At 43.8% G+C, this 144,179-nt stretch overlaps 1 protein-coding gene across 1 annotated transcript; it reads left to right on the top strand.

Moving 5' to 3' along the window:
* Positions 1–73,480: 73,480 nt before the first annotated feature.
* Positions 73,481–137,076, top strand: glra4a (glycine receptor, alpha 4a; the record flags this gene model as incomplete). Its single annotated transcript, XM_083652440.1, has 9 exons — positions 73,481–73,548; positions 113,680–113,810; positions 114,122–114,189; positions 117,103–117,326; positions 119,370–119,452; positions 124,385–124,522; positions 124,819–125,033; positions 125,509–125,658; positions 136,786–137,076. The coding sequence occupies 9 exons, from the start codon at positions 73,481–73,483 to the stop codon at positions 137,074–137,076; spliced, it is 1,368 nt and encodes a 455-aa protein (XP_083508566.1).
* Between the last annotated feature and the right edge of the window lie 7,103 nt (positions 137,077–144,179).

Raw genomic sequence — 144,179 nt, 5'->3', positions numbered from 1 at the left:
GAGGTGGGGGGGAATGGGAAATGTGGGAGAGGAGAGAACAGGAAGGGAGAAGAGGGGAAGGAGCGGGGGAAGGGGGAAAGAGAAAGAGAGGGGGGGGGGGAGAAGATCAGACAACTGACTACTCTAGACATTAACCAGAGCTAACTGGGACATAGGGGATCTAGCTAATCTACAGCCTAGTCTGGCCTGTCCTATTCTGCTCTAGTCTGATTTTTGCCTGAACACTATAACAGTTGTCATCTCTGTTATGGTGCGCCCACACCAGATTTTGTCAGTAGCCTATCAGGGCCCGGTTTGACCATCTTGCATCGGCCCGGGGCTGACTCGTTACGCTGCTGAGCCTAATTATTATTATTTAGCTCTTTTCTCATTTTTTTCTCATTAATAGCACATTAAATTCTTGGGGAAAAAATGAAAAAAATATTAGGCCAAGAAATAGGAATCCCTAAACACATACAAATGTAGAATAACCCATCAATAACTATTCAGGACATGCAACTACATTGGGAAACATGGATAAGTAGTGGAATTCAGAAACTATCAGATATCATAAACCAGAACTCACTACTCTCATTTCAGGAATTAAAGAATAAATATAAACTAAACAACAAAGAAACTTTTAAGTACTTGCAATTGAAAAATTTGATAAGAGTAAACTTTGACCTTGAAAATAAAGTTTCAACTGAGATGAGGGAAATTCTAAAAAAATGGATACAAAGAGAAGCTTAATAGCTGCGGTATACAGTATACTACTCTTATTAAAGCTGAGGACAACGAAGCTCTACTCCAAAATATATATAACAACTGGAACAAAGACCTTGGAATAGACGCAAAACAAAAATGGAAGGAATGCCTGCAACTCACAAATAAAATTACCACAAACTTGTAAGCGCATATAGTGACATTTTCTCCAATGATTTATATCTTTCAAGACGTCGAGAATGTAAGATACCCAGCTGGATGGCAAATTCGTTTTGCATCATTGGTGTAAGAAACTAATTGGAAAAATAAAGAAGCACCATCTTTTCAAAAATGGAAAACATTAATGAAATATTACTTAAGTATTGAGAGGATACTCTATTTACTACACTTTATTACTATACTTTATTGCTGTCGGAAGACAGCAATAAAGAGAAACAATTTCAAATTATATTTTTTAACTTTTTTAAACTAAACTCGTACCACTGTTCCTTCAGAATTTGTAGTTGTCATAGACTGTGCTCCGTAGTTGATTGCTCTATTGCTGACAAAAAATGTGTTATTGTAAGTCGCTTTGGATAAAAGCGTCTGCCAAATGACGTAATGTAATGTAATGTAATGTTATATGGAACTCAATTTATGAAGCCTTGTAGCCTGAGGTGGGCAGCAAAAACCACCCAATTTTCACCCAGCATTTATGAATCATTGCTTCTTAATTGAATTTATTTTATTTTATTTATTTGTTATTTATTTTATTTGTCCTGTATTTTATTCTAAGTTGTTCTGTTATGTGTGTGTGTGTGTGTGTGTGTGTGTGTGTGTGTGTGTGTGTGTGTGTGTGTGTGTGTGTGTGTGTGTGTGTGTGTGTGTGTGTGTGTGTGTGTGTGAGGGTGTTAGTGTTTATGTGTGTGTGGGGAGGGGGGGGGGGAGTGTGTGTGTGTGTGTGTGTGTGTGAGGGTGTTAGTGTTTATGTGTGTGTGGGGAGGGGGGGGGGAGTGTGTGTGTGTCTGTGTGCGTGCGTGCATGTGTGTGTGTGTGTGTGTGTGTGTGTGTGTGTGTGTGTGTGTGTGTGTGTGTGTGTGTGTGTGTGTGAGTGTGCATGCGTATGCGTAGGTGTTGAAATAGTGTGGGGATAATAGCTTGGGCGGGTACATCATGTTGTGTTGACTATTGGATCGCATACTTGTGAATGTACAACTTCACAATGTCAACTTGTGTTTTGTCTGTATCTAACCTGTCCTGATCCTTACTCTCAGTCAATAAAAATAATTATTAAACAAAAACATATAGCTAAAATATACCAGTATTAGTTAGGATGCGGCATGGATAAACCTTATCCTAGGTATTGATGTAAAGGGATATGGCAGGAGGATGGAGATCCAGTGTTTCTTAAGGGTTACATGTTTTCAAATTATTGTCAGATACTGTACCCAAAGTGTTTTTCAACTGAGCTGAGCTGAGCTGTAAAAGGAGCTGTAAATGAAGATTTGAGATTCAGGTGAGTATACGAGTCTGCACTTGTCGCAAACATTTCCTGTCGTAGTCCGCTGCATGCTGCACAAAGCCATCAAGTTAAACTGTTTTTTGTTTGGTTGTGGCTAACACCTCTATGTGTGAGTGTACTTGTGAGTGTGTTAAAACTTGCAGGGACTTTCAATGCTCAAAGTTTCTCACGTTAGGGTTGTGCTACAACCCAGGTTTTACTAGTGAGAATGAGGATTCTCACATATGCTTATAGCTGTGCTCAATAGTCGTCATGTGAGGCTTCACATTGCTGGAGAAAGGGGGAAATGTGCCAGTCCAGAATAGGCCGAAGTGATTCTGGACATGTTAGCGAGCAGTCCCGATGCTACCGTGCTGTTTTCATAATGCGGTGTGCAAAACAAAAATCTGAATTTACTCATTTAGTCAGTGTACATTTAAAAGTAGTCAAGTAGAATATATATTATTAAAATGACAAGTAAGAGTAAAAGTATAGCATTATAAAAATACGTAAAAAATATAAATAAATAAAAACTAGTACTTGGTACAGGTTGAGGTGAGGTTTTCGTTTTCCCTTAAAAGAGCATTTTCAGGTTACAATGGGAATTGTTTATTTCTGCACTCCAGAGTCCAGACTGTAGTAGTGAGAAGGTCATTCCACCATTGGGAGCAATGGCCACGTTGCTGCAGGAATGGGGTTGCTACACTCCTGGAAGTAGCCTACAGTAGAGCCATATGAGCTAGACTGTAGGGCTGAACACTGGTCTGGAGATGTGGATGTAATTCTCCCTGGATGTAATACTCCCTTAGTAACCTATAGTATACTTTTATACGATCAGCCTCAGGTAGCAAGTGGAGGAAGTGCAGGAGGGGCGAAATACCACTGTGGTTTACTAATTCCAAGTTTTGACCAAGAATTAAGCTTAATGCAAGGTTCATCATTCAATGCATTCTGTAAATATCTCCAAAATACTAAAATAAAGAAGATAAAGCCTTTAAATGAATACTCAAATCAAACCTTGGTCCATTTACAATCCACACATAAGGAAGAACTGTCATTCATATGGTGGAGAGGAGACAGAGTTGTCCCCAGCAACATTAATTGCTTCCATTAATGCAATTATGATCATCTTAAACAGCAGGATATAATTGGACTATAACACACAGTAAAGACCTGCATGCACTGCACACTGATTTAACTTGTTTGCCTGGACAAATAGACTTTCTTGACCACCACTTGGGGGCAGAACAAGCCTGCAAATGTGACGAGCCTTGCTGATACAAAAACACAAAACAAAAAGCTTTAAACAAAGGCACACAGTATAAAATAGTTTTAATTGATCTCAGAGAACATTTTAATTGATCTTGGAGAACCCCCCCCCCACACACACACACACACACACACACACACACACACACACACACACACACACACACACACACACATTGAACCTATTGAACTGTGGAAAATATACTAAGTGCATAAAAAAAAACCTCTCATACTAAGTGCATAAAAAAAAAACTCTCTTGTAACGGACAAGCCCGTCTTTTATTGTCACACGAACACCACAACACATGCATGCGGCCACAACACACTCATGCTGACGGTGGCCGGTGAAAAGTGTCCTCTGCATTTAACCCATCCAGGCATGTCCTTTCCTCTGAGGGGCAGGCCAGGAGCAGTGGTCGCTTTCTCGTACAGCGCCCGGGGACCAACTTCAGATGTTGTCGTCACTGGTCGGATGACGACGATCTGATCTTCTGCATGTTTTATAGTGGGGGGGTTATATACGGAGGAGCCCCCTGGGGGAGCACGGGGAGAACATGCAAACTCCACACAGAGAGAAAGGCCCTTTCGACGAGATAACCCACCTGGGCAGTAGGCACTGAAGATATGGGGGGGAACACAACCACAGCGCCCACAGTGTCCCAGGCGAGAATCGAACTCAGGACCTTCTAACTGTGAGGCGACAGTGCATGTTCTCCCCTGAACAGAATGTTGGGCTAGTTTAATTTAGTGGCAGTATTCATAGCTTTTTAATTTGTCAACACTCCTGTCTCTATTCCAAAACAATATTCCAATCATCTTTACACTGTCAACAGATTGCCAATGGTAGCTCATAGACCCCCCCCCCCCCCACACACACACACACACGCAATATAATAAATCCGTAGTGGTGAGAACAACATCCAATATTTTTTTTTACTAATAACAGATGGAGATAAAGTATTATATTAGGAAACATGCAGGCACTTATTTTGCCCTCGTCACATTGTTACTACAAAAGATGATAAAAACAGTGAAAAAATTAAATTGTAAAATTATAGGTATTAATGCTGTCAGGCTTACAGACATGGAAGGAGATCTGTAACACTACTTTAGTTGTAGGCTACTGCAGGAGTAGCTCTGTGGCTCTTGTGTATCTAGAGCATTGTTGTGATGCTGCGAGCATCAGAGGTCACTAATGATTAATGATTTGTTATACCTGAAAGCATGGATTGAAGATTCTTGCATTATTACAAATATGGACTGCTCTCCTGGGTGCCCAGCCGAATCTCTTCAATCTGCGTACAAATAACAAATTTTTCCACGATCACGTGTAGTCAATACGTCAAATGTCCAAATTGCATGCAGTGCCGCGACCACAAGAGGGCACCGCTGGTGGTCGTTAATGTAACCACATTGGCTACTGCCAAGTAGCCTAGGTAAACCCAGCCCCCACGTGACCTGCTCTCTCAGTTCCCAGTCACTAGCGACTGAGAACAGGTCTGAGAGCAGGTCACGTGGGGGATGGGTTTACCCAGGCTAACTGCCAAGGGAAAAGGGGTGGGATGGTTGGATGAGTGGATAGTGTCCTCGACCTTCAAATTAGTCATCACGAGAGAGCTGGTTTGTGTCCGAACCATTGGTCTGAACCCAACCCCTAACCCCAACCAAGTTGTTTTACACTTGCTTAACCTAAGTTGTTTTAGTTGCCTAAACCCAACCAAGTTGTCTTTGTTGCCTAACCTTAGCCGAGATGTTTTAATTGCCTGGACCCAACCAAGTCGTTTTTGTGCCAGTCGAGTGGTTCTTGCCACTTGATATAACCAGGAAGCCAGGGAGAATCCCTTGGCCGCCTGAGAGACAAGCTCACCAGTCCGGTGGTCTCTCCACTGCTGGGCAGGGCGAAGCTTTGGAAACCGGGGGGGGGGAGCTGGCGAATTAACGAGGAAGTAGTGGCTTTCGGCTTCACCCTGCCTGGCGCTGTGACCAGGAAGTAGCCGGTTGTCGCTCCACGTATGAACTGTGATGACTAACATTTTTAGACTGATGAAGATGCTGTGTGCGTCGAAAAACGTTAGTCGTTGCACCTTATTAAACCTTTTCCAGTGAATCGTGTGCTCCAGTATCCTCTTTGGGTTCAGTCACTGAGAAGTGGCCCATTGAACTGTTTTTTTTAATGCATATTCTCTTCTTATGATTTGATCCTGCTGCCATAAAAGGTATTTAGTATTGCAGGAGCCACTACACTGTCACTGTTGCTGGCACAGAATCCACCTGTATCATCTCTCTGGGATCATTTACTGAGGTCTTGTTTTCTCAACAATTTGGATGTGGGCTGACAGTGTTGGCTGTCACACAATAAGCTGCGTAGCATCCATCTGTGCCTGTTGTTAATGCATTCAGGTCTGAAAGCGTGGTGCCACCACCTGTGAAATCATGGCTATGAAGGCAAGATGAAAAGCCTTTTTATTCCCCTCCTGCTTCCTCAATCAGTTTATGGAGGAATAAAGTGGTGGCGGCCTACAAGAAAACACCCGTGGAGCTGGGGTGACAAAGTGCCAGATGCAGGGACACGTTCTACGTCATCCGCACATCCTACACAAACATACATACACACACACACACACACACACACACACACACACACACACACACACAAAAAACAGATGCACTCAAGCATTCAATCACATGGATGCAGATTTAGAAACTCACACGATGACACATGCAACTAGAAATATACACAGAGTCACTCGTGAGCCCTCTGGATGTGGGTGTACAGAGTGACACACTGCTCGTCTTATGGCTGACTTTGCCCACGCCGTTTGCATGTATGTGTGTGTGTCTTTGTAACTGTGTGTGTACAGTATGTGTGTATGCACACGCATGTCCAGCATTGTATCTACAGGCTTTTACTCTATGCATGTTTCTCTTTCGCGTTCTCTTTCTGAGGGTCTCTGCGTTAGAGGAGGCTGTCAAATTAGAATTAGGGCTGCCCTATTTATTCAACAAAGAACGTCCCATGCGCCTTGCTTCTGGTTCGAGAGACACTCTTTGACGGGTCGGCTTCCCTTATCTTCATGGCACATTTCCACAGAGCTACATAGCATCTTTATCATGGCTAACATTATGGGGGGGGGGGGACACCATGACCTCAGCGGGGCCACACAGTTACACTGGACTTAACAAGGAATTAACAAGGCGTGAGTTTAGGAACCTCACAGGTTTTATTACGACAGATCGGCCAACACAGGATATGAACACATTAGTGAAATCATAGAGATTTTTGCACACAAAGATAACACATGTACAATTAACTACATTTATGTCATCTAATAATAGGTGTAATATACAGTGATACAGATTATGAGATTTATTGATCGTCCATGCAGGAAGTAGCCTGGTAAACCATCCGGTCATGTGAACTCACATTCTGTCTCGTTCTGCGGGACCGTCTGGCCCCCAGCCTGGGGCGGGCATTTTCAGAAATTACAAAGTCCATGCCACGGGCCAATCAGGGACCTGCCTCGTAGTTGACATCGTAACCAGCCAATCACTGCTGGCCAAACAGTAACGGCTGCTCCCATGGCTCGCCGGTTCACGAAGCAATGAACAGTAATGTCAACGTTTGTCAACGTTTGTCGAGTTTACACAGATGTAAGTGGTGTTATTGCATAAATAGACCCAATAACAACAATTAAACAAGAACAAAAATATGTACCAGAGGAGTGTCTCTGCGGGAAAGACGTCTTTGATTTGACGATTTGACTGGTTCCAACACCATGGCTGAAGGGACTGGATTTGGCGATGCTGATTGGCTGGAGGAATTGCCTGTCAAGGCAAGTACCGTACTCACACCCACTAAAATGACTGTGGACTGCTTGGAGTCCAGACTGATAGAGGAATCAGGGTGGTTTTAACCAGGCTAGGGAGAGAGATGTTGTGAAAACTTCTGTTGCTGTTTTAATTTTGCTCCACATCTTCAGATCCTCCTCTCCTGTTGTGATGCATGCTGGGAATACATGCTGTGAAGGCATTCTGCTTTTCAGCATTTCTGCGTCTCAGTTCAGACAGTTGCACACATTCACAGCAGTTGGCCACTGAACGAGTCTGGAACGATATGAGTTTAGGTGCGTTGCTCAAAGACACTTCAAATAGGTTTAGGTTTTGGTTGCAGACTTTGGGGAGAAAAAGAGTTTGGACTGGAGATAAAATCAAAACATTTGTCCGTCTGAAGAAACAGCAAAAATGTCTGATAACTGACCTAGAAATACACAGCGGGAACTGTCAGGAACCCTATTCATTACATATGAACAACTCAGCAGCTAGTTATACTACCATTAGCCGCAATGGGGCTATGCTGGCTAATCCTTCCCATAGCATTCCTGATAAATTGCTGGAAGGCAGCTTACTCTGCACAATTTAATTTCCCCACTCGCCCATCCAAAGCTTGAAACTAGGCATCTCACAATGACACTTACTAGTCCCCAAGAGGGAGGAGGCTTTGACACAATCCATTAGTATTCAGGTTTGAATGTTTTCCAATACCCAACGGGTGAGACACAAGAAATAAACATTACTGCAATGCACTTTTTTTTCAGTACACCACTTAAAAAAAAAAAAAATAACTTAAAAAATAACTCTAAGAACCCTCATTTGAAATTTTAATAATGTATTTAGTGAGAACTGTGAAACTCACAGTGGAAGATGATGGCATCTGGAGGAGGAGCAACCCGAGACATCCCTCAGCAGAGAGGGACATACTAAGGATTCTCTCAGTAAAAAGAAAAAAAGTAAATTGAAAGTAAATGATGTACTTGCGATGATGTCATAGAAAAGGCTTCAGGAGTAAACCTTGAGGAAAAATCAGGAGTCGGAGCCCCTACACCCGGCCCATACACACCACAACGATTTTATTATTATATATAGTGTAGTGCTTGGTGTTGCTGCTGCCCATTCATTTTGTATTGGATGCGGCCACCATCGCCTTCCAAAGCATGCTGCGGACGACAGCGACGAGAGGAGGGGCCAAATTCAACTCGACCAATTCAAAACGGAAAGACAGCAAGAGAGCCAATCAAGCTGCTGCACCAAGCGACCAGCGACGCGACTACAAGCGACTAGCGCTGCTCTGGTGTGGCTTGCCCGTAAGGCAGTTTGTCATCTATAAACTTCGTTCTGGCAGGTCCTGCGACGGCGCTGGTACCAAACTGTAACTGTAACAGCTCTGCTCTTCCTTTGGATCCACCAGCGACATGGAGAGAGGGGATGTGGGCAACAGCCTGTCCTCCTTCCACATTGCCAAGGCTTGCATCTAACCAGGATGCATCAGCCATGTCCACCCTGACCCGATGGAGGCCCATATACTAATGTACCGTAGGCAGCAGGTAGTGCAGTGAGTAAACCTCACTTCCCGGGACCTTAAAAGAGACGCTCTAGCGACAGACACTAGAGCACATGGGGTTTAGCCTCCTTGCTAAAGTGCCCTCCTCCTTTACCGGAGGCTCTGAGTTTGATTCCCAGCTGCAAGGAACTAGCGTACACAACGCAGGTTGCAGTGGTGCCGTGACCCGGATGGGAGAGAGGTTAAGGGCCCAGGGGTGAGTGTAACGGTAGCCAGTGGTTGTGCTGTGCAGTGAGTCAACCTCACGGGTCCGGTGGTTTTGAGAAGTAGAGTTGAAATCCATATCTCCCTTTCCTCTGCTCCAAAGATAAATTGTTTAATAAAGATGCCAAAAGTGTGCATTGTGTGTGTGTGTGTGTGTGTGTGTGTGTGTGTGTGTGTGTGTGTGTGTGTGTGTGTGTGTGTGTGTGTGTGTGTGTGTGTGTGTGTGTGTGTGTGTGTGTGTGTGCAGGCAGCATCAAAATAAAAAATAAAAATCACACTCCATCTTATCTGTAAAACCTGTGTGTGAATTCCCTGACCTAGAACTTAGCTTTTTTATAATGTAGTTTGGCTGGAGAAATAGGAATTTATCCAAGGCCAATAAAATAAAATAAAAAAGAAATAAAATGCTTCACTGAGAGAGTATGTAAGAGGAAAAGCAAGGCGGAGAGGGAAAAACGGATGAAGAACTAGAAGGACACTCGGAGAGTGCAGACCTCTGCCGAAGGTAAATTGCTTGTTTGTGAGTCGGATCCGGATCCGCTTCAAAATTTAATGGGTTCTTCCTTGGCTCATGCTACACACTTCCACCAAGTTTCATGACAATCGGCCCAGTAGTTTTTCTGTAATCCTCCTGACAATCAGACAAACAAATAGCATTGAATACATAGTAACCTCCTTGGCGGAGGTAATAAGAAGGTGAAAAAGATAGGGATGAGAAGAAAGGAGAGAAAGAGATGGAAGGAGAGATAGAGATAGAGAGGGAGACAGTGACGGATGAATTGATGGAGGCCAGGAGGATAAGGAAGAGAGAGAGAGAGGGTGCCGGGAGCACCATTGGGTCTGTGCAGAGAGAGAGAGAGAGCGAGAGAGAGAGAGAGAGACCTCAGCCACAAAAAAACAATGACCTTCAATGAGTTAAAATAATCTCTCTCCTTTTCCCTTCACACTAGCCTGACACTGCCAGATGGGGGCGGTATTGTGTTCACAAGACACACACAGTTTGTGAAAACAATACCGCCCCCATCTGGCAGTGTCAGGTTGCCTTCACACCGCCCCAGGCCAAATTTCATGGACAATTTTATGGAGCTGAAAAGTGGATCTATGTAGGCCTACTGTTCCACGTGATCAAAAAAAAATTAAAGACTGGATTCAAGTACATTTTGAGAATATCGAAAATGTATTTTCTTTACCTCGAACCAATAAACACAGTTTCAAACACACATTATAGATTTAGGATTATCCTTATGCTGAGACAACAAAATTCAATCAGAATACATTTTAATGACCGCCATAATTACCTTGTACTCAACACAGACCCTTAAATGATTGTTGAATCACTGTTCTTCTCTAACTGGCTAACTGGGCCAGATCAATAGTTGCAGGCTTCAGTGCGTGGCTTTTCAAAAAACCCTAGGGGCTCCTAAAAATGTTCCCATCGCCTGTTCTTCAGATGCACCAGCGTTAAGGAAGTTATTTAATGAGAATATGTTTACCTCAAGGGATGGCCGAGGGAAAGAGCTGAGCTGATGGTTTGAAGCCAGGGTAACGTTGATGAGTCTCTAATGCATTCCAAAGGGGAGTGTTGACTTGGCTCTTTTCAGCTCAGGGATACACATCCTTACCTTGAAAGTATTGCTGCTCTCCTCGGGGGCAATGTGGCAAGCATGGACAGATCAGAGAGACAAACGACAACATTCACAAGACTTCTTTTGAAGACTCACAATACAAAAATCAGTGAATGAGTTGATATTGAAAATTGTAAAAGGTACATTAGGCTATGGTTTGATTTTGGGCACGTGTGTTTGCACTTGTATCTTTAATGTGCATGTCTGACTAGACTACAGTCTCATCCCTGTATACATGACAGGGAATGAGAGCAATAAATGCATTTTCCATGTTCTCTGTCCATGTCGTCATCGTCATGCTTACATACAGCTGGCTTTGGAAACAATAAGGGGAAGACGAGGGGGAAATATCTTTGTCAAAAGCAAAATAAGAATATGTGTGTCCGGAACAGTCAGAAAAGGCCCTGGTTGTCTTATTTATGAAACCAAGTTAGATTGTAGTGATTCCAGCCTGAGGACCTGTCATTAGGAAAGACAGAATCTCACCTAAAAGCTATGCCCCCCCCCCCCCTCCACCCCTTGTTTTTTCCTCTCTTTCTCCATCTCTCTCTTTGTTTCTCGGTCTCCCTCTCATCCATTCATTTCATTTGTCTTTTGATTTCCTCTCAGTCAGTTCTCCTCCTCTCTCTCTCCTCCCTTCTCCTTTCCATTCTGTGGCTGTAAATGAATGAGTTGTGAGTTCATTAGACATGACACTTGGAGATAGAGTGTACCCCGCCTTCAATTGAATGGACTGGAGTGCCCTAATGAGAGGAAGGAGAAGACAGAAAACAGTCGTTCTTCATCTCCAAAAGAGACACACAGAAATGCTCATCATTATGGCCCAGTCTATCTCCGCTAATCTCATTGTGCTGCTGTCAGGCAAAACAAGAAATTGTATAACAACGTATGCATGCTGTTCTTGAACGTGCGCAGCCCAAGCCATCAATGTGGGAAAAAACGCAGGGCAGCAATCATGAGGCGAAATGGCATAAATGCAATCTTGTCCGTGGTAATTCACTCGGAGGGCTGTGTATTATGCAAGTGTATTTACAGGACGTGTCATAAGAAAGCCATAAATAAAGTGAATGACTCATTTAGATACACAATAGAGGGAGCATCATAGACCACTGACTGCTGCCGGCTACAGCAGCAGCTATGACTGTTTATGATGGGCTCATAAATCTCTTTAGCATGTATGTATGCATGTGTGTATGTATGTGTAATCCATTTCCAAATTTGCTGTAGCCGAAAGCATGGACGGGTATCCACAGCAATTCACAGGCTATTTCCCTCAAGGTGTGTTACCTATTGGAACCCCCAGACCGGAAACATTGATGGAAACTAAGCAAAAACACATTTGTCATGTTGAGCAAGATGAGAAATTGACAAATTCTCGTCTTGACTGCTCAACAATGTACTTTCAAATGGAAGCTGCTGAGGCAACAACTCAGTATTTTTCTAATTTTTTACGCTGACGTAATGAACATCGAGGTATTCCATTGTTTATGGGCTGGGAGTCAGAAAACATTTACTGCAAGGTTGACCACCATGGATCAACCAATGAGGCAGAAAGCAGAAGGAAGTAAAACCTGGGGGAAAGGGGATCTGTGGAATTAGATGCAATGGGGGTGGAAGGGAAATCCCTTTCCGATACAGTGGACGCTCCATTTGCCATGTCCCAGAGGATGAGGATGGGGGAGGGCTGGGGAACATGAGCTATTAGTGCAACATGGGGTGTGCCATTAAAGCAGCATGCACAAGCGATCTTGTAGTCACTGCTGACATGCTTAAACCATGAGCCCACCCTGAGCCTTGATGTGTGTCCGACACCCTTGGGAGCACCATGAGCATGCGGAGGTGGCTGCACTACAAATATCTTCGTTAGATGGTCTCCATGCTTTATAGGAACGTATGTAGACTCTGGCCTAGCCTAGTGCTGATCCTTGTGTTCTTGTTTAATGATCAACTTTTCTGCCATCAGTATTGAAGCAATCTCTGAAACATGCAGTGACGTAGCTTACCAAGATCAACAAGATTGGGAAATGCTGCTGTATGACATTCACAGAGCATGTGACAATATAGTAAAACACACTTTCATTGGGTAATTCCTCAGAGAAAGAGCAATCTAACTATCATTAGCCCTATGCTATTAGGCTACCTCACCGAGCCTGACTTCTGTAATGGACTTTTAAATAAAAGTGCCTGAGCTTTAATTGGTTTCGAAGGCCGTGGAGGACATTCTGTGCAGTCCCGTATGTCAGTTTGGATCAGGGTTCTGGTGTGGTGGGCTAGCAAGCAGATAGCATGAGGGAGCCGTGGACTTTACGCCTCTAAGCTCCCCTGATTGCTCTGACACCCATGACATTCCCCAGTCAGGGGAAAAAACAGCGGCCACTGGCCATTTTATTCACATGCAGGAAATGATGAGAGTGTGGCAACGTTCCAAATGCTTCCCGGTCATGTGAGCGGGCAGAAGAAATGTAGCCTCATGGAACATAAAGAATGCATGCAGGTTCACTCTTTGAGCATGTTATTTGTTTCCTATAGTGTGCAGTCAGATCGCAGCAATAATGATGAGATAGAGTCTCGAAGGAATTGTGCTGCAATTTGTTGCTGTAGAAAGATCTGCTCTTTTTCTTGGGGAAATGAAGATGCCCTTCTCTCGCTCTCTTCTCATTTCCAGTCTTATGAAATGGATTGTAGCCACAGCATAGTATTTCTTGTGATGGATGGAATCTGGTAGGCTATAGGGCCACCAGAAGTTAACTTTGTGCAAACCACATTCAGATAGAAATCACATCTTGATTGGATCTCTCTCTGCAGTGCTTCGTGCTATTAGGCTACAGCTTTAATCATCACCATCAAAATGATAAAAGGTTAATTAATTTGTTTTCTCGTGTCTCCTCTCCCCCCCCCCCTCATTCTAGCTGGCTGTCAGCCTAAATCTGCCTCTGTCTGAAGGTCAGAAGGAAGGCTGACTGACTGACAACGCTCAAAATGCTCGAGTGACATCACTGATGACATCACTCACTGATGACCTCACTGATGACGAGTGAGATCACTCGGAAGGCTGACAAATGACGTCATCAGTGGCCGTGGCAATATTTTTGCCAGCTGTTCATTCCCTAGTTTCCTATATTCAATTCAGTACTGCAGTGTTTTAATCCTGCCTTATTTAACAAGGTCTTCTATCCTTCTTGCTTTGAGGAAGATACTTTTTTAATGGGTAATTAGTAATTGGAAATGAAAGGGGCAGATGTGTTTTGCAGCCATGACTAAACGTAAATAAAGGTTACAGGAATTGTAATTTAAGGACCTTGTTATGCCTGATAGAGGAGCATACCGATATTATAGTATCAGTCTCATAATCAAGTATTTATAATATCAGCAATATTACATCCTATGGGATGGTATCCCATTCGATGTGCATTTTAATTAACTTCTTAGCAATTAATACCACAATGAGAATGAGACTGTTTAATCGCCTTACCCCTTGGCGATTTATTATCAAACAAATATCTTGTGATGTGAAACAAACAACTCACTGCTTGTCATAGCCATGGTGTATTATTGCTTGGTGTAGCAGACTTTGATTGGGGAGTGGAACAGCCCCTGGCACCTGGAAGAGGAAAAACAGCTACTGTACTATGAATAGTTAACGGTTTGCAGTATTAATGTTTGGAATACACACCCAGGCAGTAAAAGTGATGACAGTGATGGCTAGAACAGACGGTAAAAAATATAGACCAGTCTATCTCAAAATGCATGCCCAAATCGCAGTTGTCTAGTACAGTACTGTGAATTGCAATTCTATTAGTCATAAAGTGTTATGGATTTGTAATTGAGAGGGAAGTGCTTTTATTGGCCACGTACACACCTCCTCTCCTCCTACCTGCTCCTGGCCTCCTCCAATTTGCTTTGCTCAGCGGACTGGAAATGAAGAATGATAGGCCTTGTAAGTGTCCGGGCTCAAACTGCTCTTTCTAAGTGGCGTCTACACAAGTGTGCCGGTTATTTATAGAAGATGGGTATGGTGGATTAACAAGAATCCCCAAGACTAGAGTTGGGAGAAATGACTTTGAGGGCGGTTTGACGGGGTCCAGCAGTCCATTTCCCCCAGCACAAAGCCAAGCTGAGCTTTTTGGCTGGGGTTACAGACATGGTACTGATTGGTTTTAGACTGCACTTGACAGACTGTGGTTCTTGGCGAGGGAGTCAGTACTGTCCTGAACCCTGATGGTTAAGTCAGTGGTGCTTTGTTACACTGTGGAGAGAGGTGATTTGGAGAGACGGGAGAGATGCAGTGGTGCCAACAAAGTGTCGTACTCGATCAGCGTAATCATACGGTTTCATATTGTGATGCCAGCTAGTCTTCATGCATCTTGTGTTTTGCTGGCTTACTACGCTAATTAGAAGAATCCTGATCAACAGATGGAATTATTATGCTTTCAAGACGGGAATGACATTTTGTTTTCCAAGTCTGTAAATAATATTTATGGAAAACGGCACCAATCAGGTGTTTATGAAATGTATCTCGAGATAGAAATGTTTGTTTGTTTCACAGGCTGGGTCTGGGTGACAGGGTGTCCTGGCAAAGGCTCTGGGTCTTGTCTCTTGACACCTGGTGCCAAATCTATGCAGACTAGCAGGACTGTACAACATCAGCAGCACACTAGCTTCAACATTTTCACTCTTCTGCAAAATTCATTGAAAATGCCTAAGAAGTCCAAACAGCATTATGGCCGGCCAGAACATAAATCTTGAATTTGCGTCCTGCTTTTCTCCCTTGTAGATGGGCAGGGTTTGCCTTGTTCTTACTGGATGCAAGACATCTTTTCAGTCATGAGGAGAGATATACAAAGTGCAGCCATGCAAAGCAGCCTGGGCGCTTTTGGGGAGTAAGGCAATATTTTATATTTATCAGCTTTCCAATGGAAGTGCTCGCCTTGCTATATGCTTATAGAGGCACAAAATAAAGCCTATCGGTCTCTAGTGTACCCCTACAGATGTTTTCTGGAACAAAACAGAAAATTGTTCTGTGTCCCTTTATCTTTTTAACTCATTCTCTGCCAGGGTCATTTCGGTCTGTGTGCTCCCAGTGCCAGGATTTTGAGCATATTTCCTGATCTTCCAGGACCCACAGAATATTCTGTGCTAGGAATAAAATTACACAACATATCTCACAATAAAGCAGAGACTCTCTTCTTACCCCTTGTAAAAAACTGAAACTCTACCATGTTTCCTTGTTTAGTTACAAGCAGTGGAAGTTAGCTTGTTTTCACTAAAAATGCCCTCCTTGGAACAGAAATAGGAGAAAAAGAGGTTTTTAGTGAAGGACACCGTTTCAAGCAGAACTCTCTTTTGAGCCTTTTATTTTTTGCCTCAGTGACACATCAGACACATTATACAGTATTTGTTTTCCCAAATAAATAAATAAAAAATAAAAAATAAGAGAATGTATTTGAGGGAGCTGTGTCGGTCCATCCCGCCCAGTGAGCGGCTACAGAGAGAGAGAGAGAGAGAGAGAGTCTGGCCCCTGGGGTTTCTTGACAGATGAGGCTTGGCCGCAGTATTTATCAAAGTATGATAAATATGTGCACAAAATCAAATAAATAATTTACTTTTACAGTTGCCATGTGGATTTTTAGCTTAGCTTGATAAAAGCATAAACAAATGGAACGAACCCTTATGTGGTCACACTCACACATTCTCTCTCTCTCTCTCTCTCACACACACACACACACACACACACACACACACACACACAGGAATAACGAGTGCTGTAGCGTTACCTGCTGTCACGTTACCTCTCATAACTAACGTTAGCACAGAAGATCACACAATAGCTACGTTAGTGCTGTAAACTTTGAAATGTTTATGTGACACATGTTTCGCCTTGGTTGCTGGGGACGGGTGTGTGACGCGGTTTGACGCGTTTGACGTATCCATGTGATTCCCCAGTGTGACAGAGCTCTCCCTTGAGAGGGAGAGCTAGCAAGAGGAAACGTGAAGCGAGTCATGCCGGCGGCATAAGTTATAAACAATGCGTGACAATTATACTCGAATGTTGTGTGTGTGATCATTTCATCTCAAACGCGATACAAAAAATAGGCTACTTTTTACCATCGCTCTCTCCAAGTGGCACCCATTTCTCCTCCTCCGATTCATCTGTGTCAGACGGATCAGAACGCTGTGAAGGGGAGCCTTCGTCGCCCTGGCGCTCCGTCGTGGAGCAACAACAAAAACGCCGGCGTCTTCCTCGCCATCGTCGCCATCCGAGAACTCTGGGTCGGACTCTGTTTCGACCACAGGCTCCACCCATAAATACTAAACTAGCGGGTTCCTTTTATCAGTTTGACCTGAAACAATGTCACAGGCTGGGAAAGTGTCTGATGTAATGTAAACAGCCAAAACATGAAAGTACGTCCGAGTACGTCTTTGGCACAGAACGCCATTGTTAAAAGTACGTCCGGGTACGTCTTTGGCAGAGAATGAGTTAATTTAACCATTGTTTTATTAGCATAATTAAGGATCATGAGGTTGTCATCACTATGGGACCAGATCCTCTCTGGGCCCAGACAGGAGGATTTTTTCGACCTCAAATAACCATATATTTTGGGTCGGAGGAAAAACATTTCTCCCTCCGCCACTAGCGGCGTTAGCCCCACTATATATATGCACTATATACTGTATATATGGGTAGCGGAGTGAGCTTGCGCCATTCTCTGCATTCTTCTTGCCCAGAAGGAGCACATCATCAGCCCTGTTGCTAGCTAGCTTAACTGTTCACAGTGGTTTTAGCGACTACGCCGAGCATTAGTTAGTGACAGAGCCTACATCTCTCTCAACGTTAGAAAAAACTATCCCTTGACGAAAGAAGCCACTTATCGTCGCACAACTTCAGCCCGAGTCACCGACAGTAACAAGCCAGTCACCGCCATTGGGAAGAGTCCAGTGTTAGCAAGCCGGATTTCACTGACAGTATGGCTAGCGCTCACACTAGCCTAAACAGAGAGTCCCTCCCCCAGTTCCCCTGAGCCCCGCTCGTGCCCGTGTGGATCATCGAGAATTTCTGGCCGGGACCCTCATCCCCTCTGCATACTCGGTTGGTTACACGCAAGCCAAGCTTTGGATTCCCCGAGCTCGTGTGAGCACTGCACCCGATTCAAGCACGCAGCGCTCCGCACACGCCTGAAGCAAGCCACCGCTATCAGAAATGGAGAACCACTCTTTTTTTTTTAATATAAATATTCTTTTCCCGATGTTTTTTTATCCCATTTTTATCCCCCTTAGTGCTAATTTACTTTTTATTTATCCTGGTTGCTACTCCACCCTCTGCCGATCTGGGGGGAGCCGAAACTGGCTCCATGCTTCCTCCGAGACATGGGCAGTTAGCCAGCCGCTTCTTTTCACCTGACAGGGGAAGCTTCACTGGTAGGACATAGCACGTGGGAGGTTCACGCTATTCCAACCGGTTCCCCTCCCTCCGAACAGGCGCCCTTAACGACCAGAGGAGGAACCACATTAGCAACCAGAATATTGCATGTTTTGGTGAAGAGGGTTCCTATATGAAGGAAGCCCCCGGGAGGCACAGGGAGAACATGCAAACTCCACACAGAAAGGCCCTTTTGACGACCCCACCCGGGTGGTGGGCACTCGAGGACATGCGGACAGGCACGCATTCCTTCAGCGTTCACAGCGTCCCAGGTAAGAATCGAACCCAGGACCTTCGAGCTGTGAGGCGACGGCGCTTACCACTGCACCACCGTACCCCCCTAGGAGAACCACTCTTTGCCCGTCCGGCTAACGCAGACGAGGAAGACGTCTCCCACGCCGTGGTTCCGCCGGCTTCCACCTCCTGGGGCTCCCAGGCTGAGCTGAACCCGGACTAAGATGTAATTGTGGAGGACATTTTGGAGCTGAATCCTGGGGAAGAAGGCTTCGCGAACCCCCTCATCTCAGGAGGACGACGGTGACGTTTACGATGATGTCTTCGATACTGAATCCCTGGTTAACCCAGCACCGTATCTGACACCATTTCCATGGTGAGTGTGGGTACCCCCCCCACCAACCAGCCAGGAGCACCGCCGTCCTCCAGGAGAGACCACGCTGGCTGGCCATGGTTACTAACAATGAGAGAGATAGGAATGCCCCGATCTACTCCCCCATCTCCCCCGACCGGGTAATTTGGCCCCTCCATGTCTTCCCTCCAGCAGATCTGTGAGGTGAAAATGGATGATGAGGCACTCCAACTGTTCCTCCCCGTCAGAAGGCCCATCAATCCCAATCTCCCCAACCTGCCAAGCGCATGTCGTTTGCCCAGGCCGCCGCCTCCAAACCTCCGGGGGAGCGCCAGGGCAACCAGGCTGACATTGTTACAGAGGATGCAGCCGTTGACTTCCACCGTCATGTCACAAGCAGACAAAATCACACAAATGTTCTTTCTGTAAGAAAGAATGTTAATGTGGTCAGATAGATCTGGTCATCTCCTGATCATGACACCTTCAAGAATGTCATGAGCTCGCTCCGCCACTAGGTGTGTTAGCCCTGCCCTTTATATAGGGGTGGCAGGGTGCCTTCTTCTCCCGTAGGGAGAAATGTTATTCCTCCAACCCAAAAATATAAGGATAATTGGTATAGAAAAAATAATGCTTCTGTCTGGGCCCAGAGAGGATCTGCTCCCCTAGTGAGAACCTCACTCACTTTATTCATAAAACCGGGGTTACTGTATATTCATAACCTTGTTTTGCCAGTTTAATATTTTAAATATGCAACATTTCTCCCAAGGACAATCTGGAAAAGAAGACGAGGGCTGCAGTTAAAATAAACACACAAGACAAGATTATGGTTTTGTATAAATATTGTATCTCAACACCTAAAACAGCTAGGAGGAAAATGAGAGAGAATGACAGAGTTGAGCCAAATTGAGAGAAATATAAAGTGAGAGAGACAGAGAGAGGCAGAAAGAGAAAGTACCTATATTGTAGGAGCCACACAACATCTATTTACAGAAAGTGCACACAGTATTTTTTAAGACACTTTGTGTGTGTGTGTGTGTGTGTGTGTGTGTGTGTGTGTGTGTGTGTGTGCGCGTGCGTGCGTGCGTGCGTGCGTGCGCGCTTGTTAGTTATTGTTGTCCTGTGCTGTCCATTATTGTACAGTCTGAACACAATGTCTTAACATGCAAATATGTCAGTAAAAAGTAAGGAGACACGACTAGACAGCTGTTTCACACTGAAATAACTTGGGAAGATATAACTGTGTGGGGGATTACCTGGGTTCAATTCTCAATTCATGTCAAGTTTTCTACTGTAACTTAAAGCAGTGGGTCTCACACTTAAACTATGATGCAATGAATGAATGATAACCCACCTTTTGAAGAATATAACATTACAACATTTATTTTGTAATGACAATTTAATTTCATGATTTATTCTTACATTTTTACATTTCCCCTTTCTCCCCCTGTAATACCTCCACGTACCCCTAGGGGTATGCGTACCCCAGTTTGGGAACCACTGACTTAAAGGAACACTGCCGATTTTCAACCAGCTTTGTATCATTACAAAATCAGTAGTACATGTATGAAAACTGTAAACAGTTTTGCAGGCTTTCATTTAGTTTGACCGTTATTGATTTGATTTGAGTTAAGTTGAAAATTGGTGGAGTGTTCCTTTAGATTGTAATTTTTCAGAAAGATTTTATTTAACCAACCAAAGCCTCACCCTAACCTTAACCAAACTGTTATATTTGCCAAATTAGATCTATAATGTTGAGAATTTTCTATCCATATCTTTCACCTGATTCTTCAGAGCAGAGGTTTTCAAAGTGGGAGGCAGGCCACCCCTGGGGGGCTCCAAGCAGTTTCAAGGGAGGCTCAGTGAATGGAAGTGAAAAAATAATACATTAGTTATCAAAAGGAGGTCACATAGAATAGCCTGAATGTGTGTGGTTTGGTTAAAGAGATAGTTCAGTGATTCAGTAGTTTTGTGAAAATCAATCTGGGAACCCAATGATTAAAAAAAAGTATATTTTTTTCTCTAACCTCTGGGGACAGGCTCGTCTGAAGGCATGAATAACCGGAACTCAAGGGGCTCCGGTCGGCAGTGGAAAATGAAAATCCCTTTCCGCTCCCTGCAAGCTCTGCCATTGGCTCCGACCGACTGGCCCTGACCTTTTATGGATTTCCTTTCCGCTCCCTGCATGTCGCTCTCAAATCTCTCTGTCGCTATGAAACAACAACAACGCTAGCTCGTTGCTACCGATTGCTACACACTGAAAATGGTAAGTTAGACTACACACGGTTGACTGTTGGTCACGCCCACTCCATTTTGATTGCATGCGAGCCTGCCCCCAACAAGCGCTGTTATTCGGCTTTTCATGGAGCTTGTCGACAGATTTTCGATGCAAGTAGAAAGTCTATGTCGAAATAATATTATGGCGAAATAATATGATCAAATAATATGATCATGATCCCATAGGCATCTAGGAATTGAGCGACGGGGGTGCATTCTTCCAAGCTTTGGGCCTGAGGGGAGGCCCACAGTCTCAGACATTGAAAACCCCTGCTTCAGAGTATTTGTGGACCCATTCTAATCTTCCTCCCAACATTGGGTTGCGACTCTGTCTTGCAAAAATATTGTTTTTGCTAATGCTGGTCAATGGTGCATGCTAATGACTTTAAGAGAAAATGACTGTCTCTACTTTATCTGATGGCCATGCTGTGATGATCACCCATGTATTATACAGCCAAATACTCTGTGCCGTAGAGAATCTCATCAAGACTGTCAGATTGTGCTAGTGGGGCAGAAGACACACTTTCTGTTTCAATCCTCCCATGCCGTGATAACTATCAGAGTTGAAATAGGCTCCCATGCACCCAGAGCTCTGCTTGTGCCACTTTGTGCTTCTGTATAACTGTCCCCATGTTGCAAATACAATGCAATAGAACCACAAAACAACCACCTTGTTTCCAGCTTTGAAGTGGGCTATATTTGCTTTAGAATTTTTCACAATGCTATATATATACTGTATATACTGTATATATATATATATATATATATATATATCCTTTCCCAAAAATTTGAATATCATGGGAAAGTTTTTTTTTCCATAATTCCTTTCAAAAAGTGAAACTTTCATAGATTATAGATTCACTACACACAAAGTGAAATATTTCTAGCCTTTATTTGTTTCATTTTTCATAATTTTGGCCTACAGCTCCAGAAAACCCCCAAAACAGTATTTCAAGAAATTAGAATAGTGTGAAGAAAATCAGCAGTGGACTCCAGCCTCAGTCCACTCCCTCTGAATCTCTGCCAAATTTTTGAATTGTCTTTGCTTGACAATCCGCTGAAGCCCACGGTCATCCATGGTATTTCCATGATATTCAATTTTTTTGGAAAGGATCTGTATATCAAACTTTTTTGGGAAGCAAGTGCAAGGAATGCAGGAATGTATTTAGACACTCCCCCCCCCCGGTAATGGGAATCTTCACCAGTCCCATGGGATCATTTTTAATGGGACTGCTCCAAATTACCCAGACTGTAAAATCGGGTCGTAGTGCTCCTCCCCGCGGGCTCGAGGGTTCTTCGCTCACCACAGAATCTGTTTAAACCTTTCCTCTTGCCCATGGCATCATTTCAATTAAAACTCAAAGGGCATCCCCTGCACAGATTCACGCTAGATAAGCCACTTCATCTTCCTATTAATATTTAATGGGGTTTCCATGGGACTGGCGGTGGGGCAAAAGCCCATCGAAAGTTCATACCCCTATTGAGAAAATATTCACTTGGCCATTTTCACTGTGCTTCCCCTCCTTATGTAAGAACCACACTGCAAACCCCCCCCCCCCCCCCCCCCCCCACACACACACACACACACACTCGTCCAGCGGCTCCTCCTGAGGGAGCCGGTCAGAGCTGACGATTAGCAGGGCTACAGTGAATGTGCTCATGTTGCAAATTTCCGTCGATTACAGCGAGGAGCAAAGTCTTTGCTGTGGGCTTCTGCACTGGGGGGGATGGAGCACTGCTTTAACTGCTCCCCCATGAGTTAGTGACAGTCCACTGTGTCAATGAAAGGAGCCTACAAAGGCGTGTAATCAGGCCAGGCTAGGGTCCAAGTAATATGGTAGGCATTCATTATTGAGTGTCATTGACAGGTTGTTATGTGACACAACTGGGGAATTTATGTGTTCATGGTAGCAGCTCCTTAGTTATCTCTATGTACTTAGAATGTAATGTGCTGATAAACTTGTATGTAGTGGCGGTCTATTGGAAAGCCCACAAGACTGAGAAAGAGAGACAAGGAGGATAGACAAAGACTTCGAAAAAGTTCCAGAACCTCCCTGAGTAAAGTATTCTAAATCTGGCTCTCTTGTGCAGCGAGCACATTATTCAGTGACTTCACTTGTGCCAAATACAGAGGGACATGTAATACTGGCAAGGATATGAAGTGCTTTCTCCAAGCCGATTTGAATAATAACTCCTAAAGTAGCAACGGCTCAACGTGTTGGAAAAGCATAGGTGGGTGCAGCTTCCTTCAACAGCACTTGATCCTAAGGGATTTTAGGTGGATTACCATGTTATTCATTCTAGATACAACCCCAACCTCATTTGTGCTCAGTATGAAAAGTGAGAGTTTTCCTCCAGCTTGACTTTGTTTTTGTTTTCTTCTGCTTTCAGGTGATACTGTAATCTACTGTACGCTCAATGCTGTATGTGGTGGGGAGTATAACTACAATGTACTGACTCCACAATGCCTGTATAAAGACAGTAATTGGCCATCAAGCTGGGGAAATAATTAGTTTATCCATTTGACCGTTATCTGCTCTCTTCTTGTAGGGATGATTGTGCCTTTAGGTCTACCCAAGTTGGAGAGAGAACATATAGCATAAATTAAGCAATTATCACAATAAAGTTGGACAAGGAGAACCACAGAGAAGCAGAGGCACCCGTGGCGTTTGTGTCAGTGCACAGAAATCAAGTGTAACGTCTAGCGCTAACAGAGCCTGACTGCAGACCACAAGATCATTTGGCAAGGACACCGAAATGCACAAAGTGAACAAACACCACAGGGCCCAATTCATCAGCAGGTATTTAAATATTCTCTTTCAAGTGCTGTGCAGCTGCAACCTTGTTGTATCTCGATAGCAGGCAGAGGCGGTCCTTCCACCAGGCCGATCAGGCAGCCGCCTGGAGCCTCGTCCAATAGAGGGCCTCGCAGAAAAAAAAAAAAAAAAAAAAAAATTTTTTTTTTTTTTTTTTTTTTTTTAATATTAACTGATAGACCGACAGCAATAACCGAACAACGACGTTAGCGACGGTTAATCGATTAACGGTTAACCGTTGACATCCCTAGTCCAAGGAACAAGTGAGTGTTATTATTTGTTGTTGTCTGTGTGGAATGACGTTTATACTGTGTTCTACATGCGGTGGATTCGTCCGCCATGTGGCTCCTTGTTCATGCTAAATTGCAGTGCCCGTTCGCTGTCCACTGATAGTGCCTTCATTTGAGTTATTGATGTTTCTTTGTATTGTGGGAGTGCCTTATTGTTTACTTATTATTTACACATTGATGTTTATTTGTAGATTGATGTTGAGTTGAATGAGTGATCTATATTTGGTTTACTGTATAAAGATGACAAGTGACAAAGATAAAGATATGATTATGAAGATTACAAGTGATAAAGATATAAAGATGACAAAGATAAAGATATGATTATGAAGATCACAAGTGACAAAGATAAAGATATAAAGATGACAAGTGACAAAGATATAAAGATTACAAGATTCACAAAGAGAATGAGAGAGGATGCAGAGGGTCATGCCCATTGAATCTGAGGGGGGATGTAACTTCAAACAGCCTCTAAATATGGCAAAATACGTCCAAAAAAGGTCAAATTTTTTTCCGGCGGCGCCCCTTCGGGGCGCCACCGGAAGGGACCCCGCCGGCGGCGCCCCTTCGGGGCGCCACCGGTAGGGGCCTCCTTCATGGCTTGGCCTGGAGCCTCGAGATGCCTAGGACCCCCTCTGATAGCAGGCAGGAGACCTTGGCTTGCATTCAGAAAGACACGAGTGCCAGAGAGCAGTCTCACACTGCTAAGTTACTGTAAGACTTACAGTACCTTACAGTGTAAATACAGTAAGGGCAAACTAGCCACTTCAGCAGCCATGTTTCTCCCGAGTCCAATTCCATTTTCGCTGCAGCTTCTCGCTGTATGAGTACTAGGACCCCTTTTGGCTCTTAGCACTGTGAAATCTTCATCAGTACTTAAAGGATGGGTCCACCCAAAAATGAAAATTCTGTCATTATCCACTCACCCCAATGCCATGGAAGGACAGGTGACGTTTTTATTCCACAAAACTTTTGTGGAGTTTCACACAGCAAAACACTGATCCCTACTGCTCACCTGGTGCAATCGAAGTCTCCACAAGCCCTGAGATGCCAAGTTAGTTGACTTGAAAAAATGTCTTTACCTCTGCCACGGAGTTGGCAGGAGGTTATGTGACTGGCCCACACATTGCAATTTCAACACCCACTGGCCAAAAGTGGGTGTGGCAATGGGTGTGTCCAATCACAGAAAGGTGCCCAACGCATTTGCACGAAACTTGGCAGAAAGGTTGGTCATGGGCTTAAAAATGCCCCAAAGCATACGTTCACAAAGTGAGATACACATGATTTGATGATCCCTCCTCACCGGCAGCACCTCCCACTCCCTCCATAGACTCCAAGATGGTTCAGAATTCAGCCGCCCGCCTGCTCACAAACACCCTGTCCCAGTGGGATCACATCACTCCTGTCCTCCAGTCCCTGCACTGGCTCCCCATCAAACAACGCATTAACTTCAAACTACTTCTCCTCATCTTCAAAGCCCTCCACAGCCTGGACCCCCCTTACCTCCTCCTCCCCCATCGCCCCACCTGAACCCTCCGATCCTCATCCACTGTTCCGCTCACTATCCCTCCAGTCCATCCAAACTCCGCAGCTTTGGGGATCGAGCATTCTCGAGAGCAGCACCACGACTTTGGAACTCCCTCCCCCAGCCTGTCAGAGACTCACCCTCACTCTCCACTTTCAAATCCCCATTCAAAACCTACCTGTTCTCCCAAGCATACCATCTCCCCTACCCATAACCACCTCCTTCACTCCTGCCACCCCCTCCCTCTCCCCTTCTCTCTCTTCTGTGTGGCCCCCGTCCCTCCCACATGCTCCCTCCCTCCCCTCTGTTTTCCATGTATCCCTGATTAGACATGTTTTTATTTGTATCTGTTGCTTGTTGCTGCTGTCATTTTTATTTTTGCTTTCTGTGGACTTATTGTCAGCGTCTTTGCGTCATTGAAAAGTGCTATATAAAATAAATGAATTATTATTATTATTATTATTATTATTATGTAACCTAATACATCTGTAATATATATTATTGTATAACATATTGGATTACATGGCCTTTTCTGCTCAAATAAGGCCTGAATTAGATCTATACTTCTCTCTTGATTAGTTCATGTCAACACATCTGGACTCCGGTTCGTAATGTGAACGTACATGGCTGCTGAAACACACGTCTTGTCTTGTCCTCTGCACTCCATTGCTCTTCCTGTCATGTAGCTGTGGGCGCCAATAAAAGGCCAATTCAATAAGTAAAGCGTTTGCGACCTGAACACATTTTATTGAAGCATTGGCTCATCATGGATGGAGTTCATTATCTATCTTGGGAACAACACAATGCGATGTCAATGATGCAACGGAGTGGAAGAAATTGGGGAGTGAAATTACCGCTCTCCGTCCGGTGCCATGAAATCAATAGGGTCTCCTCACAGGGACAGTGGAGGAACAGTGAGCTCATTCATTACATCTAACTGACTTGAAGCACTTTCCTTGAGGGGGGGGGGGGGGGGGAGACAACAGTGCTTATGGGCTAACATTAAATGTGAGTGGTTGACCAGCACATGGCTGTGAATTGTAAGTAGCCCTGGCTTTAGGATGCATAGCCGCTAAGCTTAGGATGCTAAGCCGATTAGTGTGGATACAGTGTTGTTGTGCATGAAGACTTGGGTTAATGGAATAACGCAATGTGGCGCGCACTCCAGCCTGCAAGCATAATATGCAAATATTTACCTTTCCACTTGAGCAGAGCGGGATGAGCCAAGTATGCATCTCATTTACATCACAATAGTGGCTGTACAGGAGAAACAACATTTAGGCCTGCAGACGAGCGAAGGGGAAAAATAAGGTCACTTAATTTATACCTCCAGGAGATGGATTTTTTTTCTCACACTGAGAAAGTCGGCCAACCGTAGTGTTGAGGATGACGTGTGCGGACAGCTTGTTTGTTGTGTTGTGGTTGTACTTTCATACTGTGGTCCTGTATGGAATACTCTTAAGGAATTCGGCACTAAAACACTCTTTTTATGCCTCTGCCGGGGAAACTGCCGGTGCACTGCGCCGTGGGTTTCAAGGTATTTGTGGTTGTAGAGTCTGGACAGCCATAGATGTAGACTGCAACTTGACTTATTAATGGAGGCATACAACCGCAAGGCGATCATTTTTAGTTGACCTCTGCCAACAGAGTTGGCCTGGGAGGGTATGTTTTCACCCCGTTTGTCTGCAGAATATCTCAAACAGTTATGACGGGATTTGCATGAAACTTTGTAGACAAGTAGGTCATAGGTTTCAAGGTTCAGGATTGATATTGATGGAATATGTGTGTTTTGTAATCTTGAAATTGAGACCATATGTCATTTATTTTTTGATTGTTTATGTGCAAAATTATTTTGGATAGAGATAGAGCGTTTCTTCAAGGAGCTGACTGGTCCAACTGTTCACTTAGAAAAAAGAGACATTATATTTTTTTATGAAAAGAGTGATATTGATTGTAAAAGATTATTTATTTTGAACCTTTTTATTTTATATGGGAAATACTATTTACATAAGTGCAAGTGGGCTACCAAGAAACCGCACATCCAACAGTTCAAAGTTGAATTTGGACATTACATTAAAACTTTATGTGATCTCAAGAACAGTAAAGCCTTAAAAACTGTGAATATTTGTAAAGATTTAAATATTTTTGTTAATGCCTGAGTTTATTCTAACATGATACCCCTGTTTGTTTGTTTGTTTTGTTCATTTATTTTGTTTCTATCGAAGTAGCATACTCTGTATTGATGTTTAATGTATGCTTGTTGACTGTATGCTTTGGAATGAATCAATAAAAAAAAAAAAAAAAAAAAAAAAAAAAAAAAAGTAGGTCATAGGCCAACTTAGAACTGATTGACTGTCCACGCCCACTGGCGAAAAGTGGGTGTGGCAATGGGCGTGGTCAACCACAAACACCATAGAAAGGTTGGTGGAGGTATGCACTCTACCGAGTGGCCTCTTGTTTGAGTTGTAAACTGGTACTATTAGTGCTATAATGAAGTACAACAACGCTGGTCATTTGAGCACTAATGGGTCAGTACTGCATTTGTCTCACTAAACCTTCCTCAGTTCACCCTCTAATTGTTTTTCCCAGTATAAAGATACATTAGGTACCTATAAAGGTACATTAGGGAGGTTTCTCTTCTCTTCTCCCCAACCTGGCGCAACCCCTCCCTTCTCTCCTCCACTCCACTCTATGAACACTTGTATTTCTCAAAATCGTGCACTCGGCGGAGAGAAGCTCAAACTGGGTGCAAAATGACTTCGTAAAAAAAGGAAAGGTTCCATTCAGTCGCTATATTGGTTTCCTATCAGTTAACTTATTGCACTAATTATGAACTTAATTTTGGGTTAATTCTCTGTGGCTGCAGGCTACAACAAATGGCTTCTAGTTTTGCCTAAGGCTGTGTTTATCAAATTACTCATCTATCATCATCGTGTATTTGTCATGTGTTTGATAGTATGACACAGTTGAAACAAATGGAGTTTTAAGCTCTTTTTAAGTGTAATGAGGAAATGCAATATTTATGAAGGAGTTGACCATTCAGGTTAAAGCAGCACAGAGGTTACCCCTCCAGTGTACCGCTCCATATCGTTGATTAAATAAACCTCTTGCACAGTTTTGACACTAGCTGTCACCCAAACCATTTGCACAGTTAATGAAAGGGGAGCTTTTACATTCTGCCAATTCGGCAGAAAGATGGCAGAGCGCGGCAACAGCACTACACTACATTTCATTTTATTAATCCATCTCAAACTAGTGGGGAGAGCGAAAGCCACAGAGAGACAGATTTAGACTATTAGAAAAATGAGAATCTCAAAAGTGCAGCCACAAAAATTTACCAAGTGATAAAATCACTGAAAGGGCATCATATCTACCACCGCTGCGTCAGCTGCTGGAACGTCATTCCAGTGGTTTCCTTGCATTTTCCCCATGAAATCAATGACTGTAATCAGACAATGTTTCTGTTTCTGTGCCCGTTTGCTTGTTATGAATCCATGGATGTGAAACACAGCCTGGTAAAATGTGTGGTTACATGGTAACCTTGGTTCTCTGCACTGGGAGACATTCATATTGATTGGAACGGTACCTCAGAGAACGGTGGGGAACGGTACCTTGTCTGAGGAAAACAATGTCTCCCAGTACAGAAAACCAAGGTTACCTGCTGGTGTGGGCCTTGGACCAGACCTTAAGGTGGGGAGCAGGCAATACGCAGCAACAGACGGGCATGGAGCACTGAGCGTATGTTCAGAAGAGCCAGGGGCACAGTCCTCCTGCTCCTCTTCTGCCTCTACACACCCTCTCATATGGGTCGGGGCCTTGGGCTCATAGACATAAATATATGGACGTAGCTATCCCATTACATTTCTTCTTCCTGCCGGAGTTCAAACGTTGGCCGTCACCATCTTGATTTTTCGTCAGCAGAGTGGGAGGGAATGGGTTGAGTCCTTCCGCACCTCATGTGAGATGGGAGTTTCCCAGAGCCGCAGCTCTGCCTGCTATTGGTCCGTGATTGTTAAACTGCACGATCACTGGACAGGCGATCTGTCAATCACACCCTTTTTTCCATATTTTTTTATCCCCCATTAGTGCTAATTTAATTTATTTATCCTGGTTGCTACTCCACCCTCTGCCGATCTGGGGAGAGCCGAAACTGGCTCCATGCTTCCTCCGAGACATGGGCAGTTAGCCAGCCGCTTCTTTTCACCTGACAGGGGAAGCTTCACCGGTAGGACATAGCACGTGGGAGGTTCACGCTATTCCAACCAGTTCCCCTCCCTCCGAACAGGCACCCTTAACGACCAGAGGAGGAACCACATTAGCAACCAGGATATTGCATGTTTTTGGTGAAGGGGGTTCCTATATGAAGGAAACCCCTGAAGGAGATGTCTGTCAACGCAAGTACTCCCACCCACTGAAATCGATGTGGGCGTGCTGGAGGCCAGACTGATTTGCAGAACGAAACAGAATGTGAGTTCACATGATCAGTCTGGTTTTACCAGACTATGTGAAACACAGTAAACTACAGTATACTATAACGGGGAAGGGACACAGTAAACTACTGTGACCTTATTCGATTGACGTCACTCACGTATGGGCACGCCCACCGCCGCCATATTGTTGACATTCCGCAGCGCGCTGTTTAAAAGTGACTGACAGCTGTCATAGCTTAGGACACTAGCCAGCGTTACTTACTAGCCTATTTAATGCCGTTTTTACTACGTCAGGAGCTATTTCACAACAGCGATAGTGTGCTGTGTAATAATGCACTGCTGTAGTAATAGCAGCAATAAAAGCAAAAACATTTAACATTAAGGTTATTTACCTTTGCTGTCATGACAAGCATCAATCATGTTTGATGATGATGATGATGATGATGATGTCGTTGGTGGCACAAAAGTAAAAATGTCAGACCAATTGCCACAGATGAAATAGTTATAACGCTAGGACTCAAGGGATTTGAAAGCCTTCAGCTCCTGAGATGTGTAGCCTATGCCAATGCTGTCTGTATTCACAATGTCCGGTACGTTATACCTGGCAATATAATGAGTTATATTTACTCTAAGTCATTTTTTTGTAGGGGTCCGCACCTTCGACCAAACTTATTTTTTCATCCCTTCTCTTTGACGAAGCCATAACTGTTGCTATACGCTCGGCCATACTACGTTACGGCTGCGGTTTGTCATCAATATGGCGCCGTCCGGGGTTATCGAATAAGGTCTATAGGAGGGGAAGAAACATCGTAAACTACTGTATACTATAGCAGGGGAAGAAACCCAGGGCTTGCAGCCATTTGGTCAGTGAGAGCCGTCTGAGCATGAGGCTCCACACGCTCTGCTTGGCCTCATTGATATGCTGCACAGGTCGTCTGTTTTTGGACACACTCCATTCACTGTCGCTTTGATTCAAATTAGAACGGTAATTGAAGGTTCTTAAATGACCTATGAACCGTGGCAAATGAAAATAAATGCTATCCTGCTGCATGGCTGAGAGAGAGGGGAGCCTTGGCTGTACCCTCAGCACACGCTCTCCTGTCTCTTAACATCACATATCATATCATATCCCAGCATGATGTCTGTTCCCCAGCTTCCCTTGTCCCCTTTTATCCCCTTTCTCCTCTACTTCTCCTCTGGTTTTTTGTTTTTTTTCCCCCCCCAGAGCAAACTTCCATGGCGGGCCCGCGGGAATCCAAAGTCAGTCTCAGCGGGATTTGAGGCTCACAAGTCATTGGAGCGCAATTGCCATTCAGCACAAAGTCGTCGGGAATGAAAATGTAACCACACCCTCGCTTCTGTTCTATTCCCACCTAAAAGGGCCATGTCAACGTCCTGCTTGTCTGCCTCACTCGACTCTGCCAGGCATTAGACTCTGAGGAATTCAGTCCGTCACGCCTACGGTGCAGTGAGCTAACGTAACCAGCACAAGGTCTCTGCATCCAAATTACATTGGAAGGCAAAACAACAACAGTGCTAACAAAAGCGATCAATTCATTTGATTCAAAGGCAACTCGCACCTCATCTTTTTTAAACACCTTTTATGTGGGGAAGCCACAACCGTAGGTGTTGAGAGTGGGGTCAGCGCATACTAAAGAGCAAATGCATGTGCACACACACACACACACACACACACACACACACACACACACACACACACACACACACACACACACACACACACACACACACGGTACACACATGATTCAAGGATGAGTGGCAGACCGATAAGGCAGGGTTGACACTCTGCCAGGCTTGTTAGTCACACACACACACACACACACACACGCACACACACACACGCACACACGCAGAGTTCTAGACCGTGACTTTCCATCTCCATCCAAGAACATTAAGAGATTTCCCCACACCAAGGCCTTTCTCTCTGCCATGCTCATAATCGCCCCGCTCATCACTGCTTGTATTTGTCAGTTCTGTTTTGCCGCTGAGCCTCACAGACGGATCCAAGCTGGGCTCATCTATTCAGGTGATTATCTCGCTAAAACCAAATCTCGCATCTCACCTTTATTTGTCTCTCGCATACCCTATTGCTTTTCCCATCTCTTATCTGTCTGAGTGCCAGCAGGGTTGTTAATAACTACATGCCTCCGCTTCTGGATTTTTCCTCAGCCTTAGTCTTTCTGCGGAGCGCTATCCACCGCTGATCAAAATCATCCCCCTCCGCATCTACTGATGCGATAAGAGAAAGTATCACGCTGCTCACTTCATTACACTCTGAGCTTTAGACTGCTCTATTATCATATTACAACTTTGTAATTAGGGGTTTGTTTTCGCTTGTTTCTCACCTATATCCATTTTGCATGTATGGATTTCATTCAAATTAGACCTGCATTTCAGGAGGGAGGGGTCAGAGTGCATTGGATGCTGCAAGACATGAACCTATGATGGTCTCTCTAATCACCCTGGGCCACCTTGAAGAATATACGCTAATTTGTCTTTCTCTAGTTTCTATAAGCATGCAAAGTCTATTCTGCTGCAATATTCTTTGATGTTTTGCCTAAGTGGAGAGATGTGTGAAATGTAGGAAGGTCATACGTGCCCATAAAGTCTAGGATACAGAGGGATGGCAGCACTAATTAATAAAACACTTATTTTCAAACAAGCAAACAAGATATAGCCATGTTTTTCCCTGGACACGCACGCTATTCTGAAGATTCTCAAGTGTTTTTGGCAATTTGGTATGCCTACATGCCAGCTTCAATTATGAAAACACAACCCTTTTCTCATGATTATTTCCAAGGCTTCTGAGAAACAATAAGCTGTGTGTTAAATAGGATCCTTCTGCCGCCATAGCAGCTCTTCTCTATATATAAACAAGTTGTCAGAGAGATTATAGGCTAAATACATGTTGCTTGCTGTACAGTGTGACAGACTGGATGCTGAATGAATGGGGAATGCTCTTTCAAAGGAAGTGTGTAGTATCCTGTCAGCGGCTGCCATGTGAGTACGTCTGGCAATACCTCCACTGGTGCATGTGGGCTTCTGCCTTCTGCTTTACAAATACACGCTGTTCTCTCACCAATTGCTTTGCTTGAAGGGAATATGAATTGGTCTTTGTTTAATGATTGTGTTTATCTCTGACAATGTATCAAGGTTCAGGGAGTATGAGTGCTGACACATCATCTAGCATCCTATTCATTATGATTAGAAAGAAACTGGTCTTAAGCAAGCATTTATCCTGGCTGAGAGCGATTGTTGATTCTATTGTGTTGTGCGTCATGCTGTGTTGTTTCGATGAAATGCATTCACTTCAAAAATCACAAAAGGCAAAATCGATCACCTTCACAACAAAAGGTATGGATTGGACCTATACCGTTACAAGGCCGTTTATATCGACAGGGTGTGTGTTATGTGTCTCAAATCATTACGTCAGCATCTATTGATCAAAATATTCTCAGAAAAAGCAGCTGCAGAATCTACCTCTACCCATTTATCATTTTTTCAAAACGTATGCTTATAATTAACTGCCTCATTCTATGTATGATTATAATTAATTGACTCGTTGAGCAAGCCATCTGCAATTTAGCTAACTAATTACTGGTTAGTGATCCTGGTGGGTATTTTTCTGCATTCTACACATTGCCTCGAAGTGGACTCAGCGGAAAACATTTGAGGTCAGCTATCTACCATGACTGATCACTGCACAGGTTAAATCAGGTCCGTTCTGCATTTCTTACGATTTTGGGTTTGGGATATAGCCAGTGGCATAAAATGTGAGAGGAAAAGAGAAAAGATCCTTTGCAGTGTCGTGTACGAAGCTTCATCTGCTCTCTTACAGAGGATCTCAGCAGACTGAGGAAGTGACAGTAGCTGTCAAAACACAACCGCTCCTGTCAGCCACAAACAGCCAACTGAGGAAAACGAGATGAGGAGAGAAGGACAGGGGCGTGTCAGTATTAGAACTCTGACAGCCTCCCACTGTGATTGGCTCCACTGTAACGCAGTCACCTCTATCTCCTCTCTCTTTTTAGGGATAGTTATCTTCTTGTCCGAGGAGGAGACAGAAAGAGAGAGCGAGAGGTCTAATACCTGTCTGCGCCTTCTGAAACTCCTCACTTGATTAATGACACAATTGACTCAGTGATTAACACCGGTGCATTAAGCGACTAAAAAAAGCCCAAAGGCGCTATTGATGTCCTTTCTCCTCCAAGCCCCGCCTCCACCTCACGACCATGAAGATGATCGTGAGCAGGATGCAATGTTCCTAATTAATCAACTCATTTGCATACTTACCGGGGTTAATTTGCATTTGATCCCACTGCGGTTAATATAGGATATAGGGAGCTTGCAACTGTATTAGCATGGATCTCTTTTGTATGCAAAGGGGAAGCTAGTTTGATGAACCAACATTCGCCAAACAGTGTCATATTTGTGTAGCTAATTGACAAGGGAGATGATAATGACTGAATTATGGGATGGCGTTAATGCAACAGTGGAGAACGCAGCCTCCTGCATGCGGTCCCTGCATCTAACCGCTCAATCAAATCCAGACTGCTCGCCTCAAAAATTGATTGATTGAGCTTGTTCTCTCAATGCGTGTCCCAATTTGTTCACAATACAGTAGATGTATATTCAATGAGATGGATGTATCACTGGTGATCAAAGTAAATATCCCTTATGGCTTATGTGGTTCTACTATGAGGCGGTGTGCTTCGAAGCCAGCATACTTATGACCCCACAACAGATCCAGTTTAACAAGGTGATCTGTTTCCTATCCACCCCAATGATGAGGGCACACTATAGCAAATAGAGCGAGGGGGAGAGGGGGATGGTTGTGGGGAAAAGGTGCTTACCCTCACCAATTTACATTTGCCCGTCCCTGGAGCTAGGGCAGTATTATCCTGTCACATGTATAGATCAGAAGGGTCAAAAGTTCCCTATCTCTTTGCACAGCTCACACGCTCCCTCATGAGGGAGACATTGGGAAGCATGGGTTTATTCATTGGAATTCTAGTCCTGAGGTGCTGCGGCTGCATCAAGGCTGCGAAAGGGGAAGTTTAACAGCAAAACTTTCAATGTGAAAGTCAGCTGTGCAATCAGGACCTTGGCTGAAATCCTTTGTAAGCCTCTCTTCAGTGGCAACAAAGAAAAGGCTCTTATCAGCTGCTGTAAATGCTGAAAAGGGGATCTGGGTCCATCAAATGATGCATGGGATGAAGATGAAAGATGTGTGAGGGATTTCTCCTGCATCACAGTTCTCTGAGACCGGGGAATATAAAAAGCAGGGATTTCTCCTACATCACAGTTCTCTGAGACCGGGGAATATAAAAAGCAGGGATTTCTCCTACATCACAGTTCTCTGAGACCGGGGAATATAAAAAGCAGGGATTTCTCCTACATCACAGTTCTCTGAGACCGGGGAATATAAAAATCAGGGGATGAAGATGAGAAAAGGCCTGTTTTAATTGTGTGTAGGACCCATCTCAGTGTGCTCTCAGATACTGTACATTTGTCACAGATCTTCAACAAAGCACTGGGTTTAAACAATAAAACGCATGAACAGTCGAGGGTCAAGATGTACTGGATGTTTAATTAGTTATTGCAGATATAGAGACATGGCTTTAAGAAGGCAGAATAAATCACTTTGATATTAGAACCAGAGCTTCTCTGTTTCATGGAGTCACTAGAGGGCACTCGGTAGAGTGCATACCTCCGCCAACCTTTCAACAAAGTTGCGTGGTGTTACATGAATCACTTTGGAAGTTAGGCACCTTTTTGTGATTGGCCATGCCCATTACCACACCCCCTTTTATAGCCAGTGGGCGTAGAAAGTTAATGGTGTTACATGAATCCGTTTGCAAGGTAAGTGCATTTTTGTGATGGCCATTGTCACGCCCCCTTTTGGCCAGTGGGTGTGGTAAGTTAATCAGTTCTTCCTTGGCCCTTGACCAAACTTTCTACAACGTTTTGAATCCGTTTGGAAGTTAGGAGCCTTTTTGTGATTGGCCACGCCCATTTCAACGCCCTTTTTGGCAAGTGGGCGTGGAAAGTTAAAGGAACACTCCGCCCATTTTCAACCAGCTTTGTATCATTAGAACATCAGTAGTATATCAGAAAACTGTAAACTGTTTTGAAGTCTGTCATTTAATTTGACAGTTATTGAGTGTTAAAGTGTGGACCAGTGACATCACTGGTCCACACTAACTCAAATTAATAACTCATTAACTCAAATCAACTCTCAATAACTGTCAAACTAGATGAATGACTTCAAAACCGTCATCTAGTTTGACAGTTATTGAGAGTTGATTTGAGTTAATGAGTTATTAATTTGAGTTAGTGTGGACCAGTGATGTCACTGGTCCACACTTTAACACTCAATAACTGTCAAATTAAATGACAGACTTCAAAACAGTTTACAGTTTTCTGATATACTACTGATGTTCTAATGATACAAAGCTGGTTGAAAATGGGCGGAGTGTTCCTTAAATCTGTTCAAAGTTGGCCCACGACCTGCTTTCTCTACAACGTTTCATGGAACTCATTCATAACCTTTTGAAATATCCTACTGACAAACAAACAAATGTGGGCGACATGCCAACTCGTTGGCAAAGGTAATTTAAAACATGTACTAATGTATTTCAGTGTATGGCCTTTCATTTCATTTGTTGTGGGATAGGCGAGAAGGCAAATAAACTATAACAACATTTTGTTATTGAAGTTTTCTTTTTACATTATTGCTTATATTAGTTGATGCAATTTTTTTAGTTTTTCTGATGTTTGCCCTATTTTCTCCCCAATTGTCCTTGGCCAATTCCCCCTGCTGCCCCACCCCCTCTGCCAATCTGGGGAGAGCTGTAGACACACACATGCTTCCTCTGATACATGTGCAGTTGCCAGCCGCTTCTTTTCACCTGACAGCAGGGAGCTTCACCGGCAGGACGTAGCACATGGGAGGATCACGCTATTCCCACCAGTTCCCTTCCGCCCCGACCAGAGGAGGCGCTAGTGCAGCGACCAGGACACATACCCTCATTCCGGCTTCCTACCCGCAGACACAGCCAATTGTGCCTGTATGGACGCCCGACCAAGCTGGAGGTAACACAGGGGTGCGAACCTGCGACCCTCGTTGGTAGGCAGGGAATTTACCGCTACACTACCTGGACGCCGAATTGATGCGGAAATTCATTGGCCTGTAATGCGAGATTTCTGGGAATTATGCTTTTAAGAAAAAACTTCCCACATAAAAAAAAAAAAGCAAAATCAAAAAATGCAGTCCAATGCCTCTGACCCAAGAATCTTTTTGTCCCTCGTTTCCTGTGCTTGACAGCTTCAGGAAATGGCAGCAGCTCTGACCCAGCCAGTTGAAAGTGCCCAGAGACAATTAGACATACTGTAATTAATGTCAACCTGGCCATTCCACCCATGGCCTTTGTTTGTGATGTTATGGCTGTGTGGGAGGGAAACGGCTGGCAGCACAGGTGACAAGACATTCTAATAGAGAGAAAATAAGCCGTCACTGGAGAGGTGAAATAGTGTTTGGCTATAGGCCAGGGGTTTTCAAAGTCTGGGACTATGGGCCTCCCCTCAGGCAAAACTTGGAAAAAGGTACGCCCCGCTTAGTTTTTCTTGATTAGTTTCGTTGAATTCCTGATCTATGTGATCATGATTATCTTATTTGATCCCAGAGACTGAAGGTATTTATTTGTTTCTGACTCTGGGAAAGTGGGAAGAACAGTACAATTCCCCAAAATCTATGAACTAACCCTAACCCATCTCTTTAACCAAATCAAACACATTTAGGCTATCCAATGTGATCTCCTTTTGATAACTAACTAATAATTACCATAATGTAATATTTTTTCACTTCCATTCACTGAGCCCGTGAAATTGTTTGGAGCCCCCTACTTTGAGAACCTTTACTATAGGCTAATAGGTGTAGCCTTGCCTGACCCTAGGAGTAGACCATGGGGCAATCCAACAGGGGAACTGCTGTTTGTAAAAGCCACACTATTCTTTCATTCTATATCGAGAACAATTCCCTTCCAAACAGACTTCACCTCTCTAGATTTCATAAATTTAAGAGTTTGACTCGAAGTTGGCACTTGAGGAAGAAATAGGAGTATAGCCTTGGCAGCAGGAGTGACAGCTGGACATTTTAGCTGAGGCTGGCACTTGTACCACCAAATAGAGGACAGCCAGCTGCCCAGATGTACCCTAAACAGAGTCCCATATGCCCTCTGTGGCCCTGAAGCCTGCTAGCCTCAGATGGCTCCCCTCCTGCTGCCCGTCCAGACTCCACATCTCCACTGAGCAATGAGCCGGTCACTGGAGGACAGAGCAGCACCGCCACGTTCGCAGCCAGATGTCACGGCTCAATCCATCACACTGTGCAACGTGCACACCCATGGACCTCAGGCTCATTGACCAGCTGACACAGACATCTATATCTGTATACCATGCATCTTCACACCAACAATGGACTGAATATGTTCTTCAATGTGCTTTATGCCCAATAAAACACGATGAATCAGGTAGGAAAAATGAAAGAGAGCTGAAATAGAGAATATTTGTACTTGATGAGTCAGAAGCTGATGATAGGAAAGTGAAAGAGAAAACGTGATTGATGTGTTAAATGGCTGATGTTGCCGTTTGTGTCTAAAATGGCCATTGTTTACTTGGAACTGGTGTTGTTTGTCAGGTATCCATCACAGTTTGTGAACAACATTAAAAATGAACCTTGTGAACCAGAAGAAAAATGCATCTAAGCAGTAATTAGAGGTCCCACTTTTCATGTTAATACTGCGCTGTGGTTCTGCCCAGAGAGGAACAGTGCACTGGGAGTTGTGTGTCTGCACCAGTTGTTTTTATTGAATGGTTGACTTGAGTATGTTTTTACTATGTGTACCTCCAGTGCCTCTTTGTGCATGATCTTATGCCTGCTTGATATGAATGTACAGTGTGTTTACAATGGCTCTTATTACTGATATGTTGTCTGTGCATGCATGGAGGCAGCCACATCTATGTGTGTTTAATTTTCAAATGAACAACTATTCATGCAAGAAGTTGTCTGCAGTTTGGTCATTTGAGAGTCACGGGTTTTCTGCCACCAGATGTCTACTCAGGAGCTCATTAAATACAAACACAACAGAGCAATACTACCAACTAGATGGGTGCAGTGGGATGTTGTGCGCTACGTTTTCCCAACATGGAAGCTAACTAAGAAGACGACCCTGAAGGGAAATACAGCATGTGGCAATATAACAGCATTGAAATGAAAATGAATTTGATTCACTTTGCAGAAAACCTCCAGGCATCAAAGAGATCTATGTGCTGTCATGATTTAATCAAATTTAGATTTTGTTTTCTTGCATGGAAAGATGGCTATGTGTTTATATAGCATAAACAATAACATCCATTTAGAAGAAAATACATTACATATTTTCTATTGTAATGTTTTGGTAACCCTTCCTGTTACAACCATCCAAATTATTTACCGGGTAAATACATGGTAAGTTACCAAGTAAATACTAAAATACACCTATAACCAAGTAGGTAAATAGTCGCAGTTGAGAGGCACATGAATGAAACCACTTCTGCTATTAGTGCAACACTGTAGTTTAGAGAACAACACGGTAACAAAATAAAACTATGAAGGCCACTCGAAGAGTGCAGACCTTCACCAAGGCCACCATCTTGTTTGTGAGGCTTGTTGTGAGTGGGATCCGGAGCCGCACCAAAATGTAATGGGCTCTTCCTTGGCCCATGGCCTTCCACACAGTTTCATGAATTTCTGGCTAGTTGCTTTTCCGTAATCCATCCTGCTGACAAACAAACCAATGCACTGAAAACAGAAGCTCCTTGGCAGAGGTAAAAAGGAATGTCTGCGCACATAAAATGTTGATTTAATTCAGAGCAACAGTCAGACAAACAAATCCATTTCAGCCCTTGTCCTTCATTCCATATTTTATGAGTGAGTCAGACATTCCTCATGTTTGATTCATTTTGTCCAATAGTGTGCTCCCATTATGGATTCAAAAGTTTTTTCAGTTGAATGGACCAACTTTTTGTTCTGTTATATAGCATGGTCACATGATCCCATGTTGAGCACGTTTCCCAGGTTTATACACACAATGCTAATAAACTTGGACAAAGCTGTAAATTGTTGCTGAAACGTTCCCAAGCTGCAGTATCGGTCAAAGCAACACCATCAAATAGAAAATAAAGTTGAAATACAGGCTTAGAATAGAACTGAAACCATTTGTCTCAAAAAGCAGCAGACATGTCCATTAGAGTTGATTGTAGGCCCAGTCATTCACTGAATAAGGCTGCAGATGCGAAGCGTTTTCATTTGATCCACATGATTGCACATGCGGGCCTTTCAGTGATATAAATGTTGATTTGTGCTGTTTTTCATCAGATACACAACAGAGGCGTGTGGAGAGCTCTCTGTTTACTGCAAACATGTCACAGTGATTGCGGGAGCCATTAAATGTCGCTATACACGGACAGCTGTTCAGGGTCATTCGTCAAGCGACAGAGGCGGAGAGAGAGTTGTTGGAGAGACGGGGAGAACAGGACGGGATGCAAATGTGCTGAGGAAGTGAGTGCACACCTTGATGAAACATTTTCCTGGACAATGACCCTCAGGTTCAGCCGGCCCTCGCTGGCCATTCACACATTTCTCCTATCGTGAAAAGTCAGTTCTGTGCTGTGCAGAACATCACAAAGAAGACCTTTCTCAGCATCTTATGGCATCAAAGAGAGTGTGCGAATTGATGTTGCCACAGGCACGGAGCATTTCAAGGCTGCAGGACGGGAAGGAAGTTTGTTGGATGTCATTAACCTCATGTGTCCTGCTGTGTCCATCAAGTCTTTTGTACTTGTATATTTTATTATGCCCATGGGGAGATGTATCCTCTGCATTTGACCCATCCCATACTAGGTACCTATCTCGAACCTAGGAGCAGTGGGCAGCCACTGTACAGTGCACGGGGGTCAACTCCAGTGTTGCAGTCCCAAGTTTTCAGCCAAGACCACCCCACTCACTGCCTGAACATCTTGAGGGCAGAGTGATTGGCATTGTTGACACTTTCCATCCCTCCCTCCCTCCCTTACACAACACACACACACACACACACACACACACACACACACACACACACACACACACACACACACACACGTAAACGTAAACATGTACACATGGCAAAGAGATGACGATCACCTCCAGCTGTTTACTCTTTGTTCACCTCTCAAGGACATGGACATTTATCAGTGTTGACCACCCTTTTGTCCCCCAGCTTCCTCCCTTCCAGTATGCTACTGAGCTATCTTGCAATCGCATGCTGGTTTCTTGCTCCTGCTGATGCTCCTCAAAGGGCAGCGGGACGCACGAGAGACGCAGCGTATGCTCACCATCGAGCCGATGGCTCCAGACACACCCCATCCATCACTGTCTGCCCCAAACGACCTCGTTTTGCCTGCCATTCAACCACTGAATCACAGGCCCTTCAGAACCACACTCATACTCCTAAAGACTTCTCCGAAAGACTAGCCATTTCTCGATGATTTCTCATGAATAACAAAAAGAAAAATTATATCTTTTTTTGTAGTTGCAAAAAAGCCAAACAGATCATAATCATCTTTGAACAAGAAAATGCCACTGTAGCCGTAGGCTTGTGCACCTGATGCCTGAAGGCCTGTGCTGTTGTTAGTCAGTTTAGGATGATAATTTGTTCCTTTGAAGATGCACTGTTGATCTTTATGTATTGTGCGTGCCTTACTTCATTAAATCTGTTTATCTGTACATGTAAAGAAGCCCTCTTTGTTTGTCTGAATATAGGATAGCAATTATCATAAAATTCTAACATTTCTCATCATAATTTTAAATACATATTTCCCTGCCCCATATAGTGAGCAAAAATGCAATTAAAACCATAACATTGTTAGTGCGCGAAAGCAGAAAGACAAGTGCGGTATTTCCATGAAGTGAAGGACTTCACAACCATTCAAGGTTACATCTCAGTCGGTGTTAAGGCACGCTTCCATTCACATTGTGAACGTGCGGGAAAATTAGATCTTGCATTCCGATCTCTATAATGTATGTGTATCGTGGTGAGAGCATAGGCACCTGGGATTATGCTCCAGTTTAATTGGAGGCCTGTGTCATTCTTACACCATGGGTTTGACTCCTCTGGTTGAATATACATTTCTCCTCAGCGCTGTTGGACATCAGCGGGAGTCTGTTAGAACCAACGAGATTGGAATTAAGAAAATAACTCAATTAGTGGATATTTATTCACAGCTGAAAACTGCCCAGGGAGGCAATTAACTCGTTGAATATCAAGTCAGCCCATGCCAGAGCTGCTAGAAACAGAGTTACATGCAAGAAGTGAATGGCAAGGTCGACAAAATGGCAATTTTCGACAAAGAGTCAAGATGATGATGGTGCAGTGATGTGAAGTGAAAATGAAGCTTAACGATGCTTAATTTCATTTCTTGATATTTTAGGTTATTTAGTATTTTAAAGCATCAAACATTATAATAATGACATAGTCAATTAGCCTACTTATTCAATGGTATTTGTTTTCAAGTGAGAATTGAGAAGGTCAAATGAGGACGAAACAGTTGAAGCAAAGTAGGTTTTACCGTTGGACAATGCATATTTGATATTTTTTGTTCCCAAATAGAGAGATTTGCAACTTTGTATACTTTTGTTGCCACCGGATTACCAACTGAACTAAAATGAAACATGGTGGCTAACATTGTTCATGTATCATGTATCGCTGACCACAACTTCATTTCTCAAACTAGTCGAGCAAGTTCTGCAGTCTGCATAATGTAATTTATCTCTGCGAACATTAGGTCTGAGATGCCATGGCGTTTCCCAAGCCTCCAACAAAGCAGGAGAGTTCTTTCATTTCAACTTTCCAAAAGATGCAGAGCGGTATTTATGCTATGAACCAGTAGCAGCGACACATGTATTAATAACATGATTTTTTTTGTAATGATAAACACATAGTACTTTCTAGCTTGATCAAAAGCATGCCATAAATCAGACAACCTCATTAATTATTCATGTTTTAGTACATAAAAAATGCTACTTTCCTAAAAGTGTATTTATTTTATATGAATATGAAAAGTGTATTTATTTTATATGAATATGAATGAATGAATGAATGAATATGTAAAAATAGTATACGAGGACACTCTAGCAATTAAATGATGTCCCCTCTCCAAAATCATTTCTGATTTCTACAAAACCTTCATTTTGGGCTCAATGTCTTGAGCGCCAACCTGCCTTAACTGCCACCTGAGTGCGAGTGGTTTGGCTTCTGCTACACCCCTTTTAGCCATGATGATGATGTGCAATGATTACTAATCAATAATCAATATGGCGTGGCAGTCACATTTTTTGTCTGTGATGCTGTACTAATGTCCTATCGCTTCCACTTAATTACAAAGCACACTCATAAGGAAGAGTGACAAGCACTTATGGTAGTTCTGACTACATGTGTTAGCTTGTCGGCCCATAATCTGGAAAAACTTCTTATATGGGTGATTCATACATTTTATTCTAGGATCTATTGTAGGATCTTCATTAATCACAAGTTTTTCAGGATAGATGGATGGATTTGACAGTAATAGTAGCCTTAGCTTGCATACAGTGTACAGCTTTTCCTTTTTAAACTCTTATTATTATTTTTCTTACAGAGAGAGCAAATGATAAGTTTGAAAGAGTTGATGTTTTGCATGCTAGTCTAGACATGATGTAAATAGCACTCTGATTACTACTTAACACTTGCTTGCTTTTCAAACAGTAAAGTGGAGCATAGCTGACAATAGTTCTTACAGTTGAACTCTCTCTCGACAATAGTGCCATCCAACTGAGTTGAGTCTGAGTTGACGAGTGTGTGCCCTCTATGACACATTGTTTGTGTGTGTGTGTGTGTGTGTGTGTGTGTGTGTGTGTGTGTGTGCGAGAGAGAGAGAGAGAGAGAGAGAGAGACAGAGAGAGAGAGAGCGAGAGAGAGAGAGAGTTTGTTAATGCAACATTCACCCCCCTCTCAGACTAAAATCAATGACAGGCTTAAGCAGGGTGCCTTTGGTCTACTTGACTTTAGCTTTGTGTGTGATGCTGTCAGCTTAGCCTGATGCTGGGAATTATTGGAAATTTTGAATGTACAATTGATATACTTGGGTTTGATACTTTAAGCTGCATTGGTTTGCTTCACAGACAAAACTTTTTACTTCTTGGAGTATGTATACAAGTTACTGTGTCAAGTTATCTGGTAAACTCTGTAAACTGGTAAAAAAAAATCCTGACAGAGGTATTTATGCGGTGGACTTATTTCCAATATTCTTTGATAAAATGTGTACCAGTGGTTTCATCATAATACACTCAGAAGCCCAAACACTACATAAACTAACAGCGCCATTCATTAAACATCAAGGCTTCATATGAATTTTGTGTGATGTTTGAATTTGATTTTTTCATACTGAATATGAAATTATTTTGACCAAAAAAAAATCCATTCAAAGATTCCACAGCTTCCTTCAGAGACCTATACATAGATGGTCATTTTGCGTCGTTTGATCTTCTGAGGAAAAAACTTGATTTGCCCAACACACATTGGCTTACATACCTACAAGTTAGAGCTCATGTTCCATCCAAGATTCATGACTTTGAAGCAAATCCCAAATGAACATGCCTTTTTTGATGTTTTGTTAAGCTCCCCCCCACTCCAGGCATCTTATTTCTAGATTTGTGTGTGTATTTGATGGCTGCACCAGAGCCCCCACTGAGAGGATAAGAGAGGCGTGGCAGGAGGAACTTGGTGTTGATTTGTCTGAAATTATATGGGACAGGAGTCTATCTGTGGTCCAACTCTGCTCAATCAACAGCAGACACCAGCTGATCCAATTTAAAGTCACTCACCATCTTCATTATTCAAAGTCTACGTTGCACAAGATCTACCCCTCGGTCTCAACACTTTGTGATAGGTGTCAAGTGTTAGAGGGTACATTGTCCCATGCCTTTTGGTTTTGCCCTTTATTATCTACATTTTGGTCCAAAACATTTGATTGGTACGCCAAGGCCTATAAAGTAACCCTTCAGCCGGAGGCAGAACTTGCCATCTTCGGCTGCTCTGAATCTTCTCTGCTCCTTCCTACTGCTGTGCAGCAGTCTCTGACGCAGGGGACGACCGTCGCCAAGAGACTCATCCTAAGGGAGTGGAAGTCCCCCTCCCCACCTTCTTTCCAGCTATGGCTGTCGGACATGGTTTCAGTTATACGTATGGAGAGACTCAGGTTCCTGAGGATCAATTCACTTAGGAAATGTTCTACCATCTGGGACCCATTTATGGTCTACTTGGACGAGGTTAGGGGCAACGGGTAACTCACCCAGCTGATCTCTCATTGACTCCTCCTTACACGGGATTCTATATATCGTCTAGAAGCACGTAAGCACCTTATGCGACTGGTAGCAGCTCACTATGATGTTGGAATGTTGATATGAGTATGCTTTTTCTTTCTTTTCCTTTCCTGTGACTGAGCTTGTTTGTCTTTTGTTTTTTGTTCTTGTGTCTTTATTGGATATAAAAAAAAGAAAAAGAAAAAAAAGAAAAAATGAAAGATTCCACAGCTTGGGGCGTCCGGGTAGTGTAGCGGTGGATTCCCTGCCTACTGACATGAGGGTCGCAGGTTTCGCACCCCCGTGTTAACTCCAGCTTGGTCGGGCGTCCATACAGGCACAATTGGCTGTGTCTGCGGGTGGGAAGCCGGATTAGGGGTATGTGTCCTGGTAGCTGCACTAGTGCCTCCTCTGGTCTGTCGGGGGGCCTGTTCGGGGCAGAAGGGAACTGGTGGGAATAGCGTGATCCTCCCATGTGCTACGTCCTGCCAGTGAAGCTCCCTGCTGTCAGGTAAAAAGAAGCGGCTAGCAACTGCATGGAAGCATGGTGCTAGTCTACGGCTCTCCCCAGATCGGGCAGAGCATGGGGCAGCGACCGGGGCAGCAGGGGGAAATTGGCCAAGCACAATTGTGGAGAAAATGGGGGGAAAATAGAAAAAATAATCCACAGCTTAGATCTATACAACTGGTGTGATACAGCATCAATACACAGGGACAACATATTTGCTTCTTAATTATGTACATAATAATGTTTAAGCAAACATACAGTTGGGTTAAGATGTACCAAATACGATGAAAAATATTATTTACTCATTAACAGATTTCTTTTTGATTTTTGGTTTGTTCAAACCCAAGACATCACTGATAGTAATGCACCTTAGCCAACTGAGCCACCTTGCCATACAGTATACGTATTCTAGCATTATTTAAAATTGCTAGGGTGTCACAGGCATTATTCATTTGTCATACTTTATTTGCCAGGGGCAAAGATGGCACTGGAGCAAACTTTGCCTCCTGTTCTTTATGGAATTTGGTATATGGGGAGGTGGGCGTGGCATACAGATCATATATCACTGTAGCAGGTATGGGAAACAGAAAGGGGTGGGGGCACATTTTGCTGACCAGCCAGTTCAAATTTAGAGGTAGACCGCAAGCCTGAAAAAGATCAGTAATGTGAGGGACACACACGCACACACACACACACACGCACACACACACACACGCACACACACACACACACACACGCATGCACGCACGCACGCACGCACGCACCCACGGACACACACAAATATGTTCACACAGCTACACACAAACGGGCGCACTTGCATGTGAACACATTATGCACGCGTACGCGCCCACACACACACACACACACACGCGCACACACACACACACACACACACACACACACACACACACACACACACACACACACACACACACACACAACCTTGAGCAGCCTCAAACAGCTTGAGGTCTCTCCTTCAGTTCCATTCACAAGGCTATAAGGCTTTTTTTCTCCACACCTTCAAACACATATATAGATTTTTTTTTATGAGGAGCTGTCCATGACTCGTGTGTCCGATAATGATATAGTGTACGGGCCAGGCGTGCTGTACGGGCCAGGCGTGCTGTACGGGCCAGGCGTGCGATGCCTTTCATCCCCTGCACAGAGCAAAGCGTTACATGGCCTCAGTTGAATGTCCCACTAAAATGTGACAGCTGAAATCTTGTACCGGGCTTTATTGCGCATTGAAAGGATAGTAAAGCAGCTATTATGGATTTTTAGGGTCTCGTGAATCATTACAGATTCATAGTGCAAGACTAAAGCCGCTAATGTAGATAAATATGACTGCAAACAGTCAAGGCCGAATAAACAGCACAACCTGCGCGCTTAGCTTTGAGGCTGGTGTTTAGTACTTTGCTCCCTCTGGACACAAGCTTGTTCAAAATGTATTTCCAACACATGTTGTTCCAACACCATCCTGCACGTTGCATGGCAGCGGCACAGACGCGGCTTCACAGTGAAATGATCTGCAATAAAGCTGTCAGCAAGATGACTATTTCAATATACCTGAGCCCATATCCCAAAGGGATTATAAAACACGAGAGAATAGAGAAATGCTAATGTTAGCTTAATTCCACCTCCAATTTTCTGTCTTCTTCCATTTCCTCCTCTAAAAATCCACTCTGCATAAAAGCGATTACATAACGCTGTGCCTGTACGTTTCACTATCTTTTATTATCTTTTATTTAATTTTTTTTTCTGGCCGACTTCACAGCGCAATCAAACATCACTAAGAGAAATAAAAAAGGTCTTATATACATTCCAAAACCAAAACTCACTTACTTACTAGGAGCTATTTCGAACACACCTCAACCAGGAGCTACATTGCAGCTGAATACATGGCATCACCTTATTTACTATCTAGCAGCGGGTGGATCTCTGTGGGTCTCATTTCACGAGTGTCAAGAGCCCGAGCTTTATCGGGCTTCCCTCTCCAGGATGTTTCCCTCATGATTCCCAGAGTGAAGCATGGATGAGCCTAACAGAATTATTACACATGATTACATCTCACTCCCGCTCCGAGAACTCCCTCAACATGGTCACTGATGGTATTCTGAAGCGCCGGCCTACAAGCCCTTTCGTATTGCCCCTCATATAAATTCAAAGACAAGCTGCCATTTGGGATTTGACGATGCACGCAATCCTGCTCCGCAATATAGCCTCGTGTCTTCCGGTGTGAGCTACTGTGCAAGATTACAAGAGCGATGCAAGTTACAATGATTTACAATTTTCTCGATTCCGTTGAAACAGCAGTAAGTCGATCCTTTCTCTGTTCATAATTCAAAACGAGGGGCATTACATGTCACACACATGAAGAGCATAATATTGATGATGATTGATCTCTTAAAGGGCCGCTTTGCCGATTTTCAACCAGCTTTGTATCATTACCACATCTGTAGTAGCTAGGCTATATGCAAATTAACAATGTTGAACTTCCCTCCATCTGCCCTGGCCCGAGAGCATAGATATCATATTACTATAGATGGGTCACTGCAGGCTCTGCCAATTCTAACAAATGGTAGCAGCAAGTCTCCTAAATGGGCGTGGTCAACCATTGACTCAGACCTGCCGAAAGTCTCCTAAGTGGGCGTGTCCGTGGAAAACCATGGGCAAAACCCACGTGACAAAATGACAGGAAGTGAGTTGCTTGAATCCCATCGTCTTTGCCGAGAGCCCCCCGTTCAGTCACAGAACTTCCTGGACCAAATGACATTGGTCCAGGAACAAGAAGTTGTGCGAATGCAGGGAGAGATCAATAATGATAGTGATAGTGATAGTAATAGTGATAATGATAGTGATAGTAATAGTGACCATGGCAAAACTGCTCCAAATGACATTGTGACATCATTTAATTGGGCCAGGAGGTTCTGTATGAACGGGGAGCTCTTGCTTGATTTGAATCCACAAGTTAATGGTAACCTTATGGTAGATGGTATATGTTTCACAGACAAAAATGTACTAATAATTTCATTAGGAAATTATGTCAGGAGTCCACAACACCTCCTGCCAAGTTTTTCTGGAATTCTAGATTTGAGAATATTGATTGGAAGGCAGTTTGGAATATCAATGAGAAGTATTGTGTTACCAACAAAATTAGAGAAGTTTCTTTTAAAATGTTGCATTTGATTTACCGTTAGCCAAGTACTTTCAAGGTTCAGGATTGATATTGATGGAATATGTGTGTTTTGTAATCCTGAAACTGAGACCATATGTCATTTATTTTTTCATTGTTTATGTGCAAAATTATTTGGGATAGAGATAGAGTGTCTCTTCAAGGAGCTGACTGGTCCAACTGTTCACTTAGAAAAAAGAGACATATTTTTTTATGAAAAGAGTGATATTGATTGTAAAAGATTATTTATTTTGAACCTTTTTATTTTAAATGGGAAATACTATATACATAAGTGCAAGTGGACTACCAAGAAACCACACGTACAACAGTTCAAAGTTGAATTTGGACATTACATTAAAACTTTATGTGGTCTCAAGAACAGCAAAGCCTTAAAAACTGAATATTTGTAAAGATTTAAATATTTTTATTAATGCCTGAGTTTATTCTAACATGATACCCCTGTTTGTCTGTTTGTTCTGTTTTTTTATTTATTTTATTTCTATCAAAGTGGCATACTCTCTGTACTGATGTTTAATGTATGCTTGTTGACTTGTATGCTTTGGAATGAATCAATAAAAAATAAAAAAAACAAAAAATAAACGGGGAGCTCTCGGTCCAGGCAAGATGGAGGGAAGTTAAACATTGTTCATATACTACCGATTTTGTAATGATACAAAGCTGGTTGAAAATCGGCAAAGTGGCCCTTTAAGTTTGTCATTATATTTGACAGCATTGTCTGCCCTTGAAGCAGTTTTGTTTTCTTTTCTTTTCTTTATCAGCTACAGCATCAGGCCTATTGAACAATACCCATTTACTCTCCCCACAGCAACCCAAAGCACCTGTGTCAGTGGCAGATGGAAATTCAATATGGGTGTGTATGTGTTCATGTGCTTGTGTGAGTGTGCGTGTGTGTGTGTGTGTGTGTGTGTGTGTGTGTCTTGGGAGTGTGTGTCTGTGTTGAGGGGGGGGTCGCTTCAAAAGCCAATGGTTGCCATAGAGACACGAAGGTATGAGAATTGTGTGTGGAACGGGCGCTGAGGGAGACATCAGCAGTGTTTGTGTAGTTATTGTTCCAATATGTTCCTTTCCCTGCGTCGTCGTCTCCACGCACACACTACAATCTGGAAGTGGCAAGTTACAAATGACCCCCCGTTTATCTCCTGCATTATTCTAAACACCTGACTCGCTCACTGACTCGCTGCTCAACAGTGCCACAGCTTTACGTTTTCATATCTAACTCCTGCAGATCACTCCGCCTTGTATTCTCGTTAAGCATATTTATTGACGCAGTTCCTCAGCCATAAGACAGGAACAGCAATATTGTGACCCTCGGTGTCATTTGCTCTCATGCCATTAGTGTCACTTGGTTAAGACGTATTGTGAATAGCAACAAGCAAACATGCAACTCATTACACATGACCCTCCCCCCTGATCCCCCGGCCCCCTCCCCTCGCCTCTGTCCCCACAGACCCAAGTATTGAGTCAAGCATAATTCAGGATTAAAAATCCTGTTTTGCTTCAGCACCACTCTATGAGGTTAGGTCAGTTTGGATGTGGCAGCAATAAAACAATCCAAACAAATCATACCTGCAAATATTACATCAATGCATGCATTTACTAAAATACATAATAGGGGTCAAACCCGATGTCTGTGCTTATGGTTGAGGTGGAATTACTTGCCTGCACTGTAAGCACTTGATGTAATTTTCTGATTTTTTTTTCTGATTTCCACCCCATTTTCTCCCCAATTATACTTGGCCAATTTTCCCCCTGCTGCGCCCCGGTCACTGCTCCACCCACTGCCGATCTGGGGAGAGCCGTAGACTAGCACCATGCTTCCTCTGACACATGCCCAGTTGCCAGCCACTTCTTTTCACCTGACAGAGGGGAGCTTCACTGGCAGGACGTAGCACGTCGGAGGATCACGCTATTTCCACCAGTTCACTTCCGCCCTGAACAGGCGCCTCGACCGACCAGAAGAGGTGGTACTGCAGCGACCAGGACACATACCCTTAATCCGGCTTCCCACCCACAGACACAGTCTATATGTACGGACACCCGACCAAGCCGGAGGTAACACGGGGGCGCGAACCTGCGACCCTCGTGTTGGTAGGCAGGGAATCTACACACGCACACACACACTCTCACTCTGAGACAGTGATTTTGGGGCATCCTACATCTTCATGGCCAGCACAAAAAGAAAACTATGTGGACATTCCGTCTAATTAAGGGATTAGATACACTTCCCTGGCCTTGTAGAAAAGCCCCATTTATTTCCTCTTATTGGATTTTGGTTTGTGTTGTTTCTGTTTGATTCAATTTGACGCTGCAGTTTGTATCCATTATGGGGCAACAGAGGGAGTCAATGGCCATCTAAAACAATGCCATACAGAGAGAGTATAAGTATCCCTGCCTAAGCTTTGACCGGGAAGTCTCTGCTTGCATTAGCATCTATAATGTGCTTGACTCTTCAAAGAAGGCATGGCAGACATCCAGACCTGGGCTGAATGCTGATTGCAAAATATTCTTTCGTGCCTGTGTTTTTTTGTTGCATGGGCTGCGAGAAGATGGGCAGGATATACAATTCATACAGTGTCAGGTAGTTGGTTATCACAATTAAGCATAGCAAGGTAAGGTGACTGTCAAATACTTTCCTATGAATATTTCATTGTATTGTCCTGTGTGTCAAACCCCATCCATACTTATACATCCAAGCTGGTTAAAACCAACATGAACGTGTCAATTTTCAACAAGCTGACATGTCTGCAGTGGTACTATTTGGATCTGATAATAGGGAAATGCATCTGACCGGAATGAAAAGAGTAGACCGACCACGTGTCGTTTACCCTCCTCTCCCTCCAAGTCAAGTCACCTGTACAGAAAGGCACAGGCAAGGTTTTGAGACTTTCAGAGAAGGCCTCCAAGACAGTCCAGCACAAACAAGCAAGGGCCAGGGGCACAATGGGCTTATCTGCTGGGAATCTGGGTAGTGCAGCGGTAGATTCCCTGACTACTAACATGGGGGTCGCAGGTTCGAGCTACTGTGTTACCTCCGGCTTGGCCGGGCATCCATACAGGCACAACTGGGAGTGGGAAGCCGGATTAAGGGTATGTGTCCTGGTCGCTGCACTAGTGCCTCCTCTGGTCAGTCGGGGTGCCTGGAATAGCGTGATCCTCCCACGCGCTATGTCCTGCAGGTGAAACTCCTCACTGTCAGGTGAAAAGAAGTGGCTGGCACCTTCACATGTATCGGAGGAAGCAGGTGCTAGCCTATATAACTCTCCACAGATCTGCAGAGGGGGTGGAGCAACGGCTGGAACAGCTTGGCAGGGGGAATTGGCGAAGGACAATAAGGGAGAAAACGGAGTGGAAAACAGGGGGGGGGTGTTGAACATAGGCTCAACAACATTGTTTTTAGCAGCTATTTATATTTTAAGATGCACATTCCTGGAAGTGAAAAAGTTGGAACTTGTTTTGGAAATTTGAAAGCTGGCATGAGACACGAGACCCAGAGGGTGTCATTTAGGTGATATAAAAACGCACACACACACAAAGTATCTTTTGAAGTATGACAAACACTGTTCAGGGATTTGAGAGGGATGAAGATATATTTGGAATGTGGATGATGATGAAGAAGATGGTGACAACAGAAATGGCAGACTCAGACTAGACTAGCAGGCAAGCAGGACCTTACAAGAATAAGCACCGATGAATCTTATTAGACCACAAAAATAAAATACAAAGAAAAGGAGGAGTGGAGGGAAATCGCTTCAATTTTTCGTGGTCCCACTTGAGTGGGTCGCGCATCATCATACAATAGAAACACTTGCTGCAGGGCACCGAAAGCAGTTTCCACCAAAGAAGTCTGACCTGAATGTTCATGCACTGACTCAGTGATAAGAATGATTCATACATACAAACTAGCATAGGCTTTTTCTGTGGATACTGGATACTAAAGGAAAAGTTCAATGGACGTATCACATCGGGGGAAGAAACATCAGAAATGTGCAGCTATGATAAATCTAATGGTCAGGGCACCAGTGATCATTTCCAGAAGTTGCCCCGCATTTAACCTGCCTCGCCATACATTTTTAAGATGAGAGGTTAGAGGGCTGATAACTGTGTTGATCAGTGTCAATGTGAGTTCTCTGCTTCCTCTCTCTCTCTCTCTCTCTCTCTCTCTCTCGCTCTCTCTCTCTCGCTCTCTCTCTCTCTCTCGCTCTGCACCCACACCCAGAGTCTGCCTTCCATCACGTCTGGGGATGCTTTGACAAAATAAACCGACAACATGCTGCTGAGCTGAATTATTCAAATGTGGCTCAGTGAAGTATGAAGAGAGTTGCAAGAGAGAGTTGCAATTAGCGTTACTGTTTAATCCCGCCTTCCCTCCACTGAACCTCCAGGCAAACAAATGAGCATCCTGCCCCTTCAGCTGCTGAGGCCTACAGTACGTAAAGCCAAGGAACAACTGAAGATCCCATTGTTCTGCTGCAGCTAAAAAAAACAAACACTATGGTTCGAAGATGGAGACAGAATCTGACAAAAGAAATTCAGTCATACATTTTTTTATTTGATTAGGATACAGAATGAACTTTGCTGTCGAATACTATCAACTCAAAGGAAATGAAGGGTACTACTGTAAAACAACTGTAGTCGATCTGTCAGAAACATAGATTGGATTCTTTTTCTCTGAATATATTTTTCTTGGATGCTCAACTACAGTACATTTCATTAACAACTACATTTAATTGCTAATAGTCTCAGATAGTTTTTCAGCATCCAACATGACAGTCTGAGAAAAAATCTCTTGAATTCCTCAGCCAAAACAGTCAAACTAGAGGGCACTCGGTAGCATACCTCAGCCAACCTTTTGACAAAGTTGCGTGTTGTTACATGAATCCGTTTGGATATTAGGCGCCTTTTTGTGATTGGCCACACACCCTTTTGGCCAGTGGGCATGGAAAGTCATTTCTAAGTTGACCCATGACCTACTTTTCCACTTTCATGCAAATCCGTTCATACGTTTTGGAGATATACTGCGAACAAACAGACAAACAAACGGGGGCGAAAACATGACCTCCGTTGGCGGCGGATACCAGCGGTGCAGGGAAACGCTCCATTAGGCTAACCTTTTGTGAGCTTAGTTTAAGACCATCTCTCTGCTGCTGCCCGCTGTCAGGCCAGAACCAACTGGGTTTGATGATTTCAGCCGGCATTTGGCCTTTCAGACGTAGCACATATCTAACTCATGACAACGATCTAACCCTCCGCACCATTGGGTCTCTCACTTTTCTCTGTATCTCTCTCTCTCTCTCCCCCTCCTTCGCTGTCTCTCTCTCCCACTATCTCTATGACTCATTCTCTGCCTCCCTATTCTCCCTCTCTCTCTCTCTCTCTCTCTCTCTCTCTCTCTCTCATGCACCTCTGGCATTTGGTCTGAAGCTCTGCTAAATATATTCATAACCAGGGAAAGACGAAAACGGGTGAGGAGCAAAGAATCCCAAAAGCCAATGCTTGGCTTGAGTGAGAGCGAGTATTTCTCCCTGTTTTCTCTTTCATTTGCTAGAATACCAGAGGTCAAGCAACTACAAGACCCCACGCTTGCGTTGTTTGCGATGTTGTTGCATCTCCCGCCATTTCCGAGCTGCCGGCTTATTTCCGATGCCAGTGTGAGAACGCTATTATGCAGCTGAGACAGATGAGGGTCAGCACCGCTGATACTTTAGGATTATTTACGAAATGTTTCACAAAACAAAAATGTCCGCTCAAGTGGGGGGAAAAAAATGTTTTGGTCTTCAGAGGAATTCGTGATGATTAGTTCATGCATTATGATTAGTTCCCGCAAAGTTTTGTGTTACTGCCTGACTAAACCTATTGGGGACACACTTAATTCAAAACATCACACTCTGCTGCTTAAACCCTATTTATAAGATGAAGATATCAGCTAGAATTGTAGACCACATTAGAGAAGCAGCCGTTGGGAGCTTAGTATAGGTCTGCCTCTTGGTCTATTACACTCAATGTCTGTCTGCTGTCTTTATGACTGTGTATGAGGGTGAATCTGCGCCGAGTGTGGCGTGATGCTTAGCACAGTTGTGCGTGTGCGTGTGCGTGTGTGTGTGTGTGTGGAAGGGGGGGGGGGCGATGAGAGGGGGGATGTATGTTCATCCACTCTTCATTGCTTACTTTATCAAAATAAACTGGACCTTGACCTCAAAATGAGTCACTTTGACATATACTCATCATAATCAACAGGAATAGCATCCTGAAGGTGCCTGGTTCACAGCTGGTTCTAACCTGGTTCAAGACGCCAGACTTCACCCCTGCTCTCTTGAACGTGTTCTCTTCTCTTCTCCTCTCCGACAGCCTCCTAACACTCACTTGGCTCTAGTCTGACTCTAGTCTGACTCTAGTCTGACACAACAGTTCCAGCAGCCTCCATCTTCTAACTTGATATAATAGGCCTATCAGAGGTTGTACTTCTTGTACAACAGTGAATTACTGAATTACACGAAAGCATTTGTTGCTACTCATGAGTGATCCTCGTCATATCCAAAGATGTGCTGTTTAGAACATTATGTTGGTTATCCATCTGTTAAGCCAGGAGAAGGCACAGGTTTTGTCTTATCTACAGTATGTCTTCCCTTCTACTTGCTACATTTGAGAAACAAGTTGAAACACTAATGTGGGGTTGACACAGGATAAATGCATTATGAGGCTCTTCAATGATGACTTCTGTAGGGAAATTTAAATTCTCACCTTCCTCACATTCTCTCTGTAGACTAGAGACAGCCAAAGGGCAGCAAGTAGTCATAGGCGAGTGGGTGATTTTCCGGCGAGACCGAATAATGTCAAAGGCAGAACTAGTGATTTCCCTTATTATGTAATCAGGAGATTTATAAAAAGGTGAAAAGGTGGTCCGATGCAGTCTGCCATTCCACCAGGACCTACACAGGACCTACACAGGACCTACACACCGCTGAAGCGGTCTCGGAAAATCACGACAGACCCCTCCCACTGAAATTATCCTACCCCCCTCCCTGCCCCCATCATATGTCACTTTAAAGGACATATTGTGTGATTGTTTTTCTGTGTCGCTTCTCTTCTACCCTTGATGTGACCGCTGCGCTGCATACTTGCACTAAGTCAAATTTGTAATCTGTAATCTGATTACTTACTGTGGCTATTAAAGTGAATCTCGAGAAGCACAAGGAATTACTCTGTCCCCAGGATTGACTGAGATGACCGCCACACTTACAGGTAACTAAATAAAACACACCGAATCATTTGGATGGAATAAAACCGCTTTGCAATAACATCTACAACCTTCACCGAAGGCCTGGTTCATCCTGTGCCGCCACGTAAGCACATTCCTGATACTGCACCATGAATCATCTTCTCCCCGTTTACTACATTTGCTCTCTTGTAGCGAACACCATGGTGTGCTACAACCTCTTTCCTCTGACTCATCTGAAAAAATGGGCAGCATTAGTTAGCTGTCTCTTTCCCTGAAAACGAGTATGCTTCAGCCGTGTACTGCTGCTATTGTGCAAAGCAGAGGATCTTTGTGAAGGTTAATCTCTGAGGCCTATTACTTTGCTTGTGGGATTGTAAGCCACACTCCATCTCCAACAAGACTACAGTTTCTACCTTTCTCATGATTAAAACAGAAGCTGTGGTGTGACTTCTGGCTGCATCATACCGTCGGTCAGACACATCTCGTGTTGGTCTCTGCAGGGTCGTTCCTATTCTTCCAGACAGTTCGGATAGTTTGAGAAGAGTTTTCTCCCTGGTCAGTGTTGTCTAACATAACTCAAATCCCATTTAGACCTATTAACTCAGAAAAACATCGACATTTTAAATTTGGCTGCCCAGAGCCTTTTGCTTCAATAACAACTGGGAGATAAGAAGCAAACCTGAAGACTCGAGGATCGTGACCAACAAAGGGGTCAATCAACCTTGTGTCAACGGTGTTCGCCTGGACTCATTTCGCACCTAATCTCATCCATTATGAACATGTTTTCAGAATGCATGTACTCAAATGCACTTTCAACGGTGGCAGATCTGAGTCTGAATGGCAAGTCTATCCAGGGTGAATTCGAATGAATAATGCAATACCAAACAGGCACATACATTTGAAATGGCCCTGCTGTTCTGTTGTTGTGTTTGAGTCACCCTTCAAGTAAGGCGCCCCTCCAGAGTAGCACTCATACATCTTTGTACTTTGGTCTGAGGCACTCGCCTTGAGTATATGGAGCTAAAGCAATTTCAGGTGCATTTACTCAAACATCAGATGGGGCTTATCTGTGCAGGTTTACACGGCCGTATGGGACCATTCTTCATGTTCAAACATGACAGCTCCACTTCCAAGACAAGACAGCTCCTCCATCAGACTGAGCCAGATTACACTATTGATATATAACAACATCAAGCCTGAACACTAACGGGAAATTACACTAGTCACATGACTGGGCTGAAGGATGCTATTTTGACCATGGAAACAATATTGGTTGAATCTAAAGAAACAAATATTGCTGTTGGTTTTATTGTTGTTTTTGCATTGCTTCTATCTGAGGGCTGAGAATAAGAATGTGAATCATACAGGAGGCTATCTGCAGTGCATCAGTACAACAAAGCAGCAATATCTGAGTAAAGACTGGGATTGTACCTTTGTGTTTGAGATGCACGAGTGTAGCATTACTATTCCAATAGCGTGCGGCACATGTGCCTTTGCAAGCATGGTAGAAGCTGAAGATATATATAATATATTCAGAGTGCTTGTATATCTCTCTGTTTCATGGAGCTATTTATCATACTTTGGAGACTACATGATGTCAACGTCCAAAGCATCTATGATTAAATATTTAATAGCAAATGTAGGTTCAACAAAGCTCGAAAGAATATCCATCGGAAATGGCGGTAATTCCCGCAAGACCAAAAGATTCATCACTGAATGTGATGGAAAACTACAACTAGGGGGCATATTTCTTAACTCTTCACTGCCTCTGTTAACTAATTAAACTTTAATGCATTAACACATTGCTTTGCATTCCATTCACTTCCATCTGATGCAGGCAGCAGCAACATAAAAGAAGGCACAGGCCACAGTAGTGTTGTATGTCACTGGCTGTAGCCCTGCGAGTGTCACAGGCACAGCATGGAAAATAGGACATCATTGAACACTCCTCAAAATCCACTGTAACAACAATGAGTCATATAGGTTCAGTTCAAAGCTGCAATCTTTACAAACTACTTTATATATATATATATATATATATATATATATATACATACACACACACACACACACACACACACACACACACACACACACACACACACACACACACACACATATATATAATATATATGTGCTCCTTATATATATATATACACACACACACACACACACACACACACACACACACACACACACACACACACACACACACACACACACACATATATATACAGTATATACACACACACACACACACACACACATATATATATATATATATATATATATATATATATATATATATATATATATATATAAGCAATATATCACGAGAGCAAGTGTGTTGTGGTGAATATATCCCCCTGATCAGTTGTTATCCCACGAGGCCGCAGGCCGAGTGGGATAACAACTGAGCAGGGGGATATATTCCACAACACACGCTGCTCGAGTGCTATATTGCTTTTATAAAAGGGTTCCAAGTATAATAATATAATAATAATAACACTATAAGTCCGACTGGCATGGTATTCTGAGAGTCAGTTGAAACACTACTGTAAGGCGGGACCTCTAGCAAGAAGATAGACCTGCGGGTGATTTGATTGGATCGTTCTGGAGACTGAAGTTGACATTGGCCAATCCTGGCGCTTGGCTGAGAGCTTTCTGGAAACCCAGGCAGCTCGAGCGCAGCGTTGCATTCTCAGGGCTTGCCCGACACCAACTAACGTTATGGGGTTAAATGCGGGGTTAAATGCGGAGTTAACAGCCTTTCTTTTGCAAAGAAGACATTAGCCCGCATCTATTCTTGTAAAAAACATCATTTTCTGCGAAGTATTAGTAAAGTTATAAGCGAAGATCGATTCACAAGGATCTGACAGCTGTCTCCGCCATTTTTTTTTCTACGTTGTCATTTGAGGTAAGCCTTATTATTACTCTCTTAGTAAGAGAGTTGCCATGGCAACCAATAACCCATGGCCATGGGTTATTGAACTCGGTTACTGGAATTATACAATGGCTGTGAACCAATCAGATTGCTTGATTTGAGAGAGCCATTTTATAAATATATATATATATGGATATATGGATATATAATAATATAATATATATATGGATATATGTATGTATAATATGTATATATATGGAAATATATATGGATATATATACATGTATATATTGGAGTGAGCAACTTATTTATGGTTGCTACATACTCCTGTGCTATCAAGCCAACACAATGAGACTTGTATTCAGTCTTGTATTCAGACTTCTATTTCAAGTCCTTGATACAGTGCCTTGTGTGTCATAAAGAAGGCACAGCAATTAAAAGCAACTGTGCCACTGTTGAACGACACGCAGCACATGTCTCATAGCATGATCCTGGATTAAAGGACCAATATGCTCAATGTACAAATCATTCATATTAGCTCTATGGAGAATGGCGGATGGGCTGTGTGTGCACCATCCAGCAGAGTGGGTACATACAGCACATACTCATGAACATTAGGCTACAGTATGTATGTGTGCCTGTGCCTGTGTTCAGTTTGGATTGAATGTCTATAGGCTACATGTGTGGAGTTGGTGAGTGAATCACCTTGTTTCAAACTTGGAGGTATGGCTGGAGAACCGGAGGATGGTAAATAAATGGCTTGCATTTATATAGCGCTTTTATCCAAAGCGCTTTACAATGAGTATGTACAGTATATTCACCCATAGACCAATAGTGGCAAGCTACCATGCAGGGTGCTGGTGCAGTCATCAGAGCATCAAGGACGCTGCGACATGCGGACTGGAGGAGCCGGGGATCGAACCACCGACCTCTTTCATCCAAAGCGATTAGTGGACGACCCGCTCTACCTCCTGAGCCACAGCCGCCCCTAGCATGTCTCGGAGGACACACAAAAAAGGAACAGGCGCCTCTGGCTATCTCCGCAGGCCACACTGCCCCTCCTTGTCTTTAACTGACGAGGGAAGGATGTGGCTTAGCCCACGAGTTGGAGGGAATGCAAATGCAGGTGTAAGGGGGTTAGCTGGGGTCCAGAATTGTCATTTAGTGGTGCCCCACATGCGGCTGGAAAAAGGGGGCGTTATCAGACTCTCCTCCTGCAGACGGATGAATAAGCCTGCGAGAGTATCAAGGTGGCGGGCAGGCCTCTCCATGATTGAAAGAGGAAACAGAGAGTCCCTCATTGGGTCTGAAGCTCTTATCTGGAATTGAGCAAAGTGCTCACTTGTGAAGTCAATCCCCGGCACAAGACCAAAGCGCCAACGTGTGTCCACCTGCAGCGCCACCTGCAGGAAGAGCTCGCAAAGGCCTCAGGGTGTGAGGAGGAAGCACTATTCTGCAACTCAACAGGCTCTGACTCAAGTTCTCTTTGAAAACAAACATCACAAAATGTATATGTACTGTATTTGTAATCCACTGAGCACACTGCACAGCAGGTAAGACGGACAGAGGAGGAGCACAGAAGAGAATGTATTGTAAGAATGAAAGCAGATGCAAACTACTCATGACAGGGCCTCCAAAACATTCATTTCCCTCCACAACCTGCCTAACCCTTGTAGCTATATGCAGGTTGGTCATTAAAGCTGACCTTTTCTCCAGATTTAATTGGTGTGTAATTTATGCCACCGTGGTGAGCACGCTCAGTAGCAGGCTCTCAGTCAAGCTTTGAGCAGGGGGCCTTTGTACAGGTGTTTGGGAGGATCAGGAGCTGTCACACCATTCTGACGAGGTCAAACACAGAGGTATGGCAGGTCAGATAGAAAACACAGGGGAACCGCACGACATGGCATCTGTATCATTCCCAATCAATATGTGTACTATATAATAGCGTGATCCTCCCACGTGCTACGTCCTGCCGGTGAAGCTCCCCGCTGTCAGGTGAAGAGAAGCGGCTGGCAACTGCGCATGTGTCGGAGGAAGCATGGTGCTAGCCTACGGCTCTCCCCAGATCGGCAGAGGGTGGAGCAGCAAACGGGGGAGCAGGGCCCACGGGGGGTACTAAGCGATATTTGACGCCAGAGCCAGTGCAGTGAAGGAATGTGCAGCTATTATAAATATATTATTTCCCTACTCTTTATGATGCAGATGTTGGGCTACGTACGTTCTACAATATCATGGCCTCATTACTCTTTATTATTACATTTGTCTTTATTATTTTTATTCTCTTTATTCATTACTCATTATTCTCTAATGTTCAGCAGTGTGTGTGAGCTACAGCTTTCATCATTATCTCCTGTACAGTATGTGGGTTTTTTCTGAGTAAAAGAGAATACAGAAATATACTCCTATGTATGAAGTGCTGTATGAAGATCAAGTAGTAGTAAGTACTGACCAGCACCACTTCCCTCATGGATCCACATCCATTTGCATACAGAACTAACAGGTCAGTAGAAGACACAGTCAACACAGCCACCCATCACCTCCTGCAACACCTGGATACCCCCAACACCTACGGCCGCATTCTCTTCATGGACTTCAGCTCTGCTTTTAACACAATCAACCCGGCCAAACTCATCAATAAGCTACTGGATATGAACACTGACCCCTGCATCTGCCACTGGATCCACAGCTTCCTCTCCAACAGACAACAGAAGGTAAAAATCAACAACATCACATCTCACCCTCTGTACCTCAGCACAGGAGCCCCCCAAGGCTGCGTCCTTTCATCCCGGCTATTCTCTCTATACACCAACCTGCTCATATCCCACTACAACTCCGTCAACATCTACAAATATGCAGACGATACAAGCATCATAGGCCTCATCACAGACAATAATGAAACTGAATACCGTGCACAGATCAACCAAACAGTTACCTGGTGCACAGACAATAACCTCCTACTCAACTCATCCAAAACCCAAGAACTCATCATCGACTTCAGACGCCAGCCACACCCCAAAACCCCCATACTCATCTCCGACAAACCAATAAGCACCACGGACTTATTCAAATTTCTTGGCACTCACATAAGCAATAACTTCAAATGGAAAACCAACACAGATCACATCTACAAAAAAGCCAATCAGAGACTCTTCTTCCTCCATCAGCTCAGAAAATTCAGAATAAGAAAACATCTCCTGCTCCGGTTCTACCTGGCCATCATACAAAGCATCCTCACCTTCTCCATAACAGTTTGGTACAGCAGTCTGGACACTCACTCCAAAAACAAACTACAGAGAATCATTAATAAATCCTCCAAAATAATCCACACCCCCCTTCCGTCACTTGAATCACTCCACCGCCAAAGGACAATAAATAGAGAAAAAAAAAAAAAAAATCTGACCCCACTCACCCAGCACACCACATCTTCCAGCTGTTGCCCTCCGGGAGGCGCTACAGGTCTCTGCCCACCAAGACAGCCCGTTTTAAAAACAGTTTCTTCCCCACTGCCATAAGGACACTGAACTCTCTATAACAACCCACCCCCATATCTCTGCTGCTATGACTGTATTGTGTATTGTTATTGTGTTTTATGTATTACGATGTTCAATGTTGGACCATGGCTTACGTATGAACTGTACTGAAAACAAATTCCACCAGCCTGGCTGTGTGGTCATAAAAGAATCTAATCTAATCTAATCTAAGTAAGAATAGTAATGTTGGCAAAAATGGTTTCTCCTAAGTACTTTGAGGCTGAAGCTTCTGAGTGCAGAGTGCAGTGGGGTGAATTGTGTGCTTATGAATAACAATAGTTTTCAGTTTTTGACTACCACCAACAAGGATAACATGCAGAGCCCATATATTGTTCTAAACCAGGGGTATCAAACTCATTTTAGTTCACGAGCCACATGCGACCCAATTTGGTCTCGTGGGCCAGACAAAGAAAATCACTAATAACCTATAAATGAAAACAAAACAAAAAACAAAACCTCCCAATTTTCTTTTAGTGTAAAAAATTACAGGTACATTTTAAGAACACATTTTCACGTTGCGTTATCTCAGCAACCATCAAAGAAATTAACAGATCTACTGTCTCTAAAGTTGCATTACAATTGACGGCACCTGTGCAAGTCTCTATACGAGGAATCAGCGTGACGTCACGACGGCAACAAACACCTGACTTCTGGGTGTTTCTGCGGAGTGTACGCGCAAATTCACCGGTCTCTGTACATGCGTGTCCCCCCTATAAATAAATGCACCTGCACTGGGAGCTGCTGGGAGCTAACGTTAGTTGTTTGCAATAAAACACCACTGAACGACCAGTTTGATATAAAGGTCCTGCTATTTCCATAAAGCCCACCAGCTTTGATATCTGTTGGTTAGTTGATGATATTTATAACAATATTGTGGCTGTAAAATATCGTTTCTACCGCTGCGGTGAGACTGTCACGGCTGCCATTTCCGTTCTGCTGCATGTACTCGAGTAGTTGCCATTGTAAATACGAATTTGACTTGTCTGGTTAAATCAAGGTTAAATAAAAAATAAAAATAAAAAAATAAAATAGTCTGCATGTCCCTGTTTCCACCCAGTGATGCCGTTTGTTTACAAACATGCTGATCCGCTGATCCCTCATTATAGTCGAGGGTAATGAAAATAGTTTACCAAATACAGAAAACATGAATGGGCTACTTAATATTTAGCTTGCTCCTGAAACCTGGTACCTGTTAGCCTTCACAAGTGCATCACATTGGATTGAAGGACTTCTCAGTGCATTTTTTACACTTTGCAAAGTCATCCTGTGGGCCGGATTCTTTGGGGACCGGTTCTGGCCCCCAGGCCGCATCTTTGACACCCTTGTTCTAAACCTATTTTGACACTCTACTCTTCCAATATTTTGGCAGACTGACGTAATGAAATCTGTATGCTCTGTGGCGACCATTTCCCTGTGTCAAAGCCTATTGGCTTTCTGTTGGATGGGCTGTCTACTTTGGCTGGCTGTACAAATTGAATGGATGCTTTATGCTTGCAAACTCACGGTCATGTCTGTCCCTGTGGGTATTATGCCTTTATACATGGGCGAGGAAGTGTTATCTCTATACATTATGTAAGTCTACCAGGGGAGAAGTCATCCCAGCAACATGTAATCAGGTGATATAAATATAATATTTAGAAAGCACTTTCACTTTCAAAATAAGTTTGCCCCTAAGCCAATGTGATTGGATGATGCTAAAGGCCATGAGGATTAGGCTGAAATGGGTTGAGGGCTATATTTATGTATGAGCAGGTTAGATATGAGCGAGCACGTTCTGCATTGAATGGCGGGGTATTTCCTTGAAAAGGTTTATCTCCACACCTTTTAGAAAAGCTTTTTCAGAACGTCCTCTCATATACCTGGTGTCAAGGTGATCATCAAGAACGGTTACTTAGGAGTGCGTTATTTGATTTGATTTTTACCTTTATAAAGGGGAAAAAGAGAAATCCATAAAAGGATTCTCCTTTTAAAGACACTTGTATATGGACAGAATGTTCAAACAAAAAGGAGAGGTAAAAACAAAAAAGCAGACCAAATCAAAGAAGGCAATATTAAAATACAACTGGCCATTATGAAAATTTAATGACTATATGTGTGACGTAATAGGTTCATGCTTTTTTTAATGCATATTGTGTCTCGGTATAGATGGTGTTTCTTTTGTCTATAATCGGGACAAACGAGTAGATGATTTGTGTGTTTCTGTGGCCCATCTCTATCACGTCTATCTATCACGTTGCATTGATTAAGTGTCCTGCTCTCTGCTCTTATTTGTTTGAAATGATCTCGTCATCCAAACTTCCGCCTCGCAAAAGTGAAATCTCTTCATGTCGGCTATTGATTAGCAGTTAACATAAATAAAACACACATATAGATTTGCATGTCACTATGACAACAGTTACTCAGATGAAAATGAACCAGCTGTTCATTCTCTCTCTCCTCTCCCATCATGTTTCAATCTTCAATTGTACTAGGTGATCAATACTCTCTCATGTTAGGATGATATATGTCTATATATATATTTTATACATGGATGAAGCAGGAGAGCCTTAGCAAAGTCCTATAAAGTCCCCACAGCTAAGCGATTATCAGAGAGGACGGCACATGAACCTTGTCTCCGTGGAAGTTTCTTTAAACATTGTGAGGATAATCACCTCTTTAGGCTATGACCAGCATGGACCGCTGCACAAAGCTTTTGTATTCAGCCAAACCAACCGCCATAAATAATGTTATTTACTCTGCAGAGGAGGATAAGGAAGAGGTGAGGCCACAAACAGGCTACTGCAGCCACAGGTCAATCCCCCAAAGGGAGGATCCAGATTGGGATTTTGTGCCAGACTGAGCAGCCATTTCCGGGAGACCCAGGGGGGGTGACCATCGGAGGTACAATTTAGCTGGCTAAGAAAGCACTTTTACAGCAAATGCAAGAATGCTGGACACAATGAGCACATAATGGATAGCAAGATAGCCCCCATAGTCAGAGAATTAAGCATAAATGTTGGAACAATTTCCACTGAACACCTCGGGTAGATTTCTAGTCTAAATTCTAATTTTTTTCAATATCTTTCTTAACTTTCTCTTTCTTTCTTTCTTTCTTTCTTTCTTTCTTTCTTTCTTTCTTTCTTTCTTTCTTTCTTTCTTTCTTTCTTTCTCTCTTTCCTTCCTTCCTTCCTTCTTCCTTCTTCACTCCTTCACCAGACTACAGGTAAAAACTACAAGCCTGTGATGTCATGTAGGATATCATGGTCATTTAAAAGCTGTCTCCGCAGGGCACCATGCCAAAGGTCACATTCGGTATGTGACCATGAATGAAGTGCATGGTTATATTGAGGTAGGGTTGGTCAATAAGAGTTTCAAGTGTGCTGTATGGGTGACAGAGAAAAGTTCAAGCAAGAGTGACTGCTCCAGCTGGAATCTGACCTTTCAAAGGTGAACATCCCATTAGCCTGAAAAGGTGATATGAGGGCAGGGTTAAAGGTCAGTGGCGTGCCGTCCATTAGGCGAACTAGGCAAATGCTAGGGGCGCTTGAGCCGTTAGGGGCGCCAGAGAGGGTAATTTTTTTTTTTTTTTTTTTTTTTTTACAAATACTTTTTCATGATAATAGACCTACTATTATTTTACAATAGTAGACAAAAAATAAGCAGAACAACGTCTTAAGTCTTTAAATAATAGTAAAATAATTTTTCTAATTCTGGCTTTCTGGCTGCCTGGGCTGCTGCACTTTCACCATGGTCCCTAATCCATACCACCCCACCCACTGCGCGGCCGCGCCCCCTTCTACCTGCTCGGAGCTTTTTCCCAGAGTGGGGGAAGGGAGCTGGAAGGTGGGTGCTGAGGGTGCTGCAGCACCCCCTGGTGGCAAGAAATGGGATTTTCGAAATTGTTGGATTTGGCTGTCTTGTGTTCACCAACAAGATGCATTAAAAAACAGTTTGTGCTTCCCAGCTCTAATCTAAGCTCTAATGAATTGTTTACACACTAATGTCAAGAACTTAAGAAGTTGGCTGCTTGATCATTGAGTAGATCATTCAATATCACCAGAATTATGTTTTCCACTGCTTTAATGTTTGGATGTTGCTCCAAAAATCATTTTACCATGTGAGTTTACCCATACAGAGTTACAAGCAAGCAACAAACTCACATGGGATCATTCATGACTTGATTTGTGGCCAGGGCTCAGTAGCCAATCGGGCATCTGACCCTCATTTTTCAGCCATATTTGGTGAGCACTGCTTTACCCCATCAAAATGGTCTTTCTCTCTGCTGTGTGACAGATGTCTCCCTGGCCCCAGATGCCAGCCCTCCTGTTAGGGAGTGCTGCCGGCCAACAGCTAGCTGAGCTGGCTCCAGCTCCAACCCCAGCCTCCACTGGACTTGGGGAAATGATGCTGCCAGATCCCTGCTTGGTAAGTGGGGTTGCCAACAACAACAACAACAACAACAACAACAACAACAACATCAGCAGCCCTCACCTCCTTTCTTCTCTCTGCCACCAACATGTCCACATCTACTCACCCCATCTCTGCATGGCTCATCCCAACAGGCTCACTGCTGCTCCACCACAGCTGGCTTCTCTGGTTTCGTGACTGGCTGAAATGAGAAGAAAATGCATGATGGTAGCGGTGCGGTCGGAGCCTACGTATCTGCCTACCGCTACCAATTCAGCTATAATAACAGCCCAAACAGAAGCACTTCTGAAAAACAATTTCAATAATTGCGATATTTCACATCTCCTGACTACTACAGTGACGGGAGTGATGCCTGGCAAGCTCATCCTTAACCAGGGACCAGAAAGAAAGATGACATTTTGGGGTAATGATCATATTCAAACGGGAGAAATAGCCATGGGTAAAAACTAAAAGAGGGAAGAACCTCACAATTTTCCAGTCACTCATACAGGCAGAGAAATTTAATGCATCTTTAATAACCAGGCTTCAGTGAAGGAGGGACAATTCTATAAGGTTAAGGTTAATCGGTAGCAGTCGGTAGCACTGTCGCCTCACAGTCAGAAGGTCCTGAGTTCGATTCTCGCCTGGGACACTGTGGGCGCTGTGGTTGTGTTCCCCCCCATATCTTCAGTGCCTACTGCCCAGGTGGGGTATCTCGTCGTAAGGGCCTTTCTCTCTGTGTGGAGTTTGCATGTTCTCCCCGTGCTCCCCCAGGGGGTTCCTCCGTATATAACCCCCCCACTAAAAACATGCAGAAGATCAGATCGTCATCGTCATCCGACCAGTGACGACAACATCCGAAGTTGGTCCCCGGGCGCTGTACGAGAAAGCGACCACTGCTCCTGGCCTGCCCCGCGGAGGAAAGGACATGCCTGGATGGGTTAAATGCAGAGGACACTTTTCACCGGCCACCGTCAGCATGAGTGTGTTGTGGCCGCATGCATGTATTGTGGTGTTCGTGTGACAATAAAAGACGGGCTTGTCCGTTACGAGAGTTTTAAGAGTTTTTTTTTTTTTTTTTTTCTATTGTGTTTTCCCACACAAATAGAATGGAAAGGAGTGAGACCACTTACCTGCTTAGGAAGCACTGGGTCTGCTTGGCGGAATCTGCTTGGGAAGATGAACGACTGGAAGAAGCAATTTGATGGTCAGACCCTGTGAGTGATGTATCATGTTGTGCTGCTACCCTTTGATCTCTCATTTACTCAGCCTTTAATGGATCCTGAGAGCATCAAGACACACTGAGTGGAAGGGCAAAGCAAATAAATAAATCAACTAAAGGGAGCAAGTGGGCAATGTCTGTCTGTTTCTATTTTTGTGCCGGCCACAGCTATGCCGTTTTACGTGCGATAGGGCTGAAACTTTCAGGGGGTGTAAAGAGCACCCGTGCGGGTGACCTGACGGAGCCGGATTTTTTAATTAGGTGATTGCCCTAATTACCTAATGATGTGATGTCATCAGTGATGAGTGATGTCACACACACACACACACACACACACACACACACACACACACACACACAAGGAGGTATTGTGACATCACTGATGACATCATCAGTGATAAAGTCCCACTGATACTGATGTCATCAGTGATGTCATAAATCACTATTGATGTCATCAGTGATGTCATAAATCACTATTGATGTCATCAGTGATGTCATCAATCACCATAAATCACTATTGATGTCATCAGTGATGTCATAAATCACTATTGATGTCATCAGTGATGTCATAAGATGCAAAGTTGTGACATCATCAGTTGTGATGTCATAAGAGCAGGTGAGCCCGCACAGCGGTCGAGCTGCCGTAATGAGGGTTTCCAACTTCCATGATTGGAAGTTGGAAACCCTCATTACTGTTTTGCTTGCACCTGTGTTTATCCTGCCTTTTCGACACAAAATGGCCACTGTGAAAAGGGTCCATCGAGTTGACATTACATGGTTCACAATTCTCTTATGGGTAGAGTGAATGAGAATCATGTGCAACCAACCCACTAGGTCGACTATTGTTCACCGGAAGTCTTCCCACTAAGAAGCAGTTGAACAAATCTTTTCATTGACTCATGAATAACCAAATCTGATTACAATGTCATACTTTTTTTAAAGATGGTTTTTTGTTGCCTTTACTGGATAGGAAAGGTGGGGAGAGAGAGGAGATGACATGTGGCAAAGGACCACAGGGTGGATTCAAACCCGGGTCGGCCATGCGAAGGACTAAGCCTTGGTGGTACGCGCTCTATCAGGTGAGCCACCAGGACGCCCCAAAGTGCCATACTTTGCTCATCTCACAGGAGCGGAACTGCTAAGAAATCAAGCAGTTTAGAAGCATGGCTCTCTGAACGTGGCAGGGAAGATATTCTTCTCTGTGTATGATCTGGGATCAGATTCAGTCAGCCAAGCGTGAGAAAGCCGGCCTCCATGTTGTCTGGCTCCATCTTGCCAGTGGGCATGGATCAGTTCCACACAGCAGCTCCAGCTTAGGATAACAATGGGATGCTCTAGCTTTCCAATGCTGTTTGTGGCAACCTGTGAGGTCATCTTAACTGGAGCAAGGCTGATGGTGTGCGTATGTCCAGGCCAAAGGCTACCTCCATTGCAGAGCTATATAGGTGACCTGACATTCAAACAGCAGCATGCACACATCAGCCAGACTGCTGCAATAGGCTGGAGAAACTGGTGGCATGGGCAGGAATGAAGATCAAGTCCTCCAAGTCATGTAGCCTGGGGTCAGAGGTGACCACATACACTTCACAGCAGGAGGCAAAAGGCCCACAATAGCAGAGCAACCCGTGCAGAGTCTGGAGAGCTCTCTGACAAACAGATGGGGAAAACCTGGCTGCATGGTGATATATTGAAAATTTACCAAAACCAACACTGGCACTCAAACTCTCTCATCGACCAAATTTTCTACATGTCGGTGTGTTTGGGAAATAAATTTGTTAAAGGTAGTATGCCATTTTTATAGCTTGCTGTTTGCAAACACACAACACAGCCCCTCCCCGCGGCTCTACAATGCGAGCGAGACAGAGTACATTTACTGTAGGTGGTCGAGCGAGGTTGACAGTGAATGGCGTGAGCGAGTGGCGCAAAACTGGGTGAAACACAGGGATTAAAAGTAATTTTTTGATAGTTTCACCGCTATCATGTTATAAAAGCACAAAGAAACACACCACACCTCCAAACTATGGAGGTATAAGCTCCAAATACCTCACAAAACGCTCTTGGAAGGAGACGCATGTCCTGGTTTTGTTTGAATAATGCAGTCTGCTGGAGTCCACTCTGCTGTGCTGCTCAGAAGTGGGAGGAAACTCATAGCATTCAGGAAATGCAGTCTTCATTCCGGGAGAACCCTACTGCTTTTGTCCACAGGGGCCGCTAAAATCAACACAAAATGAAAGTTCCTCGTAGTGGCTTTAAACTGAGAGTTGCAATTCAAAGTAACATAGCTAGTGTATAATCAGCTGCAATAAGACAGCCAGAGATGGACAGAATCAGACTGGATGTAGAGTGGTTTTACCTTCAGAATACAGCTTTTTATATCTATGAGGGAAAACCCTGGCTGCCGAGGTGGCCGCCATGATGCTAACGGTGGTTCCCTCGTCCTTTCATCTCACCGGCCCCGAAGGTGACTGCCTCCCTGCTGCGCCTCTGTTCCTCGATGATTTCCACACGTGGACCGAGGAGGCCTACAGGTACCTCCTCACCGCCCCACGTGATCTCTGCATGGCCGGCGCCATGCGGACCTGCTCACCCTGCTCCGTCAATGCAGTGAGACACCCCTGCGAAGGAGCTTATTAGTGTACCATGTACAGCTGACTTGGTGAGTTGCAGCTTGACTCTTCACTCCCGCCGGATGCCCGTTTTCCTTCGTGCCGCCTGCCGAGGCGACACACACAGACCCCTGCCAGGCTGCCAGACCTGGTCTCACACAGACCCCTGCCAGGCTGCAGACCTGGTCTCACACAGACCCCTGCCAGGCTGCAGGTCTCACACAGACCCCTGCCAGGCTGCCAGACCTGGTCTCACACAGACCCCTGCCAGGCTGCCAGACCTGGTCTCACACAGACCCCTGCCAGGCTGCCAGACCTGGTCTCACACAGACCCCTGCCAGGCTGCCAGACCTGGTCTCACACAGACCCCTGCCAGGCTGCCAGACCTGGTCTTGGCCTTGGGAGCCATGACGCCTCACCCTCGATATTATCAGCTTCCACCACAACGACCACGACTTGGCGACCACTGCAGCAGCCGCTGTGACGGGGATGTTTGATGTTTGATGATCTGTGACGGGGATGTTTGATGCTTTCAACTTCCCCTGCGTGACGACAGCTCCCGGCACGGTTCTAGCTCCAGTGAACATCACTACAGCCATGGCCCGACGGCGTGCCACGCCATGCGGCACAACGCACCAATTGCGCGGCTGCATGTCTCAAACAGACTTTTCCCGGTCCTGCCCGCCTGCAAGCATCCCACGCCTGTTCGACAGTGCTGTTCCGCCTGTCCTGTACGCCTCTTGCCCCACAGGCTGTGATTTGTCTTATTTTTCATGCATATGTTTACTGTTTTACGCACTTGCACATTCTGGGGGAGCCTGTGTGGTGACCACAAATTGACCACTAGCGAACTCTAGTGTGTAATGGACAGAATCATTCTTCTGAATTTAAGGCAGTTTTATTTGATGCGCGGGCTCGCTACGCCTGCCCTGCAGCTCACCGAGCCGCCCCTACAGCTCGCATACGCAGCCCGGCCGCTATCTGGCCTTGCCTGCTCTATTGGCATGCGCAGTGCACAATTGCCCAACTTTGCATCACTGATGACATCACTCATTGATGACATCACAAACCACAATTGCTCGAGTGACATCACTGATGTCATAGAGGATGTCACTGATGATGTCCTATACGATGAAGTCACAATGTCTATGACATCATCAGTAATGTCACAATGTCTATGACATCATCAGTGATATCACATTTGCCCGAGTGCAACCAAAAACATGACCAAAATTGCAGAACCCACTCCCTTTTATATAAGGAGGATGGGAGGGGCAGAGGTTGTGCTCGGCTGCTGTGTGGCCTTACCTGCCCTATTGGCGCGCGCACAATGTCTGCCTCTCTCTCTCCCTCAGTCTCTCCCCCCTCTCTCTCCCTCTCCTCAGTCTCTCTCCCCATCCCTCTCCCTCAGTATCTCTTGTGACTTTGTGTGTGTGTGTGTGTGTGTGTGTGTGTGTGTGTGTGTGTGTGATTGAGTGAATTTATGACATCACTGAAGATGTCATCAGTGGGACAGAGAAACGAACAGACAGACAGACAGAACCCTAGCTCCCATTTATATACTGATGATTGTGACTCGAGGGGCTATGATCTCCTTATCACTTTCCACCTGTAAGGATATTATCGCCTATATTACAGTAGTTATAGTAGTAGTAGTTATTGTAGTTGTGATGTTTGTTGTATGTGCATGTGTGTGCTCGCACGTGTGGTCTTGATTGTTTGATGTATTGTGATGTTATTTATGAAAGAATATTTTTTGTAAAGGACAACAAGAGTAGACTTTACATCTCGATCCGCACTAACCATGAACCATAGTTCTATAATAAATGTAAAGAAATATTGTGTCCCACACACACACACACACACACACACACACACACACACACACACACACACACTGATCACACTTACTTTATTCTATCTTTGACAATGGGCTACCTTTCACTCCCTCCTCATGGTCTCCTCCCACATTAAATTTTCATTGAAACAAGTAAGAATAGAGAAGTCTCATACTAGGCTCGACACCGCCCTCAACCAGTCGAGTGTTATTTAGCTCACATCCTCCGAGCTACAATTAGCACTCCCTCCATTCCCCCCACACAAGTGAAGCTAATTACGATTATCTGGCAGCCATCAAAACAAATGCTACTGTTCCTTTAAATCCACGCCTATTCTTAATTGCTGGAGCGAGGAATTGTTCATACAGAGAAAAACAAGAAAAGAAAAGAAAAAGAAAAATCCACACTCGCCTTCACACATGCTTTCGGCCAGTGGTGTCCAGCAGCAGCCGTCTGAAGCACAGAGCGCGCCTGTGGAGTGGACGTGTAGGTGGGAGGGGAACAAGTTTCCCCAAAGACGCGCTTGGATCAGTCAGAGAGACGATGCCTTCCTCCTCCTGCCCATCACAAGCCGCTGAGTGGATTTGCTGATTCCCGAGATTATTCTACAAGTTATTCCACGGGACTGAGAGAGATCTGAGCCAGATAATGCTCCCACAGGTCATTCGGATTCTGTATGTCTTGTCTTTCTGCTTTTTCCAAGGAGGCTTTATCAGGTAAGGCATGCTGTATTTCTCTGTTTGTGCGAGTTGTTTCTCTTGCTTGTCATAACTTTTGGACCGTTACAGTCGACGCTAATGGTTGTATCACGTTTGGCATTTTATCTATATTGCATAATTAAATGGCGGATTTAATCGTCGGCGCAGCCCTGAAAATTAGCCATTGTGTGTTAATTTCAAAGGAGGAGGCGGAAAGATTTTAGGAGGTGCCTTCACGTTTTGCTGTCATAAAATGTGATCAAATACGGGGGAAATGAGATGTAGGGTATAATACGGTATCCCTCGTTCCCATATATTAAAAAAAAAATCTCTGACAGGTGTCCATGCGCGTCTGTTTCGCAATGAGATCAAGTTTAAGTAGCCTAAACTTAACATGCAAGTCAACTAAGGGCATGGCAATAATTAATGACCTACCTCTGTCTGTCAAACCCCGTGGCTTTATATATATTTTTTGTTGTCCGAAAATATAGCCTATACCTGTGGAACTCCTGTTTATATGGTCCGGCTGTATCGGTGACTTTTTGAGGTGACATACCATATCCTAATAGGCTAAGGCACATGATAGGCTACTCGAGGAGCAATTAGCCTAATAATTTACAAACACAAGAGAAACATCACGCTCATTGCTTATTGACCCAAACCTGAGGGATGCCATACATAATAAATGTCTGCAGTTTCCAAAAATGGCAAGAAGCTATGCATTGCACATGTGCAGCGCGGACGAATTATTGGGGGAAAGCAGGGCCAGGCTCCAGACTTGGGGACAGAAAGACAGAAAAAAATCAACTGCTTTGGGACAGAAAGACAAAAAAAATCAACTGCCTCTCTGGCTTTCTGTCCCTCCCACATTCTCTCACTTATCTCAGCCCTCCTCCTTCCATCTCTTTCTCTCACTTTTTCTTCCATCGCTCACTCACTCACTCAGATCTCTACCTCCGTCCCGACCCTGCCCCATCCCAGCTCCCCCTCTCTCCTTTCCCATCCTCTCACACAGACTCTTCCCCCTCCGTACCCACCCTTCCCATCGTTCTCTCTTTCCCCCTCTCTCTGTGTGGCAAAAACTTTTTTTTTTTTTTACAGCGAACATTTTCCTTATTTCATGCCCTGTCACCCTCAGGTGGGAGCGGAAGGGAATTAGGATCTGCATAATCCAGGAGCAGAGCCGTGACTCTGTGAACCTAGGGGCTAGGAGAGCAGCTCTTATAGCCGGGAGAATTTCTCCTCCTCGGAGAAATGAGCTGCTCTCCAGCCGTCACCACATAGGGAGAGAGCGAGGAGGGGGGGGGGGGGAGAAGGAAAGGAAGGGATCCAGGAGGAAAAGGGGAAATAATGGGCGGAGAAGGTGGGAGGAAGGGGTCAAGTGGATAGATGGGGTTAAAAGGGGTACAGGCAATGAGCAGTGGAGGTGTTGAGAGGTGGAGGGAGAAAGGGGGATGGAGCAAACCCACATTAAGGGCTAGAGGTATAGGGCTGGGTAAAAGACAAATCAAATTGATCTTCATTTGAATGATCCCATATTAATTCATACAATCCTGAGATTGATCTTGTATTATATGCCTTTTCCTGTGGCTGCTTGAAGCTTTAACCCTGTTAGTATTATTGACAGTAACTGTCAATTCTTAATTTGAATATTAATATTTTTTTAATAATTCTCCAGGTTAGAGGATTCCTTGTACAACTAGCATTAGTTCTCTGATCATCTCTTTCATGGATAGATATCTATCCAAGCAAAATTGCTATTGTAACTGAAATATTCCTAAATCAATATTGAATTGACTAAAATCGGAAATCGAATTGAATCGGGGTGCGGGACCTTGTGGATCGAATCGATTGGGGAAATCAGTGGCGATGGCGATACCCAGCCCTCGCTGGAGGAGGGGACAGATGCGGAGGAGAAACTGAGGGGGTGATTCATTCATGTAGCTGGAGGGGGCAGGGGGAGATTAGCAAACAGGAAGGCAGCACGGGGAGACGGGGAGAGATGGTGCACATAGGGAAAGGGGAGATGAAATAGAGAGGGGTTGGTGGGGGTGTGTGGCAGGGAAGGCTCTGTTATAGAGATTTCCAGGGCTGATTGTAATGTAAAAGCAATGCACAGGCTGGATCAGTATGATGGCTTCTGCTCTGGACAGGCTGCTTTTGGACAGGCTGCTTTTGGACAGGCGGGGATTTAAATGAGAGCCAAGGACTGAAAAGGGTAATGAGTAACAAAGTTCATATCATCGTCTGGGTGGGTGAGGGGGTAGGTTGGGCGCGTGCGTGCGTGCGTGAGAGAGAGAGAGACTGTTGCAACATGGAAGGCCTGATTCACTCGCATGTCAACTCACAAACAGTCTGGTTGCCTGAAGCTGAAGCGGGCCCTGCTACCTCGCAGACTGGAGTTTTCTCAGCAAGTTCTAACTTTTTAAATGAGCCCTTTTTCTGCTTTTCTGCCTTCCACACGCCTGACCTTCTTTTGTGTATGAGTCCAGTGCTATGAGGTTTTTTTGGGGGGGGATTGAAGTTCACCTTTTTCCTCGAGACAGACTTACAAGCTAAAGCCGCTCACTGAGCGCCTTTCATTCACTCTATAATGAGCTGATTTGCTGTTGTAGTGTTCACCTCAAATCAATGACATGCCGGCACCACCGGCAGGCGACAGCCTCCACAGTGGATACACACATCGTGTGAAATGTATATATATTATGCACATCATCTAGTCTAATGCGTATCTCTGTACTGTGGTGAATTGGACGTGAAGTGCGGCAAATTGCGTTGAGGTGAAGGGCAGAGAGTGGGACCCCTGCTCTCCTCGCCTCTGGTCAGAGAGTTCCTTCTGACTCACCAGAGAAGGATCACTCAACGCTTCAGAGCAGCTGGGTCCACATGATTACTGGGTATCTTCCTACAGCGTCTGTGTGTGTGATGGAGTGAGAGAGAGCGAGTGAGAGAGAGTGAGTGAGAGAGGGTGAGTTGAGTGAGTGAGAGAGTGAGTTGGGGGGAGGCCTCGTATTTTCCACTCTCAACTGCTCCCATCACATGCCTGGGCGAGTGAGAAGAAGGGACGCGTGAGGGGAAATGAATGAAATATCTACTGTATACTCACTGTATACTCGAAATGGGCCATCGAGTCAAGTCGATGGTGACTCAACTTGATCCTCAGCTTCAAGTCCAGCAGCACATCTTCAGAAAGTGGGTCAGTGGCTGAATTACGGAAATGAGAGATATGAATGAAGTTGGTAGAGATGAACATGGGCAAAAAAAGAAATATGCATAAATTGAGTTAGGGATGCTGCCACTCCGTTTCTCATTCCTGAACAAAAATATTTGGTTTTATATAGCTAGATGGCATTGCTTTTCTGTACAGTCAGTAGGCTTACCAGAACAATTCACCCCACTGTAAAAAACAAAACAAAAAAACAAAACAGCTATTGGTCATGTACTGTACCTTGCATATCTGGGGCCATTTTGTTGTTGTTTTGTTGTTTATTGTATTTTTATTATGCCTATGTCTATGGATAACTGGCCAAACGTGACGTCACATCGAGATATTTTCACTGCAGCTGTAATAGAGTTTGATAGCAGGGCATTTTTCAGTGATCTATAACATCAACAGTAAATATCAAGTTTTGGTGTCAAGCATAGACCGTATAATAAATATGGACACGTAGCTACCATAACATCACCCATTGGTTTTTCAAGCCTGGAGGTTGGCATTTTCACCGAGCCACAAGGGATGTAAATTTGGACGAGAAGAGCTGGAACGGGCCGGCTATTGGTCCGTGATCGGCGAGCTGCGCGATGATTGGACAGGCGACCTGTCAATCCCAAAACATAGTCTGCTTTATCGGCTATTTTACTCAGAATCTGAGCAGAATTTACAAAATGAACATCGTGTTGTATTGGAGAAGATTGAAACTAGTGATTGAGACCATAAACTCATTAGGACAGTGTTTACCGAGGCCATAAATCAAGTGAGAAGTAGCGTCATTTTCCCATTGACTTCCATACAATCAGACTTCTTTTTGCAGCCAGTGTAGTCACTCCCTGCAGGCCTTTCCAAAGAATGCAGGTTCAAGATACGTCTACAGTACATTGGCTTCACGAACAGAGCTACGAGCCAACCACTTGGTGTCAAGCAAGGTCCACCATTTTGACCAGTGTTTATAGAAAAGGCATCAATCGATACCCATTTCTCCACCTAGAGCAGCCTAAATAAATAGACCAGAATGCATTGCAGCTCCATTGTTTATAAACTAGTAGGTCAGCTAGTTATATTTATATGCCCATATGTTCATGTCATTGACTGTAAAGATGGACATCATGACAGCTCCCCAAAAGTGAAGCCAAAACATCTAAATCGCCCCCTGGAGGCTGGCTGCAGTATAGGTCATAAAACCCACCCCCTTCCATGTTAGCAGATGGGGCGTGAGCCAAGTAGTAAGTAAGTCGTTTTTTGACAATAAAAAAGGGGGGCATGACTTCATGATTGACAGCTTGACAGTCACTCTCAAACCTCTTGTCAGACAGCGGGACACTGAGGGGTCGTGTCCCACCACCAGACAGATGGCGCAGATGGCAGCTCTCGCAAACAAGATATTTTGTGTTCACTTTTGCATATCGGTAGTTGAGAGACAGGTCATCCATCTTTTATACAGTCAATTGTCCATGCACGTTGTCTGGGGCTTGTCGAAAGGCATTCTGGGAAACAGGAAATGAGTGATTGAAGTAGAAGTAGACGAACCAGGTTGAGGAGGTATCAACAAAGTAAACTACACAACACCTCATCATAAAATACCTCCTGAAACGTGTTGGAACATCAAAGATTGATAATCTATGTTATAGAGAGGCAAAGTGACCGCCTACTTCTTGCTTCAGCACTGTACCAGAGATTTTCATCCACCATTTATTTTCCCATCCACATTTCGTAAAATGCGTATAAAAAATAGTTTTACTGGTTCAAACCAAACGGTACAGATATATTTAGAAACAGGAGAGATTGCATAACATTTCACTGGGACCAAAGCGTAAAAGAAATGCGGGTTTAAAGAAAAAAAAATATATGTTTTTTTTAAGTTTTGGTCCGAGTGAAATGTTCTATGGTCTCTCCCAATTATAGCGTTAGACCGTTTGGTTCGACGAAGTACAACTATTTTATAAACATTTAACGAAATGTTTATGGGAAAATAAATGGCGGATGAAAATCTCTGGTACAGTGCTGAAGCAGGAAGTGACGTTCCACTTTGCCTCTCTATAGCATTAGCAGTGTATCCAAGGGTGGATTTTTCCTCCAGACCACTCATCAAAAATCGTTAAAAACATTAGGTGATAAAATTATAAAATATTTGTTGTTGTAACAGTGGCATGATTAGATTTCAAATATGTCAGTTGTTGCTGTTTTAGATCATTGTTAGATAATCACCTATTTTGCTAAAACTATGGTTTGCCAACTAGAGTCTGTGCTAATTCTTATTGAGGCGAGTTTAGTGCTGCTGAGGATTATACTGTGGCTCACGTTCCTTTTCAGCTGGATGTTTGCGTTGTGTTGGGGTTTCTTCTTTGTGCCGCTCTTTGTTCTCTTTTATATGTTAATTCTAGGGAGACAGAAATACTATCAGGCTCCTATGCCTCTGACAGTTCCTCTTGTAATGTTATTGATCGAGGATTTGAAGCTTATTCTACTGTTGCACACTCATTGGTAGCCACTCTGGAGCATCGGACATTTTAATGCAAAAGAAGTTAGCACTTTCTAAGAAGAAAGGCTTTCCTCTGAAGAAGTCAGAGTCTGACTAGGCCAATATGTGTTTAAATGCTTGTTTTAATTACTATCTATTTACTATTATATCCAAAATGTTGGTTTTCTTCTCAACTAAAACACACACGCACACACACGCACACACACACACACACACACACACACACACACACACACACACACACACACACACACACACACACACACACACACACACACACACACACACACACACACACACACGTTTACCTAACTGCAGGAAAAAAAATTCTCAGAGGAAACATTGTGAACTGAAGTAAACACTAATTAGCCAAGTCAGACTTGAAAAGCTCAGTCCTTAAGAGAGGACACAATCTTTTCTGTGATAGCTTTTAATTAAATTTGGATGGCAGACTGGTAGAGAAGCATCCGTAACAGCAAAGTAATGTCTGGAGGATAGTAAACCGTGCAGGGAAGGGGACTGCAAGTACTGTGTACCTTCACTTTGAATGAATCACAATCCAACTGGGGCAGAAAAATGTCGAATTGACCTTTTTCACAGCATTTTTCACAGCCATTTTGTGTCTAAAAGGCAGGGTAAACACTGGTGCAACCAAAACATGAATGAGGGTTTCCAACTTCCAATCCATGTAGACGCTCCAGTGCGGGGACCTTCATTAATGTTTTGGTTGCACCTGTGTTTTAGCCTGGGTAAACCCAGCCTTCAACGTGACGTCACAGGCTATGCCTGTAGCGTAGGTTTCTTCGTGACTGATAGCACATAGAGGTCACGTGGAGGCTTGGTTTACCCAGGCTACCTGTGTTTACCCTTCTACACACAAAATGGCTACTGTGAAAAAGGCCCATTGCCCACATGATGTCAGATTATTTGGGGGGGGGGGGCAAACAACCTGTGGCCAAAAATAGATGTGCTTTGAATTGACATGTGGGTTGTTCACACCAATGGAGAAAAAGCATCAATTGGCTAGTATAGAGACGCCTTGAATTCTTCTGTCACAGACACTTTGCGAGCTCGCTTGTCGTTGCCAAAAAGCCAGGAAATCCACACACACTTGGCTGATACACAGAGGAGAGCAATGAGGGGTGCTGCTGAGGAAGAAGCAAGTGTGGAAGGAGGACAGATGGGATGTTCACGTGAGTTAATGACTAAATACTGAGAGCCAAGATGGAGACGAGAGTCAAGCAGACGGTTTGCTCTCCACAGCCAGCGCCACCTCGAAGATCGAGGCTAGACTCGTGCGTGGAATATAAAGAAAAAGTAAAGGATACAAAGGAAATTCCATCGAGATAAAAACAAAGGATTCATGTTTTTACTTTTCTTTAGGTAATAAAATGATTCACTTTAGTTGTGCTCATTCTCAATGGCTCTTTTTACAGTCACTGCGACACACACAAATATTTGTAACTTGAATAACGGAGGGATTAACAAGCACAAATACTTCACACAGTCTCAGCCAAAATCCTGACTAGAAAGCAGTGTGTGACATGAATGTGTCCAGTGCTTCAGTGGGCATTAGATGTGTGTTTGGATATATGGTGGGGGTGACAGCTTACTGATGGCATCTAACAGGCAGCCAGCCTCCTGAGTGCTGGCTGACACCTCTAGCTGGAGAGATGTGACTGATGATTCTCTGCCCGTTTGACCCAACACCACAAATGACACCTCCCTGTTCCTGTGAGATGAAATGCCCATAACAACCTCCTTTTCCTACATCTCTTCAGATGCTGAGACTGATGAGACTCTGTCAGTGTGAACGGTTATTTACGTTAGGCCGGTTACAGATCGTCAGCCCTGAGTGATGCCACTAATAGCTGAAACGCACTTCAATGTGAGCCTCGAATTGGGACGTTGTCGGCGGCAAAGTCCCCAGCAAAATGAGTAAATTGTGTGATTTCACTATGATTTCAATGACTAGAAGTTAGCCCAAGGAGAGAATGTAGTGCCCATGGTCATAGCTTTCACTCTTTCCTGTTATCTCCCCATCTACATTATAGTGTACTTGCACTGTTCACGTCAACTGCGTCGACCCGACAGTCCTTCACAGCTGCACGCCGGCCACGGCGTAGCCCTGCGACAAGCATGGCGTGGGCTTTCACATCCGAGTATAAATTACGCTTAAGAGCTCCAAATTAAAATGGCTTCTAGTCACATGATTTTTAGATAAGGAAACTATGGTAAAAACAAAAGGGTAGCTCCGTTCGTGAAAAGGGAAGCCGATGCGGAAGTGACTTAAACCTGCATTCTTTCTAATGGCCTGCAGGGGGCGACTCCACTGGCTGCAAATTAAATAAATCCGATTGTATGGAAGACAATGGAAAAACGACCCTACTTCTCACTTGATTTATTACCTCTCAGTAAACACTTTCCTAACGAGTTTAGGGTCTTCTTAATCGCTATAAGTCTTCATCAAGACAGCATTCTGGTGTTCATTTTGTAAACCCGCATGCGTCAATAGGGCAGGCGAGGCCGAGCTACAGGCGAGGCCGCGAAAGTACAATTCCCCATCCTGATATTACCAGGAAGAGAAATAATCTCTCTCCCTGTCTTGTCTCTTCCCACACCAAACGGTGTGTGGTGAGCGTGGTGAGTGACACCATATCTGCTAGCTGAAATCGAACTTCTAATCTCTGGAGATGCTCTGTAGTAATCAGCTAGCGTCCAGCTGGAAGGCCATTTGAAATGCAACATTGTCCACTGGTCATGGAAGGAGCCGCAGCCTTGGAGGCAGCAGAGCATGCATTCACAGAGGCTCAAATCAAATGTGTGTTCACTCAACACACATCCAGCCAGCCCAAAGCCAAGTTATCCCATCGGTAAAATAAACCATTGAGTCCATTTTATCACCACATGCCATGCACAAATCCTTTGTGTTCTGTGTGTGCGAGCTGTAATGTAACTAGACTTAATCCAAGATTAGCAGAATATCGTAAGTAGTGTAGGGAGACCGAGTGATGTAGCTCTTTCCTAAGGCAAAGTCTCATCTAATTACATAGTGAGGAAGGTGGGAAATGTAGGGAAGACAAGACAGGTTCAAATGCAGCTTAAGTGAGATTGTCTTGCTACTTCACACAGATGCCACAACATTTCATATGGGTAAAATCCTTCACTATATGTCGTACAGACCAAGACATGAGTTCAGAAGATCATGAAAATGACGCTCTTCCATATATAGCTTACAAAATATGTGACACGTGTGTAAGTTAATGCTACTTAAGTGGATCTCCTACTCTCTCCTTCTCTGGCCCTGGCAGATTAAAAAGGCCACTTATTGACTGGAGCAGCACTTTGGCTCGGAGGTTCATAGCTGTAGGTCATTATGTTCTCTGCAATTAGGAACATGAAGTGGGAGCCATTATAAAAGCCTCCATCATGTTATTACGTCTGACCATACAGTTCGTGCTGATTAAACTTCACTCTGGGAGGAAATGTCTGGCCTGAGAAAACCCAGTGTCACAATGCATAGCTGAAGAGAAAAGAAAGAGTTGGCAGTGGAGTCAAACTCTGGCTCTGCTTGGTAACTGAATCAAAATCTCATTAACGGAACACCATTCAGAATGACCAGATAGTGCAATTACTCGGTAATTACACAGAAGCTGTCATTTATCAGCCAAATATGGCAGGCTTGTGCCAGCAGAGGTAGAGCATAAAAAACACTTTTAAATCGTTAACTCAAAGTGAAACCTAACTCACCAGCTAGAATTTTCATTACTGCTATAGCTGTTTTATGAGAATTCAATTGTAATTTGCCCTTAATTAATTAGTTGTTGGTTAATTACCAATGTGCAATACTGTACAATGAACTCATTTAAAGCACTTATAGATTTGATGGCAATCATGTGATATGGCAGCCAGTTCAGGTGAATATGACCAGGGATCAGATGTGAAATAAGCAGCTTGACTCCTCCTATGGACATGGACTAAATGAGAAGTCATCAGATTGGTGCATGTTTAATGCAGAATTGGTTAAACATTGATTGGGCAAAATCAGTGAATCCAGCTTTAAGATGTTGATGGCAGTTGCCTCAGATAATTCATATCTGACATGGTTTTCGTAAAAAAACAAAATAGGCACAGTATTTAGAAAAAGTTGGAATGAAAGAAGAGGTGTTTGCTCATAGCACATTTCTTTCCAACTGTGTGCTGACTTGAGTCACTGAAGACAGTAAATGATTGTGACTGTGTGATCGCCACAGTACACTAATTAAAGTGTCATCATGTGGCTCATGTGTACAGTATGTGACACGATCAGCGATGGCGCGTAGCGTGATACCAAGATCACTCAGATTTGGAAACGGGGAGGCTAGCTGGAGTGAAGGTGAAAAACCAAAACAACAAACACATTCCTCCTTTTTCAATTTCCCTCCCTCCTTTTCCTGCCTTTTTTACGCATGACCAGCCAAGCAGAATTTCTTGAGAGGCGGGGGGGGGGGGGGGGGGGGCAGTGGGGATCGTTGAGGGGCGGATTACAACTGTGCTCGTCAGATAACACAATGGCAGTGCGCAGGCCGCTCCTCTCCAGCAGCGTGAAATGAGAGCGAGGCATGCTGGGATACGACGCGGGAGCCTGTGTAACATGCTGGGATGCGATGCGGGAGGCTGTGTGTATTTCCTCCTCCTGTCTGGTGTCAAGCCAGCCTTTGACTCCCGCCGCCCCCTACTGGAAGAAGCAAATGAAATCCAATAGCACTAATCACAGTTTCACCACCACTAAGCCAAATCAGGCCCCCTGCTGACCTCCATGGGTTACAGAGTTTAAGAGGCGGTATTAAATGTTTATCTCATTGACATTCTGCTCCCTCCTCTATTACAATAAGAGAACCAATGGGCTCTCCGATAATCAGTTTCCATAGAGATAGGGCTGTATTGATTGGATGGGTGTTGGTGTCCATTATCCAAGACTTTGTAACTGCATTGGTGTGTTGGCCATTAGTCGCCTAACAGATGATAATCTTTTATAAGCAGGGAGGTGCTTTTTCAAGGGTGAAACATCACCACAGATCGAGTATCTCCACACATCCAAGGCACACTGACCTCAGGTTCACTCGCACATTCTCTTCTCCCCACATTAGCGAAATGACTAGTTGCCCTTGAGGGAGGAAGTGTGGGATTAAACTGTAATGCTATTTTGATGTGTTCAATTTGAGAAAACATGACAGTGGCCCGTATAATTTGCTGAATGACAGCATTTCTTAGTGTGAAATCTCAAGGGGGAATACTACAGAGTTTTAGCTTTGAAATGTGTTGTTCCTATGCCCTGTGGCATTGTGGGGTTGTATTGGTGTTACGGCTCCACAGAGAGAATAATTTGGAAAGGATGGAACTGGGACTGTCTGTGACACCACCAAGGATGTTTTCTGGGGATCATTGCTATCTCCACATTAGAACTAGCAGCATTCCTGTAATATAAGCCCTGTTTAGATGTAAAGGTTTTGACATTCTGGCTGTCTGCAAAGTCTCATTCTCTGTCACTCTGTGTAGTATTTCCAGGGCAGGCAGTGTATCAGGCAGTGTATCAGTGATCATCAGTTGCTTCTTGAGTTTCTAGCTTTGAGGGAGATATCCATGTTCCAAAATGCTGTTTGGGGTGTTGTAGAATAAATTATAGAAATGATGTGGCAATTTAATTGACACACAATAAAGAAAATTCAATACAGATCTGCTAGAAGACACTGGTAAACCAAATTAACAAACCTAGAGCTCATTCAAATACAGAGCACATTTCCTGGACAAGAAATGTGTGGTATTTGTGACCAGAAGAATATTGTCCTTGTACAAAAAGGTTGTGTTTGTTAAATGCAGTTAAAGGTGCTGTAAGTGTTAAATAGCTCTACTTTCTGACAGCCATCACTTTCCACGCTGGCACCCATTTTAACATCCCCTTACCCGGTCGTTGCGGTACCTCCAACGAAATGCAGCTATTAGACGCTAACATTAGCCATTGAGCTAATGGTCTAATAACATTCAAGACCGCTGGTACCGCCCACTGCCGCTCAGAGTGCTCTCCCATTGGCTGAAATGTTTTTGTCGCTAAATCATCCGCTAATCTGATTGGCCGGAAATGCCGGAATGGATTATGAGATGAGTAGTTTCTTCACTCTTACAATATATGTACACAGTCTTGTACTCAGCTCTTTTTTTGTTTGTTTTTCTATGTTTCTTTCTGAATCAAATGTTTTATGCTCACGATTCTCTGGAAGACCGGTTGGCTTGGTTCCTGGCTTAAAACTGTTTCGAAACACACTTTTCCACTGTCTATGGCAGTGCAACCAAATCAAAACATTTTGGGATGCAGTAAGAAAGCATATTCAAGATATTTTGTCCATACAAATACCTTTAGATCCTAAGCTCTTTATTTTAGGATTATATCCACTTAATTTTAACATCAGAAGGAGACAGAAAAGGTTTCTGGATATAGGTTTACTTTTGGCCAAAAGAGTTATTGCCGTAACTTGGAAACAGGTTGGTAGGCCGGGGATCGGGAGATGGATTTCTGAGTTAACAACAACGCCGCCCTTAGAAAAAATCACATATATCATCAGGGGTAAATAGGAATTGTTTGACAGCATTTGGGGCCCTTTTATTTGTTATCTAGAGAGGACAGATGTGGCCGACATGATGGAAGCACCTGGGACAGGTTGAAAGATTGACTGTTTCTGTTTTCATCTGCATTTTGTTTTTTGCTTTATTCCATTTGCTCTCTGTATTCCATTCTAAGTACCTGTACATGAGTCAAGATGTAACTGAAAAGTGTAAGCTAAATTAGTCAGCCCCCAGAAGAATCATGGTCTATATGTCGGTGTGTTTTTGTTTTTGTTTTGTATGTTTGTTTATCTTTCTGTTGTGCTATTGTGGGGAGGGGAGGGAGGTGGTATATGTATGGGATGTTTGTATTGTAATTTGTCTAAATGTCTAAATGTGATAAATGAAAAACAATAAATACAATGTTGGGGAAAAAAAAAAAAAAATGTTTCGAAACAGGATTGAGAATATGAACGGGGAAGTACTCTTCCAGAACCGTGACGTCACGGAACCGCCACGGGACTGTTGAGCTGTATGGATGTCCCAACCAACGTTACGTTACATTATTTGATTCTGTTTTATCTGTTTACAAGCACACGACTTCTGCATGTGACCGCCCCCTTCTGCATGAAGGGCCGTCCTAAAGACTCTGGATCGGTTCTGCGACCCCTTTTTTTTTTTACTCTCGAATTGTTTCTACCCAGTTTTAACAACGAAAGCTGGGAGAAATGTATCAGTCTCTAGTTGAGCGACGCGGATAGAGACTGAGAACTCCGTCTAATACAGTATTATTATTACTAATGGCTTCAACATAGAAGAAAATATCTGGGGCAAAAGTAGACGCCTTTGTTTTGCACCTCTGTTTGTTACATGGATGCAAAAAGGATATTAAACAAGTACATATTAACATGACAGGTCACGCACAATTTGTGGCAGATTTCAGCCCCCTGTCTGAGTCATACGTGGGGATGTTAACCTATTAGCTACTGTCGATAGCATTTAATTGTTATTAACTCTGCCTGTAGAAAGCCTACGTGTTCCCATTCCTCCATTAGGGAGGCTCACTCCATTAGACATGCCTGGCCATATTTGCCCATGGTTATCTCAGCCCACACACGAGGCCCAGAGCTTCCTAACCATCCATAACATGGCCGCAGAGACATCTCTTTATCGGCTCGAACAGACACCGTTTCCTAATGTCTGTCCTTGTATTCCCTGTCTCACCTTGATGCCTGACCACTGGGACTGCCTCCGTTTGTCTGCGTGTCCCCGCAAAACGCCCACATCGTTTCCTGAAAGCAGCTTTGTGAATCCCACTGTCCTTTTTGCTTTGGCATAAACATGTATGTGTCAGATGGACACTGCTTGTGGCACTGGGTTATGCTTCTGCTATTTCTTCCACAAGAGATTTCCAAGGCAAATTCTTTGTCTTTGCATTGTCTCTCTGCAGTCTAGGACGTATTTCAATCACAGAAACATTCCATTTAGAGTGTCTGGGTAGTGTAGAGGTAAAAACACTCTCCTACCAGAGACCCAGGTTCAATTCCCGGTAGCAGTACTGTACTTCGGCTTGGTCAGACGTTCCTACAGACACAATTGGCCGCGTCTGCGTGTGGGAATGAGTGAGGGGTCGGGTATGGATCCTGGTCGCTGCACTAGCGCCTCCTCTGGTTGGGGGGGGGGGGGGCTGTTCGGGGGGGGGGGGGACTGGGGGAATAGCATGATCCTCTCGGTGAAACTCTTTGCTGTCAGGTGAAAGAAAGCAGCTGGCGACTGCACATGTATGGAAGGAAGCATGTGGTAGTCTACGGCTCTTCCCAGATCGACAGAGGGGGTAGAGCAATGATCGGGACAGCAGGGGGAATTGGCCAAGTACAATTGGAGAAAAGCCGGTGGGGGGGGGGGGACGGACGGACTTTTCATTTACACTAACATCTAGAAAGAGTTGCCTCCCTCATGCAGATGACTGACTCCCAAGAGTGATTAAATGCACCTGAATGTCATGGGGGAAAGCACAGCATTATGTAAAACGGGAGTAGTTCCTAGTCTGTCTGAACTTGTTTATGCTTAACAGACTAAAGGCAAACCATACCCATATGCCTTTGTTCTCTGTACAAATTGCATGACATGCACTGCCATGATGTGTGTCCAACACACATGAAATGCACTGCCATGATGTGTGTCCAACACACATGAAATGCACTGCCATGATGTGTGTCCAGTCCAACACAGCACAGGGATGATACATGAATAAGACATCACTGTACCTGAGCTGGGCCTTGAGGCTATGCAGCCAATGACCGTCCGACCTGCCTCAGAGTTTTCCACTTGTACTAAAAGGAAAACACGAGGACATACGTTTATCAGCATCAACCATATTTAAAATAAACTTTGCATCAACTTTGTGCACTCAAAACTGAATGAGCAGTATGAAAATAACACCATGCCAATGTAATTATTCAATCAGACAGCAGTTAAAGCCTCCCTACTGTGTTGTTGTTGCATGGGTCGCATTAGTGTACGTAGTTCCAATTAGAGGGAGAGTTTGCGAGAGCTGTCAGTGGGCTGGACGCATGCTGAGACCCATGTGTCTAGTCTACTGCTACCAAGCTGAGAGGGAGATATGGAATCCTTAGACAAGTAGACAGGGACTCCTACTGGCACTGACACCATATACTATTTATTAAAAAAAAGAAGAGACATTCAAAGAGCCTACAACTAAAGAAATACATCTTAAAGAAACCACCTGGCAAGTAGTTTTGAATGATTTGGTTTTGTTCCAAAAAAACTACGATATCCATTTTGCGGTTTTCCTTAATCATAATTTAACCCTTGGGTTCCCATGCCGTTTCTGGGCTTTTTCCCTCTCTCCTGTCACTCCTGTCACATTCTTACTCCATGTGGGCTCATTTTTCACTATATATATATGGAACTGTATATATATATGGAAACAGCACAAGGCTAGAAGTAGGTATAAATCAGAATGCCTGTTTGTGTCAGTGAGCAAAACTTCTTTAAAAATGCCACCTGTTGTTGTAACAAAGAGAATTGAGCCTTGAGTTAGTTGACACTTGTTTGAATTCTGCCATACCGCCTGGTGTAGGAGCGCACCTTGTATTTCCTTTATAAGAGTCTTATAGTGGTCTGCGCTGGCTAAATAGTTTATACCATGATTCCCCTAAGCACTGCACACAGCAAAAATAATTGCATGTGAAAAAATTAACGAACAATACACAATTGCACGCACACGCACACACACACACACACACACACACACACACACACACACACACACACACACACAGAGACTGGCTCTTATTTGAGTTATTTTAGTTTTATTTTAGTTATTGAGCACGGTGGCTCAGTGGTTAACACTGTTGCCTCACAGCAAGAAGGTCCCGGGTTCGAACCCCGGTCCGTCCCAGGTCCTTTCTGTGTGGAGTTTGCATGTTCTCCCCGTGTCCGTGTGGGTTTTCTCCGGGTGCTCCGGTTTCCTCCCACCATCAAAGAAAGACATGTATGTTAGGGTTAATACTCCTGTCAGTGCCCCTGACGAAGGTACTGGCAAAATAACTGGAGTTGGTCCCCGGGCGCTGCACAGTGGCTGCCCACTGCTCCTAGTTCTAGGAAGGTTCCTAGTAGAGGATGGGTCAAATGCAGAGGATTAATTTCCCCAAGGGGATAAATAAAGGATAACTTAACTTAACTTAACTTTATTGGTGCGCCTTCCAAGCAGGTTTCCATTTTCTAGTTGCTTATCCGGGTCAGAGGGGAGGCAGCAGGGCGAGCAGAGCAGCCCAGATGTCCTTTTCCCCAGCAACTTCATCCAGTTTCTCCTGAGGGATCCATTGCTCCCAGGCCAGCTGGAAGATGGTTCCTTCAACGTGCCCTCCTGGGTCTAAACCCAGAGGTCTCCTCCCAGTTGGTTGTGCCTGGAATACCTCCAGGCATCTGGGGAAGGAAGGAACCCTATCACGTGGTTGAACCACCGGCTCCGCTCAATGTGGAAGAGCAGTGGCTCAATACTGAGGTCCTCTCGGAGCACAGAACCCCTCACCCTATCACGCAGCGTGATCGGCCAGATGCCCTGCAGGAGAACTGAATGGATTCCAAAGTTAAAAAGTCAAACGTGAGCAATACGGTATGACTACTGCTATTCAAGTTATTAGACACAACATCTGACGGTTTGGTTTAAGGCTCTTAGAGCTGGTTCTTAAATAATTTATAGCTTGTATTGCAATCTCTCAGCATGGCACTTTCCTAATGTGAGATAGAAAACATCCCCCCACAGTGAGGGAGAGTAAACATCTCTCTGTTGATGAAATGTGTCTTGATGGCGTACATGATAATGACTAAAAGATGATGAGTGCATTTATCTTGTGCTCAGTGAGAAGTATGGCCCCTGACTGTGTTTCCCCCCAAAATGTCCTGAATAGATTCCATGGTGGCCATATACATCTGAACAATAACAGTGGACAAACTCCACAATATGTTTGCTCATGAAATGAGCATGAAATCTTAAAACACAGATTTCTGTGTTGTGGACACAAATTTTGTGAAAACTACGTTCCTCCACGACAAAGGCTTTGATCATGGTTAAGTAAGAAAAACATTTACTAAAAACATTTTAATCACAGTAGAAATTTCCTTTGTAGAAAATGGTAATTGAACCTTGGTCGCTAACATTGAAGGCAAATTATGCCATTGGGCATCTTCAATGCAACACCTGTTTCACGTAATCGCTTTGTGCTGGGAAAATGGAATTTTAACACTTTATGTGCCACCAACATGTAATTTTGTGTTAGCAAGTATTTGGCTGTGAGATTGGGTTGTCCCAAACATTGCACCTGTAAAGTTCTCATCGAGGAGGAAAACCAAACTTTAGATATAGTGAAATTCTGCATTAGCTGCATGAATGAAATGAGAAACAGTTCATGTAGCTTCTTTTACCTGTCTTCTTCATGGGTATGATTCAGAATCATCCCAGTCGACTGAGCTCCATGGTAGCTTTGTCATGACTCGCTTGGTTCCAGCCAGCGGTCTGATCAAGCGAAGCAGACCAGCGGCTATGCCTGCAACTTCTTTTCTCCTCACTGTCATGTTCAAAATATGGGTCAAGTAGAGTGCAGTCAATATGTGTGTCTCTGTGTGCGTTTGTACTGTATGTGTGTGTGCGTGCGTGTGTGTGTTCTGGGCAGCACTTTCTGTGTGACTATCTGCTTCACCTGTCATGGGCTGAAACCCTGGCCTGTTCCCTGGAGATTGGCAGCAAACGCGTCTAGCTCTGTTCGTTGGTTTAAGGCACAGGTGCACCATAATTGGGGCCAAGTTCACGCTGACTCAGCCTCAGGCAGTTGGCTTTCTCATGTCCCTCTCATACTACAGTAACTGTGCTATGGTCCCCGGGGCCAAATGAGAAGAAGGGCACCTAACCTCTCGTCCCTCAAGCAGCAGCTCTAGCAAACCTAAGCAGCTAACAGCCATGCTACTCAGCCGAGGGTGTCGCCAGATAAATGATACAACTGTGGAAGACTGGAAAAGAGCATGGAGGAAGAGACTTAAGGGACAATTTCAGCATGATTGCAGTTTTTGCTACATTTTGCACCCCTTCATTGGTAATTGTGTTTTTATGTGCATGTACCCCGATTAGATATTTTTTTAATCAGTTTTGCCATACCTCTGGGGCTCGTTCGCTCCCATTCAATCACATTTTGTAAAGTTGGATCTGAATGTTAATATCAAGGTAGAAACTTTTACATTTTGAAAGAAGTTCTATTTCACCGTTTCATATTAATGCACGCATTCGGGAAACTTGTAAACAAGAACAGCAAAGATATGTCTTCCGGGTCACGACACATGATTTCTGGGTTTTCCTGGCCAAAATCAATCTTTTAACCTTTCTGCCAGCTATGGTTTCTAACTAAATTGAAAAAAAAAGATCTTACACAACTAAGGTTTAAAAAAAAATGTATGTGACAAAAGAAAGAACTTAAAAGCGATATACAGTAAGGGAATGTCAGAAATGAGCAAAAAACTCCAATAATGCTGGAATTTTCAAAGAGACAAAACACTGACAGCTAGCAAAGAGCTAAGAGCAGCAAGAGAACAAGCATAATATGCTATCAGACAATGTGATTTATAGAGACTGATGGCAGCTGACGCCTCCATCCATATTCATACAGGCACAGGTAGCAAATGGAAGACGTTAATCATTACACTCAAGCAGACTAGAGCTTCTAATGATACGTTTACTGTACATGGACTGTAGTCTGCCTCTGTGGGAATCCAGCTGCAGAGATTTCCCAGTGGGCTTCAAAATGACTGAAGGATGGGGGCGGGGCCAGTGGAGCCCAAGACATGGAGATGCTGATCCACACAGCTGCTGAAAGCCTCTCATTTCATACTGAAAACACACATGTACGCGTGTGGGCGCACGCACGAGCACACACACACACACACACACACACACACACACACACACATACACACACACACACACACACACACACACACACACACGAGTGCTTCATTATATCAAGCAATTACCATCACAGTTCAGTTGCATCGAAAATCCAATCTTCCTCTAATCACTGCATTCCATTACCATGAGCAGATCAACAAGATGAGAGAGACAAACGCGTTGCTTTGATCATGGCATTTACTGTATAAATATATACATATATATATATATATATATATATATATATATATATATATATATATATATATATATATATATATTAATGTATATATATTAATGTATAATGTATATATCCCCTGTGTCTAAACACAACCATTCAGTTCACGATGAGTTTCATACGAACAGCATGAACTGACATGCAGGCATCAGCTGTGATAGCTTAATTAAAACTATAGGAGAAGTGTTGAATGTGCAGAAGACAAGACATAGGTTTGATTTGCATAACTCCAGATGTGCTGTGCTGTGAGTTTGATCCAATATAGAACACAACGACGGGCAGTTATTTGAGGGAATACAATGCACAGCAACATGACAGCACACAGCCTGAGCCCTGAGGCGTCTGGCGAGGGTCTACCCGTGATGATAAGACCGCCGCAGTCCATCTCAGGCCCTTACACAGACACATCAAAGCAATCTTTTGCAGTCAGTGCAGTCCCTCTCGCTCTATCTGAAGTCCTGCTAGCTGTGTTTCACGGAGACTGACAGGAAGCAATCCGTGCTGATATATCAGATCCAAGATGTGGAGAAGGCGGCTTGAATACAGAGCGGCCGGGAGAGATGGAAGACATCTGGAGCACGGGTTAGGCCTGCCTCACTGGGCTCCATGCTTCATCTCCTTTGGGGTAAAGGTCGATTCCAATTGTTTATTACTGAGATTTCCATTCAACCTGCCTCTGTTAGGAACCTTGTAGCCTTGACTTGGCTTTCAGGGACAGCCTGCAGCAGATAAATATGAGGGGTGATGATCGGGGGGCAAAACGAGTATCCGGTGCAGATATTGTGTTTTTTTGTGTGACTTGACGTCATTTTGAGTTTACATCTGTGATCGGATACATTTTTCACCTGGATTAATTTGGGTACCTCTGCTGTTTGATACAATCACTGCTGCTGTGCACACAGTCACACTATTATCAAGATGGAAATGGGAATGGAACAGCAAAAGACATGGAGGCATGGAGTTTCAAGTTGTCAACAATCTCAAACACAGCTATAACCTCATGTTGTTAGAATAGCTTGATTTGGTGATGCCGTTGTGTTGGCATGTCTTGTACCGATTATGTAGCTAAATCAATTGAAATGGCTTACGTAGCCAGCTACCAATATGAATAGCAGCCATATGAATATTATATTCTGTGTATGATGATCTGGTTTTTGCATCTGGGTTTTTGATCTCCCATCCCTCCATGCACAGCGCCTTTCATCGTCCTCCTTATATTTGAGAACACCCGACATCCAACCACAACAACACAAACAACAGGATTTTTCATCTATGATCTTTAACAAACTGAAGTTGTTTTCAACTTGAAATGAGCTTGCTACCTCCTAGTGGAAACAGCTGACTTGTATGGGTATGGGTTTTCACTTGTCTCCTAGCAACACAAAAGCATTCATATTAAACGTTCTATACTAAAGTAACCAATATATCCATACTATAATTCTGTGAGTGAATCAGTGAGTGAGTGAGTGAGTATTTTGTTCTTTGCATATCTCGAGAACTGTTTGTCAAAACTTCAACCTTTGCGGGTGTATTACTGGGATCCTACTTTAGTGCAGTGTCAAATTTGGTGCGATTTAGTCCGGCCAAAGCCGAGATATTAATGCTCTGCCCCGCTGTGTGTGCACCGCCTCTGCTGGGACGCCCCTTTCGAGCAGTCAGTGAATGCAGACAGCATTTGGCCAGGTGGAGGAAGGGTTTAGTGAAAAGGCTAGAGATTGTTCCCCCTGGCTGACATGAAGTAAACCTGGCTCTTCAGTTCCACAAGGAGGTAACTTTCACTGGCTCACCAACTTAAGCTGCTGCTGCTCTCTCCATTTCAGTTCGGTTCAGTTCAGTTAAAGGGACACCCCACCGAAAAACAACGCTGGTTTATTTTGGTCCACAACTTAACACAAATCAAATCAAACGTTTTCGGATATGTGTGACATTATGTGCAAAATAATTCAGCGTTGTTTTTTGGTGGAGTGTCCCTTTAAGTTCAGATCTTTGTTGTCCCTCACGGGGAAAATCGGTTTGCAGTAGAGGGCAAAAAATACAAACACAACATGCATGTGGACAATGGGACAGCAACATCACAAACAACCAAAGAAAAAGAATATCTTCGTTAAAAAGTAGCCTATCAGAAAGTCAGACCATTGGAGTGATAGAGATGTGTCTCTCTCTGGACAGTGCACTGCTTGTAACGCTATATAAAAAGAGATTTCTCTCTCTCTCTCTCCAATTCAAAGGAGCTCTATAATTTTGAAGTCAATTTGACAAACGGTTGTCGAGATATGTGGTTGTTGAGATATCACTCCCTCACAGACAGTGCTGGAATTATTACTGGAAATCTGTCTGCTGCATCTGTGTCTGTCTGCTTCAGAATGACTGACAGAGTCCCCCCCCCCCCCCCCCCCGCTAGTGTGTGATGCTTTAATTTAGAACCCATGGCAAATATGAACAAAACAATTTTGAGAGAGAACTAAAACTGTGGCTGTAGTCAACCAAAGAAAATGGTTTCTCCTATGGGTTTCTCCAATGTTTTTTCCTTTTAAGGTTTTTCTTGGGAGTTAGATATAAGCCTCTCATGTCTTTCCAACATGCTATTTGTGTCTTGTGCTTTTTTTCCTCATGTTTTATCTAGTTGCTTACTGTATTGCATCATATTGTTTTGTGACTGTTGATTGATTATCTAGATCTACTGTAGGTATATTATTGCTGTGATTTGAGATATGCTTGTGATCAAAATCAACTTGACTTGACCTCAAAATGAGTCACTTTGACATATTCTCATCATAATCAGCACAAATAGCATCCTGAAGGATCCTGGTTCACAGCTGGTTCTAACCTGGTTCAAGACACTTTTCAGACGCCCGACTTGAACTTCTTCTCTTCTCCTCTCTGACAGTCTCCTTGTTAAAGAGTCGTTACTGGAACTGTAAACTCACTTGGCTCTAGTCTGACACAACAGTTCCAGCACCCTCCATCTTCTAGCTTGATGGATAGAGGTTGTACTTCTTGTACAACAGTGAATTACTGAATTACACGGAAGCATTTTTAGAACATTACGTTATCTATCTCTTAAGCCAGGAGAAGGCACAGGTTTTGTCTTATCTACAGCAAAGACGATGGGATTTCAAGCAAGACGGCCCAACTTCAACTCACTTCCTGTCATTTTATCACGTGTGTGTGTGTGTGTGTGTGTGTGTGTGTGTGTGTGTGTGTGTGTGTGTGTGTGTGTGTGTGTGTGTGTGTGTGTGTGTGTGTGTGTGTGTGTGTGCGCGTGCGTGCGCCACTGTGCGTGTGTGAGAGAGACAGAGTCATGTGAGTGAGTGAGAAATTGAGCAGTAATTAATCTTAGTTTGCACTTGCAAGGCATTGAGTTTATTATCCAGGTCATCCATACTTGCTGAAATGTTATTATAAATTCTGTTCTCCTGTCCATATTCCATACTGTATATGGCTTTACACAAAATATGGAGAAACCTGCATTTACCGCATTCATTTACTGATCCATTATGTGCCAAATTTTATATTTTGCATATTTGTGGAACATTACATATCCATAACTAAATGAAAACAACCAAATCTAAAGGGAACTGTTGTACAGATGATGTATAATACATCACCAAAACTATGGGGGGGAAATAGTTTTATTTGTTTTTGTGTCTGCTGGGCCAGTGAAAATATACAAGGGGCCAGGAAAACTCATCTACTGGCCAAAAAGCTTATGTTGAACCCTGATGTCTTCTTTCATTCACCATGCATGCACTAGGGCTGTCATCGCATCACCGCGGTTATACACTCACTTCATGCCCACCGCAGACTCAAGCTGATAATCACTGCATGCAAATTAGCAATTAACGAGTAATTGATGAGAATTGCGGCTGCGCTAATGCAAGGAGCAAGCAATGCACACGAACAATAGCCTATTAACGCTGACAAAGAAGCATAAATGTCTCTCCAGTTGAATTGAAAGTGTTGGTGGGGCAGCGCCTAAAAAAAAAGTCACTGGAACAACAAAGTCGGAGAACCACAAGCGTGATTTAGTGGAAGTAAAAAGTGCTGGTATGACGAGGTGAACCATAATGCTTGCTTACCACAAATAAATCCAAGGAGGAGGAGCGTTTAGGACTGCCTTTGATCAGCGAGTGAGGAGAGCCTGACGCAGGTGCCCGGAGGGAGAGATGGAGATGAGAGAAGCTCCGCACACGCGTCTCTCCGCTGTCATGACAGTTATTGCTAAGCTGCATTGTTTTCTCATCAAGGCAATGTCGAGGAGATATTGGCTCATTTGTGTCCGCAAATGCAGATAAGAGCGTGCATGTTGTCTGTGTTTCAATAACGAATACGTCCTTGGCCAGAATGACGTGCCTGTTGAATGCCGAACAATTAAATATTCCTGCTGCAAAGTTGACCTTTTAATGAGAACATTGAAATAAAGATAGACTATAGAGCTATAAAGAATAGACTGCTAGAGGAATAAATGCATTTGAAACGTTTATTTAGGAACCAATTATTTTATAACATCTAAGTTGTTTTTTCGGTTATCGTGACGGTTTGATTGGCTCCGCTAATTTGTGCGGTATGGAAAAAAGTCAATACCGTGGCAGCCCTTAGCCCTAGCATGCACGTGCTTAACACATACTCAGAGTACATTGAACTCATTGACTCAGATCAGCAGTTCTGGAACCGAAAACTGCATTTCCTATCTCAGCGTTAATCAACTCGGAGTTCAGGGTTAGATTCAACCTGCTTTATGGGATGGACTACATTCCAAACACACATATTTTGAACGGGCACTGCACTAGTAATGTACAATTATGTATTATAATTTAAAGCACAGCTAGTTTCAGTCAGCACTGCAGCAGTCTGTTTAGGCAACTTCCAATGCCTGGTCATATGTTCTGAGTATTAGGGTTCATTGTATGGATCAAACTATGGACTATGACGTGATTGGCTCTATCCTAATAAATACTGAACATTTTATACACAGTTGAATACATTTTTAATTCAATGTTAAATGCACACAGTGATAACCAGGGATATAGTCAAGACCACAAGGTCAAGTCACATTCAAGACCAAAACCAGAGTACCGTAGGTTATTTAGTTGAGAAGATATACTTGTATATGTGGAGTCCAATCATATGATTTCGGATTATGGACTAATACGCTTACTGGATGGAGAAAATATGGCTAAGCTATTTTTACATTTCGATGTGTAGATTTTGTGTAATGAAGCCTGAGGATAGACTACTACAGTCTAACATTGTTTGACAATTCCCACTCTACCATGTAAAGTGAGGATATACACTAAATCTTTGTACCATGTGAAGTGAGAATATACAGTAAATCTTATGACTCTCCTGAACGTTTGATCTTACATTTAGAAACAGCGGAGGCTTGACATTTAGGCTTGTGTCTATTGACAATTTGAATCCAGTTCTTCATAATTAGCTGTTGGATCCACAAGTTTCAAATCCAAGAAAAAGTCACTGGTGAGATGACTAATAAAAGAAAGGTGTTTACTAAATCATGTGTGAGGGCTGAACCAAATTCACAATCTGTCATGAAATTTTGACAGCAGATGTAGCAATTAGGAGCTGGAGAAATCAGCGTGGTAGGAAAGCTCCCCTCAGTTTTAACCATGGAGCGTTCAGGAACCCAGCAGATAAAAGAGTTGTTGTTTTTTATCAAGTTTTTTCTGGATTCCAACACAACCCCCCCCAGTTTTCTCCCAATTATACTTGGCCAATTCCCTGTTAAGGTGTCCCAGTCGTTGCACCACCCCCTCTGCTGAGAGCTGTAGACTAGCACATGCTTCCTCTGATAGATGTGCAGTCGCCAGCTGCTTCTTTTCACCTGACAGCGAGGGGTTTCACCAGCAGGACATAGTGCATGGGAGGATCACGCTATTCCCTGTTCCCCTCCCCGCCGAACAGGCACCCCGACTGACCAGAGGAGGCACAAGTGCAGTGACCAGGACACAAAACCTTAATCTGGCTTCCCACCCACAGACGCAGCCAATTGTGCCTGTATGGATGCCCGGCCAAGGCGGAGGTAACATGGGGGATCAAACCTGTGACCCTCATGTTGGTAGGCAGGCAGGGAATCTACCGCTGCACTACCCGGATGCGAAAGAGTGAGGAATTCATCACATAAGCAAAATAAAAAAATGATGTAAGTGACCAGACTGAAACTGTATCAGAGCGCTGTAGATCAGCTGACGCTGGATGGGAAACGCCTGCGGTGGTGATGGGAGTTCAGTCTAGTAGAAACGGGGGCATCATAAAGATAAATCTGTCATCAAGCTGCAGCCCATTGTGCCCCTGTCTACTGTGGCACAAGCTTGGAAACATCATCCCTGTTGCTGGGTACTCCTCATCTCTGCTGGGTACTCCAGAGATGTCAAGCCTCACTCCTCATCTCTGTTGCTGGGTACTCCAGAGATGTCAAGCCTCACTCCTCATCTCTGCTGAGTACTCCAGAGATGTCAAGCCTCACTCCTCATCTCTGTTGCTGGGTACTCCAGAGATGTCAAGCCTCACTCCTCATCTCTGTTGCTGGGTACTCCAGAGATGTCAAGCCTCACTCCTCATCTCTGCTGAGTACTCCAGAGATGTCAAGCCTCACTCCTCATCTCTGCTGCTGGGTACTCCAGAGATGTCAAGCCTCACTCCTCATCTCTGCTGGGTACTCCAGAGATGTCAAGCCTCACTCCTCATCTCTGCTGGGTACTCCAGAGATGTCAAGCCTCACTCCTCATCTCTGCTGGGTACTCCAGAGATGTCAAGCCTCACTCCTCATCTCTGCTGCTGGGTACTCCAGAGATGTCAAGCCTCACTCCTCATCTCTGCTGGGTACTCCAGAGATGTCAAGCCTCACTCCTCATCTCTGCTGGGTACTCCAGAGATGCAAAGCCTCACTCCTCATCTCTGCTGGGTACTCCAGAGATGTCAAGCCTCACTCCTCATCTCTGCTGGGTACTCCAGAGATGTCAAGCCTCACTCCTCATCTCTGCTGAGTACTCCAGAGATGTCAAGCCTCACTCCTCATCTCTGCTGGGTACTCCAGAGATGTCAAGCCTCACTCCTCATCTCTGCTGGGTACTCCAGAGATGTCAAGCCTCACTCCTCATCTCTGCTGGGTACTCCAGAGATGTTTCTGCTGCTGGGTACTCCAGAGATGTCAAGCTCCACTCCCACAAGATTAAAGATTGCATTACAAATTAGAACGCATGAGCGATGGCACAGAGTTGGAAGCAGCGATTGACTTTGTGGGTTAGCATGGATTAGTCTAAATCATTAGACCCCAGGGTTCACAATGAGACGGCTAAATGTGAAGCTAATACTGCCATTAGCATTGGCTTGTGGCTAAACTAATTATTCTTTACCAAAAAACAAAAGGTAAGACTGATGAAAATATAAATATTTCAGACGGGCGGGGATTGAAAACGAGCCTAGTAAACACCACAGCAAATTCTAATGAGAACAGAAAATTAACTTCTCACCTGCTGCAACACATTTTCTTCTTCTATTCTTCCAACTGTAGATGATGTTTTTTTTAAATGATGATGATTAAATTCATAGTTAGCTTTGCAGATCAAGATAATGTGCGTCCTTCTCAGCCCGCTGAACAAGCACAATAGGAATGGTAGATAATGCTCTACAGGTAGAGGGTCATATATGCAAAAATGTACTGCTGCATGAAAAATTCATTCTCAGAAGTAATTTCAAAATCCATAAATTTTACATTTTAGCTACATAGAATATGCATGTATGTATGCCCTGTAGCTTTTTCCAACACATTAAAAACCTTTGGTACATTTTCTAGTCATTTGCCTTGCAAAAGGGTGCCTCTGTACTGAATGCTTAATTTTTATATTTCTCATTCCATCCTTGGTCCTAACTCAATGCCTCATTGTTGTTGACATAAGCTGTTCAAGTATGTCAGTATCTCAATTTTACATACTGTACAGCATCTTTGCATCAATGTGGGTTTCTAAGTATGTGTGCGAAAGAGACACACAGAGAGTGAGTTTGTTGACGATTTATTTATTTTTTGGGAGGGGGCCTACAATGTGGATGTCATTGTCATGTCCCTTCTGAGACTAAAATCAATTAGCTGAATGGACAGTGATGAATCCGTCTGTCCAGGGAAAACGTTCAACTGGATTGAATGTTCTCTCGGTCAAAACGGATGGAAATCTGACAGAGATGACAGCATCATCAGTCGTGTCCGGACAAACAGACAGCTGTCATTAAAAAGGAATTTAAATGAATGGAGACGGACAGACACAATGGATCAGCAGGTTGCCTTGCCCTTGGGTCTTCTTTATTTTTTGTCGATTTGCGTGATGTTGTCATCAGCTTAGTCTTGATGCTGGGAATCATTGGAAATGTACAATTTGTTTGATAGTTTAAGCTGTTATACTGCTCAGCTTCACAGACAAAACAAGAGCTTGAAACTAGCACTAAGCTACTTTTCACTCATTCCCCCATATGTCGAGCTATAGTTTCCCAGGTACAGTTGGAAAGGAGGAATCTCCATCTCTGTCTGTGTTTCCATAGCCAGAGGTGTCACTGTACAGGAGTGGCAGTGGTCACATCACTGAAGATAAATGTGCGTGGGTAAATTGCAGTGTGCTCCAAATCCCACTCCCCAATGAGGCTATTGATCAAAAGGGGACAGCTGCAGCCATAGGCCATCATGTACAGTACAGTGCAGTACAGTAGAGTGAAGACCAGGTCTGCATAGGTCATAAAGACAAAAAAATTACATGTCAGTGTATTACCATGAAGCGTAGATTGAAGGCCTGTCAGTGGTATGAGTCCATTTGTATGATTTGGTAGGCCATGGAGTTATGGAAAGTTGTGTTTCCTGTCAAAAAGACACACTTTCAACCACAAACTGAGTCTTTTATGGGAGTGACGTCAAGGGCAATTTCATTGGCGGGAGATTAGAGCAATGTGTGTTTTAACAGAGCAATGTGTTTTAACAGAGCAATGTGCATTGTGTCTTAACGGGCAGAGAGAGCAGTTCAATGTGTTTTAACAGGCAGAGAGAGCAGTTCAATGTGTTTTAACAGGCAGAGAGAGCAGTTCAATGTGTTTTAACAGGCAGAGAGAGCAGTTCAATGTGTTTTAACAGGCAGAGAGAGCAGTTCAATGTGTTTTAACAGGCAGAGAGAGCAGTTCAATGTGTTTTAACAGGCAGAGAGCAGTTCAATGTGTTTTAACAGGCAGAGAGACCAGTTCAATGTGTTTTAACAGGCAGAGAGAGCAGTTCAATGTGTTTTAACAGGCAGAGAGCAGTTCAATGTGTTTTAACAGGCAGAGAGAGCAGTTCAATGTGTTTTAACAGGCAGAGAGACCAGTTCAATGTGTTTTAACAGGCAGAGAGAGCAGTTCAATGTGTTTTAACAGGCAGAGAGCAGTTCAATGTGTTTTAACAGGCAGAGATACCAGTTCAATGTGTTTTAACAGGCAGAGAGCAGTTCAATGTGTTTTAACAGGCAGAGAGAGCAGTTCAATGTGTTTTAACAGGCAGAGAGCAGTTCAATGTGTTTTAACAGGCAGAGAGAGCAGTTCAATGTGTTTTAACAGGCAGAGAGCAGTTCAATGTGTTTTAACAGGCAGAGAGCAGTTCAATGTGTTTTAACAGGCAGAGAGAGCAGTTCAATGTGTTTTAACAGGCAGAGAGCAGTTCAATGTGTTTTAACAGGCAGAGAGAGCAGTTCAATGTGTTTTAACAGGCAGAGAGCAGTTCAATGTGTTTTAACAGGCAGAGAGCAGTTCAATGTGTTTTAATAGGCAGAGAGCAGTTCAATGTGTTTTAACAGGCAGAGAGCAGTTCAATGTGTTTTAACAGGCAGAGAGCAGTTCAATGTGTTTTAACAGGCAGAGAGCAGTTCAATGTGTTTTAACAGGCAGAGAGAGCAGTTCAATGTGTTTTAACAGGCAGAGAGCAGTTCAATGTGTTTTAACAGGCAGAGAGCAGTTCAATGTGTTTTAACAGGCAGAGAGACCAGTTCAATGTGTTTTAACAGGCAGAGAGCAGTTCAATGTGTTTTAACAGGCAGAGACCAGTTCAATGTGTTTTAACAGGCAGAGAGACCAGTTCAATGTGTTTTAACAGGCAGAGAGCAGTTCAATGTGTTTTAACAGGCAGAGAGCAGTTCAATGTGTTTTAACAGGCAGAGAGCAGTTCAATGTGTTTTAACAGGCAGAGAGACCAGTTCAATGTGTTTTAACAGGCAGAGAGACCAGTTCAATGTGTTTTAACAGGCAGAGAGACCAGTTCAATGTGTTTTAACAGGCAGAGAGCAGTTCAATGTGTTTTAACAGGCAGAGAGAGCAGTTCAATGTGTTTTAACAGGCAGAGAGACCAGTTCAATGTGTTTTAACAGGCAGAGAGACCAGTTCAATGTGTTTTAACAGGCAGAGAGAGCAGTTCAATGTGTTTTAACAGGCAGAGAGAGCAGTTCAATGTGTTTTAACAGGCAGAGAGCAGTTCAATGTGTTTTAACAGGCAGAGAGACCAGTTCAATGTGTTTTAACAGGCAGAGAGAGCAGTTCAATGTGTTTTAACAGGCAGAGAGCAGTTCAATGTGTTTTAACAGGCAGAGAGCAGTTCAATGTGTTTTAACAGGCAGAGAGAGCAGTTCAATGTGTTTTAACAGGCAGAGAGAGCAGTTCAATGTGTTTTAACAGGCAGAGAGCAGTTCAATGTGTTTTAACAGGCAGAGAGAGCAGTTCTGTTCAGTCTCCATTATGGTAATGCCACTAAAAACCTGGTATGTTCATGCATGGGTGTGTAATGGCACTAATTTAGCCCCAGTGCCTTCATCACAGCATCCAAGTTACGGCCATATTCCCAACTGATATGCTTTTCTCATCACCGGCTTCCTAATGAAAAGGCAATTAAAAGCATATGCAGGCATAGGCAGAACTTATGCAATTATCTAACTTATTATTATTATGATCTAACTAGATAGCGAGTTCTGCACACTGAGGCACAACAACATTTAGCTATATATACACAGTAAAATAATGGACTTTAGAACTGTACAAATACATTCAGTGAATACTAGTCAGCAACCAGTTCTGTGGTTTGTGATGAAGAGCAAGGTACGTCCAAAGGCAATCATTTAACATTGAAGTCTCTCCACATAGTTTTAATGTGAGGAGAAAATAGATGAAGAAGAGAATTTCGTAGACTGTAAGGAATGGCTGGTCTCTCCCTGTCCTTGCCTCTCTTCCCGCAGTCCATTTATGTCCTTATACATTTCAGCCATATGTACTGTGTATTCAGGATGACAGCTCCGTTGCTTTTACTGCGTATGGTTATATATTCCCTCAAACTAAATGATGCACTACACTGGAAATGGGCAACACTTTGCTACTTCTGCATGCTGCCTCTCATTCTTTACCGGAGCCTTCTGGCCACTGAAATCCAACATTGAATCGTGAAGTGAAAACGTGAAGTGACATTTCACTTTGGAAGAGCATTAGTTGACATACCTCTATGGGAGTTCATGGATCGTCAGTCACTATAATTTGCTGCTCATAGGACCACAGTTACCCACATTTTGACTTGATCATCACATCATCAGGAACTCAAAAAGAAGCATCTCCACTGGACAGTCTGTCAGCCCTCCATGCCCACACTGACCATCTGATGGTCTGTGTCACGGCACCAAGGCTCCCAGGTATCAATATTTATCATTAATGTTAGGCAGTCCAGCAATCGCGCAGTTCGTGAACATACTGTACGATGAGCTGTCCATGACTGTAAGTGGGGCAAAGCTTACCTTGTTAGCTTTCATGGATAGCCCAGCTGATGCAGCTTGTCTGACCAGCTCACTCTTGTGGTTTGTGAGCGCTCCGTCACGATGAACACACTCTCTCGTTCAGTTTTAGACATACAGGACACTAAGGCCATGTCCACACGGAGACGACTTTAGGTGTATCCGCTAAAGTTTTTTGTCATATAGCCGTTTCGTCCAGATGGAACCGCGTTCTGGGACTATACGTTCTGGCCGTATACGCTAATTTTTCAAAACGGGTCCCAGAGTGATTAAATCTGAAGACGCCACCCTTGCATTTCCGTGTTTACAACCCATACGCATCTTTCCTGAAACGATGACGCCCCACCTCTCTCCACCAGCAACAATAACAATCATGGCAGTAGCGTTCGTGCTACAGCAGTGGGGATCTTGCAGCAAAATATAATGCTCCTCTATTACCACCGTCAGCAACAAGTGGACACGGAGAACAGCGTGTAGCCTACAACATCCTCAGGGCTCCACACAGCTGACTCTACCCATCCACCCCTCCCCTCCCTTCATCGGATATTTCCCAGAAGGCTTAGCGGCGGCTACATTTTTACAATAACACAAACAAAATCAGGCTTAACGTGTTAGATAGAAATTATATTTATTTTTAATACAACATGCAATTCTGGAATATTTTAATATTGGACAAAATGAAATGAAATGAAATCTAAACCCTGAGTGTAACCAACATACTCTCTTGCCCTATATATAGCCCTCGTAAATACAACGTGAATAGGGAAGTGAGAGGTTTGAGGAACACGCGGTTGCACTGTGATGTCTGTGATATCCGCTCGTGTCCACTCCGACTTTTTCCAATAAAAACACATTTATGCCATGAGTTTATATAATGTATATTTATGTTGCATCATTTAGCCTGTGCTGTGATGTGCAGGAGCGGCCAATACGCTGGGATGTGTTTGCAACATGTCTAAAGATCATGGAAGTGGATGATATCAGGAATGTCACCGATAGTTAACGTTCTATATTGTAGGCTACAGGGAGACCATCAGCCCTGCTGAACAGCTCTGCATTTGCCTGTATACTGTAGGTTTCATCATTTTATTCATCGACATGGCAAACCTCCCCGCAAAGCCAAGGGTTTAAGCTGCTGCTACAGTGAGATACACATTATAGACTGTGCGCCCCTAGAGGTTGTATGCCATTATTGACGAGATTGTCTTTCTCTGTTATTCTACAGCGGTTTCAGTGGTTTCATGTGGATACACACATTTCTTGAAACGTTTCCATGTTTATGGAAAACTTTTCTGAAACGAAAAAAAAAAAGATAGCTTCCGTCTCCGTGTGGACATGGCCTAACAAGAGGCGGACTTAACATCAAAACAAACAACGTCTACAAAAAGATACAATGTAACAAGCTTAATGCTTGTATCGAAGTCAGAGGGGAGAGGGTGAACTCTGACCCGGAAGCCTCTATAAGGGCTCCAGTGTCGTGTCAATGAACATGGGCTTCGCCCACTTTTGATTGACAGCCAGCATTACCAATCCTTGAGCGATGTGACAGTCTGTCAGTCACATGCAGTAGCTTGCATTGTCTTCAAATTGCAAACTAGAAATGCTATCCCACAGTACATGAGGGTTGCTGTTGCTGTTCATGTTCATGTTTGCTTTTTAGAATGTTGGAAAAGAGTGTGTGCGCAGTCTAAAATCATAGTTTAATCAAAATGCAAAGGCAACAATTGGCTGCTTTGGAACCTCTGCTGTAGGTAGGCCATCAAGCACAGTGTGATTCCAGTTTGAGCTGGCTGATAGCTAGCTATAGCACTAACATTGTGTCAGTGATAGGCAGAGGCAGGATATTCGCCAATGCTAGCACATGATTGGGTGTTTATAGGCAAAGTTGTCCATAATTTGATGGACTTTTCCATGTGACAAATGAAGAAACAAGGCTACCATGGTCAACACTGCTTCCCTGAAAATGTATGCTGGTCAAGTGTGCACATGATAGGAATGACCTTACTTTGACTAAAAGTTATAGCTGGCTGAAAATGTTACCAGGGTGGATTGAATAAACCATTGATGACAAGCTTAAATTGCCTGTGTTGTCTTCAGACGGTGGTTTCCGATTTGCTGACGCAGCAAAAAGCAATTGACAGTGTTTTCCTCTCATACCTGAGACTGTCAGCAGACTACACTGCCTTGACTTACTATGAGTAAAGGAGGAGCAATCAGCATACAAACTATTGTGGTCATTTTAATAGTCCTGTCCATCACAAAATTCAATATTGAATGTTTAATTTAATTGTTCAGAAATTTCCAGTTTAAAATTGAATAAAAATAGAAATTAATGTTTTCTAAAAACAAAGAAGATGGCATACTGAACTTTTGCAGACAGACTCTCATCTTCACCAAAATGAATTCTCAGCAGTTATGATGCAATTCTCCTACCTTTTCATAAAACCACTTTTTTTGTAGCCTAGCAAAAAATAAATAAATATATATATATATATATATATATATATATATATATATATATATATATATATATATATATATATATATCTTTGCAATTGCATTTCAGCTGGGGAAATACACAGCTTTTTCTTTTCTGTGCAGGACTGGGAGATACAAGATTAACAACATTGCTTTCATTTTTCTTTTGGTGCAAGCCAAATAAAACTACTGTAAAACAAGATTCTGACGAAGTGACTAGTTACCACAAATTGCTCAAATAAAGAAGAAGAACGAGGGAAAGAAAGAATATGTATTCTTGACATCAGTCTGGCACGGATGCTCCGATGAAAGAGATGTAGGGGCAGGCAAAAGGTCAAACTCATTAAATGTCGCCAGCTAGCATCTTAATAATAATTGAATTCTTCAGACAAAGAACATGTGCATTTGGAAGGTTTTTGAGAAGCCACCACATTTGCTGTGTTATATGTTATAGCCAATAGATATACAGTAGCCTAATTTAGAGTGTTGTGTGCATAAACTGAAAGTGCTTAACATCTGTTTTCTTTCATTATGTGTGTATGCAAATCTCCAAATGGCAATATAAAACTAATAAATTTGAAAACGTTATTCATTTGACATATTGACAGCCCATGTTTCTTTTTAACTGGTTTCTTATTGCATCTTAAAACCTCTGTCAGGCGTCACAATCGCTGACACAACTGCAAAATCTTCCGGCGGATATTTGTGTGACAAAAAAATATATAAATCTTTTGACAAGCTTGCATGTAAATAGCTTTACTGCTGATTTTTGTCGGTTTGTGTCTCTCTTCAACTTTAAGTCTCGGGGACATAAAATGGCCAGAGGACTCGAGCGCCGTTGTAGCCAGTGAGGAGTCCTATTAGAAATGCATGAAGGCTGATGGGAGAGGTGATGGAGGCCCCCGAGGGTGGAGGCACAGAACCCTCCCACAGGTTAGAGATTCAGCTGTGAACCTCACCACAGAGTGCAATAGCTTATCGTGCGTTCCTTTATCACAAAATAACTGGGATGTGGAGGCTAAATGACATCACATCCGTTTTGTTAGCGTTCCATTTGCAGAAAACTTGAGCTGGGAAGTTCGCTGTTCATTGGCCAGTCCAGTCGCTAGCCAGGCTAGCCATTGTTAGCAATAACAATTGACAACATGGCATTTCGTGGCATTTTGCGCATACAAACACTGCAGCCTCATGTCCACACAGATAGAAGTTAGGCAGTGCTGTGTGTACAGCTGATTTAATGAGACACAAACAAAACAAAAGTGCTAAACAATATTACTACGATTACTACTACTGTTGTTGCGCGGCGCAGCCATCTTGGATTTTTGAGGTTGGGGCTGCTGAGGCTCCTACGAGTTTGGAATGGGAAATACCAGCTCTGATGACGTCACCGCCCAGCTCATGACCTTTGAAGTCGTAAGATTACCAGTCCCCAGTTATAAAGGAATGCACGATTACTACAGTGTACATGCCCTATGAAAAAGTGAATTGCAGACAGGTAAAGAAAGAAAGAAAAATCAATGTAATGCAGAATAGCATGAAAAAATGCTTTTTGTCAGTATGAAGAAATGTCATCGGTAAAGTTCTTTGAAAGGCTGACAAGCTTTCACAGTTAAATTGCTTCCAACAATGGTAGCAGCGCCATAAAAGCCATTTTAACAGCTGAGGAACCTCCTACTGAGCTGTTTCTTCAATGTTTATTAGCAGCAGCAAGCAGAAATGACTCAAGCACAGTCAGCTGCACAGATCCAAGCTGTATTTCAGCACAATCTGCTCTGGAAGTGTATGTCTTGGCTAATAGCTTTGGCTTCAGAACATTGACTCTTTGATGTATAGGGGGGGAAAGAGAGGTGTCTTATGGGCCTGGCTTACAGTCTTGACAAGACTGGACTGATCGTTTTCTGACTGTTGTGATTGTGAACCATTTTGCGATTTTCCTGACAGGAATGTCATATAATGGACACCCTCCTGAGAATTGATGTTAGGTTTTCATCAGTCATCTGCGAGCCCTGTCAGAAAGCATCCAGAAATCTCTGCCAACATGTGCAATTGTATTAGAGGAGACCCATTTTTCTTCTGTCGTTATTTGTTGAGGACTAAATAGATTACTGTCACAGCCGTTTGCTTTTTGAATGCTTGTGGGCAAAATACCGTAAGTAAATAATCCACCGTTCAGAGAAACTCAGACTTGAACAACAGAGGATATTTACTCTTGTGCTTTGGTCTCTTTTCAAACAGGCACACAACCCACAAAGACAACCAGGGGCTTGCTTAAAGTTATACATTACTTGCTGTATGTGTAGGAGTCTGACCATCTATCCATCTCCGTGTGTGTGTGTGTGTGTGTAAATGGTAAATGGCCTGCATTTATATAGCGCTTTTATCCAAAGCGCTTTACAATCAGTAGATAGTCTACATTCACCCATTCATACACCGATGGCGGCAGGCTGCCACACAGGGTGCCTACACACCATCGGGAGCAAGGAGGGTTAAGTGTCTTGCCCAAGGACACAGCGACAGCAGCTGGGAGGGAGCGGGGATCGAACCGCCAACCCTTGCGTCATTGGCCGACCCGCTCTACCTCCTGAGCTAAAGCCGCCCCATGTGTGTGTGTGTGTGTGTGCATGAGAGAAAGAAAAAAGCTAGAGAGAGAGAGAAGGATGAACAGGGGTCAGGGGTATCAGTACATCAGCAAAACTATAGAGTACAGCCAGGAGCAGTGGACTGAAGTTAGAGGAGTGTTGAGTGTAAGAAAGAGTGAAATATTCTGAGTATGAGTGTCTATGGGTACATTATGTGAGTATGATGTTAAAGATGCATGTTCTGTGCCTCCATGCATGTTAAGAAGTGGCTCATGAGTTCAACATGGCACAGTGGTGTGGCCATAATTCATACTGTAGGGCTTTGCCACTGGCACCTTTGGCCACGCCAAGCCATGCCATACCGCATCGATTTCTGTAGCCATTAATTTTTTGTGTGCTGAGCCGCGCTCGAGATGGACCTACTCTGAGGCCAAAGCGCACCGGACCCGCCTTCAAGCGGACTGCCCAACCGTGGACAACCCATGATGACCCCCCTTCCCCCCCCCCTCAGCTGTGCTGCGAGCACAGCGATGTGAAACTCATGTGTCTCTGTGCTGCAGAGTGGAGAGAACAGAGAGAAAGCCGGTTTTAAAAGCGCCTCTTGTGTTTTAGCTCTCAGTACTTCCAACTGAATCTCTGTGGTTTGAGGTTTAGTTTAGCTCCTGTGTTTCGCTTTGTAACTGCTTTATTTGACCCTTTCCTCATCGCTCGGACCCGTGTCAAGTTACTGCCGAGCTGATGAAAGCATTTCCTGCTGCGACTTCTTTGTACTAAAATCTCTCCACTGACCAACTAACGGGAGTTATCTATTTTATTTTTTCGTTTTATTTTGAAGGACTTAAGAGGAAATGCAATGTTTATCCACCGTTTCAGCTGTGACTTTCGACACAGCCATATCGGCCGTGCGGAGCGAGACCAGCTTTTTGTATGGAAAAAGGCCATCAGCTTTATGGCACCACGCCCCACCACCCACATCGCCCTAACCACAACCCCCACCCCTCAAATCTCGACACATGGGCAAAATGCGGCCCCAGGGCCGGACCTGGCCCCTGGACCTTCTCAATCCGGCCCCCGAGTTCCTCAAAGAAAAACAAAACAACACAACTGCCAAAAACTCAATAAAAGGCAGAAATATGTTAATAAATCTCATCTGCTACAGCCATTGGATTTGTATCACTATTATATCGGGAGATTAACAAGAAATTACCAATCACGATGGGAGAGAGGGTTAAGTGTTGGCAGGTATGATGTCCAATGTGTGGCCCTTTGCTTACTTGATGTAAGTCAGTATGGGAAAAAAATGTTGCCCACCCCTGGTCTACACCTTCCTGTCCCTAGCTGGCCCCCTTTCCCTCGCCCCCCCGCCCTTCCTTGCACCCACCCCCCATCCACCTAGCCACTCCCTTCACCCACCCCTCCAATCCCAACTCTACCACCTTCCTATCCCTATCCCCTTTTCCTTTGCCCCCCTCCCCCCTTCCACCACCCATATCCCCCTATCAATCAATCAATCAATCAATTTAATATTTACATAGCGCCAAATCATAACAATAGTTATCTCAAGGCCACTCCCCAAAGTCACCCCTCGAATCCCGACTCTCTACCACTTTCCTATCCCTAGCTACGGCCCCCTACTGTGTGACTTAATGTAACATTTAAATGGCAAGATGTGTGTATCTATGCCACTGTAATACGCAACAGCGTATTAAACCATATCTTCATAAATATAACTTGGTGAAGAAGTCCCACGGATTCCCATTCATCACCATGGTATAATTTCCAAACTCTTTCCATAGACAATTAGAGAAGGCAGATGATCTCAGGGGATCAGCACAACTCCATCCTTGAAGTGTTTAAAACTCTTCCATCCTGTAATCCTTGAGGATGTGGTCGATATCAGCGCTTTTCAAAGTGTGAGGCGCGCCTCCCCTCCCCTGGGGGGTGCCAGAGAACTCGAGGGGAAGCACGGCTTGAGGGGGGGGATCAGAGAGAAGAAAAGAGATTAAAAAAACTGATTAGCCAACTTCAGCTATGCGTGCCATGGGGCAAAATGCCAATGAAGCGATATTTAGTATCTACAGTGAGAGAGGAGACGACGTCCGGTGAGAGCAGAAAACGGAAGTATGACGCCGATTATTTAAAGTTTGGATTTTCATCGATTGGTCCCGACGAGGCTCCCCTGCCAGGCTATAAAAGTGTTGGTGTTCATCCCCTTCAGCTCAACATACCTGTGTGAGTGAGGCTTTTCCACATTGACCATGATTAAAAGCAAGTAGCGGTCAAGGCTACACTACAGGTAGAGAGGATCATCTGCATTTATTCCTTTCTCCAGTGTGCCCCCGCATCACCCGTCTATCTGCATCAAAGACACAGACTCATAATAATAATAATAATAATAATTGATTGGATTTATATAGCGCCTTTCAAGACACTCAAAGCGCTTCACATATCAGGGGAGGGAAATGGGAGGGAACTCAACTCATCCACCACCGATGTGTAGCACCCACCTGGGTGATGCACGGCAGCCAGTTTGCGCCAGAACGCTCACCACACATCAGCTATCACAGTGGAGAGTTGAGGGCTGAATGTGCCAGTTCAGTAACGAGGGATTCATTCCCACTAAAGTAGGGGTGAGCACATTAAAGAGGCACAACTGATCCAATTATTGCAGCGAGCACATAATGTAAAGGATTTATGCACAGTGTTGAGACAGTGATATGAAAAGCAGTGCATGGTGCGCAGCGATGATTTCGTTTTGGCGAGACTGTTTTCAGTTGACTTATTGGACTGCAGGGTTACATTATTGTCCCACAATTTAAGCATGAACGTGTTGAAAAGTCCTTCAGAGTGGATAAAGACATTTAAAATGTTTAAAAGAAGATGTTTGGGCAAAAAAAGGATAAAGATCTTAAAGAATAAGGATAAAGATGTTTACAGCTAACTTGTTTTTATGCCTGAGTGGAACATACAACAATAATAGTAATAATAGCAATAATAATTAGGGGGAGGGGGGGGCAGCTGTGTATTTATGTTCTCTGAGGGGAGGCTCACTCTCCCACACTTTGAAAAGCCCTGGTCTATATCTATATGTGGCTGCTTTACATACAGCAGGATGTGACACTCATGAGAACGTACTGTAGTAGGGCTTCAGTAAAGCTCTGCCTTGGGGCAGGGATTGGAATCACCATCTGTACTTTGCAGAGGTCCGGATCTTGACGGATTGTGAACTATTAACAATGGCATCAAAAGCATGTGGTGCAATCAGCTGTGCTACAGCAGGGGCCAGTCAGAGAACCGATCCATCACCCTGCCGTGCAGTGATGGGCAGGCTCCATAGGCTTGAAGAGGGCTTGAGAGTTTCTTTCTGTCACCCTCTCCCTATCTCTCTCTCTCTCTCCCCCTCTCTCCCTCCTTCTCCATGCCCTGTTGGTTATGCCTGTCAATGGCTGCCTGAGCCTCTCTGGAGCTGCTTTGAACACCTTCCTCCCTGGTGTGACATTTCAGTAGCATTTCAGAAAGAAAAGGTGCGGAGTGCTCTGAAATTCAACCAGGTGGAACACAAAAAAACACAAAAGTACAGTAACACAAAAGTCCCAAAAAAGAAGAAAGGTCCAAGGCACTCTTCCGGTAAAAAGTTTCAAAGCCTTTTATTCAGATGACTATTGGTGAAATTGGTAAAACCATAGACAGTGCGAGTGCATGTTTAAAAATAGAGCTGGGTTACAACAACCCACGCGTACGCTGTACTGTAGCTGTAGCGGGCCCAAACAGCCTCCTTCCGTCGGGGTGCGAAGAATTCAGCGAGTTGCAATTGAGCCATCAATCTGTCTTGCCTTCCACCTGCTGAGCCACAAGCAGAAGGCAACAGGGGGGAGGAACACGTTTACCTTTTGTTTGTCTCCTGCCTCTCTGTACACAAGAGGTGGTTGGAGCACAGTGATTGTGCTCTAACAAGCACAATCACTCTCACACATGATGGGAAATAGATGAGCTTTTAGTCACCAGCTGAGGCAAGACCGTTCCATCCTCATTTTTCACTCTCATTTCCTCATCCACCGCTGGGTGTTTTTTTGCTGATGACTGACTTGCTCTCTTTCACCACCCCTACACCTCTCTCTCCCTCTCTCTCTCACACACACACACACACACACACACACACACACACACACACACACACACACACACACACACACACATACACACACACACACTGCTCCGCTGCTCTGTATTCTTCATTCTCTTCATATTGGTTCTCTCTCTCTCTCTCTCTCTCTCTCTCTCTCTCTCTCTCTCTCTCTCTCTCTCTCTCTTTCTCCCTCCCTGATGTCAGACAGAGCTCCTGTAAGGAGGAGATAAAGCCCCCCAGCAGGGCAGGACCGCAGCTGTCGCCTTCTGACTTCCTGGACAAGCTCATGGGAAGAACGTCAGGATATGACGCCCGCATCAGACCCAACTTCAAAGGTAGTGTATGCCGAGGGAGGCCATTGCAGTAGCCCTCTGGAGAATCACTTTGAATGTCACAGACATGTATGGAAATGAAGAGGCATTGGTTTCTCTAAAAACAAGCACTGGTGCATCTGTGCTGTGATTGTGAAGGCTAAATAGTTAGTTAGCTCGCACATAATGTGTATTTATGTTCATTTAATCATCCAAAATAATGCAGACAGATAAAAAAAAACAGGAGATAATAGTATTTTCAGACGGCAGCTTGTCTCATGAAATGCGATCTGATGGGAATGTGATCTAAATTCTGTTGTTTTCTTTTCCTTCAGGCCCACCTGTGAATGTCACCTGCAATATTTTCATCAACAGCTTTGGGTCCATCACAGAAACTACCATGGTAAGAACTTCCTGTAATTTTGAAATTAGGTTTCTTTCATCTAAACATCATTATCATTCAAGTTTGTTTATTTATAGCCCTTTTGCACAAGCATGTCTCAGAGGACTTTAAACAGATTGTGTCTAGCTAGATCTACCTAAACACAATCAAAGAACCAAGTTGAACAGATTTATATAGGACAAGCATAGCGAAAAACAAAGGTAGAACAGATTTTAGCCAGGTAAACAATCTAGGTATTCTACATCCTATCCTACCCAGCACCTCCAGCCTTAAATGCACACAAGGAAAAATTCCCAAGAAAAACGTTAAAGAGAGAGGCAGCATGCGGGTGAAAGGTGACTAAGGTCGGCGTTAAAAGTTCAGAGAGACGAGGGTCAGACAAGGCCAGCGCCAACTGTCCGAGCCGGTGCTGGTGACAGCAAGAAGACTGCCAAGGAATCTGAGAAAGGATGGAGAAAACCAGCCACACACACACACTCACTCACTCACACACACACACACACACACACACACACTCACTCACTCACACACACACACACACACACACACACACACACACACACACACATACACACACACACACACACACACACACACACACTCACTCACTCACTCACTCACTCACTCACACACACTCTCACACACTCACACACACACACACACACACACACACACACACACACACACACACACACACACACACAGAGCTGTGCAGAAGCAGCACAAACCCCAGACGTTCATTCATCATTACATTTAATCATCTTGTTCCGAGACATTTTTGTGAGAAGATATGATTGTAGCTTTTCCCATCATTTATAAATGAAGTCTCCAAAAACACTCCCGCCGTCATCTTTCCGACTTCTTTGTTAATCCACTCAGTGCCGGGACCGTTCCCTCGTTTCTGTTTTCTGGAGCATATCAGCGCAACCTTCCGAGACCAATGGGCCCCTGACACACAGATAATGAACTGTCCACTCTGCAATTAAAATGAAAAATTGAGAAAATGAGTGAAAAGGGGGGAAGTGAAAGAGGAATAGAGGAGAAGGGGGGGAATGGCTGCCCTGAAGTCTGCCTTAGCAGGGCTGCTGGGTCAGCACAGCACCGCAGTGAACTGTTAAAGGGTGTCCAGAGGGCCAGCCCTCCAGTCACTTCAGCCCAGAGAAACACAACACTAATGATGTCATTGTAAGCTTTAGTCAAGCATGCTTTTTGTTGTGATAAATGTGGGGAACATGGCCTAGATTTGTTATTTCAGATATAGAAATATAGAAACATAAATGTGAAGTAATTGCACAGTTACAAATGTATTCAAATTACTTTTCTTCAGCCGTTGGCCTGGCTTAGTGGCCGTTCACACCATATACGCCGAAGCAACGCTCAACCTAAGCTCAAATAATTTGTATTATTTTTGCCTATATGATTGTCTTGCTTGTAAATGTATAATGTTTAATGTTCTATGTGGACCCCAGGAAGAGTAGCTTATGCAAAGCATAAGCTAATGGGGATCCTAATAAATCAAATCAAATCAAATCAACCTACGCTGAACCCACAAGTTTCATTTAGGCATCCTCACGCCTTGCTCAAGCGATCGTTCAGGATTCAGTCCTATTTTCCAAGCGTGACGCGTGAAGCTTGAAGCTGCCATGCATGAAGTGAATGGAGGGGGGAGGGGGCCGGTGGAGCAGCTCCGAGCCCGGTGCTGAGGAAAGGAGAGTGTCTGGTGTGAACGGTTAGACTGAGGAAAGGAGAGTGTCTGGTGTGAACGGTTAGACTGAGGAAAGGAGAGTGTCTGGTGTGAACGGTTAGACTGAGGAAAGGAGAGTGCCTGGTGTGAACGGTTAGGCGTGAGCTCACATTCAGCGTGAGTCAAGCATCAGTTCTGCCTATGGTGTGAACAAAGGCTTATTGTTTCTCATTGTTTCTGTGTTTTGTACGCCATTATACACTGGCCAGACATAGTAAATGATAGTGAAACCTACCAGTCCAAAAGAAAGAGCCGCTGTACAAAAAAGGGCTCATGTCTGCATCGCTCATCATCGAAGAAGATGATGATGTTCACTCTAGTTTGAGCTCAGAGACATGTCATTTGAAGTCTAAGTGGTTGCCAAGACTTAAGGTCCTTACACACCGAGCACGTTTTTTTCGTGCGATTAATTTGCACGTCAATAATATTTTCCGAACCTATATCAGTCAATGCAACCGTGCATACCGACGGCGAAGTTTCGCTGAGCGTTATTGCAGTGTTTATTTTTTCGAACCACGTTCGATTTTTCAGAAATTCGCTTCCGACGTGTACACATCTGTGGCTGTGATTGACAGGTGGGTCAAAACTCGCATCGCAATTTCGTGCCGTATATTCGCATCGCTCTTGATGTGTAAGGACCTTTCGGATGAAGATGACATGTCATACAGGCGTATGGTATGCCGAAGCAACGCTCAAGCAACGCTGAAGTCACAAGCTTCATTTCGGCATGGCTGCGTGCGTGCCACGCTCAAGCCACGCTGAAGCTGCGCTGAAACGATCGTTCAGGATTCAGTTCTATTTTCCAAGCGTGAAGCTGCCAGGCATGAAGTCAATGGAAGTTGTGGGTGGGGTCAAGGCGCTGAGGAAAAGAGAGTGCTTCTTGTGTGACCAGTTTAGCATGAGCTCAGCTTCAGCGTGGCTTCAGCTTCAGCTCTGCTTCTGATAAGCGTCTGGTGTGAACAAACGCTTAGGTTATACTCACTAAGGGTGTACTTACCATAATCATAAGCATACCATACCGAACCATAATCAGTTTATGACCCACAGCATGCGATACATAGGTTTGTCACAGCATACTATATCTGCTCAGAAGAATACCAGACTACTAAACTACCACCCCTGTTGTGTTGTGATGTACTTTCCACTAACTACCACGAGTCCTTCCACAGGACTACAGGCTCAATGTGTTTCTACGGCAAAAATGGAATGACCCTCGTCTGGCATACAGCGAATACCCAGATGACTCCCTCGACCTGGACCCCTCCATGTTGGACTCAATCTGGAAACCTGACCTCTTCTTCGCAAACGAGAAAGGAGCCAACTTCCACGAGGTCACCACTGACAACAAGCTGCTACGAATCTTCAAAGATGGCAGTGTTCTGTACAGCATCAGGTAATGTAATGGCAATTCTCACAAAATCAAGGGGGCGGAGCCACTGAGTGTCGTCATGGCTCGTTAGAGAATTGCATCAGGGATTAAAGAGTTTAGTCGTAAAACACAAAAGCAGCTGCAATGACAAGTGGAAGTCATTCATAAATTTGCCATGGCACTGATTAATCTGATGTAATCACATTACTGTGATTACTGTAATCTGAATAGTGATGCGTGCGTTGCATGTTAAACATGTGTTCCACTGATTTGAGAGTGTGAAACAAAGACAGAGTTCTTGCTTGATGTGCTAGAAGAGAAGAGATGCTGTCGAGGGGTGAGAACCATCTGGGCCTAAGTATCATCTTGAGTTGAAAATGAGTTATATATGACTTTCTTGGATGACTTTCTTGCAATTAAAAATAGATAAAAACACATTTTCTTAAGTGAATGTGAAAATATTGTTTGTTAAGTATATTGTCATCCACATGTTTATGACATTTTCATATTAAAGATTGAATTTAATAAACAGTCAGGACCAATTTAAATGTCACTTACACCCCTCTGGTTCTCACCCCTCGCTTTGAACATTTCACATGGTCCTAAATGAACTGTCACACCCTGATGCCATATAACATAGTTTGTTAAAACATTTTTAATTAAAAAACAAGAAACATCAGTAATATTTGAACTAAAACCACTGAGTAACAGATTTTTTTGTGCTTTTATAAAGAATTTAAAACATTTAAAGTGGTCTATTCCAAAGCATCATATTATATATTTGTTTTATGTTTTATATTTTGTGTAACCTAACAGCTGTATTCTATAGTCTGTATTCTGTACCCTGTTTTTATATTTGCCTTATAACATCTAGGGACAAACATTGCAAACTAGCTTAGGCTATAAATGTCAGGATATATAACAAAGACTGTTTCCTGGGAATGCTCTATGTTTATGTATCTGTCCCTATAGAAATAAACTTTTCAATCAATCAATCATATATCCCTTTCCACAAATATACCTGAAGATCTTTTGAATATAGCCCAAAAAAATGGAGGCTCCAGTCTGTAAATGGTTCAAATGGTGGACACCTTTTGCACCAAAACAAATGAGCGAGTGGGGTCCTAGGCCAGCACTGTATACTAGCATTGATAATAGTCCCTCAAACATGGATTGAGGGGATCGTTACAATTTCAGTGGTTTTTTCCAATATCTTCCAATGCTAATCATATTGATTACTATTGCTTTATCAGACGTACTGAAAGTGACAGAAGACTTAGGAAAGAGAGGGGACATGCAGCATTTCATATTCAAGTCAGTTGTCCTCAAACCTGCAACACATTGCAGATCATCGCCTAATTCTGCTGCGTTTTTTCTTCTTCTTCTTCTTCTTGTTTCCAATTTGCTTAGTAACAATGATTTCTAATCCTGGATCAAACGTCACCGTGTGCCGTAACACAACGGGGAATCAGTCATCATCGCATTCACTATATTGGGTTGCTGAAAAAGAAACATTGTGTCATCATAACACAGTAGCAAGTGGGTGCCTGTATGCCTATAGCGCTGGTGGCCCTTGTCTTGCCTCCTCCGGGGCAATGCATTACAGCAGGTAATTACAGCGCTCTCTTCTACCCAGACTCCCTAATAGCTCCCGCTCTTCTCTGAGGCTTCTTGAAGGCTTAATGCATCAGCAGCGCAATAAATAAACGTAGGGATGTCTTCACCAATTACTTTACCATTACTGTGGCGCTATGTCATCAAACGGCACAGGAACTCACTGTACGCTTTCCCGTCTCCCTTTTTCTCATAAAAGGGGAAAAACTCCGGTTGTTGAATATGTTTACAATGGCATTGCACACTGTGAAATAGAAATGCTGTCGCATGCGAGTTGAGAATCACAGCTCTATTCTGATCATTTCTTTTGCTGTTCTTTTCATCTAAGCGGTTTGTTTACCTCTACTGTAATTTCTCCTTGTGTTTAGTTATTTTTCCTTCAGCCCTTTTGTGCCTGTTGTTGCCTTCACCTATGGCTACCCTTCTGTCTTTCAATCTGTTTCTCTATCTCAGGCTGACTCTTATCCTGTCCTGCCCTATGGACTTGAAGAATTTTCCAATGGACATTCAGACCTGTACCATGCAGCTTGAGAGCTGTGAGTCTTTTCCTCCTCTTCCTTTTCTCTTTCTACTCCTTTTTTAATCTCCCGCTCTGTCCTTCTTTCCTCCCTTGCATGTTTTATAAACCGTGCCATATTCCAAGAGATAGACGCTGAAGTGTACTGTATAACAACTAGAAAGTTGTGACATCGCTGAGGTTATATTCTCAAAGCCCATACATTTTTTAGCAACACACGTCTGGCCTCCCTCCCAGATAGGAGTAGGAATAAGTTGGGAAGGCTCCATTCTCAGTTTCCTAGGCTGATCCCAGGGGGGTGATGTAGGCGAGGTGTGACGCAGCAGAAGCGTAAACAACTATGGCAGCGAACAGAGTATGGCAGCGGTAGCTGTGTTGATGAAGCATCAGTTATTTCAGAATTCAAGGGCGTAAAAGCCGATCGGAGGAACAGATCTGTAAATCTGCAAAAATCACTGCCATCTCTCAGATATCATCCATGGAACCTGTCAAGAATTTTTCGGTAGCCCGGAATCTGGTTGCCGAAGGAGGAACATGCACTCATCTACACTGTGTCAAGAGAATGTGATTGGGGTCGCTCTGTCTGGATGAAGTTCATGACGTCGTATATAAATAGCAAATATTGCTCTCATCTGCTAAGATACTTAATATTGTTTATCAGCTAACCTGGCGGCACACTGTGTCTACGTCATATGACACATTATTATGATTGGTTTGAAAATTTAAGCACGTCTCCTATTGCCCACTATATGAAGCCTGCTGCTGTGTCAATTTGACAAGTGCTTTTATTTAGAGCGGGGATTAGACTAGCTATTATTATTAGATTAGTGAACCTATAGGCTAATTAAGCTCACGTTATCCTGGCTTGCAGATATCATTCCGTGTTTACACTGCTGGGAATAATTGAAATCAAGTAGCCATTGCACCAGCAGGCTTACATTCTGCCAGACTCTTGTTACATTCAGGACAATCCTTGTGGAGACATGTTTTAAGTTGGGTTCTGAGCTGTTTTCCCTTCACTATTAATCTAGATTGTTGAGCCGTGCATGCGTGCGTCACGGTGCGTGCTTACCCTGCTAGCTGGGCGCTTCTCGCCCATCAGTATGAGCGAGAAGAGCCCAGCTAGCAGGGTAACGTGCGTGTGACAACATTGAGAATGTGATTGCTGACATCAAGTTGGCCAGTCATTCATGTATTGTGGTGTCACAGAAGAAAAACAAAAAGCTTTCAGTGATACATTATGTACATATGTATAATATGTATATCGCTTCTGCATTGTGTAATTCCTGTGCCGTGGGAATTGGTTCAAGGAATGTACATTAAGATAGCTCTGAAACATTTGTAACCTTTTCTTTCTTATTACACAGATACAAATTTAGGGGAGAATAATATTTTAAAAAGTCAATTCAGTCCCTCTTGCCTTTAGCCCTGATAGCATCTGCCCCCATGAAACCAATTTCCAGGATATAAATAATAAAACTTTCATTTTGTGTCCCTTTTATTATGTGACCCACCCGCTGTGCCTAGAGGTGACCTAATTTCACCTCATGGAGACAGAAGAACTTAAGTGTAGCAAAAGCAGGAACAGATGGAGCACACGTACCATGGAGCCACTGTACCTTTCCAGCGGCAATTCTCACAAATAGATAAGTCAAGCTGGCTGCTATCTCTATTTACCTCCTTATCTGATTCAGAGGGAACAAACGGCGTGCAGAGCGAGCGGGAGTCCATCTTGGTACAGGAAGGCGGCGTGTTTTATTCCTGCAAATTAGCACAGGCACATACAGATAAAATATCCAATAATGGTAGTGCAGCACTTACGCCTGCCACTGTAAAAACACGGGACATTTTCCGCTTTAGTCTGCTATTCCTCAATACTTCTTTGTGGTAGTCCAGTTCTAGAAGTATAATTAGCTGCAATAAAAACTGTACTTTTTTTGAGTGTAGCAAGAGGAGAGCGGCCATTCTGGCAAGCAGAGGTGTGTGTGTGTGTGTGTGTGTGTGTGTGTGTGTGTGTGTGTGTGTGTGTGTGTGTGTGTGTGTGTGTGTGTGTGTGTGTGTGTGTGTGTGTGTGTGTGTGTGTGTGTGTGTGTGTGTGTGTGTGTGTGTGTGTGTGTGTGTGTGTGTGTGTGTGTCACCTGAGGTAATCATTTCTGATTAAAGGCCTAGTCGGGATACTTGGCCTTGTTTTGACAAGTGTTAGCACGCCACCCAAGGGTGCGATCACCTTGGCTGGGGCTGGATGCTAAAAGGACATTATAGGTTTTACTGCGACCACTGTGGCTGTGCCAACAACAACTGTCCACTCAACATGAGGGAGAGAGGTGGGGGGGGGGGGGGGGGGCTGCACACAGAGAAATATCTTTGGGGTTTAAGAGAGTCAAGGCAAATGTTCTTTTCTGGCCTTTTATGCCATGGGCTTATATAGATATAAATAGAAGCAGCCATAAGATTCTGCCTTATTCGGACACATCAAAGTCATATATGTGCAGTTGATCCAACTTCACACATTGCCTTTCAGCCATCACTGTTTAGTTGCCCCAAATCCACTTTGTAACTTGGGCATAAGTGAAAAGCCCAAGGCAGCCAATCTGAAGCATGACTATAGCTGCATTGAGACTTAACTTTCATCAAGTGAACGGCTTAAAAAAACCCAGAAAGAAAATAAGCTTGAAGATATTCCAGACATTCTGCCTCATAAATGTATTTTTTATTGTACCTTGAATACCATGTCTGTCAGTTATGTTTTGACACCACTTAGCTGTAACTGGGGGAAGGATAGAGCATTTCATTATCTTATAAAAAATATTGGTATTCCCCTTGCTAACAGCAGGTTGTCTGAATGACAGTAAATTCTCCTCGGGAACGAGATAAGTGTGTTTTAGTGGTGCCGTTTTTCAGGCGGGTGGTACGGGATGGGGGATAACATCTTGAATAATTGATGTCTTAGTAACTAAGGCCCCCAAAGGGTCCCGATAGACATCAGTATTTTTCAGATGTGTCAAGAATTCTGCATTGTTGTTGCATGCTTCATGCATTTTTAATGTACCTGTAATCAGGCGCCTGTGAGGGGGAAGAGCATCATCAAAGTGCAGGCAAATCAACGAGGGAATTTTGTGTGTGTGTGTGTGTGTGTCCGTGTCCAAAGTATTAAAAAAATGTCTCACTGGCACAGTTTGCATATCTTCAGTGGTGCATCTACATGTATGCCAGAGTACAATGGCAAGTTTGCATCCAGGAAGCCATCAGCTCAACATCTCCCGCTGTCTTGGGCACGCATTCTCCTCACGTGCGCCCTTCTCCTGCAACCTTCAAACAACCGCGACACCGCTACTGAATCTGTGGCGTGTGACCTTTACTGTGACAAACAGGAAGGAAGCTGCTGGCTGGACAGATGGACATTACATCACCGCAATCTTTCAAGTTCCATTCCCCCTCTCATTAGGTTTCTCATCAGGTTTCTGACACACGGATTTTACACTTGGAACAAAATCCAAGTGGAAAAAGTCAAAAATATAATGATATGGTATGATGATGATGACAATGACAATAATGCTAATAATAAGAATAAATTGTCTTTGTTGTGCACTTTTTTTTTTACAGTTTACCTAGTGTATTTACAATCAAGTAAATGCAAACATCATACAAAATAGTTTAGATAAAACCAAGAAGGCATAACGAGAATATAGGGTAAAAGCAATATATTAGTAAAGCATAGGATAAAAAAAACATTACCAAACATAAGTCTGTGAAATTAAGATTTGATTCTGCTAGCCTGAGCTCCTCAGACAGGTCAGTCCCTGATGGCAAAGCTCAGCCACCTTCAGACTTTAGACTAAACTAGAACCAGCCAGAGGGCCCATGACTGAGGAGCTGAGAATGCCCACTGGTACAAGGGAATAAAAGGACACGGCTTGAGGCCAAGGCCAAGGACCAACCTAACCACGCTCGAAACTGGAACCCTACAGGTAACCAGTGAATTGATTGAAAAATGAAGAAATTACTAGAACTCCAAGTTTATAGACTAATATTTCTCCATTTATTCTTAAAACACGGCAGTAGCAACAGACAAATATGTGTTTCAGCCATGAGACATATTAATCTATAGACTTCTTTGTCATTCAGTATCAGTTGTACCTTGCACCCGGTTGGCATTTGAACATTTCCTGGGAATCAGTGAAGAGATCAATGCTATTTCAATCAATCAATGTGATGTGATCAATGGGATCTGTTGATCTCGTTGCCAAAATTGAGTTTAAAACTAATTTTCATCATTTAGGAATGCAGTAAATACAAGGCAATAGTAAACATCCCATCCCCTATGAGTGATGCAGTCTTGCTCACAATCTTGCTCAGTAACAATTGTAACCTTGTTCTGACCTCCAGTTCTGGCACCCTCCTTGGGCTAAACAGTGTCATTTTGCAAATGCTGGAGTGTAATTGGGGGTGAAATGCATCATTCCCCATGGCTTTCTCCAAAATGTGATGTTGATGTCTGAGCTATCAAGTGTGACATGTTCAAACAAACAAATAAACAATGTCCCACCCCCACCCCACTCTCCCTCAGCGTTAAGCTGTGTCATTTTGAAAATGCCAAAATGCAATGGTGAGATTCATATTAAAGTTTAATCAAAATATGATTAGAAGTATCTGAGATATTGTGTGTGACATGTGGACGAAGAAATTAACAATGTAGCTCCCCAACCACCCCATTGACAAATCGATCTTTTTTTTTATGATCATACAATGGAATCTAAGATAAAGTCAAACATTTGTATTTATTTTTAACAAATGAGGACTATTATCACCTCCTTCCAAACCTGTTTTCACTGCTTGTATATGTTTTTTTTATATGTATTTTATTCATATTATCATCGGCATTTCTCACTCCTTCTGTCTCGTTTAAATATCTTATTCACTCGTTCTTAGCCTTTTTATTCTCTTTTCACAGTTGGATACACCATGAATGACTTGATCTTCGAGTGGTTGACCGATGCCCCCGTTCAGGTGGCTGATGATCTCACCCTCCCCCAGTTTGTGCTGAAAGAGGAGAAGGACCTGGGCTACTGCACTAAGTATTACAACACCGGTACATCATGAACTCCAGTTGACATGTTGAGAAATAGGGTCACCATGCTCAAATTCCAAATAATAACTTAGTTCTTCAGCTGATGTCTTATCTAGAGGGACTTGCAGTAAGTGAGGAGGAGGTAGGGGTTTAGTGCCTTGCTCAAAGACAACATGTGGGGATTGAACCTGGGACCCTATGGGACAGTTGCTTTAACTACTACAGTATGTCACCCTACCACACCTTTACCCTTCACTTTGCACCAATACCGTACCCTACTCTCTCAATAATAAGAATAAACTGATGTGCGTCTGCAGGTAAATTCACCTGTATTGAGGTGAAGTTCCACCTGGAACGTCAAATGGGCTACTACCTGATCCAGATGTACATCCCCTCCCTCCTTATCGTCATCCTCTCCTGGGTCTCCTTCTGGATCAACATGGATGCCGCGCCGGCCAGGGTGGGCCTGGGCATCACCACTGTACTGACCATGACCACGCAGAGCTCCGGCTCCAGAGCCTCACTGCCCAAGGTGAGTGACTTCTTTACAGCACAATCAAATGGAGCTAATATTACCTAACGATACCCATTGTCATATTTGTGATATATTGAATTTCGATATATTGTCCAATCCCCACTAGTGTAAGTTCCTCAGTCCCCCCCACACGTCTCTGTATATAATCATACCAGTCAGCAAACTGCTGCTGTATTAAGTTAACTTTCCACACAATGCTTACTCAATAGGCTTTCCTGATATGTTTTGACATGTCTTCTCTCTCTCAACATGCCGGACAAGGCTATCCCTGAGTCTTAGCTGTGACCTCTCTCATGGCTATGTGTCAACTGCCCGCATCCTACTGACTCATTCAAATTCTAGGCCATCCCAAGGATCTGGGTCATTCGATGCCAGGGCTGAGGAATGAGCAGTGTGTGGACGGCCCTCTCATTATTTCCATCAGCCTTCATTGATTGGTCATTGACTATTCTGTAATCTCGTCTCTCCCCAGGTGTCCTACGTGAAGGCCATTGACATCTGGATGGCGGTGTGCCTGCTGTTTGTGTTCGCTGCCCTGCTGGAGTACGCAGCCGTTAACTTTGTCTCAAGGCAACACAAGGAGTTCATGAGGCTGAGGAAAAAGCAGCGGCGGCAGAGAATAGTAAGTCAATCACACCGTTCACGCGTGTTCATGCAAAAGTGATGCAAAAGTGAAGCCAAAATATCTTGTTTTACGCGAGCTGCCATCTTGCTTGTGTGATTTCATTTTTGGTGTTTGCGCAGTAGTCCGGCTGAGGCCCCTCAGCCGTGCCGCCGTCTGACAGAGGTTTGAGAGTGGCTGTCACAGCTGTCAATCACCACTTTTTATATCATAAAATGAATAGTTAAAAACAAACGTATTAGAAAAATGAGCACTTGAACATACATCAGCGGGATAAGAACTACCTAAGGGCATGTGTCCACAGTTTTTTTCACCCACAGAAAAAGCACTGGCAGGACGCTGCGGAGCTCTTCATCAAAAAAGTGTTCCCAGCACTGTTTTCATGACGTACACACACACTACACACACACACACACACACACACACACACACACACACACACACACACACACTACACACCTGACTAATAAACAGCTGATTGTTGACAACTAACAACAAGCTGATATGGTGATAAAAGCAGCAACTTTTCATGTCCAGTCAATCTGCTCCTCCCACAAATTAGCTTTTCTGTCCCTGCTGTGATCTTTTCTGTGAGACATATCGTACAACTCGGGATAAACCAACACGGCAACAATAAGCTTCTCCTCCAGCGCAGGTGATGACACCAGCTTCTTCCTGAAAAGTTCAATGATTTTCAACTAGAACACATGCTCTAAAATGACAGAAACCATCTTTGTGAAAAACATAATTTGACTTGGATTTTTTTAGTTTGGCTCATGTCTCATCCGCTAACATGGACAGGGCGGGATTTATGACATATACTGGGACCACCCACAATGGGGCGACACAATGGGGCGATTGAGATGTTTTGGCTTCACTTTTGGGGAGCTGTTATGATGTCCATATTTTATTCAGTCTATGGTTCACTGGTAGGGACACAACCACACATTCATGCTCATGCACATGCAAAACCATAAAGACACACAGACACACTGTGGCACACACACTGTAGCGTAGCTTATTCTAAAATGTACTAGAAACACAACACGCATGTACTACACACACACACACACACACACACACACACACACACACACACTCACATCCTTGTCAGCCCCTATAACAATGACTTATGCCTCTTGTTATTGTGGGCTGCTGTATATTAAGGAGCTGACAACAGCAACACGCTACACGCTGGCTGTCATATTACATGAGGAAGAGCTACTTGTTTCAGTTCAGTTTCCATCGTGAATGCTGACCTGTTACGAGCCTGCGTGATCCTTTCTCTCTGTCACTCCATGTCGACACCGAGCAACAACCTTTCCACCAACCTCACATCACTGGGATTACCCTAACCCAGAGTTCATGCCAACCTCACATGACTGGGATTACCCTAACCCAGAGTTCATGCCAACCTCACATGACTGGGATTACCCTAACCCAGAGTTCATGCCAACCTCACATGACTGGGATTACCCTAACCCAGAGTTCATGCCAACCTCACATGACTGGGATTACCCTAACCCAGAGTTCATGCCAACCTCACATCACTGGGATTACCCTAACCCAGAGTTCATGCCAACCTCACATGACTGGGATTACCCTAACCCAGAGTTCATGCCAACCTCACATGGCTGGGATTACCCTAACCCAGAGTTCATGCCAACCTCACATGACTGGGATTACCCTAACCCAGAGTTCATGCCAACCTCACATGACTGGGATTACCCTAACCCAGAGTTCATGCCAACCTCACATGACTGGGATTACCCTAACCCAGAGTTCATGCCAACCTCACATCACTGGGATTACCCTAACCCAGAGTTCATGCCAACCTCACATGACTGGGATTACCCTAACCCAGAGTTCATGCCAACCTCACATCACTGGGATTACCCTAACCCAGAGTTCATGCCAACCTCACATGACTGGGATTACCCTAACCCAGAGTTCATGCCAACCTCACATCACTGGGATTATCCTAACCCAGAGTTCATGCCAACCTCACATGACTGGGATTACTCTAACCCAGAGTTCATGCCAACCTCACATCACTGGGATTACCCTAACCCAGAGTTCATGCCAACCTCACATGACTGGGATTACCCTAACCCAGAGTTCACGCCAACCTCACATCACTGGGATTACCCTAACCCAGAGTTCATGCCAACCTCACATCACTGGGATTACCCTAACCCAGAGTTCATGCCAACCTCACATCACTGGGATTACCCTAACCCAGAGTTCATGCCAACCTCACATCACTGGGATTACCCTAACCCAGAGTTCATGCCAACCTCACATCACTGGGATTGCCCTAACCCAGAGTTCACGCCAACCTCACATCACTGGGATTACCCTAACCCAGAGTTCACGCCAACCTCACATCACTGGGATTGCCCTAACCCAGAGTTCACGCCAACCTCACATCACTGGGATTGCCCTAACCCAGAGTTCACGCCAACCTCACATCACTGGGATTACCCTAACCCAGAGTTCACGCCAACCTCACATCACTGGGATTGCCCTAACCCAGAGTTCACGCCAACCTCACATCACTGGGATTACCCTAACCCAGAGTTCACGCCAACCTCACATCACTGGGATTGCCCTAACCCAGAGTTCATGCCAACCTCACATCACTGGGATTACCCTAACCCAGAGTTCACGCCAACCTCACATCACTGGGATTACCCTAACCCAGAGTTCATGCCAACCTCACATCACTGGGATTACCCTAACCCAGAGTTCACGCCAACCTCACATCAAATTCCGTTGATGGTTCGCTCTATTCTGACCAATTGTGGGCAGTGTGAGAGGCTCTGATTGCATCTACTTAGTGGCGTTGTGCAGCTGCTTTTTTTTTGGGGGGGGGGGGGGGGGGCATTTTGCCTTAATTAGACAGCACAGTAGGCAGACAGGAAAGATGGAGAGAGAGAGCAGATGACATATGGCAAAGGACCATGGGTCGGATTTGAACCCCGGTCGGCCTAAGCTAAGGACTAAGGACTAAGGCCTAAGGACTAAGTGGTACACGTTCTACCAGCTGCGAAGTTTTGACCAATTGCTGCTTTGGTATTGCCTTCGACAACATTACATCATGTTGATGAGTTACTATGGCTAGCTAGGACATGCTAATTAGGTAGCTTTTTATAAAATACATAAAAAATAAAATAAAATCACTCCAGAGCTTACCATCGACCCCAACAATGAATGCAACTGTTGTCCAAACATCATTTTTTTGTGACGTTGACTCCTTTAGTCTTTCTAGTAAAAGTTCCAGACAATTGGGAAGCTTTGAATTGCTAAAATCAGCGTCTCACCCATTCCACATTTGCCAGGCGCAGCTGTTGTTCATGAATTGCGGATTGGCTGTTAAAAGCTGATGGCCACAAAACGTTCAGGCGTGGCCAATATTTCTTAGCCGACAAGCTTGTTCACCACAAATCAGCTGGTGGCTGAACGGACTTTACAGGGATTTGTTGACCGTCATGCTTACAGTGTGGATGCATGGTAAGAGTAATAAAAGTTGACAATATAGAGCCATATAACCTGAAGGTATACCGTTTTGAATCTCAAGTCTCGTCATTCAAGAATGAGAACTAGACCCGCTCCAGAGTGCAAGTGTTACAGTTCCCTTCTACTAAATATTCCAGCTGAACAAACTGAACAAGCTGTTAACATTACACAAATTGTATTTCACTTCTATTTGCCGCTGCTGTCATATCAAAAAACACATCCCATTCCAACATGAATTGGATGTATTCCATATTCTGAAGCACCATTATCCAGGCAAACGGCTTGTAAGTTGTCACATAAAAGCATTTATAGAGAGATGTGCGACCTTTTGTGGAACAGAGTGAGACAAAGACAGTGTTGGATATCCTATTAAAGAGCTCTGAGGCTGAGCAGCCTCACAGAACTTGTCCAGGCCGACGAATTGATCAGATTTACTGGGCAGTCTGCTGGACCTGAATCGATGTGGAGAGTGAAAATGATGGTCGACGGGGAAGGACTTCCCCTGTCCACATCAGTTGCACAATTACTCCCACTGAAGAGTTTGGCCTGCAAACTATCCATCTGAGAGCTATTGACCTGATGTGTTGTACTAGAGAGAGGTTGGGAATCTGACGGAGCATACAAACTGACCAGGTTTAATCAATACACTTTCCCAGCCCTCTGGCTTTGAAAACACCAGAGATCTGCACTCATGTCAAACTGCTAGTACAAATTTGTCTACAAAGCCTTCAAAACGAATAAACTCCTCGGCCCCCTGCTCTTTATCTGCTATATACTTCCCCTTGGTCACCTCATCCGCAATTTCAACCTGGACTTTCACTGCTATGCCGACGACACACAGATCTACATCAGCTCCAAATCCACCCAGAACTCACCACTCACCCACATCGAAGCCTGCATATCTGCAATAAAAACCTGGATGACCCACAACTTGCTCCAACTCAACAGCAATAAAACAGAACTCCTTCTCATTGGAACCAAATCAACACTCAGCAAAACCGGACCCCTCACAGTCACCATTGATAACACAACCATCACTGCCTTCCCTCCTGGCTCGCAACCTCGGCTTCACCCTCGACCCCACCCTCTCATTCAATCCCCACGTCAGCTCCATTGTCAAGACCTCATTTTTCCATCTCCGTAACATCGCCAAAATCAGACACTGCCCCCCCCCCCCCCTCCTGCTGCTGAATCCCTCATCCACGCCTTCATCTCCCCTCGCCTAGATTCCTGCAACTCCCTCCTCACTGGCATCAGCTCCTGCTCCCTCTATAGACTCCAGATGGTTCAGAACTCAGCCGCCCGTCTGCTCACACAGAGCCGGTCCTCCCTATAAGCAAACTAAGCAGCTGCTTAGGGCCCCGTAGCCGCCAGGGGGCCCCTGTGGAAAGAAGATGGCAGAGGTCTGGTCTTGACCAGCTCTCACACACTCATTTTTTAAGCTAGAGCTGAGCTTCTGGACTGGTATTAGCGGCGGAAGCTAGACATCCAGAAGAATAGGTAGCGGTACCACCAACCATGTTATGCTAGCTTGCTCCATGGTAGGAGTTTAGATAACCAAATAGTAATGGTAAAAGGTGCAGACTAAAAAGTGACTTTACTCTTAAATTCTATCTTCCCAGGAATGTTTCAAAGATCCAGAGGAAGTGTTCAATAAGGAAAAGGCTCTATCTATATAATAGTATTTTTCATTGCATTAGTTCTAGGGCACGGTAATGAAAGTAGTCAAGTAGTGGCTGTTCTAGTCCTGTATGGATGAATATCAGAACCAAATTAAATGTGATCAAAGAGAACAGTAGGGTAATGAGTCAAAAGCTCTTCTACCCATAATATCATTCAACACATTCTATAGCTTTTTACCATCATATTGGACTCCTTTTATTCTTTGCTGATAGAATTCTCTCTTTTTCACCCTGTTCAATTTGGTTACTTGCTTCTGCAGTCTACAGTATGCTTTTCTCTCACTAACTGAATCTGATGTCATGGACATATTTTTAGTTTGGTCTCTTTGTGTCATTAAGCACTTTCAATCATTATCCATCCAGGGTGCACCTTTGTGGCTTGAATATGACCATACTTAGCATTGTAATTAGCATTTTTCATCACAGTAGGCAAGGCAAGGCAGCTTTTGTATAGCACATTTCCTGCACTGATTGTGGCAATTCAAAGTGCTTTACAGAGTAATAATAATATGGTAAAGGTAAAAGTTTTCCAGTTCAAATGTTCAAAAGTACAGAAAAGCGATACAAAATATAAAAGATGAAATTGGACTCATTAGAACCACAGGAGTCTTTACAGCCATGTGTGACGTGACATCAGCTACAGTACTTACTGTAGAGTTTAAGAGCTCCAGGGTCTGAAAGACACAGCTTGCAGTGAAAAGATGTTATTCTCATTTTTTTTTCATATTTCTGCTCACTGTGGCACTTACACAGTCATGGAATTGTAGCAATTGGGTATGGCAAGAAAGCTGATACTCTTGTGAATCCAAAGAGCCCATTCATCGCTTAAAATAATTGTAATATAAATGTATATAAACCTATCCTGCTTAGGGCCCCCAGATGTGCTCACAAGAACCCGGTCCCAGGACCACATCACACCCATCCTCCAATCTCTCCACTGGCTCCCCATTAAACAACAAATCAACTTCAAACTACCGTAAATTCCGGACTATAAGCCGCGGCTTTTTTCCCGTTTTTTGGCCTTTTTTGGCCCCTGCGGCTTATATAACGGTGCGGCTTATCTATGGATTTTTTCCAAAAAAAAAAAAAAAATCTCTCTTTTTTAGCACTCTTTCTAACTATAAATCCACTTCTGTTTTAATTTCCTCTCTTGCCCTCTTTTAACAACATAACATAACATAACATAACACAACACAGGTAAGCAGAAAGAAAAAGACGAAGCAATCACCGCCATGAATGAGGAAATGACTCACCTGCTGGAGGCTGGAGATACACGGCTTGGGCTAAACTTTTACTCCGTGAAACACTATCGATTAAGTCCGACATCGCTCAGAGGTTTGAGCAGCTTGAAAACAAGTTTGAAAACGTGCAGAAGTCCATCCACTCACTCACTAAAGAAAATAATGCAACCGTGAACAGAGTTTCTAATGCGGAAAAGCGCATCAGCGCACTGGAGGACAAAAACAACACAGTGAGTCCGAAAGTGGATAAAATGCAAAAACATCGAAACGCTGCACACGCAGGTTGATGACTTAATCAGCAGGAGTAAAAGAAATAACATTCGCCTGATCAATGTAAAAGAGGGAGCTGAGATTGGTGACATGGACGCTTTCGTGGCAAAATCCTGTGTTACATCCTGGACCTGAAGGAAGGCGAGAAACCACCAGAGGTGGACAGGGCACACCGGGCGCCTCGGCCACGTCCAGACCCCGGCCTGCCACCGAGGGCCATCTTCATCTGCCTACTCCGCTGGCCCGACCGTCAACTCATCCTCCAGGCTGCGGGGAAGAAGCCCCTCACCTGGGAGGGTACGCGCTTTTTCGTCCGGCAGGACCTCTCCGCGTTGGTGCAACAGAAACGCGCAACATACAACAGCATCATCGAAAAGGTTAAAGTCAATGGATATCGCTTTGGCGTACTGTACCCAGCGAGACTCGTCATAACCATTGATGGACAGCGGCGGAACAAGAGCTCAAAGTGAAACTGCCGAATATCTTTTGAGTTGGACTGGTCAATAGTACTGTGAGTAACTAAAATAAAAAAATAAAAAACGGAATTCTCTCTTCTTTAGCACTCTTTCTAACTATAAATCCACTTCTGTTTTAATTTCCTCTCTTGCCCTCTTTTCACCACACCGCGGACACTGTGTGCACTGTAAAAAAAACAAAAAATACCATTAAAACACCCGCGGCTTATAGTCCGGTGCGGCTTATATAAGAAAAAAATAGTCAACTTTGAAGGTGCGGCTTATACACCGGTGCGCCTTATAGTCCGGAATTTACGGTAGCCCTCCTCACCTTCAAAGCTCTCCATAAACTGGCGCCCCCCATACCTGACTGACTTCCTCCTCCCCCATCGACCCTCCTGAACCCTCCTCTCCTCATCCACTGTTGCCTCACCATTCCTCCATACAAACTCCGCAGCTTCGGCGATCAAGCCTTCTCCAGAGCAGACCCCCGTCTCTGGAACCCCCTCCTCCCAGCCCGTCCGAGACTCACCCTCACTCATCACCTTCACATCCTGCCTAAAAACCTACCTGTTCTGCCAGGCATACAACCTCCCCTACCCATAACCACATCTACCGCCGCTCCCTGCTCCCTCTCTCCTCTCGTCTGCCCGGCCCCTCCCCCCTCCTTCTATGTATCCCTGCTTACCTTCCCGATCTATTCTCTATCTCTTCCCTGTCCCTCATTTCTCTTTTTGTTACTTGTTCTTTGTTGACTCATATTGTCTGCGTCTTTGGGTCGTTGAAAAGCGCTTCATACGTTTCATGAATTATTATTAATAATATTCATATTCATATTACTATTAATATTCGTATTAATGTTAATATTGTTATTATTAAACTGAGATCCTTGCTTCCATTTTCTGGTGTTTGCAGAAATAACAATAAGAACAATAAGAAGAAAGCAATAAGAACTGGTTGCTTTCCTCAGTTCACTTCCTTCCAAAGCTAATTCCCCAAAATAATAGCCGTGGATGATATATATCACACTCTCGCAACTCTTTGCTTGAACGCCTCTTTAACTTAAAAGCTAAGTAGCACAGCTTATTTTTGTTTATGTTCAGCTCTGCACCAACATGTCTTGTGAATTTGAAACCCGCATCTTTAATTACTTTATTTTTGGCATGACACAGGGAATTCTTGCCATCAGCGAGAGAGAGAGAGAGAGAGAGAGAGAGAGAGAGAGAGAGAGAGAGAGAGAGAGAGAGAGAGAGAGAGAGAGAGAGAGAGAGAGAGAGAGAGAGAGAGAGAGAGGGCGGGCAGATGTCCAAACTCTGACCAGAGCTGTCATACCAGATACTTGCTTTGCTGTCTTACACCCCACAAAACGGGGCAATAACTATCATTTCAATGTGTCTACCTTCCTTTCCAATGGAGGTGTTTGCCAGTCAGCCAGGGAGTGTGGAGTCACTGCAGAAAGTGAATGATATCCATGGTAACAACTCCACCGACGGGACCCTGAATCAGCATTGCAGCGCCTGTGCCAGGGTAAAACTGAACCCTGTGTCAACCCTGACCTTCAAACCCAATTTCTCGTGCCTCTAGCCTCCCAAATGGACTGTGTCCTGCAACTTGAACCTCAAACCTGAAGTTGCCCTGGCACCTCTCCAACCAAACCTCTACCCACAATGTGCCGTCCTTGCCCTGTCACCAGCCCTCTGTGACCCTCTGTGACCCCTGCCACCCTTACCCCAACCTGGAGCTCTTGCCCTTTCTTCCTTCCCTTTGTGGAACCTGCTTTTTGAAGGCTAACGTAAAGTCAACTGTCTTGGTATCATCATGTTCTCGCCTTCAACTGTCATCACTTTGTCAACACATGTGTTTCACCTTCAAGGCCCTGTCAAGAAAGTCTCCTTTTTCCAGGACACCTCCAACAATGTTGGCATGTACTTTGCACGGAGTAACCTTCCGATTTTCTTTTTCCTCTTGGTTAGAGAACACCTAGTCTCGCTGGCCAGTCTCCTCTCCCTTCCGTCCGAGGAGTCTGGCGCCGCAGGTCTCCATAACTGGGATAAACCCTCCCCTGCTCTACTCTGCTCTCCCATTGGAGCGACTGTTTCAGTCGCTGCCGGATGTCCGCTCCCGGCTTATTACAAGCTCTGTCATTGGCTCCGACCATGTCAATCAGAGCGGCTTCCGCTCCCTCCTCCCTGTGTGTCGCTGTAAATAGTGCCCTGCCGCCGCAGTGAAAACAACAACGCTAACTAGCTAGCAAGCTAACGGCGGAAACCTACACGCTAGCTCTGCTACACGCTGAAAACGGCAAGTTGGATTGTTTGAAACTATTTCCCAAGGGCACTGCCGCTAAGCGCCGCCCAACGCAATCCCACTATGGAGACCTGCAGCGCCAGACTCCTCGGACGGAAGGGAGAGGAGGCTGGCCAGCGAGACTAGAGAACACCAGACTGTATGGCTTTAAAGTGTTGGCAACTGCTTTCTGTTTACTGTTTATGTTTGCTTGGCATAAAAATAAGATGCAAAAAAAGAAAGACCACAAACTTGATAAAACACAGATTGTCACTTATCTCTCATTGGATAGCTAAACTATTTCCACATAAAATTCCCTCTCCACAGTGAAGAACAGAGAGGTAGCAATGTAACTCATACCAACAAATCACAAAGAGCACAGCTACCTCTGATACCTCACAGGGGCTAATAGCACGGCCCGGAGACGATGAGTACCTATTATCTTTAGAGAAACGCACCATTAGACTTGAGCACATGATGTACTGTATCGTTTAGATACAGGATCATTATAGGGGATAATTAAGCTGTGCTAGAAGAACTACAACTGCCTCCCCCCCTTTTGTATGGTGCAATTTGTCATTGGAGCAACAGATAAATGGTTAAGTCCACTCGCAGCCAACCGCTCTTAAGAATAAGAGAAGAGGAAGACGACTAGTAACTGAAAATGGGACTTTGGTCTGGGAGTATAAAAGAGTGCTAGATTACCAGCTGCCCTTTGCTAGCTCCTGCACAGAGGTTAGAGGTGAGACCGATTTGAAAACACTGCATGAATATGCTAAACCAGAGAAATTGACATAATAAGCAGGCAGTGGAGACAGGTGTGTAACACAGCGTGGTAACTATAATGGACCTTTGACAGCAAATGGTAGTGTTTAACTGCCAAGTCTGTCCGGCACTGGTGTGAGGGGGAGTACCAGAGCTCTGCCAGGGTCAGCTAGAGAGGAACGAGAGAGAGAGGGACACAGGGGTCAATGCTTTCAGGGCGTCTCACACTGACTACTAATCACCCAATTTAGAGCCCACAGCTTTCCCCCCGCCAACACCGATCTCTCAGTGTCAGAGGACCCTCAGTGTTAAGCTGCATGTCTATTCATATTCTCTTCAGAGAGAAGCAGTAGTGTCTCTCATTCACTGTGAAAATCTGCCCTGCCATCCATCAAAGCATAATGCCTGGTGCTCTTCTTCTTCTTCTTCTTCTTCTTCTTCTTCTTGCTAATAGGCATTTTGAAAGGTCTATTATTCCATAACTCTGGAAAAAAAGAGGGAGAAAAAAAAGGAGTGTGTGTGTCCTTAAACTACAAAAGAGAGACGGAGGTTAAGTTTGATTAGCTTTTCGATTAGGAATTATAATTTCCCTTTCCCCCGCTGCCCTCTCTGTGTCATAGAAACCCAGATGAGTTGAATTGATTGAATTATCGTAATCTGAGGCTAGTGGCTATATTACATACCATCACTCACAACATAATTTCCTTTTCAAAATAGCTTCATCCCTGAAGTGAGATATTTGGTTCTGTGGATGTTCTCACCCTGATGTTTGTACACTGTTGCCCTTTTGCACTGCTACACCCCGAATGCAATTGGGAATCAGCCAGTGAGAAGAAATGTGAACAGCTGTGAGCTAATGCTAGCTGACAGTCTGAGGCCAATCGGTTTTCCTTGTGCTTCACTCCACAGGAAGAGGAACTGGTGAGGGAGAGCCGCGGGTTTTACTTCCGGGGTTATGGACTGGGTCACTGCCTGCAGACCAAGGGTGGTACAGCTGTGGAGGGGGCCACGGTCTTCGCCCCCCCGCCTCCGGTTACCATCTACGATGGGGAGCAACTCCGCAAGCGCTTTGTGGACCGGGCCAAGCGCATTGACACCATATCCCGAGCGGTCTTTCCCTTGAGCTTCCTCATATTCAACATCTTTTACTGGATCACCTACAAAGTGCTGCGACATGAGGACATCCATGCAAACTTGTAATACGCTCTCTGCCTACCCCGGCCTCCTTAATGTTAATTGCTACATTTTAGTGAATTTTTTTCTCAGAACCAAAACTGCCTGTCAGATCTACATTACAGTGTGTCAGAGGCATATCTGCTTCGTAAACCATTGCTGTTGATGCTATAAACTTTGTGCTCAGGTGCGTCTTCAGGATCTCAGACAAAGTGTGAATCAGCAGGAAAAACTAAAGCGGATTCAGACTGATGTTGCTGTTTGTGATTGCCCTCTCGTGTCTGTCTCAGTTTGACTCGCTTGGATTGCGACAGAGACGAAGCACTGCTGGTCCGTGTGAGCTCGTCAACTTTGTTTGAGACAATGGCTAAAAGCAGAGATCAAAGGAGCCAATGTCGGTCCTGGCTGGATGAGACATACTGACTTGAATTTTGACACTACGCATCTTTGAATGAATGTTTTTGAAAATTCAAAAGATATTGGCTTTTTTACACCTTTAGATTGCCAAACAAAAGGTTTGTGGGGGGAGGGGGTATTTGATATTTATGAGTATTCAATGGGTGGTGATAATTCATTTTAACTACTTATAACAAGAGATTATATATATAATAACAATGTATAAACTGTATATAAAAAAAGCTGTTCATTGACTGCACAAAGCACAAATGTGTATTTCCTTTTGTCTAAATTTAAATAAATCGATATTCTGCCAGGAAATCACAAATTATTGTGCTTCTCTTTGCATAAAGCTCTGGTTGATGGAAGACAAAGATACATTTCTCACTTTAGAAAAGGATACAGTGGCCATACTCAGATGATGACTTCTAAAGCACACAGGGAATTCCCCAACAGATTAACTGCATCAGACATGATTTGTTTTTCTATTGCACTCCTTTATAAGGTGAAAGGTTCTTCCTGCCAAGAATTCCATGACAGAAATTGTGGAGCTTCCCTTCACCTTTTGTCAGATGGCAGTTCACAATCAGATTCGCTTTCTCAGTTACCAATCAACAAATTTCAAGGGCCAGAGAATGACTGAGTTGGCATCTACCTACCTCAGCCGTGTTTGCTCATGGCCATTTCTACACAGCCTTCTCCAGGGGAAAGCAAGCCAGTAGCATGAAATTACTTACTAAGGAGGGAATAACAGACAACACCGTCTATAAGGAGCTGCTGTAGCCTGTACTCATACAAACATTACATAACTACGCACATTGGATATCATCTATTCTACCGAGTCTCCACCCCATATATCGAGCACATTCTAGTAGCTGTAATTGTTAATTGTGTCAGTTAATTATGTCAGCATGCTTTTGTGCCGTTTCCAACAAGTTTGTCAGCAATTCCTCTAAGTCTTAGAGGAATTGCTGACAAACGGCACAAAAGCTGCCATTTGTTTCCTAGCTGCAGGAGTAGCTGTGAAGGTGTGACCATGCAGGAGAGGGATAGGAGGAGGAGGGGCCATCACCAACGAGGGAGGACAAATGGTTTTTTTAATGGGAAATCAGAGGGTTGTTTTTATCAACTAATGAGTTTGGAAGGGGCGGGGCTTGATGTGCCACTGCTAATGACAATGGATTCTAAAGCCAGCTGCAGCTTACTGTCCTAATCAAGTGGTTCCCCAGCTCATGAAGCGTGTGTTTGTGTGTGTGTGTGTGTGTGTGTGTGCGGGGGGGGGGCTCATGCTCGCTTACAGTTACATCCCTATTCTTTCCGTCATTCTCTCTGTTGCTCTCTCGTATATTTTTAAAACTTGTCCAGTATTGTTTACCTCTACTAATTCCTGGTAATCTCTGTCTGTCTGTCTGTCTGTCTGTCTGTCTGTCTGTCTGTCTGTCTGTGTATGTGTGTGTGTGTGTTTATTGCATATCTTCAGAGCCCTTCGTCCGATCCGATCCACTTCACACTTGGTGAGTGTGTCGCTGGAAACCTGGGGAAGTGCAGTGTCCAATCTGGTGCAATTTGGACATGCGACATGTTCAATACTAATACACTTTGAATGTGGCAGCCGGACAGCGCTCTGTGCAGCAGCGGGCCGAACGGGCACTGCACTAGCGTGGTTTAACTCAGAGCTCTGTGCAGCAGCGGGGCGAACGGGCACTGCACTAGCGTGGTTTAACTCAGAGGGCGGAGCTGGAATAAGAGATCTGTTGTTGAAGAACTCTGTAAAGTTTGACGACGTTTGCATGAATACAGGCAAACAAGAGAGCAGCTTTAGATGGCTGATGGTTTATCAGCACGAGTATAAGGATAGAGTGGGTTGACATATTCACATAAATCCTTCATATTTGCCCCTGACAGCTCAAGTAAGCTTTTGAAAAAGAATACAGTATGAGGGCAATAGACAAACGTCAAAAAGATTGGCTATTGTGTGTCACTGGAGCTGCTTTCCTCAGAAAGGCCTCATAGTTACTTTTCTAAATCTTCAATCCCTGACTGACACACGCAAAATAGGCCCATGGTTTCTGGCACATTGCTCACAGTGCGCTCCATCACCACCACCTCCAGGAAGAAGCGCATGTCTCCTCAGAACGTATCATGGAACGAAGACGTGAAGTAGCCTACTCATCATTGCCTCTCAAGGTAGACTCTCTCATTTGCCCCAACAGCTCTGTGTGGACTGTCAGCTTGACAAGCCGTCGAGTTTCATTGTGCAGTAAATCCCAGGAGTAACTTCACCCAAATTCATCCCCACTGCCATCACACCAACTCTTTCCGGCTCAAGAAAAAGAGAGGCAGAACTATCAAACTGTCTGATCTATAAAGAGCCTGGTCTACCTGCGGTCTTTGTAAAGCACCTTGAGATAACTCTTGTTAAGATTTGGTGCTATAGAAATATAAAATTGATTGATTGATCAAGTAATCTGCCACTGCAATGGTGGACCTGAATGAGAACATTAAATATTCCTTATTACATATAGCAGCCTTTTAACACCTTTGATGCAGCGAGTCAAGTCAAGTTTATTTTTTATATATCTTAACAGTTGTAAGTCTGAAAGGTCTTCACAATGGCCGCATTACAAAAACAACAAATGAAAATAACACTCACATACTCAGACTCTCAAATGAGAGAAACTCCCACCTCATCATAAAATGGGAGAAACCTTTGATTATGGCTATTTAGAGTGAGAACCTCCCTACCAAGACAACCTGGTGTGCAATGGGTCCTGTCCCGAGAGTAGGCACTAGGCAAACTGTTGTGCTTGACTGCTTTCCCCCTTATATTCATCCTCAACGAATATTTGATTGACATGTACATACATGTTTAAGTCATGTGATTGTTTACGAATGAATTCCCAACATGGCGAGGAGAGAGGCAGCGTGCATTTGGCATAGCTGTTGTTCATCATGTCCATGGCATGCCCTTGCTGTCTCCCTTGGGGATAATCAACATGCTTTCCCCCTCCTCATCTCGGCTGAATGTCAACGGTGCCAAAGCTAAAACTGATGTGTGAGCTTTGAGAGAGCAGCAATCAATACTGCTGCTGTCGCTTTGAGCGTCAGCCTTTCACCCTCTCACACACATAAAAACAGAAAACAGAAACACATGGCGTAGACATAAAAATTAATGACGCTATGTGTAGGATTTTCACGGCAAGTATCACAATTAATGAAATCTTATAACAGCAATCAGCACTATGTTCTGTGAGCTGCTTTCTGTCAGCAGTTTTGTTTTTCTCCCCAATGTGTTGCTTTGGAAGAAAAAAATGTACCAGTCTTCGGTTAAAAAAAAAAGTGGAAAAGTTCACCCAAAACGCCTCTTGTTTTCAAACGTAGGAAGCTCATCATTAGTGCTATTGCTAATAGCAAAGGTTGTGTTGTTGTTGTTGTTGTTGTAATACATTTCACCTTTCAATTTATATTTTATATAAATTATCCAGAGAAATGTATAATAATGTATAACAGTAAAAGCATATTAAATCTTTAGATCAGCATCATTACACTACCAGTGGTGAGGAGTGCAAGCAAAGTCTTAGCACCCCAGACATTAGATCTAAGAAATATTTCTGCATCTCTAGGAAATCTGTGTATAATAGAGAAGTGCTAGGCAAAGAAATAACAGCCGGGGAGAACATATTGGTTTCTTCTGACAGTGATGTATTAATGAGAAAATGCTACACAAGTCACCTCTAAATATATGAGCGTAAACAGAGGGAACTGCTTGCTCCACACAGTATTATGAATGCAAACCTTGAGAATGTCACCCAGTGCATGGATACAGATATATCCTTGCATGGTAAATGTACCATTCCTACATGGCCATGTGAGTAGACTTTACTGCTGAGTGGAGTGATGCATGGTTTTCTTAGAAGTCCCTTGACCAGCTTTTAAAGGAGCGATGTCTTCCTCAAAACAATCACATTCACATAGAAAATGTTGGTGAGCCCTCTGCTATGACCCCTCTGCTCTGTAGCCTATATGACTCCTCTGCTCTGTAGCCTATGGCCCTTCTGCTCTGTAGCCTATATTGTTGATCATCTGATGTTAGCAAAAATGGTGCTAAATGATCTAATGATGGGATAAAACATCATAACATAAAACAGTCAGTCTCTTTGTGTCTGTGTGTAGTTTCCAGTAATATCATGGTACCTCAGGCGAAGATCTGTTCATAAAATGTAGCTTTTTGGAGGATTTTTGATTTCTTTTTTATGTAGGCTACATTTTCAAGTAAAGACTCTTTTTCTTGGTCTTAGATCACTATGCTTGATTGAACTGTAATCTGCCGATTCTTTATTCTTTACATATTTTCTGTAATGGCTGCGGACTGTGCTCTGTTGCCATTCGATTTTTTTGATTTTTTTAAAAGACAATGTGACCATCAGATCCGTCACGTCATTTATGAGCTGTCATTGGGCAGATTAAATGTTAATTAGTTAGTTAGTTGATTAGTTAATTAGTTAGTTAGTTAGTTAGTTAGATCCATCACCTGTCATTGGGCAGATTAAATGTTAATTAGTTAGTTAGTTACTTAGTTAGTTTATTGTCCTTAGGGAAATCTTTTTCACAACACTGTAGCCTACATAGCGAGAGCCAGCAATGCACTTGTAGTAGTGTGACAGACTATGCTTGATTGAACTGTCGATTGGACAGAACAGTTCTCGAGATAAGCCGCTTTTGTGTTGTCAGTAGGTGGCGCTATGACTATGCATGTGTTCGAATTGCACAAAATGTGCTACTGCACCTTGCCGGTTTCCCAGCAGCGCACTCCCCAAGTTTGCAGTCGATCGGACAAAAGGTTCTCAAGATAAACCGAATTGATATGCCGAATTGCCGCCTATAGTGAGATATTAAAGGAACACTCTGCCCATTTTCAACCAGCTTTGTATCATTAGAACATCAGTAGTATATCAGAAAACTGTAAACTGTTTTGAAGTCTGTCATTTAATTTGACAGTTATTGAGTGTTAAAAGTGTGGACCAGTGACATCACTGGTCCACATTAACTCAAATTAATAACTCATTAACTCAAATCAACTCTCAATAACTGTCAAACTAGATGAATGATGAATAGTTTGACAGTTATTGAGAGTTGATTTGAGTTAATGAGTTATTCATTTGAGTTAGTGTGGACCAGTGATGTCACTGGTCCACACTTAAATTAACAAATTTACCACGAGAGGGAGGGGGTTGTGGCCACATTTACCACTGGTACAGGGTTGTGGCACGAGGCGAAGCCGAGTGCTATAAACCCTGTACCAGTGGTAAATGTGGCCACAAACCCCGACAAACCCCGACCCCGTTTCTACAACAGCTACCAAATAATATAAAAAATACACAATTGTAACATCCAATTCATTTATTTACAATCATTACTGGTTTCAGAATACATTTATCCTTCCGCCACAGAATATAGTTCCATACACAAGATCAATGATTGCACTAAACATTTAGTTGCCTTTGAGCCAAAAAACAACTAACCTATTCCTTAACGGGATTCACAGTTATTGATACATTGCCTGTAAAAGTACAGTTATTTAAACAGTTATCTAAAGCAGCCCGTTTTGGTGGTGGTGTGTTGATATCTGGTGACGGCAGAGGGCGTTTGTTTGTTTGACGGGGTCCGGGCGCTAGTCCGACCTCCCGCTAGTCCGACCTCCCGCTAGTCCGAACTCGTGACAACTCAAGCTCAGCCAGTTCTCTCTCCCCAATTTCACCATGTCGTTCTTTGTTCACTTCACCTTCATCTTCATCTAACCACTGCTCAAAACTCAATCCACCCAGTAAATCAAACGTTACTACGAAATCGGACATTTCCTTGTTAGAGATCGGCCATTTCCTTGTTAGAGATTTGCAGACTGACAGGCTAACAGTGGGCGGAGTCAGCACAGGGAGCGGAGTCAGCATCAGGGAGCGGAGTGATACTGCGGTTGGAGCCGAACTGTAGATTGTTGGCCTATTTACCACTGTTGCTAGCCAATCAGAATCCAGTATTCACTCATGCTGTTGTAGAACACTCAATAACTGTCAAATTAAATGACAGACTTCAAAACCGTTTACAGTTTTCTGATATACTATTGATGTTCTAATGTTACAAAGCTGGTTGAAAACGGGCGGAGTGTTCCTTTAAGGGTTGGTCCACATATTTCTTATACTTGTTATTAAGTATCCATATATTGTCGTTTGATGTTTTTATTAGAAAATAAGGAAACCTAATGCAAAGTATGGCTCCTTCCTGTTTTCTCCATTCTCTTTCACTCTAAGGTTTCCTTCAGCACAAAAACTCAATATGCCACAACACGTAACCGATACCGAGGCAAAAATCATTATTGGACAGCTCTGTGTGGGCTACAGGTTCCTTCCGGAATATTTTAAAACGGAGAGGAGAAGCCATTTCCCTGGTGTCAACCACCTCATCTGTCAAACCCCAAACCCCAAGGTTGGTGGCTCAAAAGCCCAGATGAAGGATGGTGCCTCGGGCTAATGAAGAAACAACATTTGTAACCGGATTCCTGAAGCTCGCTGCAGCGGGGTGAGAGAGACAGTTGAAAGGCTGGGAGAGGACGTTGTGGCTATTAGTGAGTAATGTAAGGAAGACAGCCATCAGCAATCATTTCCTGTTCCTCTCGCACCTATACTGCCGAGGTTTAAATTATTCCACTAGATTTACTCTCCGGATTGAAGCTCTGTTGA

This window comes from Poromitra crassiceps, assembly GCF_964638095.1.
Source record: "Poromitra crassiceps genome assembly, chromosome: 15".
Taxonomy (NCBI): Eukaryota; Metazoa; Chordata; class Actinopteri; order Beryciformes; family Melamphaidae; genus Poromitra; species Poromitra crassiceps.
This window is presented reverse-complemented; position numbering and strand designations above follow the sequence as displayed.